Genomic DNA, 136,159 nt, shown 5'->3' with positions numbered 1-136,159 from the left:
TGGCTAAAGCTCATGATGTATTTTTAAATGTGATACTGGATTCTGTTGGCTAATATATTTTTTAGTATTTTTACACTGATGCTCATAAGTTAAAATGATGTGTAGTTCTATTAAACTTTAGTATCAATTTTATACTTACTTAAAATATGGAACTTTCTTTTTCCTCCATTCCCTGTAAAGATTAAGAAGTATTAGGATGACTAAATCTTTACAAGTGTTAGTAGAATTCAGCATTAAAATCATTTGAGTCTTTTTTCCCCAGCATTCCTTTATTTCTTCTCTAAGGAAATTGCTTTGTTTAGACATTCTTTACTGGGGCCACTTTTGGTATATTATATTTGTATAGAAAATTATTCATTTCATCTAAATTCAAAATCTTTATATTAATGGAGTTGAAAAGTAATATATTTTTTAAAATATAGAAATATATTAGTGACTCAGATTCTTTCAAGATTCCTGAGTGGATGAGATCAGAAGCATAGGAATACCAATTAGTCTTGAGAAGGAATGGGATAACCTCTAAGACAGGAATGGATGGGTTGGGACACAGTTAATCTAAGAAAAAGCTAAAGATTTGATTGTTTCTGTCTATCTGCATGGTCTAATGCCAAGGTACCTGCTAAGTTTGGAAACAGACCTTCACTGGCCTGGGTCGGTGGTTAGAGCATTGGCCCACAGACTGCAGGGCCCCGGCTTTGATTCCTGGCGAGTACTCCTCCCTGGCCACCTATCGATGTGATGTTTTTCACTCCTTCTCCCTCTCTTCCACTCTCTTTAAAAATCAATGGGAAAAAATATCCTGGCTAGGGCATATTTGGCTCTTCTGATTGTTCTAAATTTTGGAGTATTAATCATGACACATTCTGTTAAATTGAATGACATCAGGAAAGATATACTGACCTTTTACGATGTGCCATTCATCCTTCTTCCTCGATCTCTCTATCCTCTGGGAATTGTACAATTTTTTAAGATGTGCCAACTTCCACATGATTGTATTCTTTTTATTCTCACAGAAGGTGAGCACCAGGAACAGGGATAGAGCTCTGGAAGAAAAGCTCTAGTTTTTCAATACTATTGCATTATGGCCTTCTGCTGCTACCCAATGAATAGCTTACTTTTCAACCCATGTCACATCAAAAATTGTCTGCTCACACTTAGCCCTCTGCAAATATCTTTTCTATCATAAATTTAGTAAAAGTAGCTGCTTTTCAACTGGTATGCACCACTACAGTGTTCCTGCCACCATGTATTCTGATTAAGCAGAATCTGTTCTGACTGGGTGGTGCCTGCGGCATAGATAAGTAAATATTTTCACTATTATTCAGAACTTAATGGGCTTTATGTTGGAAGACTACCTTTATGAGATATTTCTCACCTGTCTTTTCTTAATGTCATCTAATAGCTGAGACAATTTTTAAAAAATTCTCTAGTTTTTAAATACCAGAGTCATCTCTTCTTTAAATATCTCTGAACACTCTTTTCAGGCCTTGGCAGAATGAAATGTCCTTGGGAATAAATATGAAGATGTATAATGCAGCACTTGAGGCTAAAACGGAGATCTCCACAGCCACCATGGCCTTCCCCTTAGTGCTGCAGGAAGTGGGAAGAAAAGAGATCCAGACACCGCAGAACACCAGCATGCTGAATGTAATGATCTTGGCTTCATCGAAAGTATAAGGTAGTCTCCTGCCCCAAAATGCCAAGTGAAATGCATAAGCACCAGGGAGCCCAGGACACAGAAATAAGCAGTGATGGAGCCCATGTTACATTCACTGACAATGAAACCTCGCTCAGAGTGTGAGTCCTTGTTTAGAAATGGGGGAGAAGTCCTTAACCAAATCCCACAGATTGTTGCTTGGATCAGCAAGCAGACAAGAAGAATGGTTTTAAAGGTTGTGCGTCCCATATTATTCATCGTTCTACTCTTAGGAGTCTTGGCTCTGAATGCTAGGACTACAGTGATGGTTTTGGCCAAAATAGAGGAAATAGCCACAGGAAATATGATTGCAAAACTTGTATGTTGAAGGAGGCAAATGGCTACTCTGTGCTGACCAATAAAAAGCAAAGAACAAAAGAAGCAGAAGATGAGAGAGATGAGGAGGGTATAGCTGAGAGCTCTATCACTGGCTTTGATTATAGAAGAGTCTCAATGTTTTACAAAGAATATGAGAACTAGAACTGTGAGGATGGAAAAGGAAATTCTGACACAGGCCAGAGACATTTCCAGAGATTCTTCAAATGACAGGAATATTTCTGCTTTCAGGAAGCAGTGATTTCTTGCCTTGTTTGGATAATGATCTTCTGGACACTCGACACACGGTTTGGAGTCTAAGTAAAAAAAGTGAAGAATTACTTTCTTTTACAGTCTATATTATCTCTTTCCAAGCCAAGATAATGATTACGGTGAGGAAGAACTAAAGCAGCAGAGCACATAAAAAAATCAACACTGAATACACACTCAAAGGTTGGTATTTTCTAAGTCTAACACGCAGCCTACTATACTTGTTTTAATACCTACATAGGAGTGAGAGGTTAAAGCTATAGTCCCTATGCCCTGCATAAATTTGGAACTGGACTTCATGAGAAATAGGAAGCCAAGAAATTAATGTATTGGTAAAATCTTTTTATCAGCCTAGAGTTACAGTCAGATGAGCAGCCCATCTTAGGACATGTATAGAAAAGAACTCACAGGAGTGATGTCTGAACCCATAGCTTGTGCTTTGAATGTCTGTACCCAAATGAACAATATTGGTATTCCAAACCTTGAGAAAACAATCAAATGTAAAAATGGCTTACAGCCTGAACTGCATGGCTCATCAGTTGAGCATCGACCTATGATCCAGGAGATTTTGGTTCGATTCTTGGTCAGGGCATGTGCCCGGGTTGTGGGCTCAATCCCCAGTAGGGGGCATGCAGGAGGCAGCTGATCAGTGACTCATCATTGATATTTCTATCACTCTCTCCCTCTTCTTCTTTCTGAAATCAGTAAAGACATTTTTTTTTTTTTTTAATGGCTTACAATTTGTAGACTCCATAGGGTTGGGGCAAATGCATTCTCCAGACCATTCCACAGCATTATGAGAACCTGTAAAACATGAAAAAGTAATCACAAAAGAGTGGAAAAAACAAGAAAATTTATAACCCTTCCATCAAAACAACTTAAAAATTGGACAAATATATCAATGACCTTTTGGTACAATACTAGTTAGTAAACAACCACAAAAGTTTCCTAGTATACAACAGTAAAAATTTATTATTCTCATGCTTGTGGGTGGCCTGAAGACCGGCTTCTCTAGGCTGGTCTTGCCTGAGGAATTCTGCTAATCTTGAGTGGGCTTGCTTACATGTTTGGAGGTTGGCTGGAAGTCATCAGACTTAATTTGGGCTAAGCTGGAGTGGCTTAGCTTCACTTGTTTTTCATCCTCTTACTGGAAAGAACAGGTTAGTCTAGGCAAGTTCTTTTCATGGTCATGGCAGAAGCACAAGAGTATAAATCCCAAACATGCAAGCACTTTTTGACTATATACTTGTGTTATGTTAACAGATCATTGGCCAAAGCAAATTGCAGGGTCAAAATCAGAATGAAGGTGGGGGAGGGAGCAGTGAACGAATCGTCTTCAGAAATGGGGAGAACAGAGGGACTATTTTTCAGCAGTTATCTATAACAACAAAACATATAAAATCATTGTTTGAAGGCAAAGGAACACAAAATTGACATGGGACTTGAGAAGGTATGCTTTCTGGGAAATTTTTATTCACCTTGTTTTATTCCTAAGCACATGAAAAGATGGTCAACTTCATTATTCATTATGGAAATGTAAAGCAAAACCATAATTAGATACCACTACATACCAGTGTGTATAATTTTTTAAAAATGAAATCAAAACCTTGACAACACCAAATGCTGAGGAGTATGTGGAGCAACTGAAACTCTTATACACTGCTGGTGAGAATAAAAAATGGTACAACCACTTTGTAAAACATTTCAAGTTTCCTTTAAAGTTAAACATCTATTTCCATTATGATCCAGCAATCCCACTCCAAGGTAATTCCCCAAAAATGAGATCTTGTGTTTTACACAAAGTCTTGTATGCTAATGTTTATAGCAGCTTTATTAATTGTCCAAAACTAAAAACAGCTCAAATATACTTCAACTAGCGAATGAATTAACTGTGATATATCCAAATAAAGGAATACCACCTACCAGTGAAAAGGAACAAAGCGTTGATGCACGCAGCTACATGGATGAATCTTAAATACATTATGCTCAATGAAAGAAGCCAGACTAAAAATCCTGTATGCTGTACTATTCCGTTTATATGACATTCTGCTAAAGGTAAGACTCTAGACATGGGGAACTGATTGACAATTTCCAGGGGTTAAGAGTGGGGGCAGGTTTTTTACTATAAGGGGGCAGCATGGAGGCACTTTTTGGTGGAATCCTGTGGTTTTTGTAGAGTGTAAATTCAGCTAAAATATAACTACATTTCTCAGAATTGCTTAACCTGCAGTTTTCATTTAGGACTGGCCACAAGAAAAATTTGCATGAGATATGGGAGATGGAGTCAAACATCAAGCATGTTTAAGCTTAGGTCAGGTGCTGTTGCAGTTCATGGGCATGTCTGCAGACTCAGGTTGTTGGCCTAGGACAGCAGTTGTTGGCCAGTCTGGAGCTTCTCCAGTTATCACCAGATCTCTTTGAGGCAAGAGCTGAAATTCCAGTTCCTCCAGTTCCTGTGGAATCTCCTACTTCAGCTTCTCTGAATCCTGTATCAGGTATCAGGTTCATGTAAAGCTCTGTAATGAAGTTGGATCTCTCTTTTACAAATTACCTATATCATTAATGTTGGAGGCTTACAGGTAGAGACCAACATGGGTTCTGCTGAAAGGCAGCTATGGGTTTCCCTTTCTTCCTCTACACTCCACATTCATCTTCTCTTTCCACCGCCAGCCCAGCTGACTTCAGCCACAGCACCAGATATTATGTCAACAGATTCACAGACTGCTTATCCAGCTCCCAGCTATAAATTCCTTAGTGGTTCTCCTTCTCTGACCATACCCTAACTAATGTATCTAATGAACATATGGGTTTCAGAATTGCCAATCCATACCACAATAAACCAACCTATTAAATATAGTTGACTGTTTATAGTTGTTTTTTGTGAGGTAACATTTACATACACTAATTGCACAATTTGATGACATTTGACAACAGGGTATGCCCATGTAACTCTCACTGATATCAAGGTATAGGGCATTTTCCTTGCTCCAGAAAACATTTTGTTCTTTTTAAAATCCTCACCTGAGGATACTTTTTCTTTGCTTTTCAGAGAGAGTGGAAGGGGGAAGGAGAGATGGAGTGGGGGAGGAAGGAAGAGGGCGAGAGAGAGGAAGAGAAGGAAACATTGATCGATTGCCTCCTGCATGCGTCTTGACCAGGGGATCAAGCCTGCAACAGAGGTACATGCCCTTGGCCAGAATCGAACCAGTGACCCTTCAGTCTGCGGGCCAACGCTCTAAGCATTGAGCCAAACCAGCTAGGGCCAGAAAACTCTTTAGTGTCCCTTCCTAGTCAATCCCTACTAACGGAGGCAATCACAGTTCTAATTTTTTTCACATTAGATTTGTGTATTAGTTTTCTATTAATGCCATCACAAATTTAACAGTTTAAAAACAAATTTCTTCTCTCACAGTTCTATAGGTCAGAAGTCCAGGTGGACTCAGTTACTTTTCTGGCCTCAAAGCTGAAATCAAGGTGTCCACAGGCCTGGACTCTTTGCTGGAAGCTCTCCCCCAGAGCTTCCTGATCATTCAAGTTATCGGAAGCTCCTGTAGGCTGAGGTCCTTGGACCCCTCCATCTTCAAGTTCACCAGTGGTGTATTGAATCATTCTTGTGCTCTGAATTTCTCTTTTGTTTTTGTTGTATCCTTTATGCCTCCACCCAGAGAAGGGTCTCTGCTTTTAAGGACCCATGTGATTAGATTTATGATTAGATTACCTAGATAATCCAAGATAATCTTGCCATTTAAAAGTCACTAACCTTAGTTGCACCTGCAGTCTCTTCTTCCAGGTAACATAACACATTCACAGGTTCCAGAGATTAGGATGTGGGCACCTTTGGGGTAAGGGGGACATTATTACTATCACAATTAGTTTTGTCTCCCCTAGAACTTCATAAATAAAATCATAGAGTACACATTTTTTTTGTATCTGGCTTCTTTTGCTCAGCATAATGTCTATGAGATACATCTATGCTGTTATGTGTATCAGTAGTTCATTCCTTTTAAATGTTAAGTAGTATATGTTGCATGAATATATAATGGTTTCATTTTCCCTTCTTTTCTTGATGAATATTTGTGTTATTTCCGTGTTTTTGCTATTATGAATTAAGAACAATTCTTTGTTGTGGCATATGTTTTCATTTCTATTGTAAATACTTAGGAGTGAAATTGCTGGGTCAAAGGGCATGCATTTAACTTTACTTTAAAAATGATGAAACTGTTTTTCAAAATGTCATACCATTTTATATCCTCTCCAGCAATATGTGAGACTACCAGTTTTTCCTCAACCTTACCAACATTTGTATTTTTAATTATACTTTTTTTTAACTGTTGAGATGTGTATGTAGTAGTATCTCACTGTGGTTTTAATTGGCATCGCCTTGATGACTAATGCTGTTGAACACTTCTTCATGGACTTCTTAAAATTTGTATATTTTCTTTTGTGAAGCTGAACTCTCTTGCCCATTTTATGTGTTGGGCTGTTTGCCTTTCTGTGGTTGAGTTGCAGGGGTTCTTTTTATATTTCAGAACAAGTCTTTGTCAGATGTATAATTTATAAATATTTTCTCCAGGTCTGTAGGTTGCCTAGTCATTTATTTTCTTAATGGTTTATAAAAAGAAAAGCAAAAGTTTTAAATTTTCAGTAGGGTTAGTTAATCTTTTTTTTTTTTAATGGTTATTGCTTCTCTGTCCTAAGAAACCTTTGTCTATCACCAGGTCACGATAACAATCCCCTATGCTTTCTTCCGTTTTATAGTTTAGTTCTTACTTTTAGGTCTCTATCTCTAATTATTTCTTGCATATAAAATGAAATAGAGGTCAAGGTGTTTTTCCCTCCATATGGATATCCAGTTGTTCAAGCACCTTTTGTTGAATGGCTTTGACACCTCTTTTGAAACTAAATTGAACATACACGTGTATGGGTATATTTCAGGACTCACTTCTGTTTCATTGATCTATTTATCTAGCCTACACTAATATACACTATCTTAATTATTTTAACTTTATAGTAATTCTTGTTATCAGGTAGTGTAAGTCCTCCAACTTTGCTTATCATTACAATCAGGTGAGAATACATAATTATTTCAGGAATTTACTGCATTCTATTCATTCTGAACTTCTTCATGTTGATGAAAGGCTGAACACCCAGTGAAAGTTTTCTCACATTTGTAGAATTTTTTTCCTGTATGAATTTTCTGGTGTTGAGTAAGAGATGAACTCCGGCTGAAGGCTTTGTCACAATCATTGCATTTATATGGTGTCTCTCCAGTATGAGTTCTCAGATCCTTTGTAAGAGATGAGCTCTGATTGAAAGCTTTCTCACATTCTTTACATTTGTAAGGTTTCTCTCCTGTATGAATTCTCTGATGTCTTACAAGAGCTGAGCAGTCACTGAAGGTTTTCCCACATTCATTGCATTTGTAAGGTTTCTCCCCAGTATGGGTTCCTTGGTGCTGAATAAGAGCTGAGCAGTAACTGAAAGCTTTCCCACACTCGCTACATTCATATGGTTTTTCCCCTGTATGAGTTTTCTGATGTTGAGTTAGGCCTGACCTGTCACTCAAGGCTATCCCATACTCTACATCCATAGGGCTTTTCTCCAGTATGAACCCTTTGATGTTTAATAAGGGGTGAGGTGTCATTAAAAGCTTTCCCACATTCCTTGCATTTATAGGGTTTCTCTCCAGTATGTATTCTATGATGTTGAATAAGGTATGTGCTTTGGTTGAATGCCTTCCCACATTCATTGCATTCATAGGGCTTTTCTCCAGTATGAATGATATGATGTTGAATAAAGGCTGAACGATGACTAAAAGCTTTCCCACATTTGTTACACTCAAGGTTTCTCTCCAGTGTGAATTCTCTGGTGCTGGATAAGTGATGAGCTCCAACTGAAGGCCTTTCCACATTCATTACGTATATAGGGCTTCTCTCCAGTATGAATTCTTTGATGTAGGATAAAGGCTGAATAGTAACTGAAGGAATTCCCACATTCATTACACTTCCAAGGCTTTTTCAATGAGTAAAATTTCTGATGTTTAATTGAGTTTGAACTTTCTCTAATTTCATTACACTCCTCCATGGGGTTTTTCTTGTGTTTAATTATGATTTGCCTTAAATCTTTCTTACTATTTTCTTGCTTCCTTTCTAATGTGTCTTCACATTCCCTAGCTTCTATAAGTCTGGAGTGCCAGGAATCATCCTTCTTAAGTCTTTTTATTAACAGTTCCCTTTCAGATGATAGTTCTTCATAAACTTCCTGCTTTGAAAGGGACTCTTTAGTTTCATGTATAGATTCAGAATCTGAAATAAATCGCAAATGTTTATGTTCTCTGTGTTGAAAGTAAGAAAACTATTGAGTTGACAGGAGGGTAAAAAAGATAAAAAATAATACCTATTAAAATGTTTATTTGAATGTTTTCAGAAAGTGACTCCTAGTGATGGCAGATAAAATTTCAGGGAATAACAAAGATGACAGAATGACTAATAAGGCACAGTAAAAGGAAAGACAATGAGGATGCTCTACCTAAGAGAATGGAAAATTGAACAGACTAACCAAGGAGGAGGATAAGCACATATTGACTATATATTGTGTGAAGTGAATTGAACATATATAATACAAGCAATGAGGTAAGTCTGGAGGGCCATAAGCTTTCTTAAGACCATTTATCCCATTATAGAAACATAACCAATATTTGAATAAAATATATTTGTAACACTGCCATAATTTTCAGAAGTTGAGACTATCACGATAAAGTTTAAAATACATATGAATTAAAATATTAGACATTTATATAGTGTTAATTATGTGTAACCTACTATTCTAAAAAGGTAAAATATATGAATACATCTAATCCTCACAAAACCCCAAAAGTTTTTCTAGTTGAAAGTCAGGAACTTGAGAATCATATTGAACTCTTCCTTCTACCCCACTAACCACCACAAATAAATTATCAAGTTCTAGGGATTTTCTTCTCAAATCTCTCTCATAGCCATTTTGTATTCTCCCTCTCCACTATTACCACACCAATTCAGCCACTATCATCTCTGACCTAAACTAATGCAACAGCCTCATAACACATCTGCTTGCATTCTCTCTCCCTGCACCCATCCCCAGCTCCATTCAAAACTGATTGAATAAAACCATGGTCAGAGTAATCAGACAGAACCAACAGAACCAAACTCAATAATTACCCAGATAGTAGAGCTATAAGGGAATTTAAAATAACTATGATTAATATGTAAAAGATTCAAGTGGAAAAGATAGACAACATGCATTAAGAGTTATGGAATTTTAGCAGAGAGATGGAAACTATAAGAGAAAGTATAATTGAAATGTTAAGCATGAAAAATATCATAATGAAGATAAAGGATGTCTTTGATGGGTATATCAATAGAGTTAACAAAGGTAAGAAAAGAATGAGTAAACTTGCAAATAGGTTAATAGAAATTACCCAAGCTAGAATAGTAAGAGAAAAAAAAGAGTGAAAAACAAAGTAACAGACCAGAAAAGAGTAGCTAAGAACTGTGGGACAGTGTCAAACGTCCTAACATACATGTAGTTAGAATCCTGGAAGAAGAGACAGAGAAAATAGGAAGAAATAATATTTGATGAGTTAATGGCTGATAATATGGCAATACTGATGAAAGACATCAAAGCAAAGGACCAAGGAAGCTCAGAGAACCCCAAGTAGGATCTCACACACACACACACGAACACATCATATTCAAACTTTTGAAAACCAAGATAAAGAGAAAAATTTAAAGTAAGTCATAGAGCCCGGCTGTCATTGCTCAGTGGTTGAGCATCAACCTATGATCCAGGAGATCACGGTTCAATTCCTGATCAGGGAACATGCCTGGGTTGAGGGCTCTATCCCCAGTAGGCGGTGTGCAGGAGGCAGCCAATCAATGACTGTAATCATTGATGTTTCTATCTCTTTCCCTCTCTGAAATCAATACAGACATATTTAAAAAAAGAAAATCACCTAAAATTTGGAAATAATTCATGAGTCAAAAAGGATGTAAAGATTGAAAACTGAAATTATCTTGAACTGAACAGAAATGAAAACACCTCATATCAACGTCGTGGAATGCAGCTAAAGTAGTACTTAGAAGGAAATTTATAGTATTAAGTGTTCATATTAGAAGAGAAGAAAGATTTTATACCAACAATCAAGCTTCTAGCTTAAGAAACTGATAAAAGGAGAGGAAATTAGATACAAAGTTAGAAAAGGGGAAAAATAACAATGATAAGAGCATCAATGAATAAAATTGAACACATAAAACTAAGCATAGACTCAATAAAATCAAAAGCTGGTTCCTCTAAAAGATCAATACAATTGTTAAACCCGTAGGAAGAACAACAAAATGAACTGAGAAGATACAGATTACCAACATCAGGAATGAAAGACAGGAAAGTACACCAGAGTTCACTCAAGAAGAAATAGATAATTTTAATGGTCTTCTATCTAATAAGGGACCTAGATTCAAGGTTAAAACCTTCCAATAAAATAAACTCAAGACCTAGATGGCTTTACTGGATGGAGCTTTTGGTGCCATATCTAATAAAATTTTGCCTTATAAAAGGTCACAAAGACTACCTTAATGTTTTGTAGTTTTAGGTTATATACTTAGCTCTGGTATCCATTTTGAGTTACTGTATATGATGGGAAGTATGAATTGAAGTTCATTTTTCTTGCATAGGGATGTCCAACTGTTCCAGCACCATTTATTGAAAAGATTCTCCTTTTAACATTGAGTTGCTTTTGCACCTTTCTCAGAAATTAATTGACCATATATGTATGGATCTATTTCTGGACTATCTGTAGTGTTCCATTAATTTACATCTATTCTTTCAGCAATACTACACTGTTTTGATTACTATCGCTTTTAAGTATTAATATCAATATAATGAAGCTATCCTTTTTCAGTTCCACATATGGTGAACTTTTACTTGCCAAAAGAGACAAACAGACCAATTCTGAACCCAAAGTGATCAGGGATGCCCTAGGGAATCAGAGCTCTCTGAATCTTAAGCAAAACTATGGCATTTTATTTTTTAAATATGTTTTTAGTGATTTTAGAGAGAGAGAAACATCGATGTGAGAGAGAAACATCAATCTGTTGCCTCTTACATGCCCCCTACGGGGGATCTAGCCTGCAACTCAGGCATGTGCCCTAACCAAGAATTGAACTAGCGACCTTTTGGTGCATGGGATGGCACTCAATCAACTGAGTCACACTGGCCAGAGCAAAACTATGGCATTTTAGATGCCATTAGTTATAGAAAACCTTTATTCCAGTAAGCAGTTTGCATTACAAAATAACTTCCTTACCCCAAAATACCAGGCTCTCACAATTCTCTACCTTCATATCCATGCCCATGTACCTTTGGGCAGAATTCAGCTGTTCCTCCTCCACATGGATCAGGTCCATTTCCTCATCTTTGACTGTCACTAATTCCTGGAAGAATAAGCATACACACACACACACACATATGTGTGTGTATGTATATATATTTAATATGTTTTTATTGATTTCACAGAGAGGAAGGGAGAGGGGGAGAGAGATAGAAACATCAATGATGAGAGAATCATTGATCGGCTGCCTCCTGCACATTCCCTACTGAGGATCAAGCCCAAAACCAGGCATGTGCCCTGACTGGGAACTGAACCATGACCTCCAGTTTCTTGGGTTGACGCTCAACCACTGAGCCACAACAACCAGGCAGAACAAGCATATTTTTATAGGATTTGGTAATCCTTAAGGACAGAAGACAATCTAGAAGAAGAGGGTTTTTTAATCTGAAGGTTAAACATTTATTTTAACCATTTTAATGGAATATTTTTATTTTTAATTATTTTTAGTTTTTAAAAAATATATCTTTATTGATTTCAGAGAGAGGAAAGGAGAAGGAGAGAGAGATAGAAACATCAATGATGAGAAAGTCATTGATTGAGCCTGCAACCCGGGTATGTGCACTGACCGGGAATCGATCCCTGATCGCCTGGATCCTAGGTCTACACTCAGCTGCTGAGCCACGCCTGGCTGGGCAATGGAATATTTTTAAAAGTCTAACTATTAGTCTGTGTTAGAGAAAATAATAATAGCGAAGGTTTATAACTTATTTTCTATATGCTAAGTCCTTTGAACTACCTCTTGTAATAATAACTATATGAGGCAGTCGGACTCCAAAGCTATACTTTGTAAAAAATATGTTTTTATAGATTTGAGAGAGAGGAAGGGAGAAACACTGATAAGAGAGAAACATTGATTGGCTGCCTCCTGCACGCCCCCTACTTGGGATCAAGCCTGCAACCTAGGCATGTGCCCTGACAGGGAATTAAACTGGTGATTTCTCAGTGCATGGGATGACTCAACTAACTGAGCCATACTGGCCAGGGCTCCAAAACTATACTTTTAACTATACTCTTCTGTTTCTCATGTAGCTTACTAAGTAACTCTAATATTTTGAAAAATAACCAAATGTTATTAATTATGTTGTAGATGGGATAAAGCTCATATATATATAATTTATACTGATTTCTGAAATATTCTAAGCTTTGATAGAAATTCAAATTGATATCCTGAATGTACATAAAAAGTCATGCTATGCTAATAGATTCTTCTTCTTTCTCTGTACCTGGGGCCATGACTTTTAAGTTAGTTATCCTTCATTAATGAAAGTTGTTCTGAATGACTCAGTTTACTGATTTTAAATGGAAAATGATCAACTATTCTAAAATAAGATTTCTACTCTATTATACTGACAGTCATATGAATATACTTTGTTGACAACAATTAATTGGAAAATACTTTGTGGGAAAGTCAGTCAATAGAAATAAAGTGGTAAGACACATGGGATTTAGGATCAGACATACCTGGGTTCAGATTAGAGTTCAATCATTTTATCATTCTGAGCAAGTTACCATGAACCTCAGTTTAGCTATGAAATAGGTATTGCTCCTAACTCACAAGGTCATTTGTTTAAAATAAATGAAGTAATGCTTGAAAAGTGCTCTAAATGTTGCCGTTCCCCAGAGCTCAGTCCTTAGACATCCTCTCTTCTCCAGCTATTCTTATGTGCCTATAAACAACCTATTATTTCTCCCATCTTTTTTTAAAAAAACAAACCATCTTTGGTTTTACTACTCCTTCCAGTTATCACCCTATTCCTCTCCTTTCCTTTAGAGTAAAACCCTCAAAAATAGTTGTCTGTAGTTCCTGGTTCCAATTTCTCTATTTTCTTCTGAACCCATTCCAATCAGGCTTTCCCTCCTACCACTCCATAAAATTGTTCTTAGCAATCACCAGTGATCTTAATATTTTTTAATCCAATGGCAATTCTCAAGCCTCATCTTACTTGACTTAGCAGCAGCATTTAACACAGCTAATCATGCCCTGTTCCTTGAAACCCTTTCTTCTATTGGTTACCACGATGCCACACTTTTGCCTTCCCCTTACTTCACTGGCTACATCTTCTTAGTCTCCTTTGCTGGTTCCCCTTCACCTCCCTGAGCTCTAAGTGTTGGAGAACTATAGGACTCAGTAACTAGATCTCATCTCTTTTTTATCTACACTTATTCTCTTAGTGATTACAGTTTCATAGTTTAAAATACTGTTCACACAGATCAATCCCAAATTTAAAGTTCCAGCCTGAGCATCCCCAGAGCCTCAAGTCTTCAGGAAAAATTACTTTGGTTCAGTTCTCTAGATGGGATTTCCATGGACCTCTAAGGCAAGGTGAAAGAAAAAAAATGAGGACACACTGTGAACACCAAGCTAAGATTTTTGGGGGAGAGAAATTAAATTCAAACTCACCTGGAACTCAAAAGGAAGGAGATCAACATTAGGTTCCATTTCTTCATTAGGTGCTCTGTTTTGGGGACAGAGATGCATCTTCAGCAGCCATGGCTGGAAGCAGTAGGAAAAAAGCCATGAAGGAGGTAAACACCATCTTCCCACTTCCAAATTCACTAGGACAAAAGCTATCACAAGCCAGCTGAATTATATATGTACACAAGGCCTACTTTACTTAAGAGCTCAGATGAGGCTAGAATAAGACAATAAAGTGAAAGTGCTTTGACCAAAAAGTTAAACTCACAGGCCCACAATACAGACCCATAAGTCTAACAGGGAGGTAAAAAACGTGGCCCTCCATCACAAAAGCAAGCAATATGGAATATTCTCCCTTCCATGGCTTCAGAGGAAATGTGGATGAGCACAAAAGTACTGAAACAAAAAGATGAGACTGGAGAATGTGTTACAAGAAGCCTACTTAGTGATTTTCAAATGTGGTAGCTTACTGAATTTCTCTATCTCAGGGCCTGCTGGCATGTGTCTGCTTCCCTTTTCTATCAAGCAGAGGGTGGGCACCTACTTTTCAGTCTCATCCAGAACACTTCCTCCATCTGTCCCTACTTTCAACTCCATGTTATTTCTGTAATTCTTACCTTTTTCCTCACCTTCCATGGTCAGAAAATCCATGATCAGCCTCTCTTCTTTGTCTTGTTATTGTTATGACTTCCTCCTTCAGATGAGACAAACATGGATTTTCATCAATACATACTCTGCTTTTTTGTGTAAATCGTTCAACTCTGGAGCGAGATTCTGAGGTTAGGTTTGCCCTCCTTGGGTCATCTCCTTATAATCCGTCCTACTTCTAGGAGACTTATTCCTATGCATTTAAGTCCTAGGGCCTCAGAAGTAATTATCCTTTGCTCAGATTCTTTATTATTTATGCTAAATTAATCTCCACAGCTGGAAGACCATCCTCCAGACACCAAGATGAGTCACCACATCAGGGCAAAAACAGAGAATCAGGACAGTGAACTGTGAGACTTAGTCACATACCTGGTTCCAAACCATGCAGAAACTCCCATGAGGCCCTAATTCACACAAGTGTCCATAAGATGACCTGTGATTATGGCAGCAGTATTAGAAGGGTTCCCACAGTTGGTTCATCCTCACTCTTCATAAACACGAGGCAGTTCATACAGGGGCCCTTATACAGCCAATTCCTCACTAGCTCCTTATTCTAAGATCCTGAAAATACAGAGGCCGATATTCCCTTAAACTTTGAGTGGAAATCCTAATACAGGCATGCGCAAAAACTCTGACTGAGCAAAGCACAGAGGAGAATGAGTAAGACACGGCCTCACTTTTTTCTTTCTGTACCAGAAGTTCAGTCAGAACCTTAAGGCTCTCGGTGGAGCGACAAACGTTCCCGCTCTCTCCACTTCGGGCCTCCGCACTCCTGCTCCCAGAATGCCCCAGTCCGCCACGCCCCCCTCCACTCCACTTCCCAGAGGGCTTAGCGGCAACTCCCAAACCCCACTCGCAGCCCAGAGGACGATGCCCGGAGGACGGTGCCCAGAGGACGGTACCCAGAGGGGCGTGCCCAGGGTGGGGCCGGACGTTGGCCGGCCCAGCTGTGTCTCAGCCGAGTCCCGAGGCTGAGAGCCTGGAGTGGGCTTCGGTGGGAGGCAAAGAGCAGCGCGCACAGATGGGTGGGCCACGGAAACCCGCGTCTCAGGCCTGGCTTTCTCATACCCATGGACGCGCTGCGGACCTGGCTCTGGCTACCACAGAGTGACCTTCCGGACCCAAGAAACTGCGAGGAGACAAAAGGCTCTGTCTGCAGTCGCATCTGCGCACTTGGAGGCGCCCGCGCCAGCTCGGGGGTCCCTGCGGAAGGACTCCACTTCCCAGGGGGCTCGGGATCACGGCTGCAGAGCAAGGGGAGAGAACTGCGGGCCTTCACTGTCAGCCTTAAAATGGAGACACTTCCCCACCAGGTAGATCTCCTTTCTGAATAAAACGACAAGCTGTCGTTTAAAAGCTCCAAGTAGCCGTAGCCAGTTTGGCTCAGTGGTTCCAGTTTATTTCCAGGGTGGACAAGTTTTGTCTTATAAACATCACATTGAGTTTTATCACCAATGGCAAATGATTTAATCAATCATGCCTACGTAATGAAGCCTCCATAAAACCCAAAAGGACTGGTTAGGAGAGCACCCAGGCTAGTGAACGCATGGAGATTCAGGGGGAGTGGCACACGCAGAGAGGGCTTGGAAGTTCCACGCCCTTTCCCCATATTTTGCCCTATGCACCTCTTCCATCTGATTGTTGCTGAGTTACATCCTTTTATAAGAAACCGATAATCTAGTAAGTAAAATGTTTTTCTGAGTTCTGTGACATGCTCTAGCAAATTAATCAAACCCAATCATGGGGTTGTTGGAACCTCCTGCTTATAGCTGGTTGGTCAAAAGCCCAGGTGACAACCTGGACTTGTAATTGGCATCTGAAGTTGGTGGTGGTGGGGGTTCAGCCTTATAGTACTGAGCCCTTGTGAGATCTGACGCTATTTTCAGGTAGTGTCAGAATTGAGTTGAATTGTAGGACACCTAGCTGGTACCAGAGCATTGCTTGCTGGTGTAGGGGAAAACACATTGGAAATGGTGTCAAAATCAGAATCATGTACTGGGAATCTAACACCAGAAGGGAACTTGTCCTTGGCCACACAAGTTCTGGCACATCCAGGAAGGTACCCTCCATCAGTTATTTTTGCCCCTGCTGTGTCTTATTCCTGGCCACCCCTCAAAGGGAGCCAGGGCTGTTAGACTTCCTTACTTCATCTCCTCAGGTTCTGTATCCATTTGACAAGCAAGTCCCAGGAGTGCAGTAAGGGGGCTGATTTTCCTCCTTCACTGTTAACTTGGGCTTTAGACTCTGAGCAGGCCTGAGAGAAGAACCAGATCAAGTTTCTGACTCCTGGCATGAACATGGTACAGTCCTTCATTTTTCCCATGTATAAATGAAGAAATTAATTCTAGTGTGTAGGACACCTCAGTGAATTAGGGCTGTCATGACTGATGTGAAAGTGGGCTGTCTCTTCCTCCCTCCCCTCTTCAGTGTAGACACGTAGAGCCCCTGAGTCATCCTCTATGTAAGCTCCAGATGAGACCCTACACACTCCTTTCTCCCAGAGTCCACCTCCAAAAAGCCCATGATACTCAAGGGCAGGAAGGTCAGTTGTATGATGGCCTCCTTGGGGGGATACTCCTCTGATATCCTGCTCCATCTCACTAGCTTTTGGATGGAAGTGGCTCCTGGGACACACTCAGCACAGGGTTCCTGCCCCAGGGGCTTCAGAAGTTTTTTTTGTGTCTATATAAGTGACTGTGTGTGTGTGTGTATTTTCAGCCAATAGCTTTCATGCTGTTGGGGAGGAGGATTCTCTCCCCACTTCTACCCTTCTTTAGTTCTTAAGGCTGAGAAAATAATAAAATAATGAAATTAACACAAGGCTAGAGTAACAGGAAGAAAACCAGTATAACACATGCACATGGGAGAACGTCAATATGATGCTCAGACCATAAATGAGGCTCAAATAAATGATTGAACCAGGTACTTTTTTATACTTTTTAGACAAAGAAACATAAATGTTAGAAATTTACTGGAGGTAAAAAATAAAAGGCAGTGTTCATTAGAAAGAAATCTAAGCAAAACCATAACCCCATAAATTGACCCAGATGTGACCCTGCTTCCACCCACTCCAAAATTTCTATCTTAAAGATGGAGAACCTGTGACTAAATGAAACAGTTGTCCAGGATCACACTGCAATTCAAGATTTGGGAATAAGCATAAAAAGATGGATGAAGATTGGGTGACTGTCACCTATTATAAATGCATTAGCACACAATCTTTCTTACTCTTCTTTCACAAAAAGCAGGGATGTTATTTGGTGACTTCCCTGTCCTGTACCTAAGGGAAATGCCAGGAGCTGCAGACTTTGCCTGTCTGAGGGTCTGGCCGTTGTAATCAAATTCTGGATCATCCATTTAGTGCCTGGGAGAATGAATGAATGAATGAATGAATGAATGAATGAATGAATGAATAAGATCAGCCAAGGATTTTCTGTGCCTATTGCATTCCCTGGTGGCTAACTGGATAATAACCTACTTCTAATGCTTGTAAGGTGTGATGTCATGAAGATTTAGGGTGTACGCAAGGTTCCTGTTGAGAAACTTCTATTGCATTAGAGCATGCCTGGGGAATTCCCCAAGTGCACACATTCAGAAAACTAATATATAACTTCAATGTAAGTTCCCTGAGGTTGAATGTTTTTATTTCTCCTCCATATTTAAAGGATAGTTTTGCTGGATATATTATTTGTGGCTGGTGATTTCTCTCTTTCAGACTTTTGAATATTTGATTCCATTCTCTTCTGGTTTGTAGAGTTTCTGCTGAGCAGTCGGATGAAATTCTGATGGATTTTCCTTTGTAGGCCACTTCTTTCTTTTCTCTGGCTGCTTTGAGAATTTTTCCTGTGTCATTAATTTTTGACAGTTTTAATACAATGTGCCTTGGAGAACGCCTCTTTGACTTGAGGTAATTAGATGTTCTGTTTGCTTCTTGGTTTGAGGATTTAGTTCTTTACATAGGTTTGGGAAGTTCTCATCCGCTATTTGTTTGAACACACTCACCATTCCATTCTCTCTCTTCTTCTTCTGGAATGCCTATTATTCTAATATTGTTTTTTTTTCTGATGGAGTCAATAGTTCTTGTAGAGCTCTTTCATTTTTCTTTATGCTCAGGTCTCTCTCTTCTTCCCTCTGTGTCATTTCTAGATTCCTGTCTTTAATATCACTAATTCTTTTCTCCATCTGGTTGGCTCTGTTTTCTATGCTCAGTAGCTCATTCCTAATCTCCTTAATTGCATACTTCATTTCCAGGATTTTTGATTGGTTCTTTTTTAAAGTTTCAATTTCTTTGTTAAAGTACTCATTTTGTTCACTAATTTGTTTTCTGAGTGTGCTGAATTGTCTTTCTGTATTTTCTCAAATCTTGTTGAGTATTTTCAGAGCTGTAATCTTGAAATCTCTGTCATTTATATCACATACTTCCATGTGTTCCAGGTTGCTTTCTGGGGATTTTTCATTTTCTTTCTGATCATCCTCATTGCCGTGGTTGTTCCTGGTATTTGCTTCTCTCCTTTGTCTAGGTACGGATATCCTTTCTATAGCAGTGTTCTTTGAAGAGGTCTTTTTACTATTTTCAGTAGATGGCACTGAATCACAAGATTTTTTTACCCCTGTGACCTCCCAGACTTGACCTCTACAGCTTCCATAAGACAGCACTGTGGTACTGCTTGGGGGTGGGGTTTGTTTTGCCCTTACTGTAATGGCGACCCAGACCCGGACCTCTGTGGGGTCCAGTCTCAAGCACCAAACCCGGGGATCAGTCACAGAGGGAAATAGTGGTTCAACTGCATTAGCTCTTGGTTTACAGATAAAATGTTCCTAAACCCTACACTGAGGGCAATGGGGGGTTAGTTTTGGGACTCCAAGGGATGGCAGGGTTCTGTGGTTCTGTTTCTTTGTCAGAAACACCCCTGCTTGACAGTGGACAGCTGTGTGGCAGAATCCCGCACTCTGTCAGGTGTCTGCTGGCTCAGTCACTGTTCTCTCTGTTTGCCCTGCTGGACTGGTCCCCACAGCTCTCTGTTCCTCCCAGCTGGCTGATTGCGTAGGTAATTCTTTGTTGAATTATAGGTAGTTACCTTGTTGAAATTTCAGGGGGAGAGGCCAAGGGGATCTCTCACGCTGCCATTCCTCTGATGTCACTCTGAGATTAAATGTTTTTGTTTCTTTTGTTCAGAGTTGTGTTTCCAGTGACCATACTCATGCACATGCCAGTGTATAACAGATGATCATTAAATATTTGTTGAATGACTGACTAATTCAAGTACCCACTCTGCATTTTTTCCTAATGAGGTCATTCAATAAACATTTACTAATGACTTTCTGTGTGAAATACACCATGCTGAGAGATACGGGGAGTAAAAAATTTTCAAAGATACTGTTCTTTTCCTAATGGAGTTGATATTTTTTCCCCACAGGACAGACACAAGCAATTGCCTATAACAGACAAATTATGGCAAGGATCAGAGGTGTTAGCAAAGAGATGGGGGTGGTAAGTAGGGGGACTGGATATCAATCATGCAATGAGGGGAGCCTTCCTGGACATGGTAGCTGAAGTTGAAGGAGAAATGTAATTTCAGAAGTGTAGGAGAGAGAAAAGGGTATTGTAGGGGAAGGAGAAGTTTGAGGCCAATACGCTTCCTTGCTGTTCTTTCTCATTCTTGCTGAAGTCCATGTTCTTACTCCCTGTTTGCTCACCACATGGTGGCACTTTAATTCATAGATCCCTAACGTTCACCTCTCCTGGAGAACTTATCGGCTGGTCCTGCCTCTCCCCATGTTTCCTTCACCCTCTGACCATACCCATGTCTTGGATGTTTCTTCCCATCCAGGTAACCCTCATTTCCCCATCCCTGCTACTGAACACTGACTGATATTCCTGAATGCTGTGGTAGGCCACCTGAAAGTTTGACTCAGTAAGCCGAGACTATACTGGGACATCAGCAGGAGATCCAAAGGAATGTAGCCCTGTCAATGACTCTGAGAAGTCAAATTTACGTGAAGAAGAGGGCAATAAAATTTATTTATTTAGGGACCAAACAGATATTGGTACAAAGTTATTCTAAAATCAGGGCAGGGAATGAGTTAAATCTGGTCTGTTGAAACAGGAAGGAGGAAGTGGAGGTTAAAGGGATAAAAACAATGCAGTTTTAAAATGTGATAATCATCTAAAGAAAAAATATTTTTTGAGGGGAAAACATGCAAAAACCTCTTCAAAGGAAGTTATTCTAGACAGTGAAGGATGGGAGGAAAATGAGCAAAGACAATCAAAGGTGGTGAGGTTGTATAAAGAAATAATTCAAGAACTAGAGAAAGAAAATATAGAGAACAGAATGCTTCTACAAAACCCAGGCAGTTAATTTGGAAAGAAAACCTTGCCTACTATCTTGCAGCTCAAGTTCTTTCTAGAGAGATAATATCAGCTGCAACCTTTGGCTGGTATTTCATGCATTTTTTTAAAGCTACTTTTAGAGCAGTTTTAGGTTTAAAACAAAATTGAGAGGGAGGTAGAGATTTCCCATATATCCCCTGCCCCTGTTATCAACCTTGCTAACCAGAATGGTACATTTCTTAAGAATAAACTTACTTTGATACATCATAATCACCAAAGTCCATAATTTACTTCTGAGTTCACAGTTGGTGTATATTCTATGGGTTTGGACAAATGTATAATGACAAATATCCATCCTGTATTAAAATCATACAGAGAAATTTCTCTGCTCTTAAAACCTTTTGTGCTCTGCCTACTCATCTATCCTCCACTCCTGGCAACCACTGATCTTTTTATATCCCCAAAGTTTTGTCTTTTCCAGAATGTCATATAATTAGAATCACAGTATGTAGCCTCTTCAGATTGTCTTCTTTCACTTAGCAATATGCATTAAGATTCCTCCATGTCTTGATAGCTCATTTCTTTTTAGTACTCAATAACATTCCATTGGCTGTACGACATTTTAGTTATCTATTCACCTAATGAAGGACATCTTGTTTGCTTCCAAGTTTCAGCAATTATGAAAAAGGCTGCTATAAACATCCATGTTTGGGTTTTTGTGTAGATGTGTTTTCAACTCCTTTGGGTAAATACCAAAGAGTGTGACTATATCATATGGATCCAAGGATTATATAGTAAGAGTATTTTATTTATTTTTTTAATCCTCACCCAAGGATATTTTTTCCATTGCTTTTCAAAAAGAGTGGGAGAGCAAGCGAGAGAGAAAGAGAGAGGAACATTGATGTGAGAGAGAAACATTGATTGGTTGCCTCCTGCATGAGCCCCGACCAGGGCTGGGGATCGAGCCTACAATCAAGGTATGTGTCCTTGGCCAGAATCGAAGCCGGGACCCTTCAGTCTGCAGGCTGATGCTCTAAACACTGAACCAAACCAGCCAGGGCAAGAGTATTTTAGCTTTATAAGAAACCATCAGCGTCTTCCAAATGCAGTATGCTGTAGCATACTGCATTCCCACCAGCAATGTATGAGAGTTCCTGTTGCCCTGAGTCTGAGCTTCAAGACCAGAGGGTGTAATATCCCTCTCTTGTCTCTGTTGCCTTCTGAGGATGAATGGCTAGGGCTTAGAAATCATGGGTCATGGTGAGCCTGGGATTTGTTTGGACTCTTGATTTTCACATAACCACAAATCCTTCTGGTTTTCATAATTGGGCTCTTTCTTAAATAGGGAAGAAAACTGTATAGTCTTCAAAGTACCTGGAGGCAGACAGCTCTAACCAAGACTGCCCTTGCTGCTGTCTGCTATCTGTGACCCAGCTCCATTGTGGCCTCAAAATCTCCAAGTTTGGTTCGAACAACAAACCTACCAGCAAGCCTTGAACACTTCAAATGCAAACTAACCATTCCTGAGCCCATACCCCAACTACCTCCTTTATAGATTCTTACATTCCAGGCCACTTGCCCTAATCACCCTAGCACCTACACACTAGAGCTCCCTGAAATTATTCAAATTTGCCAATTTTAATCCTGTTTACCCTGCTTCAACCATTCTGTCCCAAGAAAACCACAATAAAGGCTCTTGCCCACATTTTCCTCTCCCTCCCTCTGCCTTCTGACCCACCTGGTACTTGCCCTGTTCTCTGTCTTTTCAATGGCAATCAACTTCTGATCTGTTGAATTCACCATACCTCAATAATAATAAAACCTACATTTTAAAATGTGGAATAGCTAATAGGTAGTCACTAATTAATTAATTAAAATTAAATAAATAGGACTCAAAAGCTAGATGTGGCTAGTGGCTATTGAATTGGACAGCACAGATATAGGCCATTTTCATCACCACAGAACTTTCTATGGGACGGTGCTGGTGTAGTTGCTTCCACCTCAGAGATGGTTCTATGCCGCATTTTCTCCCAGGCCAGAATACCTGGGGTCTGCTTGACCCCTCCCCACAACTGCCTATCAAACAGTCTACCCCCAAGCCCTGAGTGATCTGCCCTCTTAATGTGTCTGCCCACTGCTCTCCATTGCTTCCCTTCTGTAAACAAGACAACATGCCCCATTTGCTGCCCCCCTTGACACCCATGTGGCTCCCTCCGCAACCCCACCAGCCTTTGCCACGTGTCACCTCTTCAAGGCCTGCTCTATTTAAAACAACTGTCTTTCTTCTTCTGGCCTTCCTTATCCTTCCCAGCTTTAGTTTTCCCCACTTATCACCATCAGACATAATGGAAAGGTCATGGTCATTTCCCTTTCTCTCAGGTTCCCTTCTTTGGAGCAGAAGATGGCTTTGCACTCTTGGCCTCTCTGGGAGTTAAAGCCACGTGACCAATTCAGGCCAATGAATGTGTGTGGAAGTACCTGTGCACCTTCAGGCCTGGATGCTGATGGGCAGGATGAGTCTCTAAACTGAGTCAACTGTTTGAGATGGTGGCTGCTGATCAGCCTGGATATCCGAGTGAGTATAAGTAGAGTCCCTTGACTACCTGTGATGGGTATGCAGGGTCAGTAAAAAATAACATTTTTTTTTTATAAGTCCCTGGGATTTGGAGGCGTTTTTCTATTGCAGCCAGACCTAGCCCATCCTGACTATAGATTTGACCTGTTTATTGTCCCTCTCTCCTCAGGAGCAAATGCTCCACAAGAACAGGGATTTTTACTTGCTTTGTTTTCCAAGGATCTTCAGTGCCTGGCACAGAGTAGCAATCAATACTTGTTAACATGAGCATCCTGTAGAACTGTGACTCCTACGTAGCTGGCCTGCATCCTCCAGTCTTACCTTTCCTTCTACCTATTCTCTAGCCAGCAGCCTGGGTTATTGTTCAAGTATGTAAATTTGATCATGTCACTCTCTTTCTTTTTTAAAAAAATACATCTTTATTGATTTCAGAGAGAAGAAGGGAGAGGGGGAGAGAGAGTTGCAACATCAATGATGAGAGTTGTCATTGATCACCTTCCTCCTGCACGCCCCCGACTGAGGATTCAATTCCCGGGCATGTGCCCTGACTGGGAATTGAACCTCAACCTCCTGGATCCTAGGTCAATGCTCAACAGCTGAGCCACGCCCTGCCGGGCTGTCACTCTCTTTCTTAAACCCTCACTGGCTCCCCATTGCCCTTAGGGTAAGCTCCACTCTTCACCCAGAATTCACAGCATTTTGTATTCTGACCCTGCTTGCCTCTCCAGATTCATATTATCTCCATCACCTTTTATTTTTTATATTGTGATAAAATTTATATAACACAAAATTTACCATTTTAACCATTTTTAAGTGTACAATTTGATGGCATTAAGTCAATTCACGTTGTGCAACCATCACCACTATCCATTTCTAGAACGTTCTCATCATCCCAAGCAGAAACTCTGTACCTGTTAAACATGAACTCCCCAACTGACGCCATTCTGTCCCAAACCCATCACATGGCTCTAGTCCTTTATGCCTCTGCAGGTCCTGGTGCCTGGTATGCCCTTGGATACTTTATTCACTTAATAACTACCTCTTCATTTTTTTTCAAAAAACCAGCCCAGATAAGGTCCTCCCAGGCCTTCCTCTCACTGAAAGGCCTTGGCCCCCTGCTATGCACACATCTATTACTTTGCTCATACCGATCTACACATTTGTCTCCTGCGCAATACCAGAGATCCTAGAGCTCAGAGACCATGTCTGACTGATTTCTATGTCTCTAGTGCCCAATACATACCAGTATGTGTTTGGTGAATGAATAAATGGCTGATAAGTTTCATAACTTTTTGGTGACATGTATGTATGAATCTCTACATTCATCAGTTTACTGGTCCAATTCCTACAATCTACCCAGTTCTTAATCCTTTATTTTCACACACATTGTTTCATTTAATTCCTACCACAAGGATGCCAGGTAAGCATTACATCCTTGTTTTACAGAGAAAGAAACTGAGATTCAGGGTATTGAATCACACCCAAGTCAGGACTGCTTGACCAGCAACCATTAACGTAGTCTTTCCAAAAATAATAATAGAAGGTGATCAGGCATCATTGTGCCTGGAAAATAACTGGCAAACAGAAGGGCTGGAGCTGTGACCTCCTAGGGGCTTGCATACCTCTGTACTTAGAGCCCAGGCTAGAGCTGGGACACATATGGGTACTCTTGAATCAAACCTACTCGCAGTTTAAACCTGGATGGACACAACTTTTCCTGGTGACTGGGAATTCCTTGAGAATCGGAGCTCACCTCCCATCCAGTACAGTTGTAAGGATCTTAATATGCTCCCAGCACTTTTTATAATAAATTTAAGGTGACAGAGTAAGGAAGCCAGGATACACTTTTACTTTCACTTCCCATTTTTTGATTCCCTCCTAGGACAGGGAGCCCAAGCTGAACCCTACTCCCCTTACCCCCGCCTCCAACTGCAGGAGTCCGGGTGCTTTGCTCTCCGAAGACCTCGCCTTCACCCAGTGGAGCACTCGCAGCCTTCCTCCAACAGCGACCTATTTCCCGTGAGCCTCTGTTTTCCGTGACCCCGGGGCGCGAGCGCCTTACCCAGCAGTCCTCGCGCGGCTCGCAGAGCGGACGCCCCGGACTCCAAGATGGCGTCAGTGGGTAGGTACCGAGACCCGGTTCGGGGCCGTCAGATTGGAAGCTGGAGCCAGGGTCCGGGGCTCAAACACACTCTGGGAGGGGAGGGAGCTGCAGAGCCTGCTGTTTTTCGCTGAGGCCCTTCGCCGCGACCTCACCCGAGGCGCTCTGGACCTTTTGCCAAGGGTCCTGCGCCGTCCGACCTTTCTCAGCTCACCGGACCGCGCCGCCGGGCTGTCGCGGGAGGGTGAGGGCGAGGGCAGCCGGGCGACGCGCCTCGGGGCTGGGGAATGCGCCACCTCGGGACTCCTTTCCTCTCTTCGCTAAGGAATAGCTGCTCTCGACCCCGCCGCTACCCAGGGGCTTTGCACTTGAACCCTACATGGAGACTGTATCCTTCTTTGGAAAGTTGAAGCTCAAATTAAGCTCCCGGAGAAGCTTAATGCCTAGGACAGTGCCTGACACAACGAAAGGGTAGACGCATATATGTTTACTATGCGCTGAATTGGCTTTCCAAGGTGAAGTGACCTATTCAAGGTCACAACTGGGGAGAGGACTGAGCTGGGATTCAAACCTAGGAATTTGGGGCCTCGTGGTAAACTGAGCGTGAATCACAAGGATGATTTTAGGACTAGCAATCATTTCAGTGACATGTATGTATGAATTTCTACACTCACTGGACTGTGCACACTTTTTTTTTTTAAATAGTAGGGAAACCATGTATAATCCCTAGATCTTCTCACAGTAGCTTTCAAGAAGTCAGTGCCAGGAATGTTGATCCTGTGTGAGGTGGCCTGCCTGAGATAACACAGCATGATAGTGGCAGAGTTTTGATTAATCTGTGTGTCTTGTCCCAGTTTCTGTATTTTCAATCTCAGGCTGGAGAAATGAAGAGGGGGATCAGAAATGATGAGAATGATCCTGTTTTTCCCATTTGTAAAAATGGGCATGAGAATATTTATCCATAGGTGGTTTTGTTGTTTAAGACAACATGTGAAAAGGAAGCATTGAGACTTGGCATCTTAAGCAGAGGGTTATTGTGAAGAGCACTATGGACTAAGGATTTAACAATTTAGTACATGTAAGGTACTTGGAACACTGCCTGGCTCACAGGCAAGTGCTGCTTATCCCAGCTTAAACTCTGACCTTTGGACATGGTCCTTTCACATCTGGCCCATTCAGCATCACTCTAGGAGAAGGAATTGGAGTCCAAGTCTCTTAAATACTGATGATCTTGTAGATGATGTCTGTTGCCAGAGGATAAAGCTTCTAGTTCATTAGCAAATAAAATGATGAAAAAAGTATGAATTAATAGCAATAGAGGAGATCAGCGGTTGGCAAACTATGGCCAATAGGCTGGATTTCATGAGGCCTGTTTTCGTCTGTGAGCTAAGGATGGTTTTTATGTTTTTTAAAAATCTGTTTAGGAAAAAAAAGACTGTTACAGAGGCCTTATGTGGCCTGCAAAACCTACAAACCCCTGGGTTGGATTTAGTACCTAGAAAACACTTGGCATTTACATGCCTCTTCATATAAGTGAACAGTATGCTGCTTTTTTTTTAATCCTCACCCAAGGATATTTTTTCCATCGCTTTTCAGAGAGAGTGGGAGGGAGGAAGAGAGAGAGGGAAACAGAAACATCAATATGACAGAGACACATTAATTGGTTGCTTCCCGCACATGGCCTTGTCTGGGCAGGGGATCGAGCTTGCACCTGAGGTACGTGTGCCATTGGCTGGAATCGAACCCAAAACCCTTCCATCCGCAGGCTGAGCAAAACTGGCTAAGACAACAGTATTCCTTTTTTTTTTTTAAATATATCTTTATTGATTTCAGAGAGAGGAAAGGAGAGGGAGAGAGAGAGATAGAAACATCAATGATGAGAGAGTCATTGATTGGCCGCCTCCTACACACCCCTGACTGGGGATCGAGCCCGCAACCCAGGCATGTGCCCTGACTGGGAATTGAACCCTGATCGCCTGCGTCCTAGGTTGACGCTCAACCATTGAGCCACGCCTGGCCGGGCAACAGTATGCTTCTTGAAATCATAAAATCAAGCCATACTTGTGGTCCTTCCACAATCTTCACTGAAAGTGTGTCATGACCAGGAACTGTGTGTGTGGATGCTCCCACCTTCAGCTGGCTCATAGAAAGACAAATAATAGTAATTCCCGTTTACACAGTACCTAAAGCCAAGTACCAGGGTGGGTACTTACAAAGGAGGAAATTGAGGCACAGAGAGGGCAGTAACTTGCCCAAGGACATACAGCTACAAAGTGGCACAAAACTCAGAATACTGGACTCTAGAGTCTGCTCTGTCATCACCACACACTACTGGTGTGAACCAGTGGCTGCAGAGGGATGTGTAGCACTCACTGCACAGCTGTTGAGGGAGGGTTCCAATATGGCTGCCAAGGACTGAGGCCTTTGTCTTCCACTAAAAGAGAAATTCTTAGAATAAGTGTAGATGTATCTCTAATGAATCTGATTGTCCTTTGGAATTTTGTGATGGTGGTGTACTTGTTTTCCTTAAAACTAATGTGATTTTTTCCCCCTGTGCTTATACATTTCTTAATTTTGGTTAGGGAAATTCTTTTGTCTTCATAGTACAGAGATATAAATATGTAGAAAATAAGTTTTAAATTGTTGGCTTTTTTTCTCTAGTATGCCAAGGCTCCATGCCAGCTCCTGAATGTAGTCATGATAACGCAGAATGTGTTTTTAGTGAGTGTGAAAAAAATAGCTTCAGTGGGCCCAGAAGTGGCCTGATTTTTTTTTGAGCCGCTAGCCTTATAGCAGTCAGAAATACTTTGACTTAAAATACTGTGGGGTTTTTTTGCATATTTCTCCCAACATAGTTCTGTTCTTAAAAGCATTTTTAAACATTTATTATGGAAGATTTAGAATAGAAAGGAACAGAATAATGTAACTTTGTACTCATACCCAGTGTCAGCAGTTAGCAACATTGTGCTATTCTAGTTCCATCTATACCTTCATCACCACTCCCCATCAAAATTCCATATTTAAAGCCAGAGTTGGTTTTATTTTATTTTTTAAAAATTTATCTTTATTGACTTGAGAGAGGAAGGGAAAGGGAGAGAGATAGAAACATCAATGATGAGAGAGTCATTGATCAGCTGCCTCCCACACACCCCCTGACTGGGGATCGAGCCTGCAACCCAGGCATGTGCCCTGACTGGGAATCGAACCCCAATTGCCTGGATCCTAGGTCAACGCTCAACCGCTGAGCCATGCCCGGCCGGGCTAAAGCCAGAGTTGGTTTTAGAATGACATGTTTGCACTCCTTACTGCATGCAAGAAGGCTTTGAGAGTGTAGCAAAGGTATTACTATGTTATTATGCAAGAAGAAATGTGATATAATAATCCTTGGACTAAAAGCCTACCCATTCAAGTAAAGACAAACCTGGGATGTAAGATACGTACTTATTAAACTTTTCTAAAAATAAGCACAGGCAAGATACAGAGAAAGGTAAAGGTTATTTTTGGAGGATGTTTGGTGTTGAGTTTAATGTCATTCACACTAAACTCTCCAGCAGAGATTTGGAACATATATTCATTTGAGACTGACATTTCATAAAGATTACTAAACTAATCATGCCCAGCTGGTGTGACTCAGTGGTTGAGCATCGGCCTAGGATCCAGGAGATTGAGATTGAGGTTTGATTTCTGGTCTGGGCACATGCCTGGGCTGTGGGTTTGATCCCCAGTAGGGGGCGTGTAGGAGGCAACCGACCAATGACTCTCTAATCATTGATGTTTCTGTCTTTCTCCCTCTCCCTTCCTCTCTCTGAAATCAATAAAGACATATTAAAAAAAAAAGTTTCATGTAGACCCTAATGAGATTTCAGTAGTAATAGTAATAATAACAGTTTGCCATTCTGAGCACTGTTCCAAATACTTTTATGTAGATTCTCATTCAATCCTTGTAATAAACCATTTTACAGATGAGGAAATGAGCTCACAGACTATATTGAAGGGAAGTGCTGGCACTTAAGGAAGGCAGGGAAGGAGGCCTGTTAGGAGATGATATTTAAGTTGAGATAGCCTTGTGATGAACCAGGGACACTGCAAATGCAAAGGCACTCAGTGAAAATAATTCTGTTGCATATGAGAAACAAAGGGTATGGTGTATGGTGAGCCCAGGAAGATGAATGGATATAAGATGGTTGTCTTCCCTCATAGAATATTGGCTCCTGAGAGCAAGGCTCTCGTCTGCAGTCAGTATTGTACCCACAGTGCTTGGTGTGCTACCTGGCATATGGTAGGTGCTCCATGTTTGTTGGATGAATCTAGGTGGAAGGTTGGGGCAGTTTGTTTGGGACAGATAGCCTCAACCATGACCCTTAAACCATGCATGCAAGTCATAGGCTTATGCCTCCACCTGTCACTTGTGGCCTGTTGTGACGAGCACTCAGTCTTGTCCATCAAGGCCAAGGGTCAGGTTCTCCAGACGACCTGTAGCAGATTAGAAGCTGCTGTTAAGCCTCAAATTTCTCTTTATGGCCTGACAACCTTTGCCCTTGTTAAAGGTTGAGAGGTCAGGAAACCTGTGGGATTTCCCTCAGTGGGCTCTTGAGGCTAGTCTTTAGGGAGTATTAGTCTTTCCTTGGATCCTCAAAATGGAAAAGAAACCTTGGAGTGATTTAGTCTGGCTCTTCCAGTGGCTGTTCATCTTTAAGAAGGGACTTTAGTAATTGACTTCTTGCCCTGAATAGGACACCTACTAAGCAGCTTTTTAAAGTTGACCTCTGGGGGAGGATGGGGGAAGGGAGACCATTCCCTCATGAGCATCCGGACACTCACAGCTCCACTCCTCTCCCAGGTTCCCCTTCCTATTTTGCTCTTAAGTCCAGAGATGTATACAGTATGGCCTCAACTAGGAGCCCTTCTTGTCCAGTCCGCAGACTCTCACTGAAATATGCTGTGTGACTTTGGCCAACTTCTCTGAGTCACCCACCACCGCTGCCACCAAAACCTTGTAAAGGCATCAGCTACTTGCTTTAAAGATTAAATGAGCTAATATATGTAAATATTAATTTTGCAGTAATGTTTCTATTCTGTCCCCCACTTTCTTTCTTCCTCATGGCCCTTAATTCTCTTTTTACATAGTTATTCCCAGCAAGGTGTTATTCAAAATCCTGTTTATTAATAAATCTGTCACTACACCAGTTGTGCCATTATATGCTCTGCCTTAAAGTAGTGAATTTGGTGTGACATGTTTATTCATAATATTACTTATGTCCAGCCTCTATATAGTAACATTATTGAGTGCCCCTTTATTGAATGGTTGAAATGAGTGACATAAAAGGATGCTATTTGTATTACTGGGAGATTTTTCAGTATGTGTATTTTTTTGTTTTTCCTAATCAGTTCCATTGAAGGAGAAGAGACTCATGGATGTCAAAATAGGGGAGCTGCCAAGCTGGATAATGATGCGGGATTTTACCCCTAAAGGCATTGGTGGAGCGTTTCAAAGAGGTCAGAGACTTTTTGACATGTGTAAATAAAAGCAAATCTCTGGTTCTTCAGGTTTCTTTTTCCTCTAAATTAATTTGTGTAATAAAGGCTCTGAGATATTTCAGCCAAGAAAATGATTTTTGTTGCTTGGAATCAGTACCATTACCTTCATCTTAGAGAAATGTCTATGAGCATTTTCACATCATTAGACTTCTTTAAGAGGTAATGAAACATAGTGGACATCAGTCTAAAGTATAATGCTCATCTCCCTGCCAGGCAAAACTTCCATGATGAATATTTGAAATACTTTGTCCTTCATGTCTGTACATTTTAAAGTGCACAGCTAGTCAGATCAGTCCTCTGGAACCCATATCATGTTCCAAGAATAAAGAGCCACATCATCTATCCCATGGGGCCTGCATGTTCTCCAGCCCCTCAGGGGCTCCCCTCCTGTGTTTTTGTTTTAAATTCTGGCCTCCCTGTGGCCATCTTTTATGTGCCATCTTTCCTCCTGCCCTGAGGCCTTTCCTCAGTTTTGCCCTCAGATTAGAATACTCTATCATTTCCCCACAGTACAATAGTCCCTGACTCCTCAGTGGAGTTGAGCGTGGCACTTATAGTGCTCCTTCATGGCATCCCTGACTGTTGTAAACTGTGACCTTCTATGATCATTTCAGTCTTTTTCTATCTACTAGGCCATGAGCCCCAAGGGGGCAGATTGTTTCCTCACTGGTGGGAGCACCTAACAGACAAAGCCTTCCTCCCCAAGGGGCCCTTATTAGGGGTTGGATTCTCATTCAGAATTAGGGTAAGGGTTTCCCAGGGCTGGAGTGAGGGTGAGGTAGGATCAAAGGCTGACAGGCTGAACCAAGTCTACAAGATCAAGGCCAAAGGGTAGGGGCAGAATTAAGGTGGGCCTAGCCGTAGCTTCTCCTGGGCTTGTGGGGACCCAACACTCTGGGGCATTTGTGCTTTTCCCTTTATCAACCCGTGAATGTAGGGTTAGTGGCTTAAAGAGCCAGAGTAGGTCTGGATCCCTGAATTTAAGCCAGACTTGACTTTGCACTGCATTCACAGCAAAGCAGGGCAGTGACCTCCTCTCGTTTGCAGGTTACTACAGGTATTACGACAAGTATGTCAATGTGAAGAAAGGGAGCGTTGCTGGGGTTTCTATGGTGCTGGCAGCTTATGTGCTTTTCAACTACTGTCGTTCTTATAAGGAACTAAGTAAGTGTCTTGGGTTACTTTGTCTTCAGTGGGGTTTCCCATGAGAGGGTGGCATTGGCTCACTGTCAGATTTAGAAGTCTATCATTCCACTGACAGCTGAAGAATTGGAGGGACTTGTGATAATAGTTTTTAGGATATTTAGTGAGAAAATTGTGGCAAAGAGAAAATACACAGGAAAAATAAGATGAAGCTGGGGTAAAGGTAATACTTAGGAAGCATCCTGTAAGACACTGCATGCTCTGCCAAAGGCTGATGGAATATTTGGCTTCATTTTCCTAGCAGCCCATGCAAAGAGGGAAGTTGAGTGGTACAATCTAGTGACCATGCAGTGCTCTGGAGAAGCATAGCTATTCCTCGTTCTGAGACCCAAGAGGAGCTTGCTTGTCCAGTGGGAAATGCCAGAAACGGTATCATTGGTGGCCACTAACTTGTTTCATGGCTATTTCTGACAGTGTCCATCCCCCTACCTGTCTGTGGCACCTGGCTCCAAAGGACTGGACATGTTCTGGGGGCTGTTTATCTGAGTGGGCATTCCTCCTGGGAAGAGGCTGGCCACGGGGCAGATGAGCACCTGAGGTGCCTTCATGTCCCCAGGTCAGCAATTTCTGCTGAGATGCTGGCAGGCAGGTTCAGGGTCATTTCCTGGGAGAAATTCTCAGGATGGCTTTATATGATTTTAGCCTGATGCTTTCCCTCTCATCTTGTGCTTTCACTGTAACTTAAACTTACAATTTTGCCTTTCTAACTCCAGAACATGAGCGACGACGCAAGTACCACTGAAGAGGGCCCAGTGTGGACTCCACATTCCTGACCATGATCTTTGCCCAGCACCTCTGAATCCTTTCATATTGTAATTAACACCTAATAAAAGATGGCTGGTACTGGGCTGCTTCATTGGTTTGGCCATTTTCCCCCACTCCAGGAGGTCCCCTTGTGCAAGGTGGAATGAGATTGCCTTACTACTCCCAAAGGGAGCCTGTCAGACAGCCCAGGGCTTTGACTCATGAAGCCTTCTTGGGCACCTACATCACTTTGGGATTTTTGTCCCAGCTCCTGGGTGGTGGGGGTGGGGGTGGGGTGGTACTGACATTGAAAGGAAACACCTTTCAAGTGTTTTCCTGTTCTTTGCCTTGAGTGCCCTAAGCACTTTTGGCCTTTTGTCACCTGACACTTTTACAGTATCAAGCAGAAACCTTGTGTTCCTAAGAATGCCCTCCCTACAATTGTTCTGCATTACTCCAGGGTATATGCCTGAGAGAAGCTCAGTGGGATGATCCAAGGGAGGGAAAGCACAGGCCCTGATGGCCCACATCCAGCACTATTCCTTATCATCAAAAGCCTTCAGTAAAGTGACATGAAGGCCAGACTGGTTTCTTGTTCAGGGGTGTATGGTGAGCCTATATACTGCATGGAGTATAAGGGGGTGAGATGGCTATGGCTCATTATCTCCTAGACACAAATTTGAATAAATGTCATTCAACATTTGAGATAGAGACCTGCCAGGTGGATGTTTCAAAGTCCAAGCTTTCAGACTTTTCTAGCTGCCAGTAAAAATGCCTTGGCAGCATTACTTCCCTCCTGGAAATTCATTTGTTGAAAGGGGAAAAGCAGGTACCAGTATCAAAACTTCGTGCCAGGCAGCTAGTGCAGCCAGTAGCAAGATCCTCTCCTTGGCATGGAGTCTCTGAAGGAATGAGACACAAGTTAAAAAACAAGCTTTAATCAACTTCATAAAAATTGTTCTTATAATTGAACTTGGATAGGCCCCCTTGCCCAGCAGGTTCCAGGTGATCATTTCACATTTCCAGGCTTAAGGTGGTCTCTATAGGCCAAAAGGTCTGAGTGACAGACAGTACAGATGCTTGATGGGGCAGGAGGTAGGTGCACAGGTGGTGGTCTGCAGCCCCAGCTTCAGGTATACCTTAAACACTGTCAAGCATGTGCCCCAAGAAAATAAGCCCAGAGGAAAAAGACCTTCACACTTGAGAGCCCTCCACCCCTCAATTGCTGCCCCCTTGGAACAGGACCAGGCTGAGGCAACAAGCCCACTTGAGTTTGCCCTGAAGGGCTGCCTCGTTCAAATCACATTGATAGGCACAGCTTCTGAATTCAGCAGGACATGGAGGAAGCAGGCATGACCTAGCCGCAGTTTTAATGACCCACCAGTCCCTGGGGTCACCAAGAGCTGGTGTTTAATGAGGCCCGAGGGGAAGGGCCGTCTTTCATACACAACTGCTTAGCACAAGCTCTTCCCTGTAACTTCCTCCCCTCTCCAGGGTGGTGTTCAGGAGTCCCAGACAGATGTTGATGCCTAGACAAACATGATGCTGACTTGAGGGAGAGAACTGGAGCACATGTCCCCCTTTTTAAAAAAGAGGTTATAGCAAATTGGTAGGGAAACTGACAGATGTAGTCCCTTGGACTGATAAACCCCAGTGTGCTTGCCTGCCAGCTCCAGCCAGAGTTGCACTAACACTGGCGTTGAACAGTTAAATGCACAATCCCAAGGATGGCCCAGAGTGGTCCCCAAAACGGGGCCCTTTGGGCTGCTCTGAGCTGTCTCCAGCTGCTGTCACTGTCCACTGAGAAAGGCCAAGTGCCCTTTGGTGCATCTGTTGGCGTAGTGTCCTTTTTCACCACACTGGGAACAGCAGGAAGGGAAAAAGACAAAAAACAAAAACACTTTTCAAATGCAATTTTCAACTAAGGCAGCACCCACAAATACCAGGTTGGGAATGGAGACTGAAATTCTCAGTGGTTCAGAGATTCATTGAAATACAAGGGAAAAGCTATAGAAGGTACGGTGGTATATAAACTGCAGCCAACAACTCATCAGATGGGGGAGAGAGACTCCTGCAGCCAGAGGATCTCAGAGCACATAGTAGAGAGCTCCTTTAGCCCCTTGGGCACATGGGGCCTGCCCACAGAAGGGTTCTCACAGTGGGTGGTAGGAAGAGGCCCATGGGCACCAGAGCTCCCCGACCTGTCCAAGAATGAAGCCCCTCTGCATGGCTGACCAGTCACTTACCTGTGAGGCACCATTCTGGGACTTCCTGGAGATGGGAGGGAACAAGGAGAGAGAGAAGCCACCAAACTCCTCCCCCAATGCAGGGAGGGATTCACTGCTGTGGAGTGAGGGCTGCACCCAGATTTTCCCTTCTGGTTCTTGCACATCTGCCTAAGCTACCCCTGGGGACAGGTTTCAGTCACATTATCAGAGAGATGGGACAATTAGACTTGGATGAATAGACCTGGTAAAATCACCTCAAAAATCTAGCACTGATCCTGATCTGTCCTGGCTCTGATTATCCAGTCCCTGCCTAACTTCCTTTCATTGTCTTGTTGCTGCTCAAAAAGCAGAATTCTAAGAAAGGAAGCGAATGGCAGCCTCAAGAACCAAACAACGAAGGGGTGTGGAGGTGGTAGGGGCACACACTCTGCACTAACCCATGAAGTGCCCTCCTGGTCCCTGCTTCCTCGGCCTGGAGTGCAGGGCTCTACTTGGTCACCACTGCCCAGAACTGGCTGCTCTATTCCCGAGCCTGTTGTCCTCATGTTTCAAGTATTTCTTATCTGTACATGTGATCTGTGTGGACAAGTGGCCTGTGTAGCTGCCAGTTAGCCCTTTAGCTGATGTGATGACCAGAGGGAGGAACTGTGTGGGCCCATTCATGGTACTTTGCATGTCCATCAGCCTCCACAGCTGATCCTGGGGAGTCCAGGATTCCCACAAGGCATCTTTAACAGTAACTATAAAGTGCCCCTGGGAAGAAAAGGTTGGCAGGTCCCCACCCCAGCTTTCTAAGGTTCCAGGACTTATGAGAGCTTGCTTCATAGAAGCCCTGCTGAAGAGTCCTACAGGAGACAAGATGACAGCTATGCTGCTTCAGGAAACCTAAGTTTCCTCACTGTACTTGAGTACTGACTGGTTGGAAACTGCTCTGCATAGGACAGGTACCCCCACTCGCCTCACTTTCACATCCCACTCTGTACTCTCCTCACCTGTTATGGCTCAGGCTTAGAAATCTGAGGCCTTCCTTGAATCCATGTGCACTTTTAACTTTAGTGTCTTTGGGCCCCAGCCTTCCCTTCCCTTGAGAACAAAAACCCCTCCCAGGATAGAACAGCAGCAGTCTGTTTCCTCAGCAGAGTTGGCACAGAGCAGGTGCTCAGTGAGTGATGGCCATGGGAAGTGCCCAGTGGGTTAGCTTTTCTATGAGCATTTTAAATATACGCCTTTTGACTCAGGCTTTCTACTTGCAGGCATGGATTCTACTGACATCAGGCAAGAGCTCACAAATGTCTTAAGTATTATATTCAGCACTGTTTTTAGCTGTAAAAATTATAACTTAATTGTGTACCAACAGAGAACTGATAAAATAAATTACGGTTATATTATACAGTCACTGAAAAAGATTAAATTTACATACACCGATATAGATCTACAATATATTGTAATGAAAAAGTATAGAACATTATATATACTAGGGTCCCATTTACATTAAAATACATACTATCCTTGTGTTTGCATGAATAAAAGTTTAGGAGGGCATTTCTCCAAGTGGAATCCAGAAGTCCCTGGTGGGGTTCTCCCTTAGGGGTTTTGGAGTGTAAAGGGGTGCCGAAACCAAAAATCATGAGAACAGAATACACTGAATACAGTGGCTGTTTTAGAAAAGGTGGGATTAAAGGACAATACTCACTTTGTATCCTAAACACTTCTATATCAATGTTTTTTTTAAAAGCCTGTACTAACTTTGTATTTCTTCTAACAGTCCCCAATCTGAAGTCTTTGTAAGTCTAGTTTTACTATTGGTTGTTTCTGACTCACTTGCTGGTGCTTGTTTTTTTCTATGTTTTGTGATTTTGAATTGTGAACTCATTCTTCAGAACTCTAGCTGTGGGAATTCTGTGTGATCTGGGTTGAAAATAAATTCCTCAAAGAGCCAGGTGCCAGAAGCCCATCTGGGGCTGCTTTAGATGAGAAAACTAGCTTTTTAGCCCTCACCAAGGGCACAAATACAGGTCCAAATTCATGAAAGAGCCTGCCAGTGACTCTAACCTCTTAAGGGACTCCCCTCACCCCTTCCCATCTAGAGCCAAGAATGACAAGTTTCCTAGTGGGGTTTTAAAAAGTTTACTCCTTGTAGGCCTGTGGACTGAAGGGTCCCAGGTTCGGTTCTGGCCAAGGGCATGTACCTTGGTTGCAGGCTCGATCCCGGCCCTAGGTGGGACACGTCAAGGAGGCAGCCAATCGATGTGTCTCTCACACACTGATGTTTCTCTCTCTCTCTCCCTTTCTCTCCCCCCCTTCTGCTGTCTCTGAAAAGCAGTGGAAAAAATATAGAGGATTAAAAAAAAAAAGTTTACTCTTTTTCTGAGTGTCCTATTTTATGTATGTGTGTGTAGGCGGTGAGAAGGGTATTCTGATTTCTCTGTGCAGGCGTAAAGCTTTGAACCTTTCCCTTGAGTGTGCCTACGCAGGATCTATGGACAACCAGAGGCTTCAGGGTTCACCCGTGTCCCTGGATTCATGCTTCTACTTTGCTCCTAGCCTCTGACAGATTTCCCTCCATTTTTTGCAAGTACACTCCATTCATTGTTTATTTAATTGTTCACCTGGCCTTGGTGTGTTGTGGAAGAAAGTAGGATAGCATCTAGCCCACCATAATGGCCCACTTTTACAATCAGCAAAAACAAAGATTTTTCATTTTTCAAAATTAACTACTTATGGAATGAGGGAACAGCCACTGACTGTGAAGACCCCTCCCCAGCCCCCAACCCAAGACTCACCTTGTAACAGGTGACCTGCTCCAAAGGCCGGGGTCCCCGGTTGCCTGCACTGCTGTTTTGACTCTGCATGACCCCGATGACCTGTGGGGCTCTCTGCTGATTGGGAGAAGAGTTCTGACTCGTTAACTGGATCAAGGAGGACGACCTTTGTAATGGCGGATTGTTACTTTGCTGGAAAGAGTTACACAACACGGTTTTACTGCAGAAAACGCGTGCACGCAGACTACCAATGGGGACAGGAAAAAAGAGGGCGGGACTGCTCCCGCATGACCAGCAGGAAGGGCTTCCTCCATGGCCCCACTCAGGAAAGCAGGCAGAAAAGAAACATCTGCTGATGATGGCAGAAGCTGCTGCCCGAAAAATACCATGCAGACACACAGAAACGAAAAATAAAAGTAGAAAACAAAACACCAAAGAGACGGAGGTCTCTGGGGCAGTGGGGCAAGGGCATGAGCAGGCCTTACTTTTGTTTCTGAGGTTCTAGCTTCAGGTCAGGATGAACGCTTGGTTCAGCCAGATGTTTAGCAGCCTACACGGCGAGCAACAGTCACAGAAAAACAGTTGGAGGCTGACACACTGGACTGCGGTCTAGGGGCTGAGAGGGCCCTCCACTAGGGAGTCATGTGAGCAAGGGGGATGGAGACTCCTGGGGTGGGGACTAGACAGCAAGGCCATCTCCCAACTAAGTGGTTTCTGGCTCTGGCCTCCATAAATGCAGGAACCCTGAGCTAGAAAACCCCAGGTTGTCATGGCTGCACCCACATCCAAGAATTCCCAGCTTTGCTGATAAGAAATTCTATCTGATCTGCCCCATAACCTCCGAGGGGGTGGTGGTCAGTGTTATAAGTATGGACACTTCTTCTGGCTGCTCAGCCTCTGGAAGTGAGGAGGGCCTGGTGGGGCTTTGGCAACAGGTTCAGAGTTCAGCCAGGTAAGCGTAAGGCTCAAGAACAGGTGGGTTTATTCAGCCTGTTGAGACCCTGCCTAGCAGACTGGCCAGTCTTTCCTCTGGCTTCCCAAACCCCAACTCCAGTAACCAAACCCAGGGTGCCCTTGGTTTTGGGGGGGCTGCTGCAGATTCCAATTTGTCCATGACAGTTCCCTCTTTCCTCCTGCTTGAGGGGAATCAGCCAACTGCTGGGTTGTAGGACCCTTGTCTAGAAAACAGGAGCCAGCTGGTCCTTCAGCCCTCTGTTCCCAGCATTCCCCACAGTTGGGAACATCCACACAGAGTGATCACAGCACTGGCCAGAGAACTAGCCAGCCTTGGTTTTGTTCTCAGCTCTGCTCCTGCCCAGCTGTGGCACTTCAGGCAAGTCCCTCCCTCCATGAGTGTCAGTTTCTCCATTAGTAAAGGGCCTGAACCAGAAGCAAGTGCGGTAGTCATGTGGAGCTCATGCTGCCTTCCACTCTGGCTCCCAAGGCTGGCTCAAGGAGGGTACTGCTGAGCCGCCCAGGCACTCGCCAGGCATTCAGCTCCAGCAGATAGCCCTCCATATCTAGAGGCAGATGCAAATTGCTTTGCTCCCTGAATTTTCTGCTGGAACTCAGGGTGACCGTCCTGCCTCCTCCTGAGCCCTCACAAGGTCTCCAGCTGGGGCTATGACAGACCACGCATTGATGCAGGCACTGAGTTCTCTGCTGCAAGGGCACTGCCAGGGCCAGCAGTGCCATAGGGCCAAGGAGGGACCAGGACATGGTACCTTTGTCGGAGGCTGTGTCTGCTGCGGCAATGGAGGCTGCTCGGTGGTTCCCATTGGCAGTTCAAATCGAGGGCTGGTCACCCAACAACCAGAGGGGACGAGAACAAGAGAAGAAGAGATGAAAGAGGAGCTAGGCCAGGTGGTATTCTCAAATTCTGGCCCAGGGGATATCATGGCCAGTCTCTACCCAAGTACATAACACAAACCACCTGGACTTAGGGTAAGTGTTGGCCTTCAGCTCTGCCCCTGAGGCCACAGGACAGTGGGAAGAACAGAACTGATATGCCTGGGCTCAGACCCAGCTCTGCCTATAACTGGCTGAGACTTGGGGAAAGTGCTGCTCAGAGAAATGAAGGAAACAGCTATTGATATCATCAGAAGGCACGAGCCTGCTCTATGGGGGGCTTTGAGCATGAGAGCCCCTTCCAATACATACCCTTTGCTGTAGGGTCTAACTCAAGCACCAGACCTTCTCTGACAACACAGACTCTGCAGAGGACATGCCTGCCCGCCCAAGCAGGAACCCCTGGGCTACCTGCAGGCTCCCGGGCTCTCATCTAGGGAGCAGGACCAAGTCAACAGCACCAGCCACCTGCTCATCGTGTGGCAGCAACCAGGACACCATGCTCCTGTACAGGTGTTGGCAGTGTGGATGGAGGCAGCACAGGAGGGGGAGGCTACTTTGTGATTTCAGTGCTACCCTATCCCCTCAAACACCCAAAGCCCCAAATGACAGGTGCACTGAGGCCCAGGAGAGGAGCACTGAGCCCCGCTGGACAAGAACCTGGCTTTGGAGGTTTGCAGACCTGCCTCTGAGCAGGTACCACCTCCTACCACCATGTGACCATGGCCAGTGGCTGAGCTGCCTCAGTGTCCTCATGTGTGAAACAGAACACTCTCTTTTCACACTTGTGAGAGTTACATGAACTAGTGTATGTGAAACCCCAAGGTCACTATCTTCATATAGGAGGCCCTGACACTACCATACCCTTCCTTTACGGCACAGGTTCTTAACCTGATGGCCCTAAATAATATGCAAGGCTACATGTGCATGAGTTTTCTGGAGCACAGGGCCCATAGCTTTCATCAGATTCCCTGATGGCTATGTCCAATAAAATTTAACTGCTGGTGTAGGCAGAACCACCTCTGGGCTTAGGAAGCAGCTGGGGTCCCTTCTCAACCTCCCATCCCTGCCCCAGGCACCGTGCTACCACCACCCAGGGACCAAAGCCCAACTGAACCCAGGAAAGATGAATAGGGCAGTGGGGCCTGGGGCAAGAACACTGTGGGTGTTGGGGAAATAGGGGCTGGCTACTCACTGCATGAATTTACACGAGGGCCCCTCTGGGCAGAATCCCACGAGGTAATTCACACAGATGACTCTCCGCGTGTGCCGGTGCCTACATAGGGGACCTGTGGAGCCAAGCATCAAGTGATTCAGACCATTCTCTCTTTGGGAGATGTCTTCATGGCCCTCTGCCAGTCAAAGCCCTGGCCAGACCACTGTCTGGGGCGCAAAGAGCAGCAGCAGGGCTTCAAATACTGGCTTTGCCTCCTATTCTCAGGGGACCATGAGCAGGACACATAATTTCTCAAATACTAGTTTCCTTTATTGAAAATGCAGGTGAGTGTGTAGTCCACATAGGAGCTTTGGGAGGCTCAAGTGAGCTGAAGGTGTAAAAAAGTCTCACTAGCCCCAAATGCCTGACACCATGTTTTGCTGGAATAGGCAGGACAGGTAGAGGGTCATGTGGGCATAGGAAGCACCTACCATGCTTGCAGAAGCCACGATCGTACCAAGGGCAGTCCTTGATCTTGGACTCAGGGTCGATGTGCAGGAAGGGGCACTCCTTGTTGCTGCACTCCCCTGCAGGGAAACCCAGACATGCGTCCACCCAGGACAGCCCCGGGAGAGCTGGACCCAGACCCCCCTTGGTTTCTCCAAAGGCCAGGGCCTAGTGTGCAGCAGAGGGCCAAGTGGTTCTGGTGTCCAGTCCTGCACTGGCAAACCCCAAGACTCTAGAGTGCCTCAGAGCCTCAGTTTTCTGATCTGTATGTGCGCTGTGAAGGTTCTCCCCTCATATGTGTCCATCCTGTCACAAGGGTAAATGACACTGACAGAGCTGGGCACAGGTATACACATACTCATTAAATAATTCATGGCTCCATCCCTTACCCAAAGAGGGTGTCCCAGGCACTGTGGCGTGCCCGGGTATGCAAACGTACCAGGTGAGGCCAGGAAATTACTGTTCTATTTTGATCAGCTTTTCACATGTACAAGCTGGAACAGGGGAAAGGTCTGAGGAGCATACCTTTTAGGACAAAAGTAGGAAAGATTTGGGAACTCAGGCTGGGTCCCTGTAGTAGAAGGCAATGAAGCCTTTATGAGAGGAGCTGTTTTAGGAGCAACTGGCCCAGCTGCCACCATGATCTTTCACCCAGCTACAGTTCAGCCACCTCCACGCTTGCCCTTCCTTTCCAATCGATGTCACACATGAAAGCCCAATCTGAGAAAATGCAAACTCCTTACCAGACCTGTAAGTCTCTATGTGACCTAGCCCAGTCTCTTCCTCCTCTCTAGCGACAATGGCCCCCTAGCTGTTCCAAGACAGTCCTCTGCCAGGACTGGCCCCTGCTTAGCCTTCAGATCTCCTCAGAGAGGGCCTTTCTGACCATTCTACCTCAAGAGGATTCCTCATGTGGTTCTATCACTGTTTATTTCCTTCGGAGCACTTATCGTGCACAATTCTCTTCTTTATTTGTCTCACTGGCATATCAGCTGCCTCTTCCCCTGGGCTACTAGAGCAAAAGTACCATGGGGCAGGGAACGGGCCTGTCTTTCTTCATCACTGTTTCTTCAGGGCCTAGAAGGGGGACCCTCACCTGTGTCACAGGTGACAAGAGCTGCAGATAATATGTTTGTACTAGGTCAGGCTCTGCAGGGGAACAGCAGGCAGGGATTTGTCACAGAGGCATGGGGTTGGAGGGGGGCCTGCTGCACCCAGGGCCATTAGCAGTAGGGAACCCAGGTTAGCCTGCAGAGGCACTGTTGAGAGGCTGCCCTAAGGGCTGGCTCCTGCCTTTGGGGCCAGATGGGAGAAAGATCCCACGGAGAAGCCATTGCTTTCTTTCAGTGCTGGTTCCAGGGGAGGTGGGGGGAAGCTAGGAAGTCTGAGTCCTATTTTTGTCTGCCTGTGCTTTGACTTTTCAGCTTGTGTTACCTCTACAAAAAAAAGCCACAACTCTAATTAATAAGCCAGCAGGCTAAGCCTGTTGAGCTGCTGTAATAATTAGCATCTCCTCTGACAACAGTGCTTTGAAAGTGTGCAGCAGGAATAGCACTCCTCGGTCCACCACAGAGTATAGCAGGTTTCCAGTCTCTCTCCTGGCTTCTGCCCAGTCCTGAGGCTAGAACTAGCCCTTGTCCAGACCAACAATGATTTTTCCTGGTCAGCCTCGCTCAGGGCAGAGAGCCCGGAGATTCTAGTTCCATCAGAGAGAGCAACAGCTTGGTGGAGCCCTGTTTCAGCCCCATTGCCCTCAGCCTGTCCCCGCTTCTTCATGAAGTTCACTCAGGACAACTTAGGCCACATGTTCTCTAAGTAGGGATCAAGGCAATCTGTTTCAAGGTGAAGAGTATGGCGCTTTGCCACCAGAATACAGCTCCCCAAATTTGCTATTTTTAGTTAGGCTGACAAGCTACCACCTGGGATCACATGCCCAGAGAAAAGGAAACCAACTCTGGCCTGGTGGCAATCACTTGCCACACAATAAGAAGAAGCTGATTTAAGGGAGAAGGTTGACTTGGGCAGAAACAAGGCCTCTAGCCAGCTCCACTGCTCACCCACCCACTGGGAGACTCATTAGTCTCAAATTCCCAAAGTACCTGAAAGCGCTAAAAAAACAGAAGCACTACACAGAGGTAGGTATTATTAGAGAATAACCATAATTTCCCATGACTAATGGACCAGCCGGGGTTGGAGGGCAATGCCTAAGGTTCTCATATGAATCTGGAAAGATGGGAGATGGTAGATACCGTGGGTGCCCGAGCAGCTGCTTAACTCCTCTGGGTCTTGGTTCTCAGTGGAGCTTCCCCAGGGCTACAGGTGCTGGGGGGTTTCTGGGTGGAGGGAGGGACCTGGCCACACACCTTACCAAACTGCCTTACCAAACTTTGAGTAGAAGTAGCACTCAGGCATCTTGGTCATGTCATACTCATGGAGGAACTCGCACTGGTCCCCTTTCTTGCACAGCCCCCGCAGCCAGTGTTTGCATACCACTGTCTTCTCGCCACTAATGTGGCGAAATGGGCACATGCCCCCTGCAGAGGAAGACAGAGAGATGTAGCCCTAAGCCCAGGGGCATTGGGCCTGGGGAGCCAAAGTGCCTTCTCCCCACACCTCCCTGAAGCACCCAAAAGCAGAATGTTCCTGAAGGTGGTGGCTGCTCTGGCAGAAGGCAGTGTGATTTTAGGTAGTACATGGGCACACATTTTAAATTTAAATAGTTACATACTTTTAATGTGTTTTAGTAAAATCTAACTAAAACATCATGATTTCACAGATTTTACTGTAAGATGGAGGTTTTACAAGACCAACAGTGTATGGGGGAGGGGTGAGTTTATTCCTTTATTTAATTAAAGAATAGTTCCAGTGGTACATGGACATGGCAAAAATTGTAGGGCTAGTTAAAGAAAGACTGGGGTTTGAGAAACACAGCCCTAAAAGATAGGACGTAAAGAGGACCACCAGCAGAAGCCTGGACTCCAGGTGGGCTCCATCTTTAGTTAAAAGTACCTGCTTAGCCTCCAATAACTAAGAAAGAAGATCAACTACAGAACTGAAGAGATGCATTGCATACAAACTGGGGGAGGTCTGCCTTCTGTAGCAGGACCTTAGTGATCATCCTTACAGATGGGACAGAGCCATACCCTGGGAAGGTCCTATTTCTAAGTAGTGGCCTGGCAGGAATACTGGGAAGGCCTGGCCAGAATGAGGTTGTGACTGGGAAAGATTTGGGACAGCCCTGTCCAACAGAACTTTTTGTAATGATGGAAGTTCTATATTTATGCTGTCTAATATAGCAGCCAGAAGCCACATATGACATTAAATACTTGAAATATGACTAGTATGATTGAGGAACTGCATTTTTAATTTTCTAAAATTTTAACTGATTTAAATTTGAATAGTCACATGTGGCTAGTGGCTATGTATTTGTTAACAAAGAGATAGTTATAATGCTCATGTTAAGGACAGCTTGCTAACAGGTGATGGCAGGTCAGAAAGGCAGAATTACTGAGCAAGGAGGACATGGGAATGAGACCAGGACCCCAGGGATGATGATGTTCCAACTAGAAAGCTGGAGGTCGACCTGGTTGACCTATCTGGCAGGTCTGTTATTTCACAGGTAAATGACTGAGTTACAGAACCAAAAATGTGCCAAAATCAATCATTAAAACCAACCTTGCTCTAATTTTGTGCTCCCTATTCAAGCTTGTGATCAAATTTAGTTTCCAAATAAATTTTCCTAGAGAAAGAAAAATGGCCAAACCCATGTATGATATATAGGGTCCTGCCCAGCCAATACTGCTCCTTATGAATAGTCTGGCTCATGCAGCCTCTGTGGGGGCCTGGTTAGTATGAACAAGACTCCACGAGACAGACTATTATGGGGTTTTTTTGATGAGAGGATACGGAGAACAGTGAGTCTGTGTAGACTGTAGAATCACAAAGCCCTGGGTCACTAACACTGTGACCCTGAGAAAGTTACCGAACATCTCAGTGCTAGGAGCTTCTGTTCATGTCATAGGTCAGCTTGTGGCCACAGGGAAAATGAGGTGAGAACACTGATTCAGAGCCAGGTTCAGCCTTGTGTTTTAGGTTTCAGGCAGAATACTCCATCATGTTCCTAGCCTTTCCAAACCAGTTTCATCATCTAGGGACACTGCTATTCTGGAGAAAGCAATGTAAACCAGAGACTAATGGCCTACAGGTGTGCTAGTGGGTAGAGTGGTAGAAGGCACCTCAGGAGGAACATCAAGGAACCAGGGGTCTCTTACCTTTGCCACAGGCAGCTTTCAAAAAGAATTCACAGACAGCAGCCCCTGACTCTAGAAAGGAGAGAAAAGGAGAGGGGTCAACAAAGCAAGGTGCAATTGCTACTGGTGACATCTGAAGATGGTGAGAGGAAACCCTTCTGGCCTTTGACCTCTGAAGTGTTCATGATACAGGAAATAAGACTGGCAAAAAAATGCAAGGCCCGATCAAGCAAGAAAAAAGTTGCTTATTTCAGTCATTCCCTGCAAAATGAGACACATATGTTAAGACCAGTCATTACAAAGGGCTTTCTGAAAGTCTCCTATAATAAAGATGTTTTTGAGGAGCTGGAATGAGTGGGCAAAGAGCACAGGATCATCACCGAAATTACCTGGTGCTCGGACCTTCCAGAGGACTAATTCCCAAGCACTTTAATGTGAGACAGAGGGAGGAAATGATCTCACAGGAAACACAAATGAATGGGGACTCTAAGGAGGGACGGGCTCCAGAGAGAGACTATTAGGGAGGGAAAAGCATAATTGGAGACACAGAAACAGGACTGCTCTTAATTTGCAGCACCAACCAATACAATTATTAAAAGAGCAGTATTTTGCTTCTACAAATGCTGCTGGTTCAGGCGACGGAAGCAAGAGAATACAGGCTGAGTGCATGTGGTGGAAGTCAGCGGGCTCAGGACTAGCTGTTCTTATGAACCCAGTAATTCACTGGCCATGGCTACCAGGATAAACCTGGCTTCACAAAGTTTTCTTTCTCAGCAGGCATTTCAGAATTGCTGAAAACCCACAGAGAGCATCTCTGAAGGCCACTTTCGTGTCTCTACTTTCTAGCTTGCAAGCGATTCCTTGACTTCTGGGGAGCGGGCAGATTTTGCTAGGACGGCCTAAAGGCGGTGGAACTGGGAATCCTAGAAGGTGTCACTCGTTTGCATTTCAAAAAGTCTAATGAAAGGCCCAGAGTTGGAGTCCAGAAAACAAGGGAGGGACATGCTCCCAGGAGTGTGAGTCCTAGGAGAAGAATGGAGCTTGAGAGTCTAACTGGGGATCTTCTACAGAAAGGGAGAGGTGGTCCTTCTCTCAGCCAGACTCCTCCAACGGCCCAGTTTTAATGAAAGCAAGAGGGAGATCACAGCGAGGGGCTGGAGGGGGAAAGGGGGTTATAAAGCACTTTCCTGTAGTTAAGGGGTGTGTGGGGGTGGAAGAAGGATTTCCAATCCAAGATACCCGCCTTCATTCAGTAATTATTTGAACAGCCGGACATGGTGTTGCCCTCCTGAAGACTGTCTTAAACTAGCCCCAAGGGATCATATATCTGAGGAAGGTGGGCTCCCAAGTCCGAGTCCCAGGACTGAGGGGATGGGGTCCCGGGTCCGAGTCGGTTGCGCCCCTTGCCCGCCGACCCCGGCCCCACGCTCACTGTCCATGCCGGGGAAGGGCAGCGGCTGCGCCCCGAGCTGCTGCTCCACCGCGATCTCCAAGTCGAACTTGATGTGGTCCACGCTGGCGATGATTTCCTGCATGGCGGCGGCGGCGGCCCCACAGGCCCGGCTACCTCTCAGTACTTCGCGGCACTCACACCTCTGCCCGCCACCGGCCGCCGCACACAGTCCTCCTCCGCCTCGCCTCACCTAACCTGGCCGCCGCCGCCGCCGCCACCGCCGGCGCCCGAGGTATGCCGGGAGCGCCGGAGCCCGCGCCGGCCCTTCGCCTGCTCAGACACGACCAATCGAGCGCGGAGAACGGGCCGCTCCACTAGGCCCGGCTAGCTGCCAGCCGAAAGTCCGTCTAACTTGTAGCCACGCGCGGGGAGTTCGCGACGCAGCCTGCGCCTGCAGGTCAGCTCGGGAGCAACAGGGCGGGGGGTCGGCGGGGAGACGGGTGCGCGGCGCTGGAGGCCGGAACGCGGGGCCCGGCGGGGTCGACGCGGAGGCCCGCCCTTCCGCGCTCGGCCCCCGCGCCCAGCCCGGCGTTCACTGTGCTGGACTCGGTGCCAGTTCCTGTTTGACCCTCACAGGAGCCCGGGATCCCGGCGGGACCTGGCCAGAAGGGGCAGCGAGTGTTGCAGCCAGGATTAAGCCGGGCGCGTCTGGTGAGGAAACCGAGGCCCTAAAGGCCAAGTGTGGAGGGCCCCGGTTGGCCTGAGGCCCCGGGGGAGCGTCTGGGGAGGGTCGGGTCCTCCGAGGGAAGACAGCGGCAGTGTATCTCTAATTCAGGAATGTTTAGCGTGGGCAGGTTAATGGATTGGGTAGAAAGAAAATTACACCTTTATTGTCTCTGCGTGAAATTGAGCATTTCTTTCCCTGATTAACGAGTAGTGTTAGCAGTGCCCCAAACTAAGTCGTGATTTCACGTGGGGATGAGTGTAAATGGTAGTTAGAGATAGAATATCTGCAACTACTGCAAGCTATCATTTCCACTCATCACTCTTTGATAGGCTGACAGGATCTTACTATTTAATATGTTGAATAGAAGCATGTATACTAGTATAGCATACGTTTGTTTTTTAAAAACATTTGATATCTATTTTTGTAATCCTATGTATGTCATTTAATGCAAGTAAACACTTTATTTAATGTGGCTACTTGAAAACTTAAGATTACATATGTGCTCACATTATGTTTCTATTGGAGTTGCAGGCCTCACCAGACCTGAATGGTAAAGGTCCTCTGCACTAGTGTCACTAGGGTGCTGATGGAGAGAGGCTGTCCTTGACCTGGGTTCATAGCCAGCCAAGTTCAGCAGCTGACCAGTCTGGCCCACAGCATTGCTGCAGGGCCACCAGCGAGTCACTCCCTTTTTTGGGCCTCAGTTATTAATCTGTTCAATCTATCACCTCTAACGTCTTTCCAGTGGTCATCTGATGTAACTAGACCTTAAAATATTTTCATGCTGGTTATCCTGATATTTTTTATGAAAGAGTTTCAAGTATGCAGAGCAGGACCTCTAGCCTAACACTGTCCAATAGCAATGTAGGGTGAGCACGTATTAATTTTATTTTAATTTATTTATATTTTAAAAATATGTCTTTATTGATTTCAGAGAGAGGAAGGGAGAGAGAGGGAGACAGAGAGAGATAGAAACATCATTGATAAGAGAGTCATTGATTGGCTGCTTCCAGCAAGCCCCCTACTGGGGATCAAGGCTGCAACCCAGGCATGTGCCCTGACCAGGAATCAAACCTCAATCTCCTCCATCATAGGTTGATGCTTAGCCGCTGAGCCATGCCAGCTGGTCACATATGTAATTTTAAATTTTCAAGTAGTCACATTAAATAAAGTAAAAACAAATTGTGAAATTAATGTTAAGTTTCCATTAGCCCAATGTATCTAAAATATTATCATTTCAAAATGTAAAATAATCATGTATTTTACATTTTTTTGTACAGAGTCTTTGAAATCTGGTATTTTATACTTAAAGCTTGTCTCCATTCAGATTAGCCACATTTCATGTGCTTAGTAGGTACATGTGGCCAGTGGCTACCATGTTGGACAGCACAGCTCTAGCCCATTTGTTCACACCTTTTGCAGAAAATAAGTGTTTGAGTTAGCTTTCCTGGGCAAAGGCCCAAAGTGCCAGCATTTTTTTCCTAATAATAAATGATAATAGTTGCAAATTTTGAACATCTATTAAATGCCAGGCATTGTGCTAAAAACATCTCATTTAATCCTTATAAATTTGTGGTGAGGTGAGTGGGATTACCCTCATTTTACAGCGTAAGAAATTGAGGCATAGGTCAAGTAATGGTTACAATCACACAACTCCATTTAGGTCTCAAACTCAGCTCTCAGTACCCGTGCTCTTAGATCATAGCTTGAGAATATCACTAGCTTATATCTATTGAATGCCTACTGTACCAACACTGCTGCACTCTATATATCTGAGACCTCATCCAATTATTGCCTCATTCAACAGTGCTTTGTGGGTGACATTATAGTTAATCCCACTTTACAGGTGAAGAGACTAATGTCAGAGCAGTGAGTGCTCAGGGACTCATGGATGGTTGTTTGGCAGAGCTTAAGTCAGAACCTAGGCTTCTAACCTCAGAACTCATGCTTGTAACCACTTCTCTGTCTTCTTTCTGCCTTATTGGACAATGAACCTGAGTTGACTTCATTATTTTTCTGACCTATGCCAGGTCCTGGAGGTAAAAGGCAGAGATGGACCTGGTGAGACTTGCCCGGCTCTTCTCCAGCCCCCACCCCCTGGGACTGTCCATCCTGCAACACCTTGACCCTCTCAGAGCCAGATGGGTAGGAGGTAGGGAGGGGCCTACATGGCTGAGGGCCATGGGGCTGACTGGGCCAAGACTAGCAGCCTTCAGCAGCAGCTCCCTCTCTCAGCTGCCCCTCTGCCAGGGAAGCCAGAAGAACACACGCAGCCTCAGCTCTGACCCCAGCAAGCCCAGCCCCATGGCCACCCAGGAGGAAGAGAAGGAAGAAAGCTTTGGGACTCTCTCGGATAAATATTCCTCCCGGAGAATGTTTCGCAAGTCGACGGCCCAGTTATATAACCTACGGCTCAGGGAACAAGATGAAGAAGATGAGGAGCTGGAGCCAAAATCATGGCAGGGCCGGAGAAACACCCCTTACTGGTACTTCTTTCAGTGCAAACACCTGATCAAGGAAGGAAAGGTGAGGAAACCTTTGGATTCTGCTGCTCCTGGCTCCTACAGGCCTGGTAGCTCAGTACTTTGTGAGGACCTGCCCTACCTTTTCAGCCTCTAGAGGTGGGGTGGTCAGGGCTCTTCTCTCCTCTGTCTTCACTCACCCTGGATTCTGTACCAGATGACTCGTTGCCCATCTGCCTGGATGTTGGCTTTCAGCGCCCACTCCTCACTGCAGCTCTCATATTCATATCTCCAGCCAGCCTTCCCGTGGACTCCCGATCTGTGTGTGTATCCAGCTACCTCCTCCTCATCTCTCTTACACTACCCACATTGACCTGAAGTTTTTGTTCCCAACCTTGTTTTTCCTTCACTTTCTTCATCTCACTAAATGGCAACCCCATTATTTCATCTGCCCCAGCCAAATGCCTTCAGGTCATTCCTAACTCTTGTCTTTCTCTCACCAGCTCTAACTTCAAAATGTTTTCAGTCCTAACACTTCTCACAACCCTACTGCTGAACGCCCAGGCCTAACCTCCTTGCTCCGTTACACTTGTCACAGGGCTCCCCGCCACTCTTGTCATGTCCTGCCCAGATGTCAGCTCAAAACACAGAGTTGTCTTATTAAAGCAGAAAGCAGGTAGTGTTACTCCTCCCTCCAAAATTCCTAATGTATTCAGTACATTGAAGATGTTCACTCTTTTAGGTATTGATAATGACATTTCATTTAGAGGTATGTGTTGAAGATTTTATGAATGAAATGATAAGATGTCTGGAATTTACTTTAAAAAGTTCTGTTTAGAGGGGGAGTGCAGAGTATAGATGAAACAAGATCAGCCAAATGTTAATAATCATTGTAGTTAAAACTGTTCTCTCTACTTTTGTGTATTTTTTGTAATGAAAAGTTAAAAAATAAACAAAGAGAAGCAGTGTCCTCACAATGGCTTATGAAGCCTGCAAGATCTGCCACCACCACCACTCTATGCCTCCCTTTATCTTGCCACTCTCAGCCCCTGACTTACCCTACTGCAGTGACCCCAACCTCCTCTCTGCTCCTCCAACTCCCAGGCATACTCCTTCCTCAGGGCCTTTGCACTGGCTGTTCCCTCAGATAGCCATGGGGCTCCTTCCCTCACCTCTTTCAGATCTTTGTTCACCTGTCACCTTCGGAGGCCCTGCTTGGCTGTCGTATCTAAAACTGAATGAACCTCCCATATATACCCTTCTGGCATTTACTACTTCGTTTTGTTCCTAGCACTTGTCACTATTTGACGTACTATATATTTTTCTTAGTTATCTCATTTGGTGTCTGTCTTTTCAAACTAGAAGATGAACTCCATAAGGGAACTCCCTCTTGTTCCTGCCAGCTGTATCCCTAGCAGATATCTTGCCTGGTATATAGTAGGACCAAGTAACTACTGGTTGAATGAATGGATGAAAAAATAAGGAGTCAAGGAGTGAACCAAGGATTTAAAGGGGAATGGCTTAGGGGTGGAGATGGGGCAAAGACAGCTGTGGGCCAAGGGAGTTTGCAATTGAAGGAAGCTAGTCACCCAGGGCTGCCATCCTACACCATCTCAGGAGGCTGTCACTGTGGGGTGGAGAGTTCCCATAGGTGGTGGGAGTCCAGTGGGCTTTCCTTCCTGACTACCACAAAGCTCTCATGCTGCAGAACACAGGGACCAAGAGGCTGGTGGCAGAGGCCCAGAGTGGGTGTTTGGGTCTTGGGTTCAGGGAGGGTCCCTCAATCTCAAACTCCCTCCATCTGCTGATGGTCTCTGAAGCCACCCTGAGCCCCCTTCATTGTTTCCTCCTTCCTCCCCCAGCTGGCCGAAGCCCTGGACCTGTTTGAGAGGCAGATGCTGAAGGAAGAGCGACTCCAGCCCCTTGAGTGCAACTACACGGTGTTGATTGGGGGTTGCGGGCGGGCCGGATACCTGAAGAAGGCCTTCAGGCTCTATAATGATGTGAGTTGGGGCATAGGAGTGGCAGGGGCAGGGCTCTAAACAGCATGGATGTGGGGACCAAAAAGAGCTGGGTGCTGATCCTGAATGTGTTGCTTGCTAGTACATGGCTCTGGGCAGATGATTTAACCTCCCCGGCCTCAGTTTCATCATCTGTAAAGTGGAGGTGATCTTGGATAATTACATGAGGTGACATGGGAAGTCCTCCAGCATTTGCCTGGACCATGGCAGGCCCCACCCATCCCTTTTTTTTCTGCTGCTATTCCCAATTTGTGTTCCTTTTCCCTCATCCCTATCCTCACCCCACACACATGTACCCACATGCAACTTTCTTCCAAAGTTGGTCCTTTGAAGAGGGCTTTTATTTCTCTTGGAAGATGGTTTCACTTTACATTCACCCACCTCTGGGGTGTGTCGTATTGTTATTCTTAGAGCCAAGAAGCTATTTCCTCTTGAGTCAGGAAAGAGCTATGAAGACTAGCAGAAGTGATCCCATCTTCTCCTGCAGCCAGAAGCTGGGACATCCTTTACTCCAGCAAGGATTCGTGGGAACCTTAGTCTTGTCATTTGGGACACTCCTACTCCAGGCCTGATAATCTCTAGCTGGGAGCAAGGGGGAGGAATTGTACTTACAAATGATAAAGTAATATATTCTTTAAAAGACCTAATTAAATGTCATGGCATAGAAAAACAAGAGGCTGCCCTGATCACCTAGCCAGCAGAAAAGCATTTAGGTGCTAAGCAAAGGAGGAGGGGCAGGGGGCAGCACATTTATTGTGGCTCTTGGTTAAGAGTCCTTAGCAGCACTTCCTTACATTTGGAGGATCCTTAAGTGACTCCCATGTGTCACTTCCTCAGAGAAGCCCAAGCCACTCTATTTAATTTTAGTTGTTTTCTATTACTTTGCTGCTTTCCCCCCAGTAAACATTTTATTTTAGAGTAATTTTAGATTTATAGAAAAGTTGCAAAGGTAATATAGAAAGTTCCCAAATACTCCCACCCCCCATGTTAACATCTAACATTATGGTGGTACATTTGTCAAAACTAAGAAACCACTGATAGTTCATAGAGTTCATAGTTCATTACTGTTAACTAAACTCCGGACTGTACAGTGGTATCTCGGTTTTCGAATGTCTCCGTTGACAAACATTTTGGTTTATGAACTCCGTAAACCTGGAAGGAAATGCTTCGGTTTTCGAACATGCCTCAGAAGTTGAACATGCCACGTGGCTTCCGCTGACGGCAAGACCCTGAGGCCTGGCTGTCGGCTGTTGGTCTCTTGGTTTTTGAACGTTTCAGAACTTGAACGGTCTTCTGGAATGGATCACATTTGAAAACCAAGGTACCACTGTATTTGGATTTCACCAGTTTTTCACTGATACCTTCTTTCTATTCCTCATCCAATTCAGGTTCCCATGTCCTCCAGTCTGTGACATTTTCTGAGATTCTTTGTTTTTCATGATCTTGACAGTTTTGAGTGGTACTGGTCAGGGGTTTTGTAGAATGTTCCTTATTTGAGAATTTGTGCATTCTCATGGCGAGACTGGGGTTATGGATTTGGGGAAAATATCATAGGGGTGAAGTACCCTTCTTATATAAGGACTTTACAACATCAGCATGACATCACAGGGGACATTTACCTTGGGTACATGGTTAAGTGGTATTTGCCAGGTTTCTCCACCACAAAGGCACTACATTTCCCTTTCGAGCCTGTGTTCTGTGGGTGTCCTTCATAGCACTTACTACAGTTGTTGATTACTTGTATGTTGTGTATCTCACCCTCTAGAGCAGGGGTGGGGAACGTCTAACCTGCGGGCCATATACAACCCTCAGAATCATTTGGTCTGGCCCTGCCAAGGCAACAGCAGGCAGGACTCAAAATTCAGTAAATCTAGGAGCTTTTTTCATAGCTAATTTTTAAGTTGATAATTTTGTATGGCCAGTGAATGATATTATAAATATCCAAATGGCCTTTAGCAGAAAAAAGATTCTCCACCCCTGCTCTAGAGTGTAGGCTTGGTGATACAGGCTATATCTGTTCTGGTAACCACTGGTGGCCAGTGCCTGACTTGTAGTAAGTCCTTAGTACACATCTGTAGAATGTGTGAATACATGTAGAATGTCCATCATCCTCAAGGTCAGGATCATTGTCTTCATTTTTCAGATGAGGAAATTGAATGCTGGAGAGATGAAGTGCCTTGTTCAAGGTTGCCCCTGGAGTTGGGATTTGAGCCCCAAAAGCCTGACCAGGGCTCTTCACACTCTTTCGCAGAGGCTTGTTGCCTGTCCTGGGTCAGGTGGCTCTTACCTGGGAAACAGTGGGTGCTTGGAGGAGCTCAGTCACCTGGAGGGCTTGATAAGCACAGTGTTGGCCCCAGCCTGGGGTTTGTAACTCCGTAGAGTAGGGAGCCCTGAGATGTGTTGCAGTAACATGCTCTTGGCTGGTTCTGGTGTGGGGGTCACTCTCCTGCCCAACCCTTGCAACACCTTTCAAGGTGACAGTATCATTCCTATTTTTTTTACTGAGGAGCTAACTTGCCCACCACTCTTCAGTTAGTAAACATTGGAGCTGGGCTTTGATTGCTACCTCCTGCCCTTTCCCAGAGCAGATCCACCCCAGCGCCCCTTAACAGTCAGGGCAGCCTGGTTGGCCAGAGGGTGAGAGTATCAGGAAGACGCTGCTTAAAGCACCTTAGGCCCAGGGTGAGCTGATGAGCACCGTGGGGAGGATGGTTTCTTGTTTGGTGCAACTGGGGTACAGGGTCAGTTTTCAGAGTCCCTCTGGCTGAGTCAGGTTTGGAAAGCTGTGTTCTGATGTGTCACTCAGCTCTGCCTTGGTGCAGGCCCTGCTCCCAGGCCTGTTTAATGCAGTAATAGAGTCCTCTCTAGCTTCCTTGGGGTGGCTGTCACCTATGTGTCTAGCTGATCCTGGAGCCACCTCCAAGTTTCTCCTCATCTCCACAGATGAAGAAGCGGGACCTGGAGCCCTCAGATGCCACCTATACAGCCCTGTTCAATGTCTGCGCTGAGTCCCCCTGGAAGGACTCTGCTCTGCAGAGTGCCCTAAAGCTACGGCAGCAGCTCCAGGCCAGAAACTTCCAGCTCAACTTGAAAACATATCACGCCCTGCTGAAGGTGGCTGCCAGGTGTGCAGACCTTAGGATGTGCCTCGATGTGTTCAAGGTGAGGATGCGCTTTCTTCCTGCCTCCCACTTGAGACCTGTCCCATGTAGCAGATGTGAGGCTGTGGCCGTCTGTGCCCCTCACACAGGAAGATTCAGGGACCAATGAGACAGGCGCTGTGCTGGGCTCTGGGGTTCACAGATGAATCTGAAGAGACCCTGCTCTCAGAGGCCTTGGTCTGACAGACAGAGAGACCGCTAACCCCATGAGCACAGTGGGATCTCTGTGCTGCTATGTGCTGTGTCTTGCTGTGTGGGACTTGGTGCCACGGAGGAGGGTGGCCTCATAACACTAAAGATGAATCTGCTTATTGGGGAGGGCATCCTGCTTAGAAGGAGCAGTAGGGGCCCAAGCCCTGGTATCCAGGGAACTGTGGGGTCCGGCCATTTGTTGTGTAGGGTCTGTGGGAAATGGTCAAATGGAGGCATGGGAGCACTGAACATGGGCCTGTCTGCATTAGGGCTTTGGCCTGTAGCCTCTTATATTCCTCAGCAGCCCTGTAAGAAGGTTTTTTTATTCCCAGAAGAGCAGGACAGGGTTTGAATAGGGAGTACCATAAGCGGGGTGCTTTCTTAGATTGCAAGGAAGTGAGACAGTTGCCGGTTAACACTGAAACAGGCTTATGGGAAGCAGGGAAGGCTCTAGGTTGCTACAACCAAACCTCAGGAGAACCATGGCAGTGTCAGGGCTCAGCATGCCCTTGGCAGTCTTGTTCTTGTGCTGTTCTTTCAGGCATTTCTCACTTTCTGTTCTTACCTTCTACCCAGAGTGACTTGACTGCTTTTCTGTGTCACTGACCGACACTTCCTCACAGCATATAGCATGGTCCCACCTTCCCATACCAGGTTAGAGGACCCTATGGACTGTCCAGGCACCACATGGTGCAGTGCAGCCTTTGACCAATTCCTGGGTTGGTTGCCTTGAGTGGGCCTGCCCTGCTGGAGAGGCAAGATCATGGGGTCTTGAGCCTGAAGACTTCCCTGTGAGGGACAGATCCCTCCAGAGGGTGTTGTGGGTGAGGCCAGTACCTGAAGCATCTGGAGGAAGTGTGGCTGATAAGCCTCTGGCCTGACCTGTCTGGAGATGTCAGATTGGTATTTTAGGCAGGTCACTCTGGCTAGTAGGGGAAGGGGCCAGTTAAGAGATAGCTGTGATTGTGCAGGAGAGAGAGCTCAGACTAAAACCTCACTGAGGTGGAAGGGTTAGTTTCAGAGGGGGAGGCAGGAAAATGGCAGCAGTGGGGTAGGAACACCTATGCTGACAGGAGAGACGGAGGAAGACAGGCTCGAGGAGGAGACCCCAAGATGCTGAGAGGTAAAAGGAGTGTCTCAAGAAGGCGTTGGCTAACCCTGACTGGCCCAAGAGAGACCAGTGGTAACTAGTGCCTTGAATACTTGCTGTGTGCAGTCTCCACACTGTTTCGTGTGGTTGTTCCAAAGATCCTCTAAGGCAAATCCTGCCTGTGATGCTACTCCCCAGATGAGGAAACAGACCAGGGAGCCTTGCCCATGCACCCACAGCTGGCCAGTGGTGAAGCTGGGACTTGATGTGGCTGTGCAATCCCAGTTTCCAGTACAGAGGCTAAAAGTGATCACTGGGGTGGTCTTTGCAGAGGGTCTGCACAGAAGTGATAGGAGCAGCTGGCAAGAGAGGCCTGGAAGGGAGGAGGAGTGCAGGCAGCAGTTGGACAGCTCTGCTTAGGAACTGGTTCTGAGCCGGCCCCAGAGCTGGATTCAGGCCCCACCTCTTCACGATGTGCTGACCTGGGCCTGCCCCAGGAATATCTGCCCCGAATCAGACCCATTGGGCGGGTCTCTGCCACAGGTTCCCAACGGGACCTCCTCATTTCCTCCCCCAGGAAATCGTTCATAAAGGCCATGCAGTCACAGAGGAGACCTTCAGTTACCTGCTCATGGGCTGCATCCAGGACAAGAAGACAGGCTTCCGATATGCCCTACAGGTCTGTCCCTCCTGACTCTGCCTTCCTGCCTCTCCTGCCACCCCCGATCGCCCCCAGCTCGTGCATCTGTGTCTGGTGCAGGTGATGATCCTGTGTGCATTTCTTGAGCTCCTGCTACTGCCCTGGGCTGGGTGTTTTTATATTTGCATATTTTGGTGTTCCCAGAGCACAGTGCTCCCCTGCCCCACTTCGTTTAACAGATGGCAGGGAGAGGAGGCCCTTGCAGGCGGTGGCGGCATGGCTGCCCTGGGAGTGAGGGCACAGCCAGCCCATGCTCTCCTACTCTGCTTGGCGACCTTCTGTGCAGCCAGCCTGCATCTGCTAAGCTTATGGTGCCTGAATGCCTGCAGCACATTTACCTGGGGTACTTGCTCAACCAGCCCTCACAGCCCCCCACCCTCCAGCATCTCTGCAGAGGAACCCTAGGAGTTGCATGTAGTTCCAGGAGAGTCTCACAGACATCAAAGTCGAGACATGCTGCTCTAATCCTACTTAGATTCCCAGGAAGAACTCCACTCATCAAGTAGGTAGGCAGTATTAGCAGTGGTACCACAGCTGTTCTAACTCCTCAGTGGGCAAGAACTGGCAGCTCACCTAGGGCCCTCCTCCTTCAAGGGCAGCCCACAGACCAGCAGCTTCAGCCTCACCTGGGACTTGCCAGGGTCTCAGACCCCTCCCCCAACAAATACACTGCATTCAGATTGGCATTTTATCAGGATCCCCAGGCAGTTGGTCTGCACAGAGTTCAAGTCTCAGTGATCTGCGATAGCCCTGGACCAAATGCTTGCCTCCCCTATGCAGACTCCCTGGAAGGAGCGGCCACTGGCCATCCTCTGGCCATCAGCAAGCTTCATAGTGAAAACCAGCCAATACCTAGTTCTTCCTTCTCCTTGGCCTAGATCAGTTCTAGTTAGAAAGAGTCTGTAATACTAGCAGCTCTGCACAGTGTCTTGTACTTATTAAATTGCTTGAGCTAGACACCAGTAGCCTCGTTTTACACATAAGGAAACTGAGGCTCCCAGAGGTTAAGTAACTTGCCTTAGGTCCCATAGCCACTAAGCAGTGGAGCTGGAATTTGAACTGAGGTTCATCTGACTCTAGAGTCAGAATCCCTGCCACCATGGGATAGGGTCTGTGTCCCTGCTAAAACTTGGTTCTGTCAACGTTCCCTGTGGAGGTGCCTGCCAAGATGCTTCCCTTCCTCAATACCCTGTCTGGTGGATCCTGCCTTCTTGCTAGGTGTGCCCACCTGGGCCTGACCAGTCCCTGCCTCACCTGCACACTGGTCCCTCATGAGGGCAGGAAATCAGAGCTCTAGGCCCACTGAGTGTGGCTTTCTGTTGAGCACAGAGAGAAATAGGAGCAAGTGATACCTGGAGCCCAGGTGGTACCATCTTGATGTCAGTCACCCAGACATCAGAGCTTTTTGGAGATCACACAGAACATACTAGACACTGCTGCGAGTATGAAAATGATCTCATTTCGTGAGGAAATGGGGCTGCCAGGCTCATAGCCTGGCTGAGTCCCCTTTCATCCACACCTGCCTTGTGCTCTGAAGTGTGAGAAAGCTGCCTGGGGCAGTAGGGTGCACAGTAGGCACTCAGGAAGTACAGCTGAATCCAATCCTTAAATTGGCCTAGACTCTTCTAGTACCTAGCCTCTCTAACCATCTATCCCCAGGAGGGTATAGAGGTGGGCAGAGACCTAGGGGCACAGCCTGTTTCCTGGTACAGGGGCCCTAAGAGAGGGCAGAGGGATGAAACTGGGAGAACAGTTTTGGGGTGAGCTAAAGAGAGGAAAGGAGTGGTATCCCCCTGAAGTTTCCCATGGAGTTCCCAGAATCTTAGCGTTCTTAGTTGCCCAGAGCCTGTTGTGGAGTCAGATACTCTGGGTCCTTCCTGTACCTTTTGTGTTTGCCACCTGGTTGCTGACTCTCAGTGTCTGCTCGCTCCTGAGAGGGATCATGGAGCTGAGGCTTGTTTCTCCCTGGCAGGTGTGGAGGCAAATGCTGAGTCTGGGGCTGCAGCCAAGCCGGCATGGCTACAACCTACTATTGGGGGCAGCTCGGGACTGTGGCCTGGGAGACCCAGAAGTGGCCTCAGCGCTGCTCCTGAGGCCCAGAGAAGAGATGGTGCTGCTACAGCCCCCTGCAGGTGGGCAGCGGGCAAGGAGGCAGACAAGGAGGAAAGCCCAGGCCGGGATGGTTGGCAGCATGTCAGCCAGGCTGAATGTGGAGACCCTGGAGAGGCAGCTGTTTCTGGAACCTTCTCAGGCACTTGAGAGGCCTCTGGAGCCTCCAGAGGCCAGAGGCCCCAGTAAAGCCCAGCCCGAGGTGGAAACCAAGGTGGACCCTGACCACACTGTGGCCCTTGCCTCCATGGCCTCAGAGCCACCTCCCTGGCAGCTGGAAGCCAACCTCCTGACTCTGGATGCAGTCCCCCCAGCTGTGGTCTCCTTTGGGACTGTGACCACCTCAGCTGACAGGCTGGCCTTGATGGGGGGCCTGGAGGGCTTCCTGGGCAAGATGGCAGAGCACGGACTCCAGCCTGATATCAAAACCCTCACGCTGCTGGCTGAGGTGGTAGATCCCGGTAGCCCCTCAGAGTCCTCGCTGCTGACTGTCCTGGACACGCACCAGGTGGAGGCTGATGTGACATTCTTCAACACTCTGATGAGGAAGAAGAGCAAGCTGGGTGATCTGGAGGGGGCAAAGGTGAGCGTGGAGGCAGGCATGGGGCTCTGGCCTGAAGCCCTCCTTCTCCTTCCCTCCTCTGGCCCTCCAGCTGTGGGACCTGGCTCCCTGCGAGGTCTGTCATCCATTTCCACAGTCAGTGGTCAGACTGTCCAGAGGCCCTGCTCTGGGCCTGGGCTGGGGTGAAAAGTTGGGAATTGAGTGAGCTGCACTCTCTGCCCTCCTCAAGGAGCTCACAGATTGGTGGGAGGCAGACAGCAAACACATCCTCACACTGACGAGGGGCACAGGGGTCCTTGTGGTCTGAGAGGCTGGCTGCTCCTGAGTATCCCTACCTTTCAGCTACCCCACCTCACTAATGTTGCACTTACTTAGTGCTCGATGCTGTTCTAAGAGCTCCACATCCATTTGTTTCTTTACTGACCACACCCCATTTCACAGATGAGGACACTGGAGCCCCCATGGGATTTTGTCCATTCATATGACATGTTTCTGTGTGATGCCTTTTTAAGCATTAGCACTAACCTAGGCACTTATGAATATCAAAGATGACAAAGACACAGCCTCTGCCTTCAGGCCCACAATGCAGAGTGCACCTTTCTCTAGATAAGCTAAATATGATAGAGCCCCTCCCCGGGACTCTCCGTGGCCTCGCCAGGCTGAGCAGGTGTCCTCTGTCCTCTTCCTCACTCTTCCACACTTACCACACTGTCGTCGGCGTCTCCCACCCTGGACCACGGGACCATGAGTCCCTACGGCCTCTGGTGCTCCATGGGCATTGAAGGCCCAAGAGCAGGGATGGATGGCCAACGGAGGAGTAATGAGGGACAGGAATATGAAGGGCATTCAGGAAGAAGGGAAGCTTGTTGGAGACAGGCAAGCTGTAAGGCAAGGTGTACTTGTAGAGCAGCTGAATTCTGGGGAGCAGGCTGGACAGCTATGAGAGGTGGCTGGACAAGACCCTGAGCCCTTGAATGCTGGGATGAGGCCAGTGCCCAATGTGGCCAGCAGAGGGAGTCTGAAGCAGAGCTGTACCCCTGGGGTCTCCAGCATCCAGCCAAGGGCTTCACAGACAGAGCTTTTGCCAGGGCTGGTGGGTTACAGCTTATGGTGATGCCATGTCTGTTCCTACAGGCGCTGCTGCCAGTCTTGGCAAAGAGGGGAATTCTCCCCAACTTCCAGACATTCTGCAATTTGGCCATTGGGTGCCACAGGCCACAGGACGGTCTGCAGCTGCTGGCAGACATGAAGGTGAGTGAGTCCAGGCCTGGGCAGGACTCATGGTGCTGAGGAGCACTCTGGGGATGCTCAGGAAGAAATCTGGGTGGAGGGAAGTGGGTGTCCTCCCATATCCTCCAGGCCTCTGCAAGGTGTACTTGTAGAGCAGCTGAATTCTGGGGAGCTGGCTGGACAGGATAAATTATGTGTGGGGGGCAGGAAGAGTGGGATCACTTTAGCTTCAAGTGTAGATTGATCATCATTGGCCCAATTTGGGAGAAAGTAGACCCTGGTGAGCTGCTGCAGGCATGGGCACTGAGAGCAGGGATGTTAGTCTTGAAGGTGTTGGCAGTGGGGTGAGATTGAGGGGTAGGGACAGGTCTTGGCCCCAACACTCTGGAGAAATAGAGGGTAGACTAGAGCAGGGATGTATCAAAATTCTTGGAGGGTGACAGGGGTACAGTAAACCCAATGCCAAGAACTGAGGAGGTGGTCTCCTGCCCATGGTTTACTTTCTGAGTCAGTTGATCTCTGAGAGCAATTCTCTCTCTACATTTTTCAGGACTGAGAAGGTAAGGTCCTCAGCCATATGGGATGAACCCAAAGAGTGGGGCACCTGTGCTTTCCTTTTGGAGGGGGCAGTGCAGCTCATTGTTGCTACGAGTTTCTGCCCTTCTTGTCCCTGGCCACTGGTCTGCAGAGCAGACTTGACTGGCAGGGTAACTCACCTAACAGGATGGGCTGCAGCAGGCTTTGGCCCAGCAGTCACCATCATCTCGCTGATTGTATGTCTGCGACGTTCCAGAAGTCCCAGATGACACCCAACACCCACATCTACAGCACCCTCATCAATGCGGCCCTCAAGAAGCTGGACTACACCTATCTCATCAACATCCTGAAGGATATGAGGCAGAACAGAGTCCCAGTGAATGAGGTGGTCATCCGTCAACTGGAGTTTGCAGCCCAGTACCCACCCACCTTTGACCGGGTATGTGCACCAAGCTCTAATGTGCCCATTGTCTCCTTAGCTAGTGCCACCCCCCACCTGGTTCTGGCTGTGAGGGACTGGTATTTCCCTTGCTTTAAATTGTCAGTGGCTGCCCTTAGGAGAAATCCCAAACTCCTTAGACCCAGCTTGCAAGTCCCTGTCCACATGGCTTTCATTTCAGGGCACTCTTCCCTTTGTTCACTGTCAGTCCCACTGGACTTCTGTTCTAAATATCACCAGCCTTTTTCCTGCCTCAGGCTTTTTGCATTCTTTCTGCCTTAAATAGATTCCCCCTACTTTTTCACATAACTGGCTCTTTTTCATCCTGTAGGTCTCAGCTTAAATGGCTCTTTTTCTGAAGATACCCAGCTGGCTGCCTCCCTTCCTATTACATACATCACTATTTTTTTTCACCATGTTTCACAGCCTATACTTGTATGTGCACATGTATGACTCTCACCTTCATAAAATTATAAACCCCTGAAGGTGGGTTTATAATGCCTACCTTGCTCACCTGGATCCCTGGTGCCTGCCCACTGCCTGTACCCAGTATGGACTGTTGTCGAGTGAAAGGGGACAGTAGGGCAGTGTTAGAACCTGTTCTCTAATGGCCACTTCTTTCTCTGCCATTCTGAGGATATCAGAATCTGGGCATTCAGTTTTTGGGTCTACTGAGTCAGACCCTGTGCTGAGCTCCTCCAGAGCAGCAGTGGCCTGGAGGAGCACCATCCCGATGGGTAGGGAGACAAGTCAGCAAGGACACACCAAGTTGTGGGGGCGTGGGGCCAGGGACAGTTGTGCAGGTGCGATGCTTGAGAATAATTTTGAAGGCTTAGTAAGAATTAGTGAGACAGCAGTGGAGAGTATGGCAGGCAGAGGGCATAGTTGGGTATCTTTGAGCAGTTAGTTGTCAGTCTCATTCATCCCTCAGAGTTCTTGATATATTATGGATACTAGTCTTGTTGGTTGCATGTTGCAGATTTCTTCTAGTTGGTAGGTTATCTCATCACTCTGTGGTATAGGGCCCACGAAGGGTCGTCTCAGATTGTCAGCAGTCCCTAGACTACCAAAGTACTTACAACTTACTGTATTGAAATCATACATTCATATTCCCTTGAGAGTGGACTTATTTCTGTTTGTGAAGGTTTTGCTTTATGTACTTTCAGGCTACATTAGATATATACAAGTTTAGGATTGTTAAATCTTTTGAATCAACCCTTTTATGGTGTAGTCAGTCTTTATCTCTGATACTTTTTTGTCCGTTTTTCTTCTTTTTCCCTACCAGCTTTCTTTTTGGTGTCTGTCTAGTACATCTTAGTTCCTCCTTTTCTTTCGACCTCTCCAAAGAGACCAAAGCAGCAGTGTTGAGATGACGGTCAGGTGACAGTAGCTGTGCTGAGGTGGAGGCACTCAGCTGACTGTGGAGGCAGAGTTGGTGGGACCCAGCGATTCTAGCTTGGGGGGGTTGGTGTGACATCCTTGGATACAGAACACATATTTAGGAAGGATTGTTAACATGGGAATCTGGGTCTGCCTCATGGTATAGCAACTTTGCTTTTCTACGGTATACTCAGGTATTAAACAGCTTTCATGCCTTCTCCCCTCTTCACAGCTTCCCTGAGGCCCGAGCCAGCTGTTGTGGTTTGGGATTAGCTATAGGTAGCGTGCAGTGATTCTAATTGTGGTTCCTCTGAAACCCTGAATTCCATGCTTTTCCAATTACAGTACAAAGGGAAAAACACCTACTTGGAGAAGATTGATGGCTTTCGAGCTTATTATAAGCAGTGGCTGAAAATGATGCCAGCAGAGGAAACCCCCCACCCATGGCAGAAGTTCCGGACCAAGCCCAAGGGGGACCAAGACACTGTCCCCAAGACTGATGTGGATGGAGGCATTGGGGGCAGGTGATGGGGAGGCCCAGGAGGGCATCCAGCAGAGCTGGAACTAAGTGCACAGCCTTCACAGTGCTTTGTGGGAACTCCAGGAGTCCCTTTCATATTAAAGACACATGAACGTGCTGGTGCAGCCTCAAGCATGAGGACAAGGTCTGGCCAGAGTAAGAGCTGCAGCATTTGATATAAAGGCAAATAGTGGGCCCAAGGTGCCTGACAAGTTCACAGAAGATCCTAATGCAGCTTAGGCCACTTTGGCACATCATCTCGGGCCATCCTCACCTGAGAGGTTGTCATCCCCATCACTGATGAGGAAAGTGAACTTGAGCACCATCACATGGCATCTATGAGGTGGAGTCAGGATCAAGTCCCAAGGGCCTGGCAATCTCCCACTGGGCTCCACAGACTGCTGGCTCTGTGAAAGAACTACCATAGGCCCCAAAGGTTTAAAAGTTTTATTTCTACAAATCACAGCTGATGAACACCAAAGCATTCACACGTAGAGACCATGCTCCAGCTAGTTCCTGGGGCACTGCTCTGCGAGAAGAACTGCTATCAGGAAAGGGGCTGACACAACAGGCAGAAACCTGTGAAGTCCAGAGTCCTGGGTGGAGAGGGGTCAGGGCATGAGGGCCTCAGCCAGAGCAGCCCCGGCAGCCACAGTGTGTGCACTCAATGATCCGGCCCTGCAAGAGAAAACAACTGAGACTTGCACCCTGATCACATGCCAACCCTCCATCCTCCACACATAGTCTTCCCACTGAGAGAAGGTTGGCAACGGGATAGTCATTCCCTACAGAGCACTCATCAGAAACTCCATGACAGTTCTGGATGGCAAAAATTCAGTTCCCTCGTGAAAATGGAAACAGCTGCTATTGACACTGAAGTTACATGTCTCTGTGCATTTAATTTATGCAAATTGTACACGTTTTTCCCAAGGGGGGAAAAATTCTATGTGATCCTTGTTATTCTGCAAAGTGAGCATGACATACCCTGCTGTGAGCTAGAGGGGGATCTTCTGCTTAGGGGGCTCAGGGCTGTCTCTGGGCTAGGGAACTTTCCAGTAGGGCATGAGGAGAGAATGGTGTGTACTTGAATCTGTAGAGCAGCAGAATGGTCTTGTCCCCCAGGCCAGATGTGGCCTGATGTCTGGCCAGGAGTCTGTCCAACAGACAGAAGACCGCAAAGCAGTGGCTTATATTTATTTTCCTTTTTTGTAAGACCCTTGTCTAAACAAACAAGATCTGATGGTGAAACCCAACTAAATCCAAAGCAGGCCAACATCCCAGTAACTTCTCTGCCTCCTGCAGCCCCATTTCAGGGGGGGGACTGTGCCCTCAGATCAGCTACTGCATAGCCAGCACCATTCCTGAGGTCTGGAACAGAAAAGTTCTGACAAAAGAAATATAGTAACTAAAGTGTCAAATTGAGGAAATGGAGACCTGGAAAAAAGGGCAGCTGAAGGGTGAGTACTGTTGACTGGCTCACTCTTCCCTGACTCAAGTCCTCCCAACCACCTAGGGATATGTGTTGTTACCCCCATTTTGTAACAACTTGCCCAAAGGTGGAGTTGAGACTGGCCCTAGACATAGCAAATACCATTAGTGCCAAAATGCCTAGCACGGCTTCCTGAACAGAGGGACTCACTTCTGGAATGGTAGGAGGGAATGGCCATCAGGAAATCCAGCAACCAAATTATTTCCCGCCCCAAAAGAGTGGAGTGGAATTCTGAAGTGAAAGTAACATCAAACTCAACTGTCAGACATTATAGGGATAGACATTACCACTTCCAGCTTGCTTTTGGGGACCCGGCAAATGCAGTTCGTCCCAAAATTGGTGTCTCGTGTCTGAATGCACCGCAGGCAGCATAAGTTCTCATAACCCTGCTTTTTCCATTTAGCAATCAGGTTTTTGTCTGCATAGCCTTCTTTAATACAATATTCATATAGTTCTGTCAAAAAGATGGGGAAAGGGCATCAGACCATGGAGTAACAAAGCTTGCCCCACCTCTGGCCCATTACTACTCTTCATTAAATAGAATATCCAACTTTAGTCCCTTCCCCCTGTTTTTTTAGTGGTAAGAAAAATCATGAAACTTGCTGAGGTTGCAATAATAGAGCCATTACTTAAATAAATCTCAAAGCTACTCAAGTTGGAAAGGCCAAGAGAGAATCTAGCCAATTACCTCTGCTTATGGCTTTCCGCTTATAGAAGAGGTCAAAAATATAGCGTGTTTTCTGGTGGTGGATCCTGAAGATAGGCCACAGAGACTCCACTTTTCTCTTTCCCTCATGAGGTTCTGTTTCAGCTGGGGAGAAAAAGGTGTTTGTTTTGTTTTGGCAGGTAGGATTACTCTGCACAGGATGTAGTGTTTTTTGTTGTTTTTTAATCCTCACCTGAGGATATTTTTTCCATTGCTTTTCAGAGAGTGGAAGGGAGGAAGAGAGACAGACAGAGAGAGAGACAGGCAGGGAGGGAGACAGACATTGACGTGAGAGAGAGACATTGACTGGTTGCCTCTCGCACACGCCCTCCTGGAGCCGGGGATCGAGCTCACAACTGAGGAACATGCCCTTGACCAGGAATCAAACCCGAGACCCTTCAACCCACCGGCTGATGCTCTAACCATTGAGCCAAACTAGCCCGGGCTAGTTTTGTTGTTGTTTTTCCAAATAAGCAGGAATAAAGAATAAACCCTACTTTATACCCACTAGGGTGGCTAAAATCAAAATGACAGACAATAAATTGTAACCCTCATATGCTGCTGGTGGGAATGTAAAATGGTGCAGCTGCTGTGGAAGTCTGGCAGTTCCTCAGGAAGCTAAACAGAGTTACCATATAACTTAGCAATTCGACTGGGTATATACCCGAGAGAACCAGAAACACACATGCACACAAAAAGTTGTATGTGAATGTTCACAGAAGCATTATTCACAATAGTCACAAAATAGAAACAACCCCAGTGTCCATCAACTGATAAACAGATAAAATGTAAACTAGCCATACAATGGAATATAACTGTCTTAAAAACGGATGAAGTACCAGTAACATGTATGAGCTTTGAAAACATTACGCTAAATGAAAGAAACTAGTTCCCAAAGCCCACCTACTGTATGATTCTATGTCTTCAGAGGCAGAAAGTAGATTACTGATTGCCTAGACCTGGGAGATGTGAGGGGAAATGACCACTAAAGGGTATGTATATTTTTGGTGGCGGGTGGGGTGGAGAAGGTGATGAAGTGTAAAACTGATTGTGGTGATGGGTTGCCCCACTCTGTGACTATACTAAAAACATCCCTTATTTGAACACTTTGAAAGGGCAAATTTTACATTATATGATTTATATCTTAATACAGTGATTTTAAAAAAATAAAGCAAAAAGAAAAAGCCACATGATTTAAACATTTTTTAAAATGCCTTTTTAATTAGATAAATTAGAAAACAATGGTTTTGAAAAATAATTCAAAGATAATTGCTGTTAACACCCTGGTCTTTATCTTTTCAGGCCTATTTCTACAGTATAATAATTTCTCAACATAATTCTGGGCCCACAGATGGGCATCCTAATCATCTTTAAGGTACCTCTAATTTCATTTCCCAACCAAAGTCCTTTAGGGATAAAAGGAAAAAACTGGACTAGTCTGAAAGTTCATAGCATGGCAGGCTTACAGGAAACAACTGTTCCATCTATATATGTAGGATCAGGTAGCAGCTCAAACCTGCCACAGGCATTCTGTTAGAGGTTACAAGTTGATCTTTGTCTACCACCACCTCTTGTTTTAGGGCAGAGGAGAAAGGTGAGGAATGGTAAAAAACAAAACAATAACATACCTCCATTTCTCCAACTTTGAGGCTACCTTTTTTTTTGGTTAATCCTCACCAGAGGATATTGTTTCCATTGCTTTTTCAGAGAGAGGAAGGGAGGGAGGGAGACAGGGGTGAGAGAAACACTGATATGAGACACATTGACTGGTTGCCTCCTACATGCGCCCTGACGGGCTGGGAGGGGATGAACCTACAACCCAGGTAGGTGCCTTTGGGAATCGAACCTGCGACCCTTTGGTGCTCCGGCCAACGCTCTAACCATTGCGTACACTGGCCAGGGTGAGGCCTTTTTTTTTTCAAACCTAGGATTTAAAATTCAGCTCAACAAATGGTTTCTGTAATTCAATCAAAAGGCAAGCACTGAAGATGCAATAAGAGCACACTGTTTGCCTTCTGTGAGGAAGGCCCTACTCTAGGTGTCCAGATACAGAAGTAGGGAAGACAGAGAAGGCCTGGATCTGCATTCCAGGGGAGGGAAGCAGATCAGTACCTCGTGGTAAGTGGTAACAGATGGCAAGCGGAGAAAGGAGGGACTGCTATTTTATACAGGTGATCAAAGAAAGCACAAAGGAGACATCTAAGCAGACATCTTAAGAAACAAGGGGTGTGGGTAGGCTCGGATGTGGGCAAAATGGGTGAAGGTGGTCGAAAGGTACAAATTTCCAGTTATAAGTAAGTCCTAAGGATGTAATGTGCAGCATGGTGACTATAGTTAATTACTGTATTGGCCATTTGAAAGTGGCTAAGAGAGTAGATCTCAAATGTTCTTATCACACAAAAATTATAACTACATGAGTTGATGGATATTTACTAAACTTATTGTGGTCATCGTTTTGCAGTATAGGTATACATATATCAAATCATGTTGTACATCTAAAACTAATACAATGTTTTATGTCAATTATATCTCAATTAAAAAAAAAAAAAACATGAAGGGCAAACATGCCTGAGAGGCAGAGCAACAGCAAAGCAAAGGCTGTGAAGCAGGACTGTACCTGGGGTCAAGGAATAGACTGGCTAGGGGGTTGGGGAGGTGAGTAAGGGAGAGAGGAAGGCGATGGAGCTGGGGGAGACAGTGTGTTTGACCTGGAAGGCAACAGAAGGATTTTGGTTTTGCTCTGATGGGGAGGTGAACCAATGTAGGATTCTGAGCAGAAAGTGATATAATCTGACTTATGAGTTAAAACCCTTACCCTGGCTGCCCTGTGGAGAGAACTGTAGGGAAAGGAGAAGCAGGAGGCTATTGCAGTAATCTAGATGACAAGTGAGGGTAGCTTGAACTAGGTGGTGGGGATAGATGGGATAAAAGGAGTCAGATTTTAGATACACGAATTTTCTAAGATTTCACTATGAACAATTTCCAATATACACAAAAGAAAACAGTTTACAGAACTTCCAAGTACCTATCACCCAGCTTCAAGAATTACTAACAGCTAGTTCAGTTTTATCCCGTTCACCCTACTTTGGAGAGTAGGGAGATAGGAGTATTTTAAAGTGAATCTCAAACACCTAGCATCGCATGCATAAGTATGTACCTTTACATACTAAAGACTTTAAAAAACATCTGTAATGCCAATAATCCACCCAACAAAATCAACCATTATTCCTTATTAGTATCCCATATTCAGTCCATGTTCAATTTTCACTGATTGCCTTAAAAATACCTGTTGACAACTATATGTCTGAATTAAGATCTAAACAACATCCAGATGTTGTATTTGGTTGATCTGTCTCAAAGTCTTACTTATTTGTAACAATTTTCCCTCTCTGTTCTGCTACCCTTTGTAGGAATCTGGATGTCTTCGATGCTTGGATAGAAATAAAAGAGGGGTATCAAGGAAAGCTCCACAGTTTATGGCCTGAGAAGGGAAGCAGCTTTGGGGTTGGTGAATGAGGATTTATTTCTGGACACATTAAGTTGGAGATGTTTTTAGATACCTAAATGGGCCCATCCAATAGGCAGTTGGTGTAGAGTCTAGTGTGGAGTCAAGGCTGGAGAAGACATTTGGTCACCTGGGTAGAGAGTGTGGAAAGCCACGTGGCTGGATGAAACCACTGAGGAAAAGGTGGAGGGCATGGACTGCATCCTCGAAGTGGAACTTTCCTATACTTTTGAATCTTCTCTTAATCTTTTAATCATAGCATCACCTGCATTTTTAAAATCCTTTTACCCATTTTCACAAGATCATGTGAATATTTTTTTCTTTTTAATTGATTTTTTTTTTTTTTTTGGTAAGCGAGAAAATACCAATTAAAGAGAAACATACATTGATTGGTTGCTTCCTATATGCACCCTGACCAGGGATTGAACCTGCAACCTTTTGGTTTATGAGATGATGCTCCAAATGACTAAGCCACCCGCCAGGGCAAGATCATGTGAACATTATTGGATATCATTTTTGTATAGGTTCACACACAAAAGGGAAGGCAGCTTTCAGTGGGTGATGTGAAATCCTGTCACTATAAGGATGTGAAAAGAGGCCAGAGGGAGGGGATATCATGCCATAGTCTAGACTTAGGTTTTTGCCTCTCTGCTAATGCCAAAACCTACCCATTAACTTTAAAACCCGGGCAACAATTCTTTTAAAGTACTATTCTTAAAAAGTCTAATTAGCCAGGCTGGCATGGCTCAGTGGTTGAGCACTGACCTATGATCCAGGAGATTGCAGTTCGATTCCCAGTCAGGGCACATGCCCGGGTAGCGGGCTTGATCCCCAGCAAGGGGGTGTGCAGGAAGCAGCTGATCAATGACTCTCTCTCATCACTGATATTTCTATCTCTTCCTTCCTCTCTCTGAAATCAATTAAAATCTATTTTAAAAAATCTTTAAAAAAGTCTAAATGTTTATTATGCAAGTGTTGATTATGCTCAATTTTCAACTAGTTTAAAGTCCTTATAAAAACAAAGTTATTTACAAGTCCTGGTTACAGTCCATAGAGATAGTGCTTTTGTCAATCCCCATAAAACCCTCTGCCACACATAATTTCCCCCATCTGTGCCCCTCAGTCCCTAATATCAGGCCTTTTTTGGGGGGACTTACAGGGCAACAATGGCTATACAAAAACTTGAGTAATGAGCTAAGAGACATATGAAGAGCTGAGAAGTTGTGCTGAGCTAGGAAATACTAGGGACAAATTAAAAGAGAAAATTGAAATTTTCCTTCCTAAAATAAAAGTGCCAACTGCTTCACTAAGTGTGAGTTGTTCTGTTAATGGCCCTCAGATCAAGAGAATAGGCCTGGTAATGCCACTGGCTTTGTGCCTCTCTGTGCCAAAGGCCACACGGGTCTTCCATGGCTTAGAAGCACAGCCACAGATTCCACAGGCAAAACTTGCACTGGAGCCTACAAACTGGGAGCTGTCACCCCTGTCAGCCTAAAGGCAGGCTTTGGCTCCTGCCAAAAAATCTTTTTTTAAGTTTCAATTTTAAATTAGAAGAGTTCACATAAAACAGCTGGATTTCTGGATTCTCTTGGGGGAAAAAAAATTTAACAAAATTGGAAACACTAAGGCTGTATTCGCTATGGTAAAATGGGCTTCGGGTAAGTAGCAGCTTCTGCCCCTCTCCAGTCTGCCATACCCCCAGAGCTCCCTATGGTGCTCAACACTGAAGCCAAGTCTGTACCATCTCGCATCCACTGTTTTCTTTATAGTGCAAGTAAGAGTAAAGTGGGAAAGCAAAGAAATGCTGAAGAACTACATGGTTAAGTAAAAATGGGAGAAAGAATACTTCTTTTGGAGGTAAAAATGACCATATACTTCTATTTATTTATTTTTTATCCTTACCCAAGGATATTTTTCCCATTGCTTTTTCGGAGAGAGTGGAAGGGAGGGAGAAAGAAACATCCATGTGAGAGAGAGTCATCGATTGGTTGCCTCCTGCACATGCCCCACTGGGGCCTGGGGCTGGGGATCGAGCCTGCAACAGAGGTACATGCCCTTGACCGAAACTGAACCCGGGACCCTTCAGTCTGTGGACACTCTAACCACTGAGCCAAAGTGGCCAGGGCAATCATATACTTCTAAATACTCTTCCCCTCAAAAGTCATCCCTTAAAAATGGAAGATTTGCCCGGCCAGGCGTGGCTCAGCGGTTGAGCGTTGACCTAGGATCCAGGCGATCAGGGTTCGATTCCCGGTCAGGGCACATGCCCAGGTTGCGGGCCCGATCCCCAGTCGGGGGTGTGCAGGAGGCAGGCAATCAATGACTCTCTCATCATTGATGTTTCTATCTCCCTCTTCCTTCTTCTGAAATCAATAAAGATATATTAAAAAAGAGAGGAAGATTTATTTTCAAGGAATTGCAAAATCTCATCTATTACAGCACTCTCCAAGTTCCTTTATTTTGAATAAAGATCTGTTTGGGGAAGAAATCTCTCAGCACAAAATGATCTTGATTACTCTAAGTTCTGGGTATTTAACAGAGATTTTGAACAAAAAAGGCAAAGTAATTTCACACTGATTTAGTAATTATTACTGGAGGTATGACTTCATAATAACAAGGGTTAGATTAGTTACCTCGAAGCTTTAAAAAAAAAAAAATTAAAAAGCAAGGCCAACAGATGCTTGTGGCTTCTGAAAAAATTACCAAAAACAGCATACTACACTGATTCACAAAGTGCAGGATCATACAACATTTAGAGGGAAGTGAAGATGGTGCATTCTGGAAAACTGATAGATGATTCAGAAACAAAGATGATGAAAATAGTGTCAGAAACCCACAAGAAAAATCTGAATAAAAATGTTTCAGAAAAAAGGGAAAACAGGATTTTCCAAGAAAATATAATTTGTATGATTCTAAATATATATCCAACCAAAATAGTAAGTAATTATAGGTAAACTATTTGATCTACATCCCCTAAAACTTTTGGCCCAAAAATGTTTTTGAGGCCCTTTTCATTAGTGTTATCTTACTTTCTGACACTTACTACATTCCTATGACTTGATAAGCAAACAAAATATGTATCAGGAGGCCACAGTGGTTCCCATAGAGGCATCTAAGCCTGTAGCTCTTGGATGCAGCCCCCCTTAGACAGGAACTCCCCCACTCACCTTCTCTCATCTTTTGATCTAATTCATCCAGTGTTGGCTCGATCAACTCCCAGCCATCTGGGGGAGCTTTCCGGCTTCTTTTGACTTTAGGCATTTTTCCCCACAAGATAGTTTGCAAAGATCTGGGAGGGAAAATTAAATGAATTAGTTTCTGAACCTCAGAACCCCAAAGGCCTTCACCGGCACCCACTGTGGTGCACATTCACTTCTCTAACTCTGTTACCTCACCTGTAAATGAAAATAATAGAACCTATGTTATGGGGTCACTGTGAAGACTAAACTATAATTGTATGTAACATGCCTGGCTTTTAATGTGTACTTAATGGGTTTTTGTTGTTATCATTAATTGAAACCAACTATTAGCCTGGCCCTGTACTGGGTATTGGGAACACAGAACAAAGAATAAGACACAATCTCTATACCTGAGAAGGTGACATTCTAGCAAGAAGACAGAAAGTAAAAAGGCAATTACGAAAAGTGTGAGAACTATGATTGGGGGAGCTGAGAGGATGTGTGTTTAAAAGGGAAAAAGAATCCCGGCCGCTGTGGCTCAGTTGGTTGGAGCCACATCCCGCCTACCTGAAGGTTGAGGGTTTGATTCCTCGTCAGGGCACATGCCTAGGTTGCTGGTTCAATCCCTGGTCTGGGCATGTACAGGAGGCAACTGATCAGTGTGTCTCTCTCACACACTCTCTCCCATCCTCTCTAAAAAAATAAATAAAAATTAAAAAACAAAGTACCTTAGGTCTGCTTCCCAAGAGTGTAACTGAAAGATCTCTCTTCAATTACAGCTTGTCCTTGTCCAGCTCTACCAATTACTCTGTGACTTTGGGGAGTCACATTCCCTCTCTGGTACTCAGTATCATCTGTAAAATAAGGGTGGTGGGTTACCTGGATTGGTAAGGTCTTTTTAAACTCAACAAACATACTACGTAGAGCCAAATGTAAATGGCAAAGAATTTTTTTCAAACCTCACAGTATTTCCTAGTTGGCAAAGAGAACTCAGGTTATCTCTTACCTTTAAGCAAAGCAGACTCCTCTCTCCCAAATTCATTTACCTTCTGTAGGGTGCCCTACTGCTTACAAAGTCCCACCCTCACCCCGGTCCCCTTTCATGAATTCTCCATAACCATATAGATGAGGAATTAAACTCCAAAAGGTATAAAGTCAAAGTCCCACAGCTTGGAACTGGCAGTGTCTGACTCTGACTGGGGACTTCTGACTCCCAAATCAGTGGTCTTTGTACTTGTCTCCCCTACGCTGAAGCTAGAGGTGGGTGGAACCTGGCTCCTGCCTCAGCGCGCAAGAGCTGGCAGGACAAAGACATGGTAATAACCTATCTTCGATCACCCAGGGAAATTCGAGGGCCCTGGCCGAGCCTGTGAGTCAGAGGAAGCCTCCCAGGGGAGGTAACAGGTAGGAGGTAAACTAGATCAAGAAGAGGTGTCGGGAGGGATAAGTGAGATAGTAGCGCTCGGCAGTGGCGGCGAGCGGAAAGGCTTTCGGGAGAGAGGGAGAGCGTTACAACCGAAATTGAAGGAAAGGCTCATAGGACGGCATCTGAACCGGGCTTACGACAAGCAGCAGATTTTAGACAGAAAACGTTCCTGGCAGAGAAAACAGCGTGCATGTGTGGGTGGGTGAGTGGGGTTAGAAACAAGAGATCCCAAATCTCCCATCCCCTCTGCAGAACGAGCGAGGCGCCGCCTCCTCTCCGTAACTCACGCCGACCTCCTGGTCCAGAGGCCCGAACCCATCCCAGTCCAGCCGCTTAGATCGTCCTCTGGGCCAGTGCAGACCTCCAATCCCTGGCCCCAGCCATTACCAAAGTACTCGAGAACAGAAAAAAACACCCACTGAAACCTCCAACGCCTTCGGCCGTAGCTTCTTTCCCGTCTGCTTCCGCTTCCCAGGTGATCCCTTCAGAATGAGGTCTTCGCAGAGCCCCACCCCACCTCGCACAAATATTGCGTCATTTTAGGTGTCCGCAGCTCTGCCTGTAAAGAATACCAGAACTGCTGTTGCTTTTTGCCCTCACTTTCCGGGTGTTGACCAGCCGACTCTAGCGTCTCCCCGGCCGGGGAGACTGGGGGCGCTGTTGCCCGGCAGCACACGAGCCTGGACTCAGGCGGCGCGCGGGACAGTCCAGCTTCGCGCGCAGGCTTCCCAGAGTTGCCTAGCCCTCGCGGCGGCGGCGGCGGCGGCGGGCTGAAGACTCTGTGCTGCGCGGAAGAAGTCGAGCCTAAGATATTTCCGGTTCCGGTGTCAGTGTGAGGCGCCGCCGCCGCCGCCGCTGCCGCAGCTGCCCGAGCCGCGATGCCTAAAGGAGGTGAGGAGCGGGCGCGCGTGATTCGCGGGCCTCGAGGGGCGACCTCAGCCTGGCTCCCGCCGTCCTCTCAGCCTGCGGGGGTCTCGGAGATTGGCGCAGGGGGCGGACGTCCGTCTAGGCTGAGGGCCAGGCCTGGGCCTCGACGCCGAATTAGCCAGATGGGGAAACTGAGGACCATCGTGGCCTCGAGCCACTCCCTTGGGGGTCTGCGGAGACTCGGCTCTGGGTCCTTGCCGACGCAGAAGGCCAGATCTGGGGCGCTCTCCTCCACGCTTTTGGGGTCTGGAGCTTTCTCTATTCTAGGCTCACCGGGCACTCCGTCACGGTGTCCAGGGCCCTCCTGCCTCGTGTGTAAAACGTGGGCCCTCTCGGGCTCTGAGCGAGCCAGGCCTGCCTAATGAGACATAAGGTGATGCTTTTGAGCCTGGCAGACTCAGCTTTGACTGCCTTACTCAGCAGCGGCTTGATGTGTGCCTTTGAGCCCGTCGCTTAACCTTCCAGTGTCTCGGTTTTCTTATTTGCAAGTGGGGGTTATAGTTGTACCTACCTCATAGTATTAATGCGAGGCTTAAACCAGGTAATCCCCATGGAGTGCACAATGCAGTGCTGGGCAGTCAGGTGCCTTAACTAAGCCTTAACTATTGTTATTTGTAAGACTTTGTCAGTTCCTTGGCCAAGAAGGTAAAGAATCCATAGCTTCCCAGTACATTGTTTACTCTCTTTAAGAGTCAGTAGTTCTTGATTTGAAGCCCAGCCTTTGGCTTTGAACAAATTATTTAACTTCTTCCAGATTGTTTTCCTCATCTGGAGCACGTGGCTGATAACCCTTAGGTTCTAGAGTTGGGGTTAGGGGTAATAAAATGATAGAGCACTTGAAGTGCCTGGCTAGCTTCTGGCACAGAACAGATATTCAGTTAATGTTGATAGCTCATGTATTGTGTTGGTTGAGATGTATCGGCACGCAAGAAAATCTACTTGGAGCTTTTTCAAACCTAAGTGACTTCCTGACTCTATTTCCAGAGATGTTGGACTTTATAGAGCTCAATCCATTTAAACCTAGGTATTTACTGGTTTATTCTGTGGTAGGGAGAGCCACATCTACTCTGTGTTCCTTAATCTTCTGTTATGTGCAAGGAGGAGCTAAGTGAGCCCTTCCAACTCCAGTATTCTGGCTCTAGGAGTCCTACTTAATAGATACTTTGAGCCAAGTTTGGAGGGTACAGTTAGAAAGTCCTAAATATGAATTCCTGGTTAAATGACATAGCCTTTTGACTTTTGAAAAGCTTTGTGTAAAACAAGATTTACGTTTCTTGCTTGTGCTAATTTGCTTCAAAAGCGGAGCAAAACATGAAGATGTTAAAGTATCAAATTCCCCATGAACAAAGGACCAACATTTGTTTCTGTTGTATAACTGGGAAGCATTTTTAAAGGTATGAAGAGCGTCTTATAAAAGTTGTAGACCAAGCTAAGGTTAGTATCCCATAGTCAAGTGTGCAGGATGGGAGCCTATATAGTAGCCAATTTTGAGTTGTTACTATTTTCTGGAATATTAAAAGGGTTAAGAAAGGGTGTTGGTTTCTTATAATCGCAAGCTTGATCTTTCACAATAGGACTTTCATGAGCGTAGACTGACACTCTCCTGGGAACCCAGGTAGTCATTAAAAATGGGTGGTGTACTTTGTAGCAGTCCAATTATGGCTCTGCAGCTGCTGTCTAAGAAATTAGGGAGGCCAGTATCTCTGTTGCTGTCTCTGGAGTCCAGACCAGCTCTCGCTGTCTAATATAGATTCTCTGCTATCAGTGAGAGAGAGATACTGGAAATCAGGTGGACCACACCGTTCAGGAAAGGTGGGGATGGGTCAAAGCCACAGCCACCCCAGTATCCTCTGGGACCAGCAGAAGGGGTGCCACCTTGCTATAAAACTGGCTGATGGCTTTAGCAAGGGTCAGTCTATAAAACTGATACTCTTAGACGAACTTTAATTGCTACTCATATTTTAGATAGTAAGTCAGGTTTATTTTCAACTTGAGCTATGTTTCTTACTCCAAGCACAAGAAAGTTTTCTCCAATAGGTTTTAAGTTTTCTCTTTCTGTCATACCACTTAGGCAAACATGAAGTATTTGACATTCCCTAACATGTAGTAATTCACCTATGTGACTTTGTCTCCCCTACCCCCCAATACTGTATATTAGAGAGAAAAGTAACAATCACAACAAACAGTGCTTATCCCATGCCAGGCACTGTCCCAACAGCTTTACATATGTTAAATCCATCTTCATGACAACCCTGTGAGGTAGGGACACAGATGAAGAAGCTGAGACTCTTAGAGGTTAAATACCCGCCCAAAGTTACAAAGCTAGTAAGTGGTAGAACTGAGATTTGAACCCAGGGTTGGACTGCAGCATTTGTGCTCTTCACCACTCTGTTTTAATCTTAAATCTTCTTGTCTATAGAATGGGACCAATTGTGACTCCTGTACATAACTTTGTTCTGAGGATCAAATGAGCTCATGACTATCTGAGTATTGCAAGTAAAAAGAACTGTAGTGACAGCAGGGTGTAAGTGTTAATGTTCTCATGATTGCATCTGAATCTGCTGTTTAGATTCTAAGGGACCAGGGGATTTAGCCAGTCACTACATGCAGTATACCCTCCCCCCATATCCTCCCCTTAGGTCTTGTTTATGGGAGCCTGCATCCAGCACATAGTTTAGTGCTGCGTCAGGTGGTCACATGTTGCCTTTTTGTTCCTTAGAACATGTGGGGATGGGGGAAGTATAGGTTTGGGTAGTGCTTGGTGAGGAATAGGTGAGGTGAGGTCTGCAACCTCTGATAAGAGTGCTTCAAGCAGGACACAGCTCTCTTGGGCTCAGCAATCAAGGAGGCTGCTTCCCTCCCACCTTCCTAAACTGCCAATCTTCTTGCAGGGAGAAAGGGAGGCCACAAAGGCCGGGCACGGCAGTACACGAGCCCCGAGGAGATCGATGCACAGCTCCAGGCTGAAAAGCAGAAGGCCAGGGTGAGTATATGCCTGTCCAGGCCATTCCAGTGTCCCAGGGTGGTGCTCAGTCTCTGAGACCCAAAGAGGCCAGGCAAGGACCACCCATTCTCAGGAAGAAGCCTACATCTGGAGTTTGGGGGAGCAGCAAAGGAACAGGCAGGAGTCTCAGAACAACCAATGCCAATCATCCTCTCGTTGGATCAATTAGAGCTTTGTTCACTCAGCAGTGGTTGCCTTAGTGAGTCTGTGCTTGTTCCTCTGTTCCCACCTTCCAGGGGCCATCCCTCTGCCAGGCTCTACCCATCCCCAGGTTGAACTCCCAGCACCACCCCTTGTCTGCTCTTTCCATGCAGGACTGCTTGCCAAACCCAGCATAATATGATGCCCTGCCTTCCCACATCCCTACCAAGCAAAGTAACATTTATTCCCCCAGACCTTGCTCAATGCCACCTCTTTTGTGACTCACTGGTGCTACCCACCCTTCCCCCTCCAGTGCAAGTTTAGTTGTTACTTTTAATCTGTTTCCACAGTGCTTTTTCCAGCCCACTTGTCAGGAAACAAAATATGTTTCTGTCATTATGGGTGTTCATGTCCCCTACCATACTATTAGATCCTCATCTGCATAAGGGCCGAAGGGACCATAGTCAGGCTAGGGTAGAGGGGCCGGGGTAGAGAAAAGGAGGGCCTGCCTGGTGAGGGGGCTGGCAGCTAAGCAGGACCTTGGAGAATATGTGGTCAAGTGCAAAGGGGGGGAAGGACTTACAGTTTTTGTAAGGGATCTCTTTGCTGGGGAGGCAAGAAAGGTAGAGGGAAGTGGTATGCCAGGGTATTGTCTTGGGAAGCTGGTGTAGCAGGGCATCTGCATGGGCAAGTCTGCCACTGATCATGGGAGTGGAAAGTGGGGGAGGACTTGCCCAAGAAAATGCGTACGATTTGGCAGCTGCAGATGGCAGCGGGGGAAGCAGGAGGGGAGCTGAATAGTACTAGCCCCACAGCTGAGTCCCTCTGACCCTGGAAGATAAGATACCTAGCCTAAGAAGGGGAACAGGATTTTTTTTATTATTATTATTTTTTAATATATCTTTATTGATTTCAGAGAGAGGAAAGGAGAGGGAGAGAGAGAGATAGAAACATCAATGATGAGAGAGTCATTGATCAAGCCCATAACTGGGGCATGTGCCCTGACCGAGAATCGAACCCCGATTGCCTGGATCCTAGGTTGATGCTCAACCGCTGAGCCATGCCCGGCTAGGCGGGAACAGGATTTTTATGGCTGTGTGAGGGGCTTGCTGGACTGTGGGAATGGCTTCCAGGTTGTAGAGTTAAGTGGATAGCCTGCCTCTGACCCAGGTCCCCCACGGGGGACCGTGGTCTCTGAGTAGGGCCCTTGTCATCCTTGGTCTCAGCCTTTTCAAGGTCTGCAGCCTGGAGGTAGTTGGGATGGGGGTGTCATAGTCTTGGGGGCTTGTTTTGAATTTTTAATTTAGTAGGTTTTCCATTCTGAAATAGGAAGAAGAGGAACAAGGAGATGAAGATGGAGATGGGGCTGCAGGTGACCCCAAAAAGGACAAGAAATCACTAGACTCAGATGAGAGTGAGGATGAAGATGATGATTACCAGGTACTGAGTTTGGTCAGGGCCTGGGACCTGAACTCATTCAACAAACATTTATCAAGTACCTGTTGATTACCAGTAGATGGAGACAGAGCTCTTACAGGCTTACATTCTGGTAGGAAGATACAGCATGCGCCGCATAATGTTTTTGTCAATGATGGGCCACATATATGATGGTGGTCCCATAAGATTATAATGGAGCCAAAAATTTCTTATCATCTAATGATGTCATAGTTGGTGTAACATTGTGGTGCAGTGCATTACTCACGTAATGTTTGTGGTGATGCTGGTGTAGATATACCTACAAGTCATATAAAAGTATAGCACATACAGTTACACTAGTAGGCTGTACCATCTAGGTTTGTGTAAGTATACTCTAATGTTCGAACAACGGCAAAATTGCTTGATGCATTTTTCAGTATGTATCCCTGTTATTAATGGGCACGTGACTGTATAAACAATAGGGAAGTAAATGAACAGTATAATTTCAAATAGTGAGAAGTATTACAGATAAAATGGACTGTGATCAAGGGTACTCAGAGTAATGTGTGGTGAGGTTACTTTTAAATTGAGATCTTGAAGGCAAGGTGGAGCCAGCCATTGCAGAGCAGTCAAGGCAGCCAGATTAGCAAGTGCAAAGGCCCTGGGGTGGGAACTATCTGAGCATGTTTAAGGAACAGAAAGAGATTATTGGGGCTGTGATTTGGTGGGTAAGGAGTAGAGTGGTTAGGGATGGAGGAAAGGTTGGCAAGGGCAGCTCCTGTGTGGCTGCTGAAGGGTTTGGGTTTCACTGTAGGTGGGCAGTGGGCAACTGGTAGAGGTCTTGAAGTTGAAGAGAGATGACCAGATTTGCTTTTAAAAGATTGTTTTGGCTGTTCTGCAAAGAGTGAATTGTAGGTTCTCAAGGGTGGGAAGCAGGGAGAGGCTGGCAAATATCCAGACAAGAATTTGTGACTTATATTAGGGTGGTGGCAATGGCAGTGCAGAAAAGTGGGCAGATTCAAGCCATATTTTAGAGATAGACTTAGTGGGGCTTGTTGAAGGTTGAATGAGGGGACTGAGGTAAGAAGGAATAAGGACATGCTTAGGATTCTGGAGAGGAACAGGGTGGGTTATGGGATGAATCTCAGGTTCTGTTTTAGACACATTAAGTTTGTGATATCAGGTATCCAAGTTGAGGTACAAATATGCAGCCAGATTGGATATAGGTGTCTGCAGCTCTGTATAGTGGTCAGATTGGTGTTTAGAAGCTGTCCTTCTGGTCACTTTATTAAAGAGAAATGATGGGGTTGGCAGGGTCTGATACTCTGACCAAATCTACTACATTGAGAATTCGTGCTCTTATTTCTTTACAAACTTCTCTGGGGCTATGGGAGGTGCAGGCTCCAGGTTCTTGGGCCAGCTCTCAAGACTCATAGACTAATCTGATGGCTTAAGTCGCATTCCCCTCCTGTCAGCTTAGATGGCTAGGAATTAGAATTGGTCCTGAGACCATTGTTGGCCCTCCCTACTCTGGGGATCCAGCATTGCTTGTTGCAGTCAGGCATGAGATTCCATGGTAAACTGCTTTCGGAGGCTGAACTTAAAGTGGAGCAGTAGTGAGTGCTCTGTGCTGGAAGCTTTTGAGTTGGGCTTGGGTTCACATCTCATCTATTTTCTACTTACTGGTTGGCCTTAGGCAAGTTATTTAATCCTGTGCCTCCATTTTCTCACCTTTGAAAGTGGGATAATAATCCCTGGCTGCTGGGACTTAGCCTAGGTTGGGTTCTAAGTCACATGGGCTCTCCTAGCACTTCCCAGGCTGGTAAAGACACTCTGAGTGCTATTTCCACTGTGAGGCTTTGGGCCAAGCATTGTGTTGGGCTGGGGGTGGAACAGGAATTTGTCCCTACCCAGATGGGCTGTTGGGAGATGTTGGGAATGGCCTTCAGGGGCTTAGCAGGACCTCAACTTCTCCAACGGCTAGCTTCTTGTCCTATCTTAGCAAAAGCGCAAAGGTGTGGAAGGCCTTATCGACATCGAGAACCCCAACCGGGTGGCACAGACAACCAAAAAGGTCACACAACTGGACTTGGACGGGCCCAAGGAGCTTTCAAGGAGAGAACGGTAACCTCTGCTGCTAGGCCTGGTGACCTGGACATACAGGCCAAGGGCTGACCTGTGGGGGCTGAGGCACTTACTTCCTCTGAGGCCCCTGCTTCCTGGGCTCTGAGGTCTCCAGTGGCTGGGTGGAGGCTCCAGCTATGGTGTTGATTTCTGTTTCATTTCATTCCCTAAAGGCTCTATAGAAGCTTTTCCACAAAACAAAACAAAAAGCAGAATTTTAAAATTCACCAAGAGAAACAGAAGAACAGATTCAGACCTGAGCATTGCACTTGAAGTAATCCCCAGGGTTACAGAGGGTTTTGCTACAGTTCTTGCTTCCATAGTACCCCACTTCAGGGACACTTCCTTTATCCAGCCTGATCTGATTATTCCTCCATCTATGGAGATGAGGGGATTTGGTACCTGTGGAGTTCAGAAGGCAGCACAGTACAGAGAGATCCACTGGCTGCCCCAGCCTTCTCTAAGTCTTAGGTGAAAATGAAGCTGCAGATAGATTCTTCATAGATTGTGTGAGGATGACAATCAAGTACCAAGATGCAGTGCACACAGCCAGTTTTCTACAAGCAGTGCCCTGACTTTTGATGGTTTCCAGGTGACATCAAAGCCCTTACAAGAGGTTGAAGGTCTCTAGGGAAAGCCGTCCTGTTTTCTCTCCTGACTGGGCTGCTAGAATTTTAATCCACCTTCCTGTGTTGGCTCTGTGATGAGGTCTATGAAAACCCCATAGGGTCTATGAAAACCCATGAGCAAGGTCCACACGCTTGGGGTGTGATTGGAGGCTGTGATGGACTCTACTCCAGTAGCTTCCTTCTCACCAGTGAAAAGGGGATCCTGTTGCTACTCCTGCCTTTTGGGTTATAGAGTGAAAGCCATAAAGGCCCGCACCCTGCCTGGCACTTAGACTTCACTGGGAGGGCCCTGCAGAGCCTTCGGGCAGCCTTGCTTATTCCAGATGCTCCCTCCTCCCTCCTAGGATAACATCTGCCAGGCTGACAGGTATTCTTGTCTCATCTCTTTAGTGTCTTGTCCGGAGTCTTCTGAGTGAGACATCTGCTCATCCAACTTTGATTGCTGGGTTTCTTTCCCTCCCCTCTGGCCAGGCCCCATGTCTTGTTTTTCATTACTCTCCAGTGCTGTGTGCTATGAGGCCTCTAGGATGCCAGGTCTCTCCCTTCCCCAACCTCCTGCTAGGCAGGACTTCCCTGTCACCTCCAAAATTGGCTCTTCCAAGAATCTAGTATAAATGAGACACTCTAATCTCACACCCTAAAGGGCGCCCACTGCAGTTCAGAATCTCAGGCTTGGTAAGATCCTCAAAGGGAAACTAATGACCCTCACCTCTCTCTGCTTATGGGGTTGGTGGCTGTCATCTTTGTCCTTTGGGAGTTCAGCTCTTATTCACCCCTTGAGGGCAGCCTCATGCACATGTGAGCTGCACTGATTAAGAATGTGCTGTGTCATGTCCACCTGGATTGGCTCTGCCTGGTTCCCATCTGTGGCCACTTGGTTCACTCCTTTCTCCACTCCTTATAGAATGTGGTTTCTGTTGTCGCCTTCTTCTTGGTCGTCATCTGTGGACATGGTTTGCTTGGTTTTTGTTTCCTTTCTCACTGTGGACACCAGATCCTAGTCAGCCATACTCTGCCCATGCCCTCACCACCCCAGCCATACATGGTCCACACTGTTGTAAGGCTTTGCAAAGGTCACAGGCGCTGAGCCCACTCCTTATCCTGTGTTTTCCATCTGAGGAAGCTGAGTACACCACTTGAACATCCCCCAGCCCCTTGTGCCTGTCGTGCAGAGGTCCAGGCCCGTCCCTCTGCGTGTTTTGTTTGGTGAGTGTCCATTAAGCCAGGGCCCCTCCCTTAGCCAGCCAGGGTGCCCTCCACCACTTGGGCTCTAGGCCTGAATATTTGGTCTTTTTTCTGGCTCCCACACTCACCTCAGCTGATAATGGTGGGGAAGATGTCCCCTCTGACACTATTTTATCCAGACACTATTTTATGCAAACAGAGAAGAAATTGAGAAGCAGAAAGCAAAAGAGCGCTACATGAAAATGCATTTAGCTGGGAAGACAGAGCAAGCCAAGGCTGACCTTGCCCGGCTCGCCATCATCCGAAAACAGCGGGAGGAGGCCGCCAGGAAGAAAGAAGAAGAGAGGAAAGGTAAGTCCTGAGTCACTGGAGCATTGCCCGATTCTGGTTCTGGGCACCAAATCCTGCACTTCACTGTCCTTGTTGTGAAATGGAATGGGGTCAGATTGTTTGGTAGAGGTCCACCCTGTGTGCACCTTCCTCACTGTCAGGTGGAAGTGGGAGTTCCTACCCCCTCCCCTCAGGGTGCTTGGAGCATTCTGCAGCAGCACCGGGTTGAATATGAGCTTCAGCAGAGCACTGTGGCACCTGAGGGAGGCTTCAGGGATGTACCAAGTGCAGATCTTCCAGTCTAGAAGGTCCCACCTAGGTCTGGTGACTTGTGTGGCTGGGAGAGCTGTTTGGGGTAACCACTGTCTGTGTGAGGGGCTTGGGAAGGTGGAGCAGAGTGGGCTGGATTTCATGGTCCAGGGTCAGATGAAATCTGGCCCAAGTGTCCTTCCCCCAGTGGGGCCAAAGGTGGTAGAGGGTTCCTGTAGGCCAGGTTGGCTGTGGGAGTTGGTCTGGCTTATAGGAGTGTTTGACTCATGTTTTTCTGTCTCCTGTTCTTTTGCACTCTCCACATGTGGGACCATGAGAGAGCCCTTAGGGATCCTGCTATTTTGCCTCACCAAATTGCAAGAAAACTGAGGCCTAGAAATGGGAAACCAGTTTCCCATGGGCATTGTTACCACACTGGAGATATCTGGTTATCCCAGCTCCCTGCTGGCAGCTCTTGCTCCACAAACCCAAGCAGGAAAGGACTTCCTGTGTAACTATTTGAACATTGTGGCTGATTTTAGAGAATTCAGAACCCACTGGGAGAAAATGGAATTACTGGATTCTGCTGGGGTCGAGGGTGTTAAGAATTTCTATTTGTGTCATAGATTGTGTTGGTGGGCCATTAGAGTAGGCCCCAAACTCAGTGAGAATGTCTGGACACCTGCATTCAGTGTCTTCAGCAGAAATCCTCTCCTGGAGGGCGTCAGGCAGGCCTTCTCCAGTGTCTTCATCTGCCTAGTGAGCCAGTTGCACAATTGTTTTCTGAGGTCTTTCAGACTTAACAATTCTGTGGTTCTAGGAGTGGGGATGGATATGTGGAGGGGTTGTTTTTAACTGTATCCTTTCCTTCCTTTTCCATTTTCAGCAAAAGATGACGCAACTTTGTCAGGAAAACGAATGCAGTCGCTCTCCCTGAATAAGTAGCGTGGTCTGAGGGAGGAGATACCAGGGAACTGGGCCATGCAGCCAGGACTGCTGCTGTCTCGCCCACCCTGTGCCCTGTCACCGCTGCAGCAGCCCCTCAAGACAAGGAGTCCCCCACAGGCTGGGGCCTCTTCTTCATCTTGGAACAGAAATTGTTTGGGGGATAGTGAGTGGGTGGGGGGCTGGGGGGAGGGGGCAGCTGCTATCTTTGAGACAGAAAGATGTAGGACAGCATTTCACATGTAACCATTCGAATGTTTTTGCTGTTTTTAGAATTCAGAATCTTTGTTGGGGTGCCTGGGAGGTGGGATAAGAAGAGCAACTGTTTGTCCAGTGGGTTGCACAGTAGGGGGTGGTTGTGCTGGGGGCTGCTCTTGGTGAGTTTGCAACAACCAGTCCATCTGTGTTGCCTGGGTGCTCACTTGGGCTGTCATCTGGGAGCCCGTACCCCTGGTTCCCTGAGGGTCATGGCTCTTCCCATGGCCTCCCCTGCCCCATTCCCACCCATCTTGACCAGGGCCCATTCTTAACCCTACCCATGGATCATTTCAGGATACCTGTTTACTGTGCAGCACCCAGGCAAAACATGCTCTACAAATCCAACTTGTATATTTGGCAGATTAAACTTGACATTATCGTAATCCTTGTTCCATGATCCATCTTTGGGCCCCCGTGCCTGGGCCACTTTCAGCCAGCAGCAGCACTGGACCTCCCTGTCCTGTCCTTCAGGTGCCCCCTGGTGGTAACAGCCTCAGGATTTCAGTGCTGGGAAGCATCTTAATAGCTGATACCCAGCATGACTGCCGGGCATTACCTCATTCAGTCCTTACCACCCAGTATCGTGAGGATGGCAGCAGGGACACTGGGGCTTAGCACAGTCACATGGGCTCCCTGCAAGCCTGGCCATAGTGCCTGTCCTGCCCCAGCACCCCCCCCTGAGGGGCGCTCTGCCTCGTGAATAACAGCATCCTTTGCATGTGGGCCTGAGAAGTCAATGACTGGGTGCCAAGCAGGTAGTTTGACCTGACATCAGAATGAGGGATTTAGTGGCAGAGATGGAACCAAGCCTGACTCCCAGTGACCTTTACCACAGCCCCTGGGCTTGACCATGCTGGAGGTCATAGCCCTGAGCACCCCAGGGGTGATACCACAGCTGCCAGCATCTGCAGCTCACCCTGGCCTGCAGAAACCTCCTTATTACTTAGGTTAAAAGAGAAAAACCATGATTATATAAATAGATAACTAAAAAGTATGTGACTAAACAAAATCCTCTGAATAAAATGAAAATGAGAATGAGGAAAAAGTCTTAAAAAGTGAGCATTTACCAGAAACCAACTGTAGACATCAAATAGAGTAATTAAATTTAAAGCCCAGAATCAGCGTGGAACGCGCGACCACTTTTCTAGGAATCTGACTACTGAATACAGGAAAGACAAGGCTAGAGTGGGGAAGGAACCATTTGGGGGAAGGCTCTTGGGTATAAGGATCAATTTTGCTGCCAAGCAAAAATAAGCTACCTATGTCCATGCACAAACTAACCTCTTCCAAACGGGTGAGCATGTCTACAATTGTATTTTTATTACGTCCACGTTTTGAAGCAGTTCATGACCAGCAGAGTGCTTTGGGGAATTTTTTTTACAATAAATGAAAGTATTTGTTTAAGAAAAAGGCACGTGTTCCTTCAAATAGGTAAGAAAGCTTCCTATCCCCTCCCCTCCACCTCCCCTGTGGGGACCCGAACTGGTACCCTAGAAACATTCAGCAACGCCAGGCTTAGCTTCCTTAGCCCCTCCCCCAGCAGCTGGGATGAGGCCAACATTCTCCTCACAAGTCATTTGATCTTGAGGTCCTTCAAGGCTGATTCCAAGCTCTGGAAGGAGATGAGCAGAACAGGCTGGTTCTCAGCTGTCCAGCAGACATCCTACCCACCCCCACCTCTGCCCCTGCCCCAGGCAAGCAGAGGACAGAAAACTTGGTCTTTACGGTGCAGCAGAACTAGGTTTGAATCCCAGCCCTTAAAGAGAGGTGCCTCAGAGCGTGCCAAGGCCCAGGAGTCAAGGGGCTGCCTCTTGTCCGCCCCCCCCCCCCCCCCATTCCAACGAAGTGCCTTTCTCCTGCAGAAATGAACGGGGCAGCCAGGGGAAAGGGGGGAGGAAGGGCCCCTGGGAGTCTGGTGGGAAGCCGGGGTGGGGGGAACCTCACCTTCACATCCCAGATGCTCATGCCACCGTCCATGCCAGTAGTGCAGAACTGTGAGCATTTGGCTTTGCCCCCGCTGAGCACTGAGATCTGGCTGCAAAGAGGATGAGGGCTTTAGGGATCCCAGCCTGTGCTTGAGCCGGACTCAAGACCACCCTGCCCTCCAGGAGTTCCAGGGAGTGCTGACTTCAGTGAGAAGTGCTAGGGTGTGCTTCGCAGGGACAGCCTGGGAGGCAGGCTGTGCAGGATCACAGAAAGGGGGGCTTGAGTGCTTTAGGAACAGCAGTAGTGTGCAAGGTGCAAAAGGGCAGCCCAGGCAACTGGAACAAGACACAAAGGCCTGGGCAGGGCATGAAGGATGTGTGTGGGGGATGTGTGTTGTGACCATAGGATGGCAGAATGGGAAAAAGTAAAAGATGGGGCTGGGAGATCAAGGAACTAGTTCTGAAGAGCTCTGAAAGCTGGGCAAAGGTGTTTGGCTGAAGACAACACTGGACTCTATCAGAAAGTCTGGCCACAATTCCTTATTTGCCAGGGGGTGGACACCTGTGGCTGGTAGGATTTGGAAGGTCTTCCCCCTCACCCCACCCTAGTTCCTCAAGGAGGCTGTAGCCAGACCCTTAGTTCTGCCACCAGTTAACCAATTTCTAGCACTAGGCAAGCTTCAGCTGTGGCCCCGCCCATAAGACTGCTAGTCACTGCCTGGTCACCCCAGAGAAACACAGGCCCCATCCCTATGATGGTCCCCACACAACTACATCCTACAAATGCAGAGAGAGGTTGACTGCTCTGTCCCCGCCTGATATTTTACGTAACCTAAAGAGCGATCTGGCCGCCAGACTCGGGGATCGCACCTCTACGCTGGGGGATGAATCTAGATGGGCTGCTCCCAGGCCCACCTGTCCTGCCCCTCTTGCCCCGCCCTCATCTGCCTCCTTTTATGCACAGCGAATCCAGACCCCGCCCCAGGCCCACCTCGGCCCGCCTGTGGTCCCCTTCACCCCCTTCAGGCCCGCCCTCACCTGACGCTGTTCTTATGCAGCGAGTCTAGACCCGCCCCGCCAGCCACGCCGACCTCGGAGCTCGCCTTCTTGTCGAGATTCTGGAAGCGCTCGCGGGCTGTCAAGCCGCGCTGTGAGCTTTGCTTGGGCACGTCCAGCCGCCCACCGAAGCTCAGAGTCCCTGCAGCACCGTCGTAGGTAAAAAGCACCGGGAAGCAGTCGTGGCCCTGAGGTGGGGGTGGGGTGCTATTTGAGCACAGGTCAAGGGCAGGAACAGCGCCCCCATTTTCCGCATGGGAAAACAGGCTGGAGACAAGGTGTGCCGCTGAAGGGCATTGGGCCATAAGTCGGGTGGCTCCAGAGGCTGGATGGACTTGGGTGGAGGAGCTATAGGGAAGCTAATGCCAGCTTGGGGACACAGGTAGAGGGACCAGATGTTGGGGGTGAGCATATAGGGGCAGCTCCTACCCCAATAGAGCCAGCATCTAGATGAGAAAGCTTGTCTGGGACTCCTTTGGGAGCCCAGGAGCCTTCTGTCCTAATCAGGTTACACCTGCTCTGGGAGAGACCCCACAGTGGTAACTTCTCTATACCGAGCAGGCTTGGTCTCCCTCTGGGACCTCCATTATGTTTGCTGGGGGGTGGAAAAGAACTTGACAGGTGGACAGAAGGGAGGGAGGGAGAGCAGTAGTGCCCTCTGGACATAAGGTAGAACTACACTACCCCCCCCCCCCCCCCCCCGGCCCCCACTCTGAGTTAGGTGTGGCCCTGTCATTTCTACTTGCCAATAAAATAGGCAGGGATGTTAGGATCCATCCAGGGCATGATGTCCCCCTCCCCCTTCTCCCTCCATGGCAGTTGGGGGAGCATGCTGGTGACAAAGCCTCCATGTGCACTGAGCAGAGCCCCCTTCACAACACCCACACTGGACACAAAGTGAGCAAGAAATAAATATCCCCTGCAGTTGGGGATTTTTTGTTACCGCACCATAATGCAACCTATTCTGATTAATATAGATATATGGATGAAACGATGGATGGATGGATGAAAGAAAGGAAAGAAGGGAGGAATGGGGGAAGGCAGGGAGTGAGTAAGGGAAGGAGGGAACAAGTGGATATAACTGCTTGGGCATCTCTGGACTCTCTGGGAGACCTGCTTTAATGGGCCACTGCTCCCCTCCTTCCCTCCTTCCTTACCGCAGCCACCAGACTGTTTTCTGTGATGAAGGTCACGGCCAGCAGTGGCAGCGTTTCAGAGGCCAGAGTCGCGACTCTGAGTGAGAGAGAGACGTCAGCCACACTAGCCCCCTCCCGCTCTATGCCTTGGTTGTTTTCCCCTTGGGTAGCTAGTACTCACGCCATCTTCTTGTCAGCATCGGCCAGACACACTGTGCTGTCATGGCTGACCCAGGCCACGCGGCTGCCACTGGCTGAAAAACAGACACCATGCACCCAGCCGCAGCTACTGCTAGACTCAAACATCAGCTCCCCAAAGGGCATCTTGGAACCCCATGGGGTGGGTGCTGGTCGCTCCTCCACTTCCTTTATGTAGGCTGAGAAGATCCTGCCCCCAGAGGGAAAAAAACCCCCAAAAAACAAGGGTCACTGGGGGTCTGAGAGGGGCTCCAACAAGAGACTCCCTTTCTCAAACCAGCCTGGTAAGGTCAGAGCAACTGGCTAGGAGCTCATGACCTGCACCTTAACACACAGTCCAGTCTGGGCCCCAGTGCCATCTTGGGGCAATGGAGTAGGGCCAGGAGGTCTCCAGCTGAGTCCTGTGAACTCCAGGGGCCCTTGGGGTCCTTACCTAAGGACTGACCGCCCATTGGTGACACACCACCAGGAGGCGTCCTTGTCCTTACCATGCTGGCCACTACTCCACAGCCAGCCCCTAGGATGCCCCGCCTCCCTCTTACTCTGCACCTTGAGCCAGTCCTGCCCCTTGTCCTGCCAGCTCTCCCCTGCACACTGCTACTCTCTCACATGTTCATTCTCTTCTCAGGAGCGTGAGGTCACCTGACAGATGAGGGAATCAACAAACCAGCTGTCTACTGACCAATGCGGCCTCATCAGGACATCATCCTCCCTGTGCCCGGAGTCTCCAAAGGGACCTCTGGAGCCTGCTGGAGCCTCATTTCCCAGGTGGAGATTCAGAGACCCAGGCCATCTGTCTGGAGCTGGGAGCTAGAGGCCTTGGGAGACTCAGGGCTGCTAAACCCAGAAATAAAAACCAGCCTATGGCTACTGGAGACTGTACATTCCAGACCTTAAGATAATGAGGCAGGGTTTGTCCCAGCTTATCAGTCATTTATTCCTTAGTGTGAAAAAGTACACCCACTCATTTCCCTCAGACAGATGCCAGGAAACTGAAGAGGTGAGAGTTTCTAATGAGGCAGGAGAGGAAGGCCTAGGAAAGGAACCTGCTGACATTAAGGTAGGAAGAGGCTAAGATTCTCTGTGCATTGGAGACAGGACTCAATGATGATCCTTAAAAGAGCAAAACCTCACAGATGCTCAGCTCAGGCCCCAGGTCACCCTGCTGGCAGCAGAGCTGGTCTACAGCTGGTCTGGAAGGCAGGGTGTGGGGCTCCCAGGATGGGGCTCCCTTCTACTCTCCAATCCCTGTCCCTGCATTGATGTCAGTGCCCCACCCTCTCACCGGCACTTGAAGTCACAGGAGCCTGCGGCCAGGAGCACGTTGTTGGGGTGCCAGTCCAGGCTGAGGACAGTGGAGCGAATGGGCTTCTTGATGTGCTTGCACACCCACCTGGATACAGCAGTTAAGACAGGTAGGGGGGAGAGAGGGACAGATAGGTGGGTAACCCACTGACCTCAAAGCCCGGGCCCTCAGTGCCTCAGGAACTCGAGGCTCCCACTGGGCCCTGCAGACCACTGAGGTCCCAGAAAAGAGAGGTCTGGGAATTGTCAGCCGGTGGGCCTGTCAGGGCCAGGTTCAGGCCAGTAAATGTGTGGGAACTCTATCCCTGGTCTCCTTTAAACCTCATGGCAACCCTGGGCAGGCTCAGCTGAGCTGCCAATTGGCTAGAGTGGGATTTGAACTTGGGCCTCCCAGACTCCAGCCTGAGCTCCTGCCTGCCTCAGGGGCTTACTATGCTCATCTGTGAAGTACGAACAACAACAGATGCCTAGTCCAGGGGACTGTGGGGAAATCAATGCAAATACGTGTGCAGTGCTTAATGCAATGACCACAGGGGTGGCCTGGTGTGGGTTGTCCCCTTGTAACTGAGACAGGGCTGTGGGAGCATCCAGTGGTGTGCAGAGCCCCTCATCTCACCTATGAGGTCCAGAGAGGTCACACTTCCCCAGGGGGTATGAATGGCGGGGGGGACGACAAACAACACCCCATCGGGTGCTTTCTGGGATCCTCTAGTCCCACCATCTGTTAGTCTGCAGCCCTGGGTACCTCCCAGCACACTCAGATCCCACCCAGGCACCCACCAGTCATTTTCCTGCTCGAAATAGCAGATGGAGATGACACGGGAGCCACTGCCCACAGCGAACTTGTTCTCGTTGGGGGCCCAGCGCACACAGCGAGCAGCCCGGTTGATCCGCAGGATGACGAGTGTGGGCTTCCATGTGCGGCCCTTCAGTGTCCACACATACGCATTGCGGTCTGTGCCGCAGGTCACGATGCGGTTACTCTCAGGGGCCCAGTCAATGCCTGTGGGGTGGGGAGGGGACACTAGGTTGAAGCCAACTAAGCAGAGGTGGATGACTCTACAGTGTTCATATAGGAGGGGCTCAGAGGTCACAATCTGAATGAAAGCTGCTCCACGGGGTTCTAGTAGAGCTTATTGGGGGTGTTACAGCTCCTACAACTATCACCAAACATGCTGGAAGGCCAAGTCAAGAGACAGAAAAGACATGGGTCCTTGGTAATGCTAAGCTGCTAGATCAAACCTTTCCTGAAGCCTATAAACTCTGAGTTTTACAGTAACACAAACCAACATAACTTTATAACTTAAGCCACTTTGAATCAGGGTTGTGTTACTAACTTACAACCCAAACTATCCTACCAACACAGTGAGTGGGTGGATGGCCTTGGTTGGCCATGTCAACCCACTGCCTCCTTTCAGGAGGGTGGTCCCAGTGAGCCTGACTCACCTGTCACTTGCCCATTGTGCTCCTTGAGCTCGTGCACCTTGACCCACTTGGCTCCACTCTTCTCATAGATGTGCACCTCATGGTTGTTGGGGCAGATGGCGATCTCTGAAGGAAAGATGAGGGTGTGGGGAGTCAGAGGATGTATGCATACCCAAATTCCCTGCTGCCCTCACAACTCCCCTCTACCAGGAATACCCTTCACAGACCACCTGGGCAATACCTTGTCTTTTGAAACTTGTACTCCTCTGCCTCAGGGGGCCCCCTAAAGCCCCTCAGGCCCTGCAGGGCCCTTCTTGTGATATCTCCCCAGGGACTGGCCACCCCAGACGTCCCCACAACAGTCTCATGACTGGGAGCTTCTCCCAGTCTCCTACTACTGCCCTCTACTCTCAACTCCAGCCATGGTCTTTGCTGTTCCACCTCAGGGCCTCTGCACCTGCCCCTCCCTCCCCTCCTTTAGGTAGTGTACAAATGCCACCTCCTTTGAAAAGCCTTCCCAGGCCACCTTTTCTAAACCAGCACCTCTGCCTCTACTGCTTTCCCTTACCCTGTGTGTTGTTCTTCATAGCTCATCTCATTACCTGCCATTGCTGGTTATGTCTTCAGTTCTCACCCCCAGCTTGGGAGCCCCTGCACCTACAGCCCGCCTGCACCAGGTCCTGCTTGCACCTCTACCCCTCAATGCCCACCTGAATGGCTGCCCCTGCTTGTCCCAGAGCAGTTCATCCTTCCCTCCTAAACACCCAGGACCAGGGGTGAAAGAGGGGGACAGTTGGCCCTCACAGAGCTCACAGTCCAGGGTGCCTGGCTGCTTTTATGCCGACATGTGTTCTGGGGGACTCACGCGTGCGGTCCTTGTTCCAGGCGTGGCAGCTGATGGGCTCCACCAGGAAGCTGTGGTAGGCCATGGCTTCTCAGCTCCTGTGTGCAAGAGGGGGAGAACCTAAGTCAGCTCTGCCCCTGCCCCAGATCAGGCCCCACTGACCTCACGGGAGGGCAGTGGGGGCTACCCTGCCTCCCAGCTCTGACCTGGTACCCTGCTTCTCTCTTTGGGCTTCAGTTTCCCTTGTAAAATGACAGCTCTAATGGGATGTCTTTGAGGCTCCAGAGAACAAAAAAAAGATGGGGTGGGGAGTGGGGGTTACAGGAGTGTTGGTGAAGCTGCTACTGTGAGTGGGGTGTGCTGGGACCCTGTGCCAAGCAGGTCATCATCCATCATCTGTGCCTCAGTTTTCTCATAGATAGAGCTTGCCACCAGAACAAGGTGAGAGTGAAAGGAAATGGGGTGAAGATGAAATGGAACAAAACTGAGAGTAGCCCGGCCGGAGTGGCTCAGCGGTTGAGCATCGACCTAGGATCCAGGAGATCTAGATTTGATTCCCGGTCAGGGCACATGCCTGGGTTGCAGTCTCCATCTCCAGTAGGGGGCGTGCAGGAGGCAGCCAGTCATGACTCATCATTGATATTTCTGTCTCTCTCCCTCTCCCTTCCTCTTTCTGAAATCAATAAAGACATTAAAAAATTAAAAACAAAACATCAGCCCCCCCCCCCATACCCAGCCTCCTCCCACCCGCTGGCTGAGCTGCAGTGGAGCCCACTGGGCCTGAGAAGTGGTGGGCTCCACACCTAGGAGGATCACCCACAGCCTCCCTTTGCCCTCCCAGCTCTGCTCATTTCTGCCCTGGAATTGCTAGCTCCTCCCAGCAACTGCCCTCTCTGGCCACCCTCTCCTTCCTGGCTGTGGCTGTGGGTGAGGCCTGCCTGCCTGCCTGTCCTTCATGCTGAGCTTACTGCTCTCAGTCATCTCTGTGCCTGGAGCATGCAGAACTCCTGGCCTTCACACGTTATTCTCTTTTCAGGGGGATGTGCCTGATGTCCCTTTAGGCCAGTTCTGTCCACGTTTCATACCTGCATGCCATGCCATTCTCCAGCCATTCAATGCCCACCTCTGTTCTATTAGGCAAAGTCCTACTCACCCATAAAGACCAAAGTGAGCATCACTTCCTCAGCAGCTCAGGCTCAGGCCACACATGCTAATGCATGTTCAGTCTCGCACACACACAAACACACTGCTCCCACACGTGTGTTCAGCCTTGCACACACATGAGCACACAGTTCCCACAATAGCTGCCTCCCCAGCATGCCTATCTCCTTATAAGGCCTCTTTGTGTATGGCAAGGCCCCGGAAGTGGCGCTGGAACTGTCAGCCTAGGTCAGCAGGCCTGAGGGGGATTTCCCCCAAGCTTCCTGTGCATCTGGACTAGGCCAGTGTTGGCATCCAGTTTTGCTGGGGCAGGGTGTCATCACTGTCTACACCACATATGACGACTCAGGGGTGGGAGCACCAGACTTGTCTGACTGCTAAACTGTGCTAATCTGCCCACCCCCATTTTTCAAGGTCACTAACAGGGCAGGACAGGGCTAAGGCCAGAGCCCACTTTCAAACCCCTAGAATCCAGCTGAGGCCAACCACTCCCAACCCCTTCAGTTCCAGGGAGCCCAGAAGGAAGCAGCTCTGTTGCTGCAGCCTGGGGTGAAGGTGGGGGTCCCTGGATCCCAGGTGAGGCTCAGAACTGGTCGGCAGAACCCAACTTTCCAGCTCCAACTGTCACAGGTTCACCATGTGGCCAGGCATTTCTGTCCCTTGCAAGGTCTTGGTAAGAGTGTGCAGATATGTAAAGCCTGTCTAGCATGATGTTCCAGAGTTCCAGGCTGTGCAGATGGAGAGGCTGGGTCAGCTGAGGACAATGGTCCCCCTACTAGCAAGCCCTGTCTCCCTGAGAGGACTTGGGGAGCTCTGACTATTTTTTCCTGAGCCCCAAAGGTTCTCAGATGAGAAAGGGAGGGGCTGGTAAAGACAGTCACATGAGCAATGGGACAGGCAGGGGAAGGAGGTTCAGAATATACCTATCAGCAGTCACACTTTAGCATGACTTCAGACAGAACACTTCCTAGTCCACTGAACCAACACCTTAAAGTGGGCAGGGGGTACAGATGAAGGGAGAGGGAGAGGGGAAGATGTATTTCCCTTTTTTCTTAACTTTTTCACAACTTCTGCAAAGCAACTGAAACCAGCAAGGTCCTCAGCAATGACTCCCAACCCCCAAAGGAGGAAGTGAGAGCCCAGAGAGAGGAGGGACTTCTCTAGCCACTGTGGCCTCAGGTCTGTAGCCTCTTAGCTTAGGAATCATTAGATTGTCCCTGGGGTCAGACCCAGGGAAGCAGCCTTGGGAACTTTGACTTAATCATTCCCAGGAAAACCTGTACTCTCTGCCAGCCAACCTCCTGCTGAGGAAAATGCTGTCAGGGCTGCTTTGCCCAAGTGTGTTGCCTCAGGGGTGATTTCTGGTGGAGACAAAGGCAGGCTGAGGCTGTGGCCTCTGGGACACCCACCCACTTATCACCATGGCTCTATAAGCCAGTACCCTGTGGGCCCATTTGACTGTAAAGACAGACAGAGGAGGGGTCCCTGAGGATAGCATTGGGATTTGCAGTCCATACCCAGTGCTCTGTGCCCTCTCACCTCTGAAATGAGTGAGGCTGGGGGAACATGGGCCAAATCCTGAGAAGCTCCCTGCTCTGCCCCAGCCTGGAGCCAGAACCTCTTTGTGGTCCCAGCAGCACTTCTCCCACATCCACACACAGTGAATGCTCAGTATGGATGTACCCAGGAGCACCCATGGCTGGCAGTGTGAGGGCAGAGAAGAGTGACATGGGGGCTAGGAGAGGGTATGCGTCTCCAGGGTGGGGTATGGGTTTCCATCCAGGGGGTGCCAAAGACCATGCACTGGGGCGTGGACATAATGCCCATGGGGGCAGGGGTATTTGTTCACTGATGTATCCCTAGAAGCAATTAGAGTACCTGACAAATAATAGATGCTCAATAAATATTTCTTGAATGTGGTTGAATGGATGAATCATACTTTCACGTCTGTCTTAGGGGGTGGTCTATAAGGGATATGCCATATTACTTCAGTGGGATATGTATTCAATTTGTAAATATTTACTGGAGAGCATGTGCTCACATTTTTTTCCTGATAGGGTCAATGATCAGAAAACGAGGCAAAAAGCTTGGAAACTTGCAATTTAGAAAGTCCACTGAGGATATGGGAGAGTCCTCTCTAAAGCAAAGCAAGCCAGGTGAAGCTTCAGGCTGCCCTGCCAAGGGTCTCAGGCCTCAGGGCTCCTTCCTTACAGTGCTGGGTTCAAATTCTGAGTCTGTCCATACTGGTTAGGTGCCCCCAGCCAAAGCTTTCCTCACAACTCCATCCAGAAAAGGCTGGGGCTGAACAAGGCATCCACTGTAGGTTTTTTCTTACTTTCCAGAGAAGCTCTGCCAGCCTTCCCTGAATCCAGACATTCGGCTGTATTTGTGGCTAATCCAGGCAGGAGCTGCCTGGAGCAAGGATCTCTGCTTTACAGGCGCTTAGGGAAGTCCCCACCCAGCTCAGAGGTTGGCTGAAGACTGCTGCCAGCAAGCCATTTTGCAGCATGCTAAGCAATTACTCAACTTCCTGTTATGTGTGGAACAGCCCTTGCCACCCGAGACAGACCAGCCAACCCCTTCTCCCCTACTCTGCTCTTGAAGTCTTAAAAACCAAGCAAAGTCAAGAAACACAAATGAAAACAATCATAAGGCATCATAAAGCCCCAGTTAAAGTAACTCAAACAAAACAAAAAGTACATAAAACCCAATGCTGGTAGGGCTGTAGAGAAATTCTCATCTGTTGCTAATTTGTTCAGTCTTTCTGAAGAGCGATGTGATAACGCTCAATTCAACAGCTAGGTAGGAACAAACTGAACAGAGTAACATGAACAGGAAATTAAGATCGTTAACACTCTTGGGTGACATAAATTCATTTTGGTGCTAAGAAAATAGTTACTGACTTATTTTTTTAAAAAAAGCAAACATATTCATAATGACCCTCTTTGTAATGGGGACAGGGTAGAAAAATCCAGATGACTACCGATACGGAAAGAGTACATGTGATATTAACATGGGATTCTATTTAACTATTACTAACAGACGTGTAATAGAACTAACCTTACTTGGCATCTCGAAATGCCCAGGATTTTGTCACACATTCTATTCTCTCTTCTAAACCAAGCCTAAGAAGTTTTTGGTGTTTTGGGTTTTTTTTTTAACCTTCATTTTGTACAGAAGGAAATTGAAACTCAGACAAAAGCCAAGATGTGCTCAAAGTCACACAGCTCTTAAAAGGTCACAGCAGATTCTGACCCTAAATCTCAGCGGTTAGGTACACTGGGACAGACGCTTTGATAAACGTGGGCAGGCCTTATAATGGCAACAAAAGCAGCAGCACACATTTACACTGTGTGCGCGCCTGGCACACTGCCAAGCGCCTTACACACATGACCATATTTATGCCTCAGGCTTGAAAGGTCCCCATTTTCCAGATAAGGCAAGTTGTGGCCCAGAGAAGTTCGGTGGCTTGCTAAAGTCATCAGCTAGTGAAGGGAGAGGCTGGCACTCTTATCTTGGTCCCTGTGACCTCACAGGCAATAGGTGCCCTTAACCACTGGGTAGCACCGACCCCCAGGCAGGAGGAGCCTGGAGAGAGCCTGGAATAACCTGGGGGAGAGCCTCCAGCTCTCCTGCTGCTTCACACTAGTTATTGCCTTATTACTGTCACTGCCCCGGGTCCCCACCCTGCCTCTCCTGGGAGGCCTGGCTGTCCACCCCGCAGCTGGCGAAGGAGGGGCCCGAACAGGTTCGCTGGGGTCTGCCTCGGCCAGTGAGGGACCCCTACCCCTTAGACCTGGCCCTGGGGGCAGGGCACTGGCTTGGGGAGGGGGCGCCGGGCGGCGGGAGGGGCCTGGCGGGGACGCCAGCTCATTTCCCGCTGGAGCAACCCGGAAGGCTGGAGGATGGGGGAGTGACTGGGCGTGGGTTCCTCGCCGACCGAAATAACGGGGGACACAGACCGTGGGGCAACGTCGGGGAGGTGGGGAAGCGGGGGAGGGGCAGGAGCGGGCGCGCCGGCCGGGGCTCGGCCACCCCGAGGACGCCGGGTGCGGAGAGCCCTGCGTCGCCCACCCCTGGCCCGGCCCGCACCGCGCAATCCCGCCTCCTACCCCCTCACCACGGGGCGCCCCTTCACCTTCGGGTGCCCCCACATCTCCTGGCAGGTCCCACCCTCACCTCCAGGCACCCCTTCCCCGCGCCCCCTCATCCCCGCGTCCCCTCAAGCGCCCCTAACCTCCAGGCCCCCCCATCTAGGGGTCGCCAACCCCGCGCACCCCCTCACCTCGGGACTCCCGGCCGCGGACTCTGGGCAGTCGACGCGCCGAACCGGCTCTGGGACCCGCAGCCACTTCCTCGTGGGCGGGGGGCGGGGCCTGGCTGCCTCCGCTCCGAGGGGACGGGGCGGACCCGGGCGGCCGTCCCGAGGTCAAAGGCCCCGCCCACCTCTCTGGATTTCGGGGCTGCACCGACCCAGGGAACCCAGAAATTGTCTGCGACCGCCCATCACCAGTTTATGAATGGAGAAACTGAGGCTCAGAGAGGGGTGAGCAGCGAGCTGGCGGGAACCCGCGTCTGGCAGGGTGCGTGTCCCCCCCACCCCACCAAGAGCGGGGCGGGCCCTGGGTTCACACACTGGTGACCCAGGAACTTAGGGAGCCTCTGCAGGCCTCCGTCCCCAGTTCGCGGGTACCGCCCCTCCCTTCACCAGCTGATACCCGCTGAGCGCCAAACGTGCAGCAGGGCGTCGCCGGGGGGGGGGGGGGGGGGGGGGCGGGGCTGGCCCGCGCTGGCGCCCCGGCTGACTGGCTGGCCCAGGCTTTCAGCGCTGACTTGCACCGCTGTCCGCCGCAGTGGGCTTCACGTCTTTTGGGGCCACCTGAATTTGGGTCTTAGGCTAGGTGGTCCCCAGGAGTGTTTCCATTTCTTCACTTTGTCTCATCAACAGAGATGTGGACAGGTGGCCTAACAGATGGAGGAGACCCTGGTGAAAACCCCGCACCCCTCTCAATTCAGGCCTCTCTCCCCAGGACTTAATCATTTCACCCTCGGAGGAGCCGGGCAGCAAGCAGCAGCAGCTGGGGGGTGGGGGTGGGTCTTCATAGTTTCAGGAGGTCCCTGGCTAAGACTACCACTCTTCCAGATCTAGGGGCTTTGACAGGTGCCGTTCTTTTTGCCTAGAACACTTTTCACCGTGTCCTCACCTGACCAACTTCAGTTTATTTTGCAGGCGTGGCTGAGCATCTTCTTAGATCACCTTGACCCTGACCCCCACCCCATTAGAAGTGCCCACTGGACTCCCAACAGGGTCCTGTGCTTACCAGTCCCAGCCCCTATTGCATTGAATTCCACCCCTGCAGGATTAAACGTGTCTAAACATGGAGTACCTCCAGGAGCAAGCACAGAGTGAGCGCTCCGTAAACTTTAGCTAAGATTTTTAAGACCCTGAGCCTTCCTGGCTCTGAGGAGACACTGAGGGGCAGTTACCAGGGCTCCCCATCTAGCCTTGTCAAATCCCAGTGATGGCTTTAGTCTAACCAGAAAAAAAGTTTCAGACGGTCTGTACCAGCAACCCCTTTCCCGTGGGGGCAAGTGCAGTTGTGAGGGGATACCATGGGGTACCTATTGCATCTCTGGCTTCCATTCCACCCCTCCACAGCTTTGTATACGCCCAGGAAATTACCCTGAGACTGACAGCCACCTCTGGTGTGGCCCCTGAGTGCTCTAAGTCAATCAGCTCCTGGCATTCCCTGTCCTGCACTCCTGACCTTAAATGGCCAGGTCAAAGCAAAGCCCAGGACTGGGTAACGATGGAGGGGAAAGAACCCGTTCTGGCCGAGCTGCACGAATCTGAACACAAAAGTAGAACAGTCACAAAGGAAGCCAGATGACCCAGTTAGAGCTCAGGTGGCAAGACTCCCAGAGAAATGACCAGAGCCCTGGTCAACCTCTGACTGGTCAGCCTGAGCCAACTTGCTCCACCTGGAGGTTTCAGATACACGAGCCAAAGAGTCCGCTTTATTTTTAAACTGGCTTGAGTTGCGTTTTTCTGTTACTCATCGCTGAAAGCATCCTGACACATATGCATACCTGGAACTCCCTTTTCCTCCTTGTGAAGAGCAAACTGAGGCAGCCCAATTTGATGAAAGGAAAACTCAGAAGCTTCGTGCAAGCGGGAGCCCTGCTTGTATTGCTCACTCTGCTCTCCTTGGTGCTAGAACAGCACCTGGCATGTAGGAGGCACTCAGTGCACATCTGTCGAATGAGGGAATGAATGAACGAACAAGTGACGGCAGAAAATCGAACCCCATCCTGGCTCCTGCCGCTTCACTTGTAGTGCAACTTCAGGCAGTCACGCCCCTTCAGCACCTCGGTTTCTGCGTCCGTAGGGAGGCTGACTCAGAGCGTGCACTGCTGCCCCCTCCCAGGCCTGCAGTCTCTGTGAGAGGGAGGACCCGAGGGCTTGGAAAGCACCGCTCGGAAGGGGAAGTGGCAGGGGTGTCATCTGAAATGGCTCCCTTGGAGGCAAAGTTTTCTAAGCCTAAGAAGTGAAGCCACTTCTAGGGTGAGGGGTGCCTGGGGGTGGAAGTTTCATTTGTAGTTCTGAGAACTCAAGAGCTCTCTGTTCTTCCTGGAACCCGCCTTCCCCTGTGGTGCCCTGGGAAGAAGATGCTCCACTCCCCCTTCTTTTCTGCCTTCTCAGGTATCCAAGGAATGCAGCTACACACCCAGGCTTCAGGGAAGGCTGACTTGGAGGAGGGCAGTCAGGGGTTGGTGCAATGTGTCCAGGTCATCAGAGTTCTTTGACTTTCTGCTCTTTCCTCAATGCACTGGCCTTATTGCCTCCTGGTCATGAGAGGAGCCATGCTCCAGACATCTGGACTCAGGACATGGTGGGCTGGCCAAGGCAGTGGGACACCAGGGGCAAAATCCTTTCCCAGAAGAGCCCAGCATGTTCTCTTGTCTCAATGTGTGCCCACCCCTGAATGCAGACCATGGGTCTCTCTCCCTGAGATCGACAGATTGCCCACTGATCCCTGTGAGCAGGAGGGAAGAAGGGAAACCCTACACCTCCTTCCCCAGGCCACATGTACATGTCAGGTGGCCGAAGCCTGGGAGGGCAGATGTCCACTACGGCTGAGGCTCAGAACACATTCAGCATTCCACATCCCCAGCCTTGCTCTAGGGGGCAGGCCTTCTGATAGGGCGGGTACCCTCTTGTGCACTCCCTTCCAAGCCACTCAGTTTTATGTGGCAGTTCAAATAAAACCCCACAAGGTTCATCAGAGGGGTCACCTCCCATCAGTCCCAGTGATATCACCCTGCTCCTGAGCTTGGGTGAACTGAACCAGGCTTGGTCACTACGGTACCTCGATTCCCTGCCCACGCCCAGTGGGGAGCATGATTAGCAGTTACTGGCTGGGGCTCTGGAGAGTGTCAGTTCAAATATTGGCGGTCACTCCCCCTCTGGGCTTGAGTTTTGTCATCTTTAAAATGGGTCAACAACAGCTCCAACACCACAGTCTGTTGTGAGCAGTTGCTTACCTTGGTGCCTGATAGTTAGCTATTCTTACAACAATATATCAAGGCATGGCTAAAGCCTAAATCCCTCAGGTGACTATCTACCTCAGTGGTTTTCAAACTTTTTTTGCTCAGAACCCACAGTGATACATATTGCAACCAAATACAAACCTCTATGGGTATCTAACGTAAACAATACTTACTCTTACTACATGTAATACAAAATCTGTTATTTTTTTGTTTTAGCTTTTTAAAATGCCAGTCATGACCTACTAAATTGATTTTTACAATCACTAATGGGCTCTGACCCTCAGTGTGACCATACTTCCATTCTCTGAACTGACCTAGTGTATTAGTTTCCCATTGCTGCTGTAGTAATTGCCACAAATAGGATTGCTGTAAACAACACAAATGGATTCTCTTACAGTTGTGGTCAGGAGTCCACAGTCTCAGCGGACAGGAGGTGACAGGAAAGAACTCGTTTCCTTGCCTTTCCCAGCTTATAGAGGCTTCCTGCATTCCTTGGATCCCTGGCCTTGTGACATTCCATCATCACATCTCTGACTCATCCTCCTGCCTCCCTTTCATATCTTTAATTTAATCCCATTGGAAAAGTTCACAGATTCTGGGGATTAGGATATGGACATCCACAGGTTCTTGGGATTAGGACATGAACATCTTTGGGGGGTGGGGGGGGCATTATTTTACCTACCACACTTTGCATAAATTATATACAATAACTTGTTTATAATTCATGTATTGATCTGTACTATTCCACATGGGGTAGCTTTATTGCCTCAGCTACACTGCACGCACCTGGGGGAACCCTGGACAGTCACATCATTACCTCCAGAGTTGGGCATACAAGGAAACTAAGGCACTTGTGATGACTGTTGGGCTAAACTGAAGAGTTATGACTAAGCAATTAATCTGGGTTCTGAGGCAGACCCATTTTCTAAGCATAATATTCTGGAAAGAATTACTGAATTTTTTTTGGTTAGCAAAAGCCATCATATACTATGGCAAAGTTCGTAAATTTTGTTTTTTGTTGCTGTTGTTTCTTTCATGGAATACATTGTTTCTCTAAAAACCTCTGCGCTTGCTAGCCAAGCAACATGACTTAATGAAACTAAAAAGAAATTTTTAGCTAATTCTTAATTTTTGGTCTGCTTTGGTCTTTCCTCTATGATGACAGCGTTGCTAATGCACTGGTGCAAACATGCACTCCCTCGAATTATACCCTCGGAGGCACACTATTTGGGTGGTTGCCTCTCCTGTGGGCACAGGGCCCAGACCTCGGGATCTCAGAGCAGGCTCCCATTTGGGCTTGGTTGCTTAATGGCGGTGGGCATCCCTGTGCAATATGGGAACAGTACACCCACTTTGTAAAAATACTGCAATGCTAAAAGATAGTATTCAGTAAGTGACTCTTTTGGTTGAAGAAAAACCATTTGTATTCAATTTAAGAACCTAATCACCTAAGATTTTACCTTAAAAACTAGTCTAAAGAACTGACCCAGTTTTTTATTAAAAATGGAAATATTATAAGGAAACAAAACCAAAAACGTATGCAGTATTTTTATTTAATTTTTCAGCAATTTACATATCTCCCTACCCCTTTTTTTAAGTTAGTGTGACAATTTTCCATAATAAACTACTAAAAGAGAAGCTTTGGTCAAAAATGGAATGAAATAGCAAAAACAAAAACCAAAAAAACAAACAAAGTACAAACAAAACCCAATCACTGCTGCTTTTAAAAAACCAACACTTTCACCAATTATATTCAAACAAAATCACACAAACAACATTTGCACGATATGTGTCTTCAGTGTTTCCTTGCGGCTGGCTCTCCTCACCATCATGCAAATGGTGGAGCTGCCGTGGGGCAGTTTGTCAGTTTGTCAGTTTGTCATGCTGGATCTGGGAGGCTCACTCAGCTTCACATTATCCGAAGGCCCTGGATGGAAGACTCTAAGGTCTTGAAAATGGTAGGAAGAACACTAATGGTTACTGAGGACTGTCCATCCTGACGTTTTCCCTATAGTGCCATACTACTTCCTTCCTCTCCTCGGCTGAGGTGCAGGCCCCTTGCCTCCCCACTCTCTCCCCCCTCCCTCCCCAATTTGAGACAGGCTCTCACAGGGCTCTGCCCAGCAGAGACTTTCCAGGACTGCTGGCCCTTCCAGGCCATGTATTCCCCTGTCTTCACCACCCCAGCCCACAGGCTCTGGGCACACTCCTCTGTGTTCCTGGGGCACATACCTCCTTATCTGTATTATTGGCCCTTACCGATGAGGGCCACCTGTGTACATGTCCCTGACCTCTTCACCATACTCTAGATGCCCTAATGGCAGGCACTTCTATGTTTCTGTGGACCACACAGCAGCCAGCCTACCGCACAACACAGCAAGAGCTCAAAGGTAGATGGATTAGAGAAAACTGCACTGGGACCCCCTAGCTTACACAAAAAGAGAAAAGGACATGGCCTGAGAGATGGAAGGATAAAGGGCAGAACTGTAACCACTCAGACGGTGCTAACTACACAGGAGTCCCGATGCCCAGGAATTAAAGCATATGAAGATAAAAAAAGGGGGGGAGATACTTTTAAAGATAGTTTATTTCATCAGAATATTCTGGAGGCTTTTCTATACTATGTATTTGACCCAAGGAAGGGGGGGGGGAATCATGGAAATAGAGTGAAAAAATTCTATAAAGCTGGAGTATCCAGAGTCCTTGGATTTGTCACTACCCCTTCCATCAGGCTTCCTAAATCTCTCCTTCCAGAGCCTCCTGGCTACAACCCCTGCCACAGCTGGAGTTCATATCCCCATCACTTGTTCACTTGACTCAACAGCCTGGTGCTTTTCTACATTGGTTCTGGAACAGCTCTTAGCTGTCTGCAGACAAAGCCCAGCTTCCTCTCCCTGACCATGCCACGGCTCTTTTTTCTAGCTCCATCTTCTGCATCTGTAGAACTCATACCACAGTCCAAAACACTGGCAGTGCCTTGAATGTAGTGTGCGCTCTCTGAGCTCTGGGCCTGGTCTGCACAGGCTGCTCTTGCAGTTTAGAATGCTTTCGCACTCCCTTCTCCCCCAACCATGTGTCCTGAAATCCCATTGCATCTAGATATGCAGCTCTTCCCTGCAGCGCTGGCAGTCCATGCATCTCCCCAAATTCCCTGACATAAAAACAGAGGCACTGGCTTCTCTTCTGGAGCCCCACCTAATCCCCTCTCCCTCCTCTCTCTCCTACCAAACAAGCCCTTCAGCGGTTTCTTCATGTCAATATCTTTAGTACCTAGCACCATGCTTAGCACCCACAGGGCACTTAGTGAATGTTTATTAGATTAATTAGTGTAAACCATAAAAATATATCTATTTAGATAAATTTAGATGGGTACCCAACACAGGGCCTGCTACAGAAACTGCACTCAACTTTTTCTCAATGAGTAGATGGACATCTGGTAAGAAGTATGTATTCCATCTCACTGGGAAAGTATGGTTTTAAAGACTGAACTACAGTCTAATATCCTGTATTTCTCATTTGTATTGGCTTTGATATTTTGTTTCAAGAAGTGAGAAACATTTTTCTCACAGGAAGAGTTTTAACACAAGATTTGTTCTGAAAGGCAGAAAATACCTTGAAATCCCAAATTGTCATGGCTCCGTCGATGCCAGTAGTGCAAAATTTGCGACAATCTTGCTTGTCCACCTCATAAATAGATACTTGACTGAAAAAAAGGAAAAACAAGAGATTGTAAGATATGTGGTAGAAGTGAGCCCCAACCTTCCTAATAGTATAAGGTCATTTTAAGGAAATTGTCTATTAACTCCTGAATATCAAATTGTCTATTAATATTAGGCTATAGCAATCTGACTCAGAAAGTACGTGAATGCATTATATTACCAGATAGTCAGAAAAGAATGACTGATATGAGGGAAAGGTTAAGAACCTGCATTAATTAGTGACATAGAGAAACAAGCCAATCCAGGTCACACAGTATGCAAACTGCCCAGGAACAGGGTGTCGGCAGGATCATAGCCACGACTGAAATGGAAACTAATGTAAACAAACAAAAAAACAAAAACAAAACTAGAGGCAGGATAAAGCATGACTGAAATTCAATTGGCTCTAAATAAAACTCCCAAGCCACTCTGTGACAGCCAGGGCATACAAGCCAAGAGCTCTCCTTGCATTTGAAATTAATCATTATAAATGTTAGCAACAGTCAGACATGCCATAATTCCAACCAGGCAAAGCAGAGGAATAGATAAATAAAACAACTTGTTTCAGCCTAATTATCTGAAAAACTTCCAAGAAAATCAATTCTGTAGCTCAGACAGTATTTTCCTTTCTCCCCTGAAATGCCTAGAACATTCCCTGTAAGGAAGGGAATGGCAAATGGCACATACTACCTGTGAGCTAAGAATGGACTTTACAATTTTAAATGGTTGGGAAAAAACCCAAAACTATTATTTCATGACATGAAAATTATGTGAAATCCAAATTTCAGTGTCCATAACATTTCACTGAAATACCCACACTTATTTATTTACATATTGTTCATGGCAGCTTTAGTATCACAATGGAAGAGTTGAGCAGCTGTGATGGAGACTGTATAGCCCCTAAGAGCCTAAAATATTTACTGTCTGGTCCCTTACAGGAAAAGTCTGCTAACCCTGCTCTAGGGCAAAGAGGACTTAATATCTGCAAATAAAAATAAACAAGTCAATCCGTAAGGGTATGTCATTTTATTTTTAACCTAAAAGTGTCAAAGAAGGCAATGAGAGCTGTTTCTTTTTTGACATGTAGTCTTCAGAGAAGCTTAAGAAAAAAATCACAAGGAACAACTTTGAAAGTCATTCAAGACAGAGAAACTTGAAAAGTGTGAAGAAGGTTTTGCTATGACTTCAAGTTATCACTTTTCAATACAGCACAGACATTTTCAGCCTATTTTAATGGTCCTTTTCATTGAACATGATGAAAAGCAAAACATAGCCCTGGCCAGTGTGGCTCAGTTGGCTGGGCATCATACCGTGCACCAAGAGGCTGCTGGTTTGATTCCTGGTCAGGACATATGCCTGGTTTGCAGGCTTGATCCCTGGTGGGGTGTGTGCAGGAGGCAGCCAATTGATGATTCTCTCTCACATTGATGTTTCTCTCCCTCTCCCCCCCTTTCCTCTCTCTCTAAAATAAATAAAAACATATTAAAAAAACAAACAAAACGAAAAGCACAACCTGAATTTATAATTCTCTCAATGAGACAGTCTAGAGGTTTCCATTATTCTTCCTGCCATCATCACAGTAAAAGTCTCTCAATACAAAAGGTCTCGTCAAAAAGAGAAAATCCTATGGTACCTAACACTGAATATAGTAACTTAAAATATCAAGACTATATTGCATTTCCTTGCCTGGCATCAACTGTTTGATTCCCAGTCAGGGCACTTTAAATAAATAAATAAATAAATAAATAAATAAATAAATAAATAAATAAATAAATAAATAAATTGCATTTCCTGACTAGGTTTAAAAAAAAAAAATCAAACTTTTTGGACAAAACACAGTTCTATGGTCTTATATAACCACATGAAATGACAGCTAGAATTACCTTTGCAAACAGGATATAATTAATCTCCTGTTATGTGTTTACTACCAGAGGAATACAACATTCAGGTAGGTCTCCTTTTATACTCTCTTTTTAAAATTTTTATTGAATTTATTGGGGTGACATTGGTTAATAAAATTATATAGGTTGTAAGTGTACAGTTCTATAATACATCACCTGTACATTGTATTGTGTGTTTACCACCCAAAGACAAGTCTCCTTCCATCACCATTTATCCCTCTTTTACCCTCTCCTACCTCCCCCCACCCCCTTTTCCCTCTGGTAATCACTATATGGTTGTTTGTGTCTATAAGGGTTTTTTCTTTGCTTAATCCTTTTACCTTTTTCACTGACAGCTGTCAGTCTGTTCTCTGTATCTATGAGTCTGTTTCTATTTTGTTAGTTTATTTTGTTCATTAGAATCCTTTCATTCTCAATCAAGTTTTTGAGAAAGCAAGCCCTAGGAAGAGGCTGCACTGATAGTCCACACCAGCTCACAGCCCACAGTAGGATCTACCCTCTTCATGTGAGATGCCTGGTACCATCTACCCCTTGAAGGACAGAATGACTTGGTGGATGTAGTTCACTCTCTATCATGAGCTGAAAATAACAGCCTGAAGTTGAGAAACTACAAACTTCTTGCTCTCATTCCTGAAGGGGTGTTTAGGTGTGCAGCACACAAAACTTCCAGAGACGCTGTCAGGAAACAGAGGGGAAGAAGGGCATCTTGGTCACCTAAACACTTCTCTCTAGATGGTCAGGGGCCTGGCTACAGGTGGCATCCAGGAACACACATCCCAGTCTAGGGGGCCCCAGGTGGCTGGATGGCACCTACGTGATGCTATTCTGGTGCAGTGTCTCCAAGGCTGTATTGCGGTCCTCGGTTGTGGCCCTCTTGTCCATGTTGCGGAAGCGTTCCATGGCAGACATGTTGCGCTGGATGCTCTGTTTTGGAATGTCTAGCTTGGAGACGAAAGTCAAGCAGCCGCGGTCGTCATAGTTAAAGAGCATTGGGCAGCAGTCATGGCCCTGAAACAAGATTATTAGTCAGGCCATGGAGGGTATGCCTACCTACTAACCCCTCAGCAAAATGTTCACCGCCATGGGCATCTCTTATTCGTAAAGCAGGGGTGGGGAATCTTTTTTCTGCCAAGGGCCATTTGTATATTTACAACATCAATCGTGGGCCATACAAAATTATCAACTTAAAAATTAGCCTGCTATATTTGGTCAAACATTTAATTAACTCACCCCTAATGTGATGGCTGGAACTGCTTCTCTTTGGCAAGGCCTTGGCAGGGCCAGACCAAATTGTTTCTCTGGCCATAAACGGCCCGGGAGCTGGATGTTCCTAAAGGCTAGCTCTGTTTCTTCTAAAAGGCTGTTTTACTGTGTGCCAGTGCACAAAGTCACAGAGCATGCATTGCTCCTGTTCTGGAGAATTATATACAGTGCAAGTAAGATGAAGAGAAATACTTACAGCAGCTACGACGCTATTCTCTGAGACAAATGACACACTCAGGAGGGGCAGGAACTCAGTTTTCAGAGTTGAGACCCTGAACACAAGAACACTTGTTAAAATGAGATAAAACGGACCACTCAGCTTCTTTATAGATACAGAAGATGACAAAGGACCCATTCTCACAGGGGCTTCGGCAGTATAAATGAACACTTATGTTTAAAAGAAGCCCCATGACCTAGCCTTTCAGGAATCTCAAGTGAGATGGCCTTGAGATAACCTGCAGAAACGGAGGCCTTCCACTCTTTTTAGTCTAAGCTCTACTCCTTTCTAAGGCCCCCAACTCAAGACAAACTGGTCTCCAGCTTGGTCTCCAGCAGGCCCTGATCTTTCCCATCTCTGCCTTTGCTCCCACCTCCCTTTACCAATGCTGTCTCTGTTCCTCTTGCTTATCCAAGTCCACTCCAGTCTTTGAAGCTCAGCTCTGATTTGATCACCTCCATGAAGCTTTCCTGGATCATATCAGCCTAAAGTGGCTTCTACTTTCTCTGACTTCCTAAACTTATTGTCACTCACGACTGAATGCGTTAGTTTGCTATTTTCTCTTCTCCTGTGCTCACTGGGGGCTCCTAGAGGGCTGGGACCTATTCTCTTTCCTCTGCCAGGCACTGGGTTAGAAGCCAGGGCTACTGATGAACAAGACACAGTCTTAGCTAGCCAGGAACTCACACATATAATTTCATGTAAAAGATTATGCATTGTGAAAACTATGTCTCAAGAGACAACCACCCTTCCCCCATACCATTGGTATTAGATTAAAGTCCTCACACCTCATCTTAAGGCCTTACAGTGGCATACCTGGATTTTACTATGAAATATTTACTTTGAGAAAGGGAAGAATGGAGGACAGTCTGCAGGACCATGAAAGCCAAATATAAATCAATACAAGGGGAGACAGGGGCTGGCAATAAGCACATGCTAAGAGCTTATCATGCATTATAATAAATTATACACAAATTAAATAACTGTAACATCAAAACACTGAATGACAAAAGGCAAGTTACCATACAAAATGTATGGGATAATCCCATTTGTGTTAAAAATAAAAAACTATGTAAGTATATATATATATCTTCCAGAAGACTATCATTTATAATGGGGGAGCATTTTATTTTATTTATTTATTTATTTTTTAATATATCTTTATTGATTTCAGAGAGATGAAGGGAGAGGGACAGAGAGGGATAGAAACATCAATGATGAGAGAGTCATTGATCGGTTGTGAGCCTGCAACTCAGGCATGTGCCCTGACCGGGAATCAAACCCAGATCGCCTGGATCCTAGGTTGATGCTCAACCGCTGAGCCAAGCCCGGCCATGCTGGGGGAGTATTTTAAAAAAAACATAAAATTTAAAAATATAATTCAATCCATTAGGAAAAAATATCCTTTCTGAAGTGTCACTTTGTTGTCACTGTGCAGCAGAGGGAGTCTGAGTCACCTGATATGACCAATTAAGCATACAGATAAGTCAGGAAAACCTTTAAAGGTGGGTTACATTTGGCTGCCAGTGAAAAAGGATGCACCAGGAAGGAAGGTTCTTCCTCCAACACAGGATGAACAAACATGAATTGTGATGTCTAAAAAGATGCCTAATGCTCTCCCTTAAGGCTGAGCAGGCATAAATGAGTCATTACAATTCGAGTTCTTCCAGGGTACACCAGAGGAACTTGCTTCAGGGTTTTAGTATTATTGAATGAAGTCCAAAATTAATGGAGTCATCGTTCACTAACTACGTAGAGCAAGAACACATCCTCTATTTAATTTAAGGCTGGTGTGTGACTTTTACATGTTGTAAGGAATTTATAGTAACAGACTAAACTGGCTATTTGAAGGAACTCTTATCAGTAGCAAACTAGGCAGGTTCTTCAAAGGAATCACTATCAGCACTTCCACTAAGAAGTGTTTCTGGAAGTGAGACCTCTTTTTTTTTTTTTTAACTCTTCAAAATATTACAGATGTCCCCTTTTTTCCCCCATTGACCCCTTCCACCCCACACTCACTCCCCTCCCCAGGCCTTCACCACACTATTGTCTGTGTCCATAGGTTATGCATATATGCACATAAATTATTTGGTTAATCTCTCCCCACCCATCCACCCCCACCTTCCCTCTGAGATTCATCTGTCTATTCCATGTTTCTAAGTCACTGAATCTGTTCTGTTCATCAGTTTATTATATGTTCTTTAGATTCCACATATAAGTGAGATCATGAGATATTTGTCTTTCTCTGTCTGGCTTAATTTGTTTAACAAAATATTCTCCAGGTCTATCCATATTGTCACAAAGGGTACAAGATCCTTCTTTCTAGCTGCATAGTATTCCATGGTGTAAATGTCCCACAGCTTTTTTATCCACTCACTTTCTGATGTGCACTTGGGCTGTTTCCAGATCTTAGCTGTTGTAAATTGTGCTGCTATGAACATAGGGTGCATATATTCTTTTTGATTAGTGTTTCAGGATTCTTAGGATATATTCCTAGATATGAGATCACTGGGTCAAAAGGCAATTCCATTTTTAATTTTTTGAGGAACCTCTATACTGTTTTCCATAGAGGCTGCACCAGTCTGCGAGACCTAATTCTTTAAAATTTCCCCAAATGGACAATCTAAATGGGTGTCTGTGACTTAGCCCAGCTGACAAGAAATCCCACCCCACTTCCTAACTCAAAACAAAAGGCAAATACTCACTGCACGCTTTTTGAGGCATCGGCAACGGACACGGTGCTATCATGGCTGACCCAGGCCAGGCGGCTCCCACTGGCGGAGAAGCTGACGCCATGTACCCAGCCGCCAGTGCCACTGCCACCAAACTCTGACATCAGCTGACCAAAAGGCATCTTGCTGCCCCAAGGCGTACTGGCTGGCTTTTCATCCACTTCTTTAATGTATGCAGAAAACACTCTGCAGTATAAGGGGCAGGGAGAAAAGTAAAAAGTAAATGTTAATATATGTACATAGAAATAGGCCACAGGCAGCTGCTGTAAGGTGTTCCAGAATGCAAAGAGTAAAATATGATGGGACAAATTCACATTCACTAACCTCTTAAGACACAGAATGATTCTAAGCTGCCTACAGGCCAATTCAAGTTTGGTAAACCCATACTCAATCAAAGAATAATCACAGAGTGCTGCTCTAAGAGTGCCAGGCACAGCTCTAGGAGTGCCATTCTAGAAGTAATGAACACAAAAGCCCTTCCCTCCTGAAGTGTATGTTCTGGGGGAGGATCGTGCTGTTCCCCCCTCCCTTGCCCATAGGAGATCTGGCTGAATGAGCATAGCATTCTTTCCTGTCTACTTTATCATCATTCTCTACAGTATTCCAAGAAACCCACAAAATCAAATGGTAGGAGAAAGGAAACTATTTGCCCCCCTGCAATAAACCAATGGTATGAACCCACTTAAAGAAAGGGACATCCAAAGAGAAAGCCAAGGGAGGCTGTGGGAAGTGGGCAGGCTTTCCCCAGTGCTGTCACCCTCAGGCCCACTGTCCAGCCTTTGTGGAAGGTACAGTCTAGGATGAAGGTGGGTCCTTTATAGCCTGCTGTCATCACCTCTTTCTCTAATTCCTTGAGGTGGGAAGCAAAAGGGATAAAGAACAGCTGGGAATCTATCCTTTTATTCCTTTTTGCCCTCCAACATTGTATCTACTTTGTAAAGCTTCTCTTCAAAAACTTCTGAATCTAAAGACTCCCTAAATGATCCAGAGCAACAGTTCTGGAAGGGTCAGGGCACTAAAAAGGGGAAGGGCACACAGTAAGCTATCTGTAAGTTAGATGATGTGACCTTAGAATCACTGTGCTTTAAATCAGCATCACAATGGCTACTGCTTTAGTCATGAGTGCAGGAATGAATGGGTGGTTCTCAGCTGCACCAACTTGAGTGTGTGAACAGAACAGACCTATACCCAAAGGAGCACAAGTCAAGACAAAGTTTATTTCTAAAAATTATTACTAACAAAAGAACTATAACCTATTTTCACAACCAGATTTTTAGAAAAGCCTGATGATCCAGGTGGTATGGATCAGTAACACTTAGCTCTATCTTCTAAGGGAGCTATAACGACTCTGGGTAACATCACAAAAACAAAACTCCTAAATATGAAAAACTCTAGAGAATATCTACGTATTTTTACTTTTACACTGGTTCTTAAGTAGAAGAACCAATATTTTTCCAGACTACCTTGACACTACCGAGTCCCCTTCCTATAGTCAAACTGCCACACACACATTTAAGAAAAAATAAAAGATGCTCCAAAACAAAAAAACCTGGGGTATTCTAGGATATAAATCACTAGCCAGGATTTCTGGAAATTCTCCACATAGCCTACTAAAGAAAGATACATCCCATCTCCCAAACCCACCACATAGTCAACATAAAGCAACATTTATTTGCTTTTCTTCTGGCTAAAGAGGGAAAAAAAGCCTTGTTGATAAGGAACAACTTTAAAAAAAGCAATTACTTGTATGATTCTTAAAGCTCTTAGCCAAGTGGCTGTGTTTCTTCTAGCCTCATGCTAATAACAAAAAGCTTTAACTAAAAAGGAGTAACACAATAGCTCTGCAGTACGCTGTTCAGCTATGTTTTGTTAATCTTAGTTTCTCTATGGAATTTGCAGTCTAATGCCTGGGTTACAAAATGAGAAATAATACTATAGTTGAGGGAGTGGGAGAGGAGAACACTTCCCTCACTCCAAACCATGGATGTTCTGCCTCAGGAAAACTTCCCTATCCCTGCACGTGATTCTCCCTTCTACCATACTGCCAAGTCTACCTCTTTGTCCTTCACTCATTTATGCACTTGCTTCAGCCCCTTTTCTAGGCCACAAGCTCCTTTTATCGGAGCTCTTTACGGTGCCTAGCACAGCATCTTGCAAAAAGGGATCTTAAAAATATGTGTTGAAAGAAAAAAAGTTGCAAATGAACTTCAAATGGAGATTACCATTAACCTAATGAAGGGCTCTTTCATCTGTGCAGTGTAATGTGAAACCATATTACAGTAGGTGTGTGTGGGGTTTAGAAATGAAGATCACAAACAAAAATAGATTTTTAGAGATTCAACTGCAAGAGGATAAAAACAGGAATGGTAACTGGAGGATGTGTATTAAAATGAGAGAAGATGTTTTGTTATGGGTCTGGTCTTGAGTATGTTTAAATGCTGGTGGAAACGATTGAATAAAATGTTCTATAAATATCAGAAAAAAAATCTGTTGAAAGATGAACCATGAACAGCTCAAGTCTGTCTACCAATTCTCACTTGTTCCCACCTGCATTTGAAATCACAGGATCCTGCTGCCAGCAAAACATTGTTTGGATGCCAATCCAAGCTGAGGACTGTGGAGCGAATTGGCTTTTTAATGTGCTTGCTTACCCACCTACAAAAGGAGAAAATCCATTTTAGTTTATCTACAAATCAAACAATCCCCAAATGACCTACAAATGTGTCAGGTGAAAACACCAATGCATGGCTCTTATGTGGCTACCAGGTCTCTTGCCAGACAGAAGGTGCATTTCTAAAGGAAGAGAGGAAGAGAGAAAGAACCACAGATGGTCCCTTTCATTTTCCTGTCTTTTAGGTTTTGACAATCTCATCAGAGCTTCTGGATACCAGAGGATGCTCTTCAGTAAGTATATTTATGGATTAACTCTGGTACTGCTTCATGGAGTTTCAGATTACATGTGACTTTAATCTCTGAAATAAAAATTGAGGTTTGAAATTACTTGAATTTTCATTATAAATATTCAGTGATTTGTTATTGCATTTTAAGTTAAGTTTGGGTTGTAAGATTGCTTAATTTCTTTTCTAAGTTTCCAATGCTAAATAAGTTTCCTAAAGCTTCAAATTCTTTTTAATTTTTTTCACAGAGAAAGCACGACCAAGAAATCAGGAGAACCTCTTGTTGAAGATAACCCTCTAATTCTCTGAAGAGTTTATTTATGTCCAAAATCAGTCATTATTCTGCCCTTAAACTGCAGGTTAAAAACCAATCATGTACTGTTGTTCAAGCTTAGAGACTTAATATGGTACCAAATGCTCTTCCTTGAAAGCTAAATTATTGTCTATAAAATCTTTTTCTTAGGAACCTATCTGAAAAATTTCATTCAGAAAATAGACAATCTTCTGACTTGTTTAATAATACAGTTATTTTATATTAAAGACTTAGAGGTTGTTTTCAAGGAATCACATCATACCAATAAAATATTGTTTCGTAGCTGAGAAACTCCCCTGAATGTGCAGCTTGTTCAAATGACAACACTTTGTACTACAGTAAAGCCCAATTTACCTATATTTGAGGGTTTTGTTTTTTTTTAATATATCTTTATTGATTTCAGAGACAGGAAAGGAGAGGGAGAGAGAGAGATACAAACATCAATGATGAGTCATTGATCGGCTGCCTCCTGCACTCCCCCGATTGGGGATCAAACAGGCAACCCGGGCATGTGCCCTGAACAGGAATTGAACTCCAATTGCCTAGATCGACGCTCAACTGCTGAGCGACGCCCGGCTGGGCGAGGCTATTTTTTAATGAATAAAAATGTGAACAATCAATGACATTGAAGGTTACCCAGAAAGAAAAATTGTTTCTTACCAATTTATTACAGTGAGCCTCCTAAATGATGTTTAGCAGGTAACATTTTGTTAGTCTTAATTTTACACATGCTTGAAAGAAAAATGCATGTCTTAAATTCATAATTCAATCTTGCTGCAAATTCAGACTTTCTTTTCAAAGAATCAAAATTTCCAAGGTTTTACTAAATTACAAAGTGTAAATGATAATCCCTTCCTTTCACTGTTTCAGCAGAAAGCAAACAGTAATACTAACACAAAGAGTAACGTGTACTCTGCTATTTTTAGTGCAAATACACACTGCCAGTTTCATAATAAATGACAATTCCCTGTTGAAGGGTAGTTACCATCCTTTCTGAATGCATGTCAGGTACAGCAGAGTTGTTTTCTTATCAAAGTAAGAAGGAAGGAATAGTTAAAGTAAGTTACTGAGCCATAAAATAAACCTCTGCATTTTGACTGGCTTAGCTACAAGTGATTCATTAAAAAAAGTACAATAGGCTGATTATATTTCCAAGATCCTGGCCATTTTTTACTTCAATGGCTTAAACAAGTAAAGCATTATACCAAGGCACAGATTTGGTTAGCAAATAAACTTTAAAGGAAGGAGAATACTGTTATCTGTAAGAATCCTAGATATTTAACTGGATAGAGAAAAGTAGAATGAGGGGAAAAAAACTATTTCTCAGGACACTGGGAATCTTTCAAGTTTATGATTTATATATTAGAGTAACAAAACAGCTATTTGGATAGTACACAGTCAGAAGAGTAGTAATATCTTATATAACAAACAAATTAGGAGATTAGAACATGGAAACCATAGCTCTATATTAATATGAGAAAGATGTGCGATTTGACTCAGTGTGCACATGAGAAGGGAAAACATGCAATCAGAAAGAATGGAAAATTTCACAGGGAAAAAAATCTCCAGGTGAAGAAAAATTGAAGTTATAGTTAAGCCTTCACCCAGTGTCTCAAGAAGTCACCAAGAACATATTGGTCCAAATGTATGATTCTATAGACAGAAGTAAAAAAAATATTCAGATGTTGCTCACCAGTCATTTTCAGACTCGAAGTAACAAACAGAAATGAGTCTTGCTCCACTTCCCACAGCAAATTTGTTCTCTAATGGGGACCACTTGACAAAAGTGGCTGCACGGTTAATTCTCAGGATCACCAGCGTTGGCTTCCAGACACCATCTTTCTGACTCCAGACATAGGCATTGCGGTCTGCTCCACAAGTGACAATGCGGTCACTCTTGGGAGCCCAGTCGATACCTGCAAGTGAGACATGGCATTATCTACTTTGCCTGGGCCCATGACAATTGACATGGCACAGGCAGGTAGGCATTGGTATGGCTGGGACAGATGTGATCCTGATCACCACATCACAAGGGCAAGGATGTTTCTCTGCAGAGTTCTGTAACTCGGGATCCTCCATGAGTCCAGTTAGAATAGAACTGTTTTTATAACTGCAGAGGTTACAAAACTAAGCAGGGACATTCTTTCCACCCATTCACAGGTTTCTAAAGATATTTAGTCTGAAGACCTTTATCTTCCCTCTAAGATTTTTTTTGGGGGGGGTCCGAAAGTACCTTTATTATTAATTCATTAAGACACCTAATTCAATGATATTGACTGAAAGCCTGCTATATGACGTCCAACTAAAAACAACATACAGGGCAAATAAAATTAATCTTCAGTATATAGAGTTGAAAATATAACTTGTGTTTCACTATATATTCTTTTGAAGGTCTGTGCTATTTAAACTAACCTAAATACCTTTTCTGTATGATGCAGGTTCTATGAAAGAGTCCTTGAGTATCTTTGTATCTAAACTAGAAAGAGACCTACATATGTATCTAAATGTAAATTTTATTTTTCTTATTTGACCAGACATTTACTTATTTGGTGCCTCTGTGAAGAATCCCAAAGTCAGTCAATTTGTTATCCCAACAATAAAGCTGCTATGACTCAGTCATTTTATAGCTATTGATGAGGTGTTTTCTACAAATATAATTTCACATTTAAGTTACAGAAATATTACTAATAAATTTATATTATAAATATCCCTAAAAACTAATAATTAAAATTCTTAATATTTATTTTAAAATATACTTTTTAAATATATCTGTATTGATTTCAGAGAGGAAAGGAGAGGGAGAGACAGAGATAGAAACATCAATGATGAGAGAGTCATTGACCAAGTCTGCAACCTGGGCGTGTGTCCTGACCGGGAATCGAACCCCGATCGCCTGGATCCTAGGTCAACGCTCAACCGCTGAGCCACACCTGGCCAGGCTATTTTAAAATATTTTAATTGATTTTTAGAGAGAGGGGAAGAGAGAGGGGAGAGAGAGGGAGAAAGAGAGAGAAACATTGATGTGAGAGTGAAACATGGCTGCCTCCTGCATAACCCCTACGGAGACTGAGTCTGCAACCCAGGCATGTGCCCTGACTGGGAACTGAACCAGCAACCTTTCAGTACACGGGACAACACCCAACCAACTGAGCCACACCAGGAAGGGCATCATTCTTAACATTTATATACAAACAAGTAAGATGAATATAAATAGAAATCTCCATTAGTCATATACCATAGTGACTTAGCAGTATGAAAAGTTTGTTCATTCATTCACCCACAGGAAATGTCAGTTCAATTATTTGCACCATGAAGGGAAAATGATATGGGGAAGTGTGCTTTAAGTGCTATATATTTTCATTTTAAATCCACTCATTAAAGGATAGTTTTGCAGCCCTCTTTATTAGATTTAAAAGTGTATTTGGTTGAGTGTTGTCCCATGCCCTGAGAGGTTGCCCATTTGATTCCTAGTCAGGGCAACTGCCCGGGTTGTGGGCTCGATCTCCAGTAGGGGGTGTGCAGGAGGCAGCGGATTGATGCTTCTCTCTCTCTTTCTCCCTTCCTCTCTCTCTAAAGTCAATAAAAACATATATTTTTTAAAAAGTTTATTTTTAACTACAAAAGCAAAAACCACATATTATTATGCAACAAACATCACAATGAAACATGCAGAAAGTCAATAAAGCTCTGCTCCTTTTCTCTATGTCCCCAAATATTAATATTATGGCAAACATTTTCTCCTGCTTTTTATAAATTAGTAGTGGTTATTCATTATTTCAGAACATTGATCTATCATAAAAATTTCCGCAAACATCACACTGTTGAACATTTTGCTAGTTTCCAATCACGTATTAAGATAAAATTGGAATAAATATTCTTTTTGCTTTGGTTAAACTTATCTCTTTATGATAAAATCTCAGAAGTGTGATGCAAATTATTTTTATGAATGTCTTGTTTTCCTAACTTGATTACAAGCTTCTTGACAACAGGAAACAAGTCTTTGAAACCACTGTGGTGGGCAGACACTAGGGTGGTCCATGTGATCCTGCCTGCTGGTGTTCATGCCTCTCTGTGGTCCCTTCCCCAGCAGTATGGGCAAGATCTGTGACTTGATTTTAACCAATGGAATTCGGGAAAGGTGATGAGGTGTACATAATTACCATACAAGATTACATAAGAATGTGCCAAAAACACCCCACAAAACATAAAAACATGCCACCCCTCTTGCTAGACACGCTTACACTCTCCCTTGTAGGCTTTGAAGAAGCAAGCTGCCATGAAACTTACAGTCAAAAAGAAATGAACTGCTCTACCAACAACCTGAAGGAGCTTAGAAGTGGAGCCTTCCCTGGTAGAGCCTCTGATGAGAACTCAACCCTGACTGACACCTTATTTACAGCTTGTGAGACCCAAAGCAGAGTCCCAGATAAGCCAGGCCCTAACTCTTGACCCATAAAAGCTGTGAGGACAAATATGTTTGGTTTAAGCTGCTGAGTTTATAGCATTTGTTACATAGCAACAGGAAACTAATATATCCTCTAACATCCAGAATATTGCCTTGTAAGAGAAAGCTTAGTGATTTTGTAATGATTTTGACAATCTCAAATTTCACCCCTTATTCCATATGATGACCACTCTAATTAAACACATGTGTTTTATAAGAATTACTGAGGTAATTAAGCATGAGGTACTTAAAAAAATCAAAAGATTCTTACTCTTAAGAAAAATATAAGGAACTGCCTTCTGCATGGTTTTATAGTTCTAAGTCTACATTTGAATACAAAAACTGTAAAATCACAGTCATAGCCTCAAACTATTTTAGATGATAATGGCTTTTAGCTCGTTAAACACATATTTGTTGCCTAGTAGACATTATGTGCCTCCTTGATGAAAGAACCTACCATCACCTAACTCAACTAGCCATTTACAGGAAATATAGATAGAGAAATATGTAAAACACCATGGGTTTGCAATCAGCAGAATCTAGGCTCTGGAAAAACCATAGGACAAACAATCTGGTTCCTGAATTTTCTTAACAAATTGCAAAGGAAAAGAAAGAAAAGAAAGGAAACCTATTAACAAAACAAAAGCCTTAAGTGATACATCAGCCTGGCTGGTACAGCCTAATGGTTGAGAGTCAACCCAGGAACCTGGAGATAACGGTTCGATTCCAGATAGGACGAATACCCAGGTTTTGGGCTCAATTCCCCAGGAGGGGGTGTGTAGGAGATGGCTGATTGATGATGTTTCTCTCTCATGGATGTTTCTATCTCTCTATCCCTCTTTAAAAATCAATAAAAACATATTTTTTAAAAAAAGATATACATCAACTAATCACAACTATGTGTGTACCTTACTAGGATCCCAATTAAAAGAAAGTATTGTGTTGGCTATTACTGAAGAGTCCTTATCTTTTAGAGGTACAAACTGAAATATGAAATGATACAATGTCTGGAATCTGTTTCAAAATAGTACAGGAAGGGAGTGAGAACAAGATTGGCTGTGAGTTGATAATTGCTGAATCTGGGTGATGAGCATACAAGGGCTCACACATTATTATCTATTTTTGTTAGCTGTTTAAAACTGTCCATCGTAAAATGTTTTTTGTGTTGCTTTTTTTTCTTTAAAGGTAGTGATGAAACATTTAACACAAAAGAATAAGCTCACAGAAAAAAACACCAGGACTCTAATATCCCTTTGATGTTTGCCATACTCTTTTTCTCTGCAGTATTGACTAGTCTTTTCTTCTAGAAAGCTTCAGAAGATAAGTTTTCTTTTTCCGTAGTTACTATCTTTCTGAGGAAATATGTTTGATCCTTGGTCTGCTGCCACACAGTTATATTTAGAGTTTTCCAACAACAGTTTTTTAAGACCTAAAAAAAATATCATTTGAGCATTTGGACAGAAAACAGGCCCGAGTTCAAAGGATTCCAAAAAAAAAAAAAAAAGGAGGGGAAAAAACGGACTAAGTATTTCACTTTCCTGGCTATCTCTTTGGTCTTTCATCTTAGCCCTTTCTCATGTAAAAGTATTTCCAATGCCAAATTTCCAACTTAAAATAAGAGTTTTATTATTTTTAGGCCATAAGGCCACTGGGAAAGGGACTTAGAGAAAATAGGCCAAACCTAATAGAAATAATGTTGTGGGAAAGCGATAGCCACAAAAATAGAAATTATGTCTTTGGTGCTGGTTCGGTAATATGCAGTCAGCCAGCTCAGGGTGCTCACTAGCATTATATACAAATCCTGGTAAAAGCAAAAAGGGATGATCACAAGTTTTTGCTGGGGAATACAATGTAAAGAATGCAGAAGATCAAAACATGCTATGCTTTTCTCTGATTTGGGGGAAGGAGATCTTTAAGCTAATCAGTATGTTAGGGGATTAGAAGCAAAATTCCTGGGTCCCAATTAAAAAAAAAAAAATCACCACTAGTCCCTTTGTTGCCCACTTCAGTGCAAATGTTATTGTGAGGAGAGGGACAACTCAAGACTGCAGTGAGAAACTTGTAATTAAAAAGTTGTGCCCGGCTGGGCGTGGCTCTGCGGTTGAGCGTCGACCTAGGATCCAGGCGGTTGGAGTTCGATTCCTGGTCAGGGCACATGCCCGAGCTGCAGGCTCGATCAATGACTCTCTCATCATTGATGTTTCTATCTCTCTCTCTCCCCCTATTCTTTCCTCTCTCTGAACAATAAAGATATACTTTAAAAAAAAAAAGTTGTGAAGAGCCCGGCTGGTGTGGCTCAGCAGCTGAGCACCTACCTATGATCCAGGAGATCATGGTTCGATTCCCAGTCAGGGCACATGCCCAGATGGCGGGCTCAGTCCCCAATAGGGGGTGTGCAGGAGGCAGCTGATCAATGACTTTCTCATCATTGATGTTTATCTCTCCCTCCCTGTCCTTTCCTCTTTCTGAAATCAATAAAAGACATATTTAAAAAAAGAAAAGTTATGAAGAATAAGTTTTTATGTGTTTGACCAAACTGTTTAAAACAAGAGGTTGAATCAATTCTGCCAGAAAACAGGATGAAAAAGAAATTATAGTAGTAAGGATTAAAGAACAAGAATTCTTTCTAAACAGAGCAATAAGTAATTTTTTTTTAATAGCCAGACATGGTTAACAACAAAGCAGTACAGCCTCTTGAAATCTGATATCAGGATTTGGTTCACTAAATTCTGAAAACCATTGTAAAAATTCCACAGTTTTACTTCTCCTCCTTTGACACTTGCCTAATAAAACTCAGCCCTGCTCTGCTTGCCACCTCTGTGCATCTATTAATAGTTTTTGCCAAAGACAAAAGTTAAGGTACATCAGGAATCTGCCTTATAGCCAATGCTTTAAGATCTAGCCTTCTACAAATTAACAAGAAAAAGACAAAAACCCAGTGGAAAAATGGGGAGAAATTATACATACTAAAGTTACACACACACATGAAAAATCCGGATGTCTAATAAACATCAGAAAATATGCTCAACCTTTCTATTAATCAGGAAAATGCAACTTACAGAGATACCACCTTTCACTCATTGGTCTGACCGTATCATGTATTTGTGGGGTGTGGGGAAATAAGCACTTCCATAGAAGGCTGGTAGGATGAAGGCAATCTGATGATACCTAGCAACGCTGAAGATGTACATACTCCTGTGGTACAACAAATCTACTATATATCAACATTCATACATGCACAAAGAGATCTGCACAGGAATGCTAGATTTAGCACTTAATGTAATAAGGAAAAACTGGAAACATAAATGTCCTTCAATGGAGGAAGGAATAAATAAAGAAGGTATGAGATGCCAAACAGCAGTTAAAAGGAACAAACTTGATTTAGATACACCAACATAGAGCTGCAAGAGATGTATGATATGATGCCATTTTGGAAGCACTTAAAAATACTGCTAATAGTACTGAAGATTGCTTATGAAGCTACATACATGTATGTAAAAGTATTAAAAGTGGACTGGGACAATGTTATACTAAATTATAGACTGCCTTCTGAGGGACAAGAATAGGACTAGTGGTGGGAGGGGACTTTACCATTATCTAGAATAATATTCCTTGTTATTAAATCTTTGTTTCCTGTTTTCTGGCACAGGAAAAAAGATACCTATCTTTTTTGTTGTTTATTCGAGGTGGTAGAAATATGGGTGTTTGTTGTATTACTCTTTGTCTTTTTCAGTATTTGGAATGTCTTCCTTGCCCCCAGAACAACATACAGGAAACTTTTGGAAGACACTGTGCTCCTGTTACAGTTGGAAACTCAGTTTGGCTTGCATTTTCACACAGCTGACCTGCTGTCTAGTTTTCGCTTTCATGTCTCATCTCCTTAGTCCTCATAGTAGGTTCAGTGTTTTCCATAACACTAGTAGAGTGCTGTGTACCAACTGGGCTAAAACAGCACTTAAAAATTGAGATCATGGTGTGGCTCAGTTAGATGGAGCATCATCTAAAGGTGGAGCATACACGGAAAGGTGGTGGGTTCAATTCCCAGTTGGGGCACATACCCAGGTTGGGGGTTTGATCTCCAGTCAGGGCACGTATAGATGTTTTTCTCTCACTCTCTCTCTCCCCCTCCTCTCTCTAAAATCAATTCAAAAAAATTAAGATCACTATTATGCTATTTTTTCAAATTTTCTAAAGAAAACGCAGTAAATGCTGTACAACTTTGAATATTATGGCAGACTTATTTTATTAAGCTCTTTATTTAAATGAAAGAATGCTAAGTTTGAAAATACTGTACTAAGCTCATGGTTATCTTCTTTTACCTGTGATGTGTCCATTGTGCTCCTTGAGTTCATGAGCTTTCACCCACTGGCTCCCATGCTTCTTATAGATGTGGACTTCGTGATTATTGGGGCTAAGGGCAATCTCTGGAAAAAACAGTCAATAGTTAACACTTGAACTTGAAACTGACAAAAAAGGGACATGTTACAGTTGGTATTTAAAAAACTGAAGGAACAAAAAAGCTGTTTCAAGAAAATGGTTCTCAATATTAACCTCTGAAGAATTCCTTTATTATTTTTACAGCTATTTGAACTCCATATTTTAAAATGTTTTGTAAAAAACTAAATTTAAATATTCACTTTATCAGAGACATATACAACTGTCAATTAAAGATTTTAACCAGTAAGAAATAAACAATGTTGCTATAGTTATCTGATACACAGTTGACCCTTGAACAACACAGGTTTGAACTGTGCAGGTCCAATTATATGTGCATTTTCCCCCCAATAAGTACAGATGCCCTCCGTATCCACAGGTTTCACCCATGGATTCAATTGACTGCTGATAGAAAATATTATTTTCCATCTGCAGTTGGGAATCTGCAGGTGGAAGGTCAACTATGTGCATTGTTCTATGCCATTTTAAATAAGGGACCTGAAAATCAAATGTCCAGAATAGGCAAGTCCATGGAGACAGAAAGTAGATTAGTAGTTGCTTATGACTAGAAGTTTTGAGAAAAACTGGAAGTGACTGCTAATGGGTATAGAGCTTCTTTTCAGAGTGATGAAAATATTCTGAAACTAGATAGTGATGGCTGTTGCATAACTGCGAATATACTAAAAATTACTAAACTGTATACTTTAAAAAGATGAATTCTATGTTATGTGAACTAGATCTTAATAAAGCTGTTATTTTAAAAAAAGAGTGAATATAATTCAAATACTTCTGTATCTAGATTTTTCTTTGTTCCTCCTCCTTGTCATATTATCTGTCACTTTGTTTGCTGTACTATGCCTACTTCTGGGTCTTCTCCATCCCCTTCTAGTTTGCTGGAGCTAGAAAACTAGAAACTCAAGCTTGTTATGAATAGCATAGTAAATACAAGTTAGTATTGCTCTTAGTACCTCAGAAATAAACCCCATGTCTCTGAAACAGCTTATTTCTAGGTCTGTGAATTCTGACTAAATGTTGGGTGAGTGTGGTATTATGGCACAACCATTCTAAACACTGGATTCTTAGGGCAATGAACGATGTCTCTGGCTTGGGTGCTAGCAAGGGCTCTGACATTAACTTGGTGTATAACCACCTGAAAGTCCTTCCAACACTCTAGGCCTCAGTTTCTATATCTGTAAACCAAAGGACTGACCTAGTTCCTTTCTGAACCTATGTCTGTCCTTTTCACATGTGACGATATATATGATCCCTAAAAGTGCCTATATCTAAAATTATCAAAGGTACCAAAATAAAGGCACAAAGTTAATAGTATACTTACGGGTACGATCCCTGTTCCAGGCATGGCAGGTGATTGGCTCTAGTAAAAATTGATGCAGGGACATTATTCTTAGTGTTTTCAAAGGATAGAAAGCTGCAATAAGCAACAGAGAAAAAGCATTTAAAATGGCAAGCAACCAATATTTAAGTTGTTTGGAGATCTTGAAATGTTTCAGGATAAATAAAATATTATTCTCCTATTAAAAAAGAATCAATCTCAATGTCAAGATGTAATCATTTAAACACAACTACTATTGTAACCACCAATGTATAATTTATTCTGCCAAGGGTCAACAAGGGACTCTAAAACCATGGGTTAATAATTGTTGGGGCACAGGATATTCAGACAGTCTCAAGTGATCATCCTACAGATTACTTACTTACTAATTACACAGGGAAAAACATGCCTTTACAATAAAAAAATCTGGCAGTCACCACTGTAACTGAGTGATCACACTTAGTATCATAAATAGTGGAACAATATAATCTGAGAGGCCTCCTAATGGGAGGCAACATGAAGTGCACATCATCATTTATAAGTAGTGACCACTTAATTTATCATCCAGACCAGAGTACGTTTAAGAGAGCAAAAAGGGGCACTATTAATAATTACGCTGTGACAACAGGTCACAGGACTATCCTGGAGTAACCTGGTAATATGGCCAACATAGCTATGAAGAATTTATGCCAAACATACTTACTTTAAATTTAATCAAGATCCAGACTCAACTTATAGTTTATAGAAAATAAAAATAATTCGTTAAAGAACACAAAGGGAAATAAACAGTTAAAACCAGAATGTGTGCCATACTATAAACAACTGGCCTGGAATATTCAAAAAAGGCAAGTTGGGGTGAGGACTGTTCTAGATTAAAAGAGCTATGAAAATCAAATTTGATATGTGAAACTTGATTGTAATCTGTATTTTAAAAATAGCCATAAAAGATATTTTGTATAATGGGGTTAATTTGAATTTGGGCTACATATTATGTAACAACACAGAATTATTTTCAATTTCTTAACTATAATGGTTTGCCCTTAGGTAAGAGAATGTCCTAACTCTTATTTATTTATATACATACATATATTTTATTATTATTATTATTATTATTATTATTATTATTAATCTTCACCTGAGGATATTTTTTTCCATTGGTTTTCAGAGAGAATGGAAGGGAGAGAGAAAGAGAGGGAGAAACATCTATGTGAGAGAGACACATCAACTGGTTGCCTCCCGCATGGCAGGGATGGAGCCTGCAACGGAGGTATATGCCCTTGGCCAGAACAGAACCTGGAACGCTTCAGTCCAAGGGCTGACGCTCTAACCATTGAGCCAAACCAGCTAGGGCTGTCCTAAATCTTAGAAGATAAAGATGATGAAGTGTTTAGAGGTAAAGTGTCATGATGTAATCTGCAATTTATTTGCAGTCCTTCAGTACATGTAGATATATAAAGAGCAAATGTGGCAAAATGTTAACAACTGGTGAATCCAGGCTAAGAGTATGCAAGTGTTTGTTATACTACTCTTTAAACTTTTTATCGTAACTAAATGAAACACAGGAATCTGTGAAATATTACTGAATTAAAAATCAAATAAGCCCAGCCAGGCGTGGCTCAGCAGTTGAGCATCAACCTAGGATCCAGGAAATCAAGGTTTGATTCCTGGTCAGGGCACATGCCCGGCTTGTGGGCTCTATCCCCAGTCTGGGGTGTGCAGGAGGCAGCTGATCAATGACTCTCTCAACATTGATGTTTCTCTCTCTCTCTCCCTTCCTCTCTCTGAAATCAAAAAAGATATATTTTTTTAAAAATCAAATAAAATTCACTATTTTATAGGTAACCAAATCTAGATCCACTGAAGAAGTGACCATTACCTGAAATAGGAGAAATATTTTCAAAAAGCACCCAATTTTATCATTTCTAAGAGGCACTCTCACAACACTTTGAAGTTTTAATACACTTAAGTACAAGTCATATTAACCTAGGGTGGAGACTGAAATGTGAGATAGAAATTCTGATGTAAGCAGGAAATGAATGGAAGGGCCACCAGAAGGTTGTGAAGTGAACAAAGTTCAGCAGGCAAAGCAGAAGTCAGTCTCAGTGCAAAGCAAAAAAATGTCTCTGCTAATTGTTGTAAAGGAACCCAAAGGTCAAAAAGAGATAAGTACACCCTTAAATAAAACATCTGATATCTTGAACTGGCAGAGAAATGTCAGTGTTTTACCTTTTATCCCAAGGGTGAAGATGTTTAGGTCATTAATTTTTTACTTTTACATGTTCTAGAAAGCAAATTTCAACTCACAAATACAGAAAAAGCCTCTAACAGGAAATTAAAACAATTTTGAAAAAATAAATTCAAATGAGACTGCTAATTTGTTTTTTTAAAAATAAATGTTCAGCCCTGGTCGGATGGCTCAGTTGATTGGAGCATTGTCCCGCGTACCAAAAGATTTGGGGTTCGATTCCCAATCAGGGCACATACCTAGGTTTCGGGTTGGATTCCCGGTCAGGGTGCATGTGGGAGACAATCGATAGTTTTTTCTCTCACACCAATATTTCTCTCTCTCCTTCCCTCTCTATAAAAATCAATGAACACATCCTTGGGTGAGGATTAAAAAAAACTTTTCAGACTCACTGAAGGATTCTTTCTCTCTTATAACCAGATGCTGACCCATCAGAACAGGTTTTACTCATAGTTACTCAAAATAACATGTAGTGTTATAAATATCTCCTTAATTAAAAGCAATTTAGTTCAAAGCCACACTTTATAAGGTCATTTGTTAATTGAAACAAAATTGGTCTGCAAATTAATAATTTAATATGAAATCTATATGTAAAAGCACATATTTCATGTATAGTTAAAAAAGAACAACTGCAGGCAAAGGCTTTCTCATTCTTCAATTCATTTTATAAGTAATGTAGCAAAGCCTTCAAAAGAGGTAAACGTTTACACAATGGCATAATTACTTCTAAAATTGCATTTCTAATTTCATTATTACTATTCAAGAGCCATATTTGGACACACACTGAGATCTGAAATTCTTTTATAATCATGTGGCTATTTTAAGACTCTAGGCCAAGACAACATTCACATTTGTCAAGCTTATAAGGCACCCAGTAAACACAGCTTGCATTCATAAATTCAGTGAATGGAGAATAATAATAGCTTAAATTTTGTACCAAGGAAAAGATACCTTCTGTCATAGGGATGAAAATTATAATTTCTAAACTGTGATTAATACTTACATGAAATCTGAAAACCTTTGTCTTAATGAGGGTAGAGAGGAGAAAAATGGACAGACAAGAAGGTGGTGACATGAACTTTAACAAGCTTCTACTGATGACCTGTTATTGTCCAGTACCGAGAGAGAGAGAGAGAGAGAGAGAGAGAGAGAGAATAATAGAGTATAATATGATTTAAGGAATTCTCTCTACTTTCAAACTCCTTTCTTTACCTATCACTGTGAGTACAGTCATTTTGATGTTTGGTTAGCCATGGGTTCTGGAGCCAAGGGAACCTGAGTTTGAATCCTGCCTTTGACACATACTAGCTATGAGACCTTGGGCAGGTCACTTAATATCTTTAAGTCCCATTTTTTTAATCTGTAAAATGGACTTATTACTGACATCCCAAGGCTGTTGGTCGGAGGATTAAATGAGATAACATGTGAAAGCCTGTAGTACAAAGCCTAGTTCAACACAGATGCTCAGCCCTAGCCAGTTTTCTCAGTGGTTAGAGCGTGGGCCCTGGGAGTGAAGGGGTTTGATTCTGGCCAAGGGCATGTACCTCGGTCGCAGGCTCCATCCCTGACCCTTGTTGGGATTCGTGCTGGAAGCAACCAATTGATGTGTCTCTCTCACATTGATGTTTCTCTTTCTCCCTCCCTTCCACTCGCTCTGAAAAGCAATGGAAAAAATACCCTCGTGTGAGGATTAAGAAAGAAAAAAAAGATGCTCAATAAGTTAATTTCCTTTCTTCCTTCGACTGGAACCATCTCAAGGAGTACACACCAGTTAGTATCTTCTGAACTTGGCCTTGGAGCTTGAAAGTATTTGTACAGTGGGAATTTCAGTTCCCTGTTTAGAGTCAGTTTTCAAGACTGTGATTCATCCAGTTTCTAATTGCTCTCATTACCCAACCCAGCAATACCAGGTACTCCAACAAGGTCACCACACCCTCGACACATTCAGAGACAGGTTCCAATTCCCTGCACCAGCCTCACCAGCAGAGCATTCTGAAACTTTTTACGGAGAATTTGTTTCAGCATAGGATTAGTCACCTAGATTGAAATACTACCACTCTCCGTCCAAGCAGGAGTTTTGATTTTTCCAAGATGACCCCCTCCTTAACTTGTGATAAGTAGATGAATTAACCCCAGAAATTCTCTGAATATTTTGTGATAGGAAGGAGCCAGTTACACCCACTCTCTCACACGGCAAAAACACCCTCCTGGTATCCTGTCTTTTGTTTTTATATACTGGGAAAACCCAGAACCTACATGAAACTAAAAGGTCAGATAAAATTGATAAAAGAGGACAGAACTAGGATAATTTAGGCAATGAGTTGAGGTAGATAAAAGCAGGTTCCAAAGTTGCAGTATGAGAACAGATCGCTTTATAATGAGAGTCTAAGCCACAATTTCAGTGCCTATCAGGTGCCCAGCACTATAGTGGTAAGTACCAGGTTGGGGCCAGAAACATAAGTCAATCTGACATTTTTCTGGACCTCAAGTGAGGAGTGAGGGAGGTTAGGAGAGGAAGTCAAGATAAATATGCATAGAATGCCCAGAAGCAGTAATACTAGCTGATATTTACTGAGCACCTACTCTCGGCCAGAAACTATTCTAAGCAACTTATGCAAATAAAGTCACTTAATTCGCCAGAAAGCCCTAAGAACGTTCTTACTGAAGATGAGGAAACGGACTCAGAGAAGCAATCCTCCCAGTGTCATCCAACGAAGTGGCGGTGCCAGGATTAGAATGTTGGCAGTCCGACTGGGGGGTTGGAATGTGACAGGTGCTGCTACATCAAAGGTTCCACGGAGCCAATATGCGCAATTCTGACTTAGGGGATAATGGCACTCGAGAGGGGGAATCTTAAGGAACTCGGGAGAATGTTTTCCTATAGTTTAGAAGGGTCTCCAATAACTGAAGGATTGAGGGCTGCCCTAGGTAGAAGCCAAATGTTCCACGAGCGCCCACCGTGTGCAGGGACCTATTCTAGAGGATAAAGAAAAAAACGAACGGTCCCTCGTGACACCGATTAAGGGGAGATTATTCCACTTACTACATACAGTTTTACGGACTGTGATAAATGGCCACAATATAGGTGCAAATAGGGCTATGGAAGCGCAGAAGAAGGAGCCGTTAATGATGGCACTGGAGGACACTTGGAGCTCGAAATTTTTAAAAGGAGTGATCTTTATGGGGACGCACGACCTCAGGAGATCCTACGGAGAACAGGGATCCCCCGCCCCTCTGGAGGCCGGGCTGGGAGCCCCCGCCCGCCCTCAGTCTCCGGGCCCCGGGCCGAGCCTCATTGTCCCCGAGCGCTCAAGTCCCGTGCGAGGCCAGGTCATTGAAGGGACACAGGGTCAGAAGCTCGTTCCTACGGCCCCTTACCTCGGGTCGGGGGAGTCCGGACCGGCTCGGAGCGGGGAATTCGCGGACTCTGGTCAGTCGACGCGAACTGGCTCCGGCGAGCGCAGGCGGAGGACCTAGGCCCTGTGGGAGCGGCTGACAGATCCCGGAAACCGTCACAGCGCCTGCGCAAAGCGGCCGGGCGGGCAGTCCGCGCATGCGCAAAGCTCGGGCGCTTGGGAGCGCGGCGGGGCCGGAGCCGGAGCCGGGGCCGGGGCGGGTGCGGTTGGGGAGAGACCCGCGTTTGAGCCGCCGTGTTGACTCCTCTGAAGTGGCGCCGCAAGCCGGCTAGAAGGTGGTGACGAAGTGGCGTAGACTTCGTTTTCCTTTCCTAGAAAATATCCTCGTACTTGCGGACCAAAAGAGTGGATCCTTAGCGTTTTCACAAGTTTTTGTAAGGAAATGAATTACTGAGAATGGGGGCCTTTCCAGCCTTAGGGACCCGAGGATCGACTATGTTTTTCTCACGTCAGAGACCCCGCCCCTCAGAGCCTGTCTCCTTCGTGGAAAGCACCTGAGGCCCATCCTGGGTTAGAATCACTTGCTCTCTGCTCCCAAGATGGCGCCACGAGACAGGGAGCTGGGGGAATTCAGCAGCTCTCTCTCCAGCCCTCCACTGAAGATAGTGCTTGCTGTGCAGATGCCGCCTCAACTTGTGAAGGAAAAGGGGCACCGTCGTAGGCCCGAGAAGCTCAGGGGACTACCTGGCAGGCCTGGCAAGCTCAGTGGTGGAAAGTAACCACACAGAATGGTCTAAGAATTACTTACTAACTGGGTAGGTTATGGTGGATAGCCATGTCCCCTTCCTATAGCTTCCTTAGCAAAGGTCAGTCTTTAAGTGAGCCCTGCCCATTGTTGTTAGGCAGCTGGGATAACATTCCTTTGAAATGTCAGTAATTTTCTTTTTCAGACCCTTGGACAGCTCAACCTGCAGCACCAGAGCAGGAGCCCACAAAACTCATTGTTATTTTGTTGCCTGCATACCATATCTATACTATAACTATCCTATACACATCAATGCAAAAGAAGTATGCACTTCTCCATTTTGCTTTTTATCCAGTCTAAAGACATTTCCCTGCTTTGCTTTCTCTTGCTTCCTCAATGTACCACCAGTGAATTTCATGTAACCTTCCTTACACTTTCTCCTTTGATTTTAAATGTGTAAAATGAGCTGCAAAATGGCCATTCTCCAGAGCATGTTCTCAATTTGTTGAGATTCTGTTTCCAGGCATGTCCTCAAAATTTTGGCTCCAATTCATATAAAATTTTTCTATAGGTTTAGGCATGCTTTTGTCAACATACAAATGCTCTGCACTTCTAGCTAGACTTGCTGCCCTTGAACTCAAATTTAGGAGCAGCACTCCTGTCCTCAGGGTCACTGCAAGTTGCTAACCTGCTGCCTATTTTGTTCCTTGTAGTAGTTTATGAATTTGACCCCAATGCTTGGCTGTAAGGTGATGTTCACAAAAGTGACTTATCAATTTCCCAATTTCAGAGCCACACTATGTCCTCTGGGGTTAGTTAATCCAGTGGATTGCTGAGCACTAATGCATTGGAAGTAACTGGTTTTATTTTGTCCCATGGCTACAAAGTCTTTGGTCCTAGGGAGACTGAGGATAGATTGAGAAAGTGGAACAATCATTTTAAACTAATTACCCGCTCCCAGAAACAACATCTTGGCAAAGGAAGGACAGCATATGGAAGCAAGAATTCCTGTGTCTGCAAGTTACATGAATCAATTGGAAGTATGTAGAGTTGGTATCCAGAGTCAAAATACCAAGTGTTTTATTTAGACCCCACCTCTTTACAAAGGATAGTTCCTTCTTTGAAGAAGTTTATAATCTGGGTAGGTGAGATTACATACAAATCAGTGAAACCAGATTCTTTATAATAAATAACAAGAAAAGAAATGGTCCGGCCAGGCGTGGCTCAGCGGTTGAGCCTTGACCTAGGATCCAGGCAATCGGGGTTCGGTTCCCGGTCGGGGCACATGCCCGGGTTGTGGGCTAGATCCCCGGTCAGGGGCGTGCAGGAGGCAGCCGATCAGTGACTCTCTCATCATCGATGTGTCTCTCTCTCTCTCTCTCCCTTTCCTTTCCTCTCTCTGAAATCAATAAAGATATATTTAAAAAAAAAAAGAAAAAAAAAAAAGAAAGAAATGAAATAGCCCTGGCTGATGTGGCTCAGTTGATTGGAGCATTGTCCTATGTACTAAAGGTGGTGGGTATGATTCCCAGTTAGGGTGAGTGCAAGAGGCATCCGATCGATGTTTCTGTCTCTACCCCCTTTCCTTTCTCTCAAAATCAATATTTTTTTTTAAAAGAAAAGCCTCAGAAAAGTAACAGGATCCCAGGTCGATGCTCAACTGCTGAGCCACGCCCGGCCAGGCAGTTGATTCTTGTATGTGCCGTGAATGACAATCAAACCCACAACCTTGGTGTATCAGGACGATGCTCTAACCAGCCGAGCTACCTGGCCAGGGTGGATTTTGAGACTTGAAGGTTTTGGTATAAATCAGTCGCAGGGCTGGCCTTTTGATGCCTGGCCCAGAGCATTTTCCATTATCCCATCATGTCCTTGTATAAGAGCCATTGGAGTTCGAAGGAGAACACTTTTCAGTGTTTGTTTTTTTAGACTTGTGTAATGACACTAATTTGGTATCCAAACTGAGGACTGCCTTATACAAAATTAGTTGCAGGGAAGATGGTACTTAGAAATGGGAAATGGGAGGAAGAGAGGGATTGAACACTGCCATAAGATAATTTTGTTGGCTTTCTTGATTTTATTGTAATTGGAATAGGATTGAATTGGAATTTGGTCAAGCTTCAAGTTGTCAGATATTTAGTGAGTGCTCACCAAATAGTGTGTAAAGCATTTCGTGCAGTGTACATAAGAGTTGAGTAAGATCCCTCTGTCCTCAAGGAACTTAAAGACTAAGATGAGATCAGTTCACAAATAATTTTAAATATAAGGAAATGCGTAGTGCCTCAAACAGGGAAGGGTCTAGTTAATATTTGGTGAGTGAAACTGAGTGAATGCAAGAAATAGGGATTTCAAAGAACACAGAGGTTACCACCAGTTGCTAATTGATGTGGGGGCTTGTATAGATACATCAGAACATAACCAATCATAGGTGGGAAAGACTACATGTTTGCAAAGACCTAAGGGATTCCTTCTGGTCAGGAGAGCTTTGATTTACTCTCTAGAATGTGGAAAGTAAGAGGACTGGTTCTTAATTATGCCAGCAGCTGAATAACAGTGAATACTTACTGCTGTTCCCATTTCTGTCTCTTCCATGGGTTAATGCCTGCCACCTACTCATCACAAAAACTGTTGGAAATGTTATTGAATCAATGCTTATAAAAGCTATAAGTAAATAGAAGAACAACAACATAAATGCATACTCTGTTAATACTTAATAATCGTTATGCTTTAGATATTGGCCTAGTTGCTATGTTATGGCCCAAGGAGGAAAAGTTTCCTATAGAAAGGATCTAGTATAGCCCAGCTGGCAGGGCTTAGAGGTTGAGCATCAACCTATGATCCAGGAGATCAAAGTTCGATTTCTGGTCAGGGCATATGCCTGGGCTGTGGCCTCGATCCCCTAGGGGGCATGCAGGAGGCAACTGATCAATAACTCTCTCATCATTGATGTTTCTGTCTCACTCTCTCCCTCTCCCTTCCTCTCTCTGAAATCAATCAAATCAATCAATCAATCAATAAAATAAAGGATCTAGTACAATTTAGTGCGAGAGGGGCTGAAAAATGCATACAGATTTTTGCACTCTAGGCTGCTAACTTGTTCATTTCCATAGCACAGGGATGGGATCAGTTTAAGGGGTATCTAGGGGAATAAGGTAGTCTCAGATGGTATGTAAATAGCATATTATCACAAAAACCATACTTACAAGATAAGCACACAAGCATACTTATGAATACCAGATATCGTTTTCCTAATTTGATAAGTGAAATCTGTAGTCCACTAGGCTGTAAATCTCCTGGAGGCCAGGGCCACTCCTTACACATTTTGTTTCTGACACATTTTTCCATGCTGTTATGCAAACTTAGATTATTTTAGTAAAATAGTGGAATGATACAGTGCTTAAGCAAGTTTACTGACTTTGGGAAGAAATAGAACTGGGTTCAAATTCTGACTCTGCAGCTTATTGACTTTGGGCAAGTCAGTCAACTTTTCTAAGTTTATCTATTAAATGCGGATAATAGTTCCCACCTCCCAGGGTTATTCTAAGGATTAAAATAGACAATGTAAATAAAGTGCTAGATGGTGCTTGGCACATTAAAAGCACTCTATAAATTGTGACAATTATTATTTGAACATATTGAACCAAGTTGATTCTTATAATTTATTACAGGCATACCTCATTTTATTACACTTTGCTTTATTGCACTTCCCAGATACTGCATTTTTATCAACATTAAGGCAAGGCCTTCCACTAGCAAAAAGATTATGACTCCCTGAAGGCTTGGATAATGGGTAGCATTTTATTAGCAATAAAGTATTTTTTAATTAAGATATGTATATTGTGTTTTTTTAAGACATAATGCTATTGCACTTTTAATAAACTATAGTATAGTGTAAACATAACTTTTATATGCACTTGGGAAACAAAAAAATT

General features: G+C 45.3%; 8 protein-coding genes across 12 annotated transcripts; 3 read left to right on the top strand and 5 right to left on the bottom strand.

Moving 5' to 3' along the window:
* Positions 1-7,255: 7,255 nt before the first annotated feature.
* On the bottom strand, positions 7,256-8,461 carry LOC107540842 (uncharacterized; the record flags this gene model as incomplete). The annotated part of the gene is given in 3 exon segments (XM_016217691.2): positions 7,256-7,863; positions 7,865-8,122; positions 8,124-8,461. Coding segments are annotated over 3 exon segments (1,074 nt in total), but the record flags the coding sequence as incomplete, so codon positions are not given.
* A 17,292-nt stretch (positions 8,462-25,753) lies between these two features.
* On the top strand, positions 25,754-33,360 carry ATP5MF (ATP synthase membrane subunit f). Its single transcript, XM_016217786.2, has 4 exons — positions 25,754-25,797; positions 31,165-31,272; positions 32,362-32,478; positions 33,231-33,360. Exons 1-4 carry the CDS (start codon positions 25,785-25,787, stop codon positions 33,257-33,259), a joined length of 267 nt encoding a protein of 88 aa, XP_016073272.1. The 5' UTR covers positions 25,754-25,784; the 3' UTR covers positions 33,260-33,360.
* A 1,566-nt stretch (positions 33,361-34,926) lies between these two features.
* CPSF4 (cleavage and polyadenylation specific factor 4) lies at positions 34,927-47,639 on the bottom strand. Of its 3 annotated transcripts, none has more exons than XM_016217779.2 (8): positions 47,445-47,639; positions 46,034-46,084; positions 44,144-44,296; positions 41,747-41,842; positions 41,295-41,388; positions 39,976-40,048; positions 38,273-38,443; positions 34,927-35,120 (listed from the first exon to the last, which is right to left on the bottom strand). In XM_016217779.2, exons 1-8 carry the CDS (start codon positions 47,545-47,547, stop codon positions 35,052-35,054), a joined length of 810 nt encoding a protein of 269 aa, XP_016073265.1. In that variant the 5' UTR covers positions 47,548-47,639; the 3' UTR covers positions 34,927-35,051. The 3 variants fall into 3 exon arrangements, with proteins under 3 accessions (XP_016073265.1, XP_016073266.1, XP_016073267.1); XM_016217780.2 differs by having other exon boundaries at positions 38,273-38,368; positions 47,445-47,625; XM_016217781.2 differs by having other exon boundaries at positions 38,273-38,365; positions 47,445-47,625.
* A 1,746-nt stretch (positions 47,640-49,385) lies between these two features.
* PTCD1 (pentatricopeptide repeat domain 1) lies at positions 49,386-68,441 on the top strand. 2 transcript variants are annotated; one of them, XM_087815538.1, is made up of 9 exons: positions 49,386-50,658; positions 52,457-52,597; positions 55,559-55,777; positions 57,636-57,737; positions 59,731-60,463; positions 61,127-61,305; positions 61,564-61,680; positions 62,453-62,635; positions 64,361-68,441. In XM_087815538.1, exons 1-9 carry the CDS (start codon positions 50,185-50,187, stop codon positions 64,541-64,543), a joined length of 2,331 nt encoding a protein of 776 aa, XP_087671664.1. In that variant the 5' UTR covers positions 49,386-50,184; the 3' UTR covers positions 64,544-68,441. The 2 variants fall into 2 exon arrangements, with proteins under 2 accessions (XP_087671664.1, XP_016073261.1); XM_016217775.2 differs by lacking the exon at positions 61,127-61,305 and having other exon boundaries at positions 59,731-60,450.
* Positions 64,969-75,485, bottom strand: BUD31 (BUD31 spliceosome associated protein). Its single transcript, XM_016217784.2, has 6 exons — positions 75,260-75,485; positions 74,143-74,268; positions 73,403-73,524; positions 66,713-66,835; positions 66,312-66,478; positions 64,969-65,213 (listed from the first exon to the last, which is right to left on the bottom strand). The coding sequence occupies exons 3-6, from the start codon at positions 73,494-73,496 to the stop codon at positions 65,163-65,165; spliced, it is 435 nt and encodes a 144-aa protein (XP_016073270.1). The 5' UTR covers positions 73,497-73,524; positions 74,143-74,268; positions 75,260-75,485; the 3' UTR covers positions 64,969-65,162.
* A 115-nt stretch (positions 75,486-75,600) lies between these two features.
* On the top strand, positions 75,601-86,431 carry PDAP1 (PDGFA associated protein 1). Its single transcript, XM_016217783.2, has 6 exons — positions 75,601-75,731; positions 78,659-78,750; positions 80,242-80,352; positions 82,331-82,452; positions 84,466-84,617; positions 85,732-86,431. The coding sequence occupies exons 1-6, from the start codon at positions 75,719-75,721 to the stop codon at positions 85,788-85,790; spliced, it is 549 nt and encodes a 182-aa protein (XP_016073269.1). The 5' UTR covers positions 75,601-75,718; the 3' UTR covers positions 85,791-86,431.
* A 912-nt stretch (positions 86,432-87,343) lies between these two features.
* On the bottom strand, positions 87,344-99,411 carry ARPC1B (actin related protein 2/3 complex subunit 1B). The gene is made up of 10 exons (XM_016217778.2): positions 99,384-99,411; positions 93,959-94,035; positions 93,115-93,219; positions 92,449-92,671; positions 91,649-91,756; positions 90,347-90,553; positions 90,187-90,262; positions 89,012-89,217; positions 87,993-88,083; positions 87,344-87,660 (listed from the first exon to the last, which is right to left on the bottom strand). The coding sequence occupies exons 2-10, from the start codon at positions 94,020-94,022 to the stop codon at positions 87,622-87,624; spliced, it is 1,119 nt and encodes a 372-aa protein (XP_016073264.1). The 5' UTR covers positions 94,023-94,035; positions 99,384-99,411; the 3' UTR covers positions 87,344-87,621.
* Positions 99,412-104,182: 4,771 nt separating this feature from the next.
* On the bottom strand, positions 104,183-131,588 carry ARPC1A (actin related protein 2/3 complex subunit 1A). 2 transcript variants are annotated; one of them, XM_016217844.2, is made up of 10 exons: positions 131,505-131,588; positions 125,885-125,977; positions 124,434-124,538; positions 117,364-117,586; positions 115,008-115,115; positions 112,434-112,646; positions 109,708-109,783; positions 109,063-109,256; positions 106,262-106,352; positions 104,183-104,597 (listed from the first exon to the last, which is right to left on the bottom strand). In XM_016217844.2, the coding sequence occupies exons 2-10, from the start codon at positions 125,946-125,948 to the stop codon at positions 104,559-104,561; spliced, it is 1,113 nt and encodes a 370-aa protein (XP_016073330.1). In that variant the 5' UTR covers positions 125,949-125,977; positions 131,505-131,588; the 3' UTR covers positions 104,183-104,558. The 2 variants fall into 2 exon arrangements, with proteins under 2 accessions (XP_016073330.1, XP_016073331.1); XM_016217845.2 differs by lacking the exon at positions 104,183-104,597 and having other exon boundaries at positions 105,899-106,352.
* Between the last annotated feature and the right edge of the window lie 4,571 nt (positions 131,589-136,159).

Source organism: Miniopterus natalensis, chromosome 3 (genome assembly GCF_054644295.1).
Source record: "Miniopterus natalensis isolate mMinNat1 chromosome 3, mMinNat1.hap1, whole genome shotgun sequence".
Taxonomy (NCBI): domain Eukaryota; kingdom Metazoa; phylum Chordata; class Mammalia; order Chiroptera; family Miniopteridae; genus Miniopterus; species Miniopterus natalensis.
The sequence above is the reverse complement of the archived record's forward strand: the minus strand, read 5'-3'. Positions and strand labels throughout refer to the sequence as shown.

What these genes read in the sequence shown, in the direction of transcription:
- ATP5MF (XM_016217786.2), top strand. An exon ending in TGGTGGAGCGTTTCAAAGAG is followed by an intron (nt 31,273 to 32,361) that starts GTCAGAGACTTT and finishes TCTCGTTTGCAG; the next exon opens with GTTACTACAGGTATTACGAC. An exon ending in TCGTTCTTATAAGGAACTAA is followed by an intron (nt 32,479 to 33,230) that starts GTAAGTGTCTTG and finishes TTCTAACTCCAG; the next exon opens with AACATGAGCGACGACGCAAG.
- CPSF4 (XM_016217779.2), bottom strand. Translation starts at nt 47,547, where the DNA reads ATGCAGGAAATCATCGCCAGCGTGGACCACATCAAGTTCGACTTGGAG. An exon ending in CTACTTCTACTCAAAGTTTG is followed by an intron (nt 41,843 to 44,143) that starts GTAAGGCAGTTT and finishes GTTTCCCTGCAG; the next exon opens with GGGAGTGCAGCAACAAGGAG. An exon ending in AGACACAGCCTCCGACAAAG is followed by an intron (nt 38,444 to 39,975) that starts GTACCATGTCCT and finishes AACTCTTTCCAG; the next exon opens with CAAAGTAACAATCCGCCATT.
- PTCD1 (XM_087815538.1), top strand. Translation starts at nt 50,185, where the DNA reads ATGGACCTGGTGAGACTTGCCCGGCTCTTCTCCAGCCCCCACCCCCTG. An exon ending in TGTGCCTCGATGTGTTCAAG is followed by an intron (nt 55,778 to 57,635) that starts GTGAGGATGCGC and finishes TTCCTCCCCCAG; the next exon opens with GAAATCGTTCATAAAGGCCA. An exon ending in ACCCACCCACCTTTGACCGG is followed by an intron (nt 62,636 to 64,360) that starts GTATGTGCACCA and finishes TTCCAATTACAG; the next exon opens with TACAAAGGGAAAAACACCTA.
- BUD31 (XM_016217784.2), bottom strand. Translation starts at nt 73,496, where the DNA reads ATGCCTAAAGTCAAAAGAAGCCGGAAAGCTCCCCCAGATGGCTGGGAG. An exon ending in AGATCAAAAGATGAGAGAAG is followed by an intron (nt 66,836 to 73,402) that starts GTGAGTGGGGGA and finishes TTTTCTCCCCAG; the next exon opens with CTGAAACAGAACCTCATGAG. An exon ending in GCGGAAAGCCATAAGCAGAG is followed by an intron (nt 66,479 to 66,712) that starts GTAATTGGCTAG and finishes TCTTTTTGACAG; the next exon opens with AACTATATGAATATTGTATT.
- PDAP1 (XM_016217783.2), top strand. An exon ending in GAGCTTTCAAGGAGAGAACG is followed by an intron (nt 82,453 to 84,465) that starts GTAACCTCTGCT and finishes TTATGCAAACAG; the next exon opens with AGAAGAAATTGAGAAGCAGA. An exon ending in GAAAGAAGAAGAGAGGAAAG is followed by an intron (nt 84,618 to 85,731) that starts GTAAGTCCTGAG and finishes TTCCATTTTCAG; the next exon opens with CAAAAGATGACGCAACTTTG.
- ARPC1B (XM_016217778.2), bottom strand. Translation starts at nt 94,022, where the DNA reads ATGGCCTACCACAGCTTCCTGGTGGAGCCCATCAGCTGCCACGCCTGG. An exon ending in AAAACAGTCTGGTGGCTGCG is followed by an intron (nt 89,218 to 90,186) that starts GTAAGGAAGGAG and finishes CCCCCACCTCAG; the next exon opens with GGCCACGACTGCTTCCCGGT. An exon ending in CTGCATAAGAACAGCGTCAG is followed by an intron (nt 88,084 to 89,011) that starts GTGAGGGCGGGC and finishes TCCTCTTTGCAG; the next exon opens with CCAGATCTCAGTGCTCAGCG.
- ARPC1A (XM_016217845.2), bottom strand. Translation starts at nt 125,948, where the DNA reads ATGTCCCTGCATCAATTTTTACTAGAGCCAATCACCTGCCATGCCTGG. An exon ending in CTGGAACAGGGATCGTACCC is followed by an intron (nt 124,539 to 125,884) that starts GTAAGTATACTA and finishes TGTTTTTTCCAG; the next exon opens with AGATTGCCCTTAGCCCCAAT. An exon ending in TTCGAGTCTGAAAATGACTG is followed by an intron (nt 115,116 to 117,363) that starts GTGAGCAACATC and finishes CTCCTTTTGTAG; the next exon opens with GTGGGTAAGCAAGCACATTA.